Here is a 111,852-nt window from a genome sequence, read left to right as displayed (position 1 = left end):
CTTTGATTTCAAAATTCTGATAAGAGATCCTAATATAGGTCATTAATAAAGCAAGACTCTGTTCTCTGTTAATCAAGCAGTTTTCAGTAAAGTTGCTTGAAATATGGCAAAAAGTTTGGAAATAATACTCTTGTCTTCGTCAGCCCCACTAACTTTTTGAAAAGTGGATAGAGCTTAGTAAGCTAAGAGAGAGTGTCGCTGAGTGTATCCGTCAAAATTCATAATTTATACCAAGTAACATAAACTATGACAGAAAGGTATATTTCTTGCACTGGCTCATGGCTACTGAAAGACACACCAGAACTCAATAAAGTAAATCTGTCACCATATTTGACCTGTCTAAACTATTAAGAAAGGCAAGCAGTTTACAGAACGCTGAAATGGGTCCTACTTATTTGTCTCATATCAGATGCTTTCTTGCTGAGAAATCATATTTTATCACTTTATATAAATGATCTCTTCCAGGCTCTGGGATGATGGTGCCTAGAAGATAATTCTGCCTCCAAAGATTATTTTACATGAAGAGGAGTTACCAGTGAGACAAGTAACCAACACAGAATGAAAATTGTCTTCTTGCAAACATATTGTTTGCTTCTCTCTCAGCTCTGCTGCATAGTGGCAATATTACGTCCCTGTCTGCCTGTGAGCTGGAAGCTGCAGATGTGTCAGTTATAGTCACACACAGCTCTGCAATGAGATCAGGAGAGCAGAGAGCGACCATTACACATCACACTGGTAATGCCGGTAACCATTACACATCACATTGGTAACTCTCGCAACCATTACACATCACACTGGTAAGGCTGGTTTCACATTTGCATCTGTTTGCACAGCATTTCATTCTCAGCAATCAGCATGCATCATGTTTCCCTATCTGTAACATGGTGTACGCAGGGACATGCGTTTGCATCAGTTCGCATGCGTCAGCATACGCTTGCGTTGTTTTCCGGTGTGCGGCAGGGTCCGGCGAATGCATCATGTTGGATTTTTGGAAGCGGCAAATATGCGCAGTCATGCGCATGCAGATAAGTGCGTCAAATAAACGCATTACTGGCTATGGGAATGCATGTGTACGCAAGGACATGCGTATGCACATGCGTTCTATACGCATGTGGTTTTTTAATGAGTTGGTCCAGGAAGAGATTCATCTAGCTGATGATTGAGAGCTGTATAAAGGTAAGTATGGACACAGCAAGGCCATAACTCTCTGGACTCTAGATGATACCACAACATAGACTATGCAAGTATAGAACCTTAGAAAATGTCTGCCTCGATCACTGTTTTGCTTTAATTTCTATTAATTTTTTTATGTTTAATTTTAGACTTACTTGTTGGCTCCAGTGTGGCTCCAGTTTGGTTCTGCTTTCTGTAGTGGTGAGGACAAGACTGTCTATGTAAGTATAGAAGCTTTGGAAATGTCTGTGTCTCTTAATGCGTTTTCTGTTCTTTGTAGACTGGCTGGTTGTCTATGGGCAGTGGGTGTATCGCCTGGTGCAGTGGTTTTCCTGTTGCCGTCTCCTGGTGCTGTGTTTTTCACCATCTCATCTCCTGGTGAGGACAAGACTGTCTATGTAAGTATAGAAGCTTTGGAAATGTCTGTGTCTCTTAATGCTTTTTCTGTTCCTTGTAGACTGGCTGAATGTCTGTGGGGCAGTGGGTGTGTCGCCTGGTGCAGTGGTTTTCCTGTGGCCGTCTCCAGGTTCTGAGGTTGCCTGCTGTTGCTGCCGTGTGTCGTTGGCCTGTGCTGACTGCTGTGGTGTTGGTGTAGTGTCGGTGGTGGGGTGCCGAGCTGGGGGGGTGGTCCTACTTTTATACCGCGCAGAGATGACAACAGAGACACGATGGAGGCAGATTCTGGGTGCAACAGGTCCAAGTTTATTTCTTCACTTGCCGTCCGACTGACGGCACACCTCGCGGCCCTCCGTTTCCAGAGCCGCTTCTCACACCGTACACTGGAGACGTGTCTGCACACACCGTCCCCTCCTTTACTGTCGACGCTCCTGACAGTTCCGTCACTGTGGCCGCCTTAGGCCCATTAACCAACAGTGCTTCTACTGCTCAGTCGTCGTGTCACATACGGTGTCTTACACCCAGTACCTCGTCTCAACTGCGGTCCTTTCCTGTCAGGACCACCCCCCTGACGTCCTCTCTCCTCAGTCCCCCTGGTCTGGATTCTCCTCAGAGTGCACAGACTGTCGTAGTCCTCCTGTCACTTGAGCTCCCCCTGGGGACTGGAACTTTCTGGAACCCTCCCTCAGTATTTATAACTCCCCTGGTTCCTTGAAACTGTCACTAACTGTCACCACGTCCCCCATGACCAACAGTTTCTAAAGCCCTAAGCTGCTGTAAAGTCCTTTGCTCACACTCCACCCTGCCATCTAATGGTCATCCCAAGGTACTGCACGTCCACTACACTTTCCTAGTTGTTTCCCCACTGTAATCACTGACTCCTACCTACACTGTGCAAACCTATCTTTCTTCACTCTGACTAGTCCGTCCGTCCGTCAGGTCACCTTCCCTACATTGGACTACTGCCTGTAATGTAAGTATTGTTGTCCTTTTTTTGGTGTAAATTGTTTTTTGATCTTTACTTTTTCTTTTTTTCTGTAGTGTTTCACTTGGTTGCTGACTGCTCTTTAACCATGTCCTTTAGAGGGTGGACAGGACAAAGATTATGTAATTACCTTCGCTTTACTGATTGGTAAGTATTGACTGGCAATACTCCACATGTGTTAAATCCTGTAATTTCTTAACAGGTACCTGGCAGTGATGAAGAACAGGAGCAGTCGAGTGGAGAGGAATGTTCCCAGGGTCATCAGCCTCATGTGACTCTGGAAGAAAGACGAGGTGTAAGTATTTTTTTCCTCAGAGTTGTAATACAATTTTTTTTTTACGATGTTACTTAATTTTTTGGTCTCTTTCTATAGGTTTCACAACGGGAACCAGCCAAACTAGATATAGATAATGAACAACTCATCCACCTAGTGCATGAGCGAGGACCGTTGTGGGACACCCATGACCATCAGCACTCCGACTATGTGGTCATTTGACAGCTCAGTGAACAAGGGGCAACATTGCTGCTGCCTAGTTGGGACTGTGCCACACTGCGAGCAAGAAGTGATTTTGGTAAGTATTGCAATGTTGTCTGAAACAGCAGTGAACCTGTGAATGGATGTGCATTGTAAATAATTATTTTTTTCCCCTTCACAGAGAAGTGAATCAAGATCTGTTGACGCTCAATGAAGGACCGCTTCAATAAGGACATGAGAGAGGAGCTTCGGGTTCAAAGTGGTTCTGCTGCCAGGTTCCGGAAATATAAATATCACCGGGATCTTGCCTTTCTGAGGCCTGCGTTGGCTCAGCGAACGTATGTATATATTTTTTTTCTTTTGACTAATGGGTTTTTTTCCCCCACAGACAGAACCTGGAGCAGTTCAACAAATTCTTTATTGATTCACTAAAACTTTTTTCTCTTTTTTTCACAGAACCTGGTGCAGCACCACACAGCCTAGGGTATCCTCCGTTGAAGAGGCAGCCGAACCCTCAGGTTTTCAGTTTAATGAATGTGCCCAAAATTCGCCATTTTGAAACCAGCAATCCAAATGCACATTCCATGGTTCTTCATGTTCTGGTCACTTTGTAGTTGAACATTTTTTTTATGTGATTTAGGTTTCTACTAGAGTATGGATTAATTAGGTTGGTACACATTTGGAAGGCCTCATCACCCAAAACCACAAAAGGCATTGGCGGTCCATCAGTGTTGGGCAGAGGTCGTGGCACCGGAAAATTAAAATTAGTCCCATACAGACATTTGCCCATGTCTGAGTTTGTGAATGTCTGCGAGTCATTGCCTCGGCCGAAAGAGCCAATGTCCACAGCAACAAATTTACACTCAGCATCCGCAATAGCCATTAGAACTATGAAAAAATATTATTTATAGTTAAAGTACTCTGTTCCACTTCCAGCTGGTTTCATAATCCTAATGTGTTTGCCATCCACAGCCTCAACACAATTAGGAAAATTGCAAATTTCCTGGAATTTTGAAGCATTTCCAATCCAGAGTTCACTTGTGGGTTGGGGGATAAATTCTTGCCTCAGAATGCCAACTATAGCATGACAAGTATCAACAATAATCCCAGAAAGGGTTTATACCCCAATCCGGAAATGGAAATGTAACGAGGACAATGTCTCTCCATTAGCCAAGAATCTGTGGAAAAGAAAATGAAAAACAAAAATCAGTACACTGCTTTAGGGATAGGGTTAGGGATAGGGTAGGGTTAAAGGTACAACACTACGTACCTCAGGGTGACCAAGAGACGTTCCACTGGCAGGAATTGCTCGCCGGAGCTGTGTGTCCTGCCTGACAATGGATCCTTGGACACGTAGCAGCAACTCATGGAAGCTCTGTTGCGACATCCTCGTGTAGTCAAAAAACTTCTCCGGGTTTTGATGCAGCTTGGTGTACAAGGAGTGGTAGGCTCCATGGCTCTCTCGGAGTTCAAGGATGTGGTGTTGCCAACAGTAATGATTATTTCTTCTCTGTCTTTCTCTTCTTCTTTGTTCTTGACAAGCAAAAACAAAGGCAGCAGTCAACTTCAATTGTAAATCCAGATCTTCTAAGAAGCTGTCCAGGTCAAGATCCATCTTGCAGGTAGATACAGCAGCCAAAGATGAGGATTTCCTCAGTGCAGTGTGTCTATATATATATAGATATCCCATGAGACACACCTACTGGGTGTCTGATGTCAGCATTTGAAAATGTATCTCACACAATCCTTATTGAAAAAATGGCTAAGGCTACTTTCACACTTGCGTTTTTTTGCTGCGCATTTTTTGCGCACACAAATGCATGAAAAAAAGCATCATGCGTTTGTGTGCGTTTGTTTGCGGGTTTGGGTGCATTTTTTTAGAAAAACGCACGCTTTTTTTGCGCATATGTGCACATTACAATGCGCACGTATGTGCACCCATAGACTTTAATGGGTGTTTTGCTGTAAAAAAACACATTGCGTGCGCATGCGTTTTTTTGGGGCAAGTCGGACGCACATAAAATGCAACAGGATGCATTTTGTGCGCCTGAGCGCACACTGCAGAAAAAAACACATGCACATACAAACACGTACGTGCGCATATGTATGCGCACATATGCGCACCCATGTTAAAGCATAGGGGAAAATACGCATGCTTTTTTTGCGCTAAGAAGCAGCGCAAAAAAATGCAAGTGTGAAACCAGCCTAAGTATAGAATGGACAAGGCAACTGTTAGGTGGATTCGTAACTGGCTTAGTGATCGGACCAAAAGTGTAGTCGTAAATGGCTGCACATCCAGTTGGAAGAATGTCTCAAGTAGGGTACCACAGGGCTCTGTCCTGGGCCCTGTATTGTTCAACATCTTTATCAACGATTTAGATGAAGGAATTGAGGGTAAACTGATTAAATTTCCTGATGACATAAAGCTAGGAGGGATAGCTAATACTAGAGAAGAGAGAGAGAGGATTCGAAAAGATATAAATAAACTGGAGAAGTGGGCAGCAACTAACAGAATGGTTTTTAACAAGAAAAAATGCAAAGTACTACATCTGGGCAATAAAAATGAAAAAAGCATATACAGAATGGGAGGAATAGGGCTAAGCAGCACATGTGAAAAATACTTGGGTATACTAATAGATCACAGACTGAATATGAGTCAACAGTGTGATGCAGCAGCAAAAAAAGGCAAATGCAATACTAGGATGTATTAACAGAAGCATACAGTCTAGATCACGTGAAGTCATTATTTCCCTCTACTCCTCTTTGGTCAGACCTCATCTGGAATACTGTGTCCAGTTTTGGGCACCACATTTTAAAAAAGATATCAACACACTGGAGCAAGTTCAAAAAAGAGCGACCAGAATGGTGACCGGTCTGCAAACTCTGTCTTATGAGGAAAGATTGCAGGATTTGGGAATGTTTAGCTTGCAGAAGAGAAGACTGAGAGGAGACTTAATAGCTCTCTACAAATATCTTAAGGGCTGTCACATTGTAGAAGGATCATCTATATTCTCATTTGCACAAGGAAAGACTAGAAGCAATGGGATGAAACTGAATGGGAGGAGACACAGATTAGATATTAGAAAAAGCTTTTTGACAGTTAGAGTGATCAATGAGTGGAACAGGCTGCCACGAGAAGTGGTGAGTTCTCCTTCAATATAAGTCTTCAAAAAGAGGCTGGACAGACATCTGTCTGGGATGATTTTGCGAATCCTGCTTTGACGAGGGGGTTGGACAAGATAGCACAGAAGGTCCCTTCCAACTCTTCGATTCTATGATTCTAACATCCTGCTGATCTGATCCTAGTCCTGGGTTTGCATCCCCAATATCAGTCAAACAGGAATACTAGAGTGTGAAAGCTCAGGACTGGCCTCCAAAGAACTTTTCCTTCCTCTTATTTTTCTGATTTTTGCCCAGTTACTTACCATTGGGTCCTTAACTTGACCACCTCCACACCACTGGCCTCATTCAGTGCTGCTTAAGGAGTATTAAAAGGACTTTGTTAGTACATAATGAATGTTCAAACCAAGTACTGGTGCCCAGTGCATCATTGCGCAGACAATCATTTAAATACACCTTCCCATCTGACTGTTTTCCACCCTTCTCTGGCTATATGAAATCAGAGCTGTCAGTCAAAGAAGAGAGGGGTGGAGAATGAGCAAAAACAGGCATGTGGGAAGGTGAATTTAAATGATTGGCAACGCCATGAAGCAGTGAGCCGTGGGAAGTAGTTTGAACAATCATTCTGTGATGGCAGAGTCCCATTAAACGCCCCTGCAGGTTTGCAATGCTCATTCTGATGGAAGTCGCATGTTTGGAAACATGACAGTCTTCCAAATAAATAACATGTTGACATCTAGTGCAGATCCTCAAATTGATTTTGAAGGCATGCGTGTATCTCACACTTGCCCATAACATGGCCTACTGAAATTGGGGTAACCAGTAAAACAAAAAAAAGAAAAAACAAACCTTGCTCTTATGTGCAATCCTCACTCTTCTAAGTAAGGGTACTGTCACACATAGCGATGCACCACTGATCCCGACAACGATATGACCCGGTCAGGATCGCTGGTGCATCGCTAAGTGGTCGCTAGTGAGCTGCCACACAGGCAGATCTCAACAGCGACATCGCTGGGGACGGGGGTCGCTACTTACCTGTCACACTAGGCGATCCTGACGTCCTCCCGCCCGGCTCCACGCTCGTCTCTCCACAGGAAGCGCCGCAGGAAGCTGATGACGAGAAACAGTCCAGGATGTTCTCGCGCGATCAGCGATAGCCAGCGGGGGAGCCGGTCGGAGGTAAGTATCAGACACAGCGATATCGCTAGCACTATCGCTATAACGTCACAAAAACCAGTGACGTTATAGCGATATTGCTAGCGATATTGCTTAGTGTGACAGGCCTTTAAGACTCAATTGGGGTCTCTTCAATTTGTATGGCAATAGGAAAACAGACTAAATAAAGCTGAGAAAATTTTTTTTTGAATTTTTTAAAATTTTTCTTCCATAATCAAAAACTTCAATTACACTTCAATTACACACAGAAGAACATACAGACAATTTCCCCAAAAAGCAATTTAAACAATTTATCACAGACTTATATTGTGTTAAACTATGCACTTCCCACTTTCCCTTAATAGCAGGCCTTGCTCAACACAACAATGACAGCAGCATATTATAGCTTGTATTTGTACTGTAAACTGAGCTAATCGATGGAACTGTATCTACCTGTACCTCTTCTCTGTCTGCTCCACTTACTGGGTGCTGGGCAGGGAATTCCAATATTTCAGATATTCCTACCTTTTATTACACTTGCATGCATGTACTTTATTTTCCATAAACAAAGATAAATGTGCAGAGCTCTTACATGCTAAATATCCAGTTCTCTCGTGTTAATTTTAAATGAGTCCAAGCTGCCTCCTTACTCACATATTCTTTATGAGGTCATTTTATTGAAATTAAAGGACAAATGTCTATGTAGAAGAATGTCAAGTGCAAGTGTTTGCTTTCATTTGCCTGGATAAACTACGCTTTGAGTTTAACTCTGGTCTCACCAGTATGATATAACATTTAGGGAAGAATATGCAGCCTAAAATGCCAAAACTTGAAGATATTACAGCAAATATTTCTACAAGAACAGTATTTTTCCCAGTAACACTCATGAAGGATGGGATGAAAGCCACCCAGACACTGCAGACCACCAGCATGCTGAATGTGATGTTCTTAGCTTCATTAAAACGATCAGGTAAATTTCTGGCCAAGAAAGCAACAATGAAACTGACGGCAGCAAGTAGTCCCATATAACCTAGAAGTATGAAAAAGGCCAACATGGACCCCTCATTACACTGAAATATGATCTTGTCCTGATATAAGTGAGTGTTCATCTCTGGGAATGGAGGAGAAGTAGATAACCAAATGATACTGAGTAACACTTGGATAAATGAGCAGAAGAAGACAACACAGTTTGCAATCTTCACACCAATCAGTCTTCTCCAGGAACTTCCAGGTTTGGTGGCTTTGAAGGCCGTGTAGACCATGATGGTTTTAGCCAGAATAGAAGATATGGCTACAGAGAAGATGATCCCAAATGAAGTCTGACGAAGCATGCAGGTGACATGTGTAGGACGATCCAGGAACAAAAATACACAGAGGAAACTCAACATGATGGAAGCCAGGAGAATGAAGCTCAGGGTACGGTTATTTGCTTGAACAACTGGAGTGTCTTGAAATAGAATAAAGATCCCCAAAATTATAGATGTTTTAACAAAACATAAGACAGAAATTACTGAAATTACAAGAACCGCAGGGTCATTTTTGTAGGACAAAAATTCAATAGGTTTCGGGACACATTGATTGATGTCATTTGGCCACTGATCTTCTGGGCATTTTTGGCAAGATACACTGTCTAAAAAAAGAAGAAAGAAAGCACTAAGCCTTAAAATCTTTGGAATAAGTCATTTTAGAGGTTCAAGATGAAATCAGATGTTAGAAATTAGTAACGGCTTCACTCATCCAAATAATTCAGACAATGTTTTGCTCACCATACTTTCTTCTTTATTTTAATGATAAGTTTAGGTAAAAAAAAGTTTACATTTTAGTATTAAACTAAAAATTACATTTTCTCTATGAAACTCCAATTTGCAAGATAAAGTATATACAGTGTATTGTATAAATGTTATTAGATATATTTTTATAATTTGACTTTTTCAATTTGACATCAATTTTAAACCTTTATCCACTTTTTGAACAGTGTTTTAAAAATAATTCAATTTTGAAAAACTCAAGAATTTTGTTTTATGCACGTTGCCATATTGAAAGAGCAAGAGATGCCGAAATGAAAGAATTTTTCCAAAATTGAAAACTACCGCATTATGAAAACTACCGTACTCAATTAATTTATCTGTGAATATGATCAATTCAGGTTTTTTAATTCCATGGCTTTTTATAAAAGACAAATTCATTTAAAATTTTTCCACAAAAGTATCTCTTAGAAGATGCAGTGCATTAAAACTGAGAACTACACTTCAACATTTATTGGGCAGTATCTCTGGAGATCAGAAATACAATCTAAGCAGACATGGAAGAATACATTCAAGTGTACATATCTCCAAAATACAGAATTTTTTTTTATAATTTGCTTTAGATTGTATTCCACGAAAAGAAGGCCATAGTGTTAGGTGCCGGGGTTCTCCCACTGCACGGGGTGGATCTCAAGTTTTGTCTGGTGCTGTGGTCTCCCCTTCAGGCTCAGCCGCTGGGATGACTGCTCAGCATAGACTTCTGCCCCAGCGCCTTGCCCAGGCTCATGCTGCATGTGTGGTTACTGCTGGCCCTCCAGATAAGCCAATGGTGACTACTAGCTTACACATGCAGCGCTGTGCTCTGGAGCCTAAGTCCAGATTTCACCCTACTGAACATGTCCATGATATGGTGCCTTCCCACTGGTGCTCAGACGTCAGGTGCTCTGGTGATGTGGCAGCTTCAGATTGGTCCACAGGCAAGGTCCTGTCTGTCTGGACTTGAGCAAGGTATAAAAAACTCTCAATGGCACATGCTTGTGCGCTAATATAATGTGTGTTTGGTGTGTTGATGGCTGCTTTACCACCCTGTGTGCATGTGGGCCATAGCACTGCGAGTGATTGTCTAGACAGGCAGTGTAGGGTGGGAACTCCCACTTGCACTTAGCATCTTCACTGGGCATCCTCAGGCATGCGTGCTAAAGCACACCATGTTTCACAGCAGGGTCAACCACCAGCTTTGGCTTCCCTGGGGGGTTAAGTTATAGGGACCCCAATTAGTATTTTTTTATACGTCTGTGCAGTCTAACAGGGTATAGTCCTTTTTTGCTTTGCTTTATAGTACCACTCTGTAGTGTAACAGAGCTTGTTACTTTACGCTTTGTGCAAAGCTGCAGATTCTCCATTACTGCATGGTGGACCCCGGGTTGCGAACGCACCTTATTATAATTTCTTATTTGGTGCGTTCCGCCAATCCTAACACATAGGGCATCATTTTTCAGAACCATAAAGTGCCATCAAGAGTTCTGCTCATGCTTGTAGAAGATAACGATGCATGTAATAACACTGGGACCTACCATGCACTCACGCAGAAAGCTCCCAGACCACTCAAAAGCCGGCAGTTCCGGCATATCATGAGTGGTCCGGGGATTCCAATGCAAGGGCCTGGCGATCAGAAGATCTAGCAAGGATCGGAAAAGTAGCAGTAGGTAGCAGAAGGGCAAGAGAGTTGAGCGGTATGGTGAGTATAAAGATCCGCCACAGTGATCTTGGGATTCTTTACCTCTCTCACCAAGGCTCTTCTCCTTCAATTGCTCAGTTTGGTTGGACGGCCAGGTCTAGGAAGACTTCTGGTGGCCCCAAACTCCTTCTATTTAGGGATTATGGAGGCCACTGTGCTCTTAGGAACCTTGAGTACTGCAGAAATTCTTCTGTAACTTTGGCCAGATCTGTGCCTTACCACAATTCTGCCTCTGAGCTCATTGGCCAGTTCCTTTGTCCTCATGATTCTCATTTGGTCTGACATGCACTGTGAGCTGTAAGGTCTTATATACTGTGCCTTGAGAAGGTATTCGGCCCCCTGGAACTTTTCAACCTTTTCCAACATATCATGCTTCAAACATAAAGATACCAAATGTAAATTTTTGGTGAAGAATCAACAACAAGTGGGACACAATTGTGAAGTTAAACAAAATTTATTGGTTATTTTAAATTTTTGTGGAAATTCAAAAACTGAAAAGTGGGGCGTGCAATATTATTCGGCCCCTTTACTTTCAGTGCAGCAAACTCACTCCAGAAGTTCATTGTGCATCTCTGAATGATCCAATGTTGTCCTAAATGACTAATGATGAAAAATATAATCCACCTGTGTGTAATCAAGTCTCCGTATAAATGCATCTGCTCTGTGATAGTCTCAGGGTTCTGTTTGATGCACAGAGAGCATCATGAAGACCAAGGAACACAACAGACAGGTCCGTGATACTGTTGTGGAGAAGTTTAAAGGGGTCTGAATACTTTCCGAACCCACTGTATTATGTTATCATGCTGGGTTGTTTGTTTCCTTTGTAGTATGTTCTGATGCAATGTGAACATTTTTTTATTTGTTTTTAATACATTTTTGTGTTTGTTTTTTAACGAATATTCATATTATTAAAATGTAGGAAGTGCAATCATTCTTTTATACGTGGCTTTCCTCTTTTTAAACAATCATAATGTTGTCACATTTACATTGAATTAATTTATGTTAATATTTTTACCTGTTTTATTGGATATTTCTCCCTCTGAGCATTTCATACATAGAAAGCAGCATTTATGGGGTCCTGGCTTTAGAGTTCTTTTGAAACCTGGAGGACACAGTTCAGAGCAAGTAGACACGGGAACCTATTACAGGACAAATCAGAGATTGAAAATAAAGAAGTAAAATCATCATAATAAATAACAAATGAATGATTTCAAACTTAAAAAATATGCAAATTTGATTTTGATTACCTCATAGTACATTTTATTTTTTTTTTTTTTTTTTCATTAATTTTCTCATTACATTTTTAGTGTAGTAAAAACAAAAAAAATTCATAACAAAGACCAAACTGTGAAATACAGATGATAGAACAGAAACTTATATAACTAAATTTTCATCTCCAAAAGCACAGACTCAATGTATTATCTCAATACATAAAAAGTAAAACCTAATACATAAACATTTAACAACTATAGGCGCCACTACAATATTGCTGACTTTTGCCTCAAAATACTTTCCATTCATGTGCTTAGATGGAGACCTCTTTATTAGAGTTAAGCTTTTTTTGTCATGGGTGGAAGAATTTTAAACCAAAAATTTAAGTTTGTTAACAAAATTTAGAAACAAATTAAACATTACACTTATTTAAAAATGTATACTAAGCCTCATCATGGCATGTGTGATGGATGTGGCACAGCAATAAGAAAACAAATATCATGGATAAGAATATAGTTCCCACTTGCAGCAGCTCTAACACCACTGGTTATGCTGGCAGCAACCATCCCAGCAGTAGTTCCAAATGCTAATGCCATTTGGCCTCCTTTGCAAACTCAAAATGGAACCAACATCAGGCTATTGCGCCTGCATGTTGTAGAGGCCTCAGATCCCGCCCCGCAGTGTGTTATGATGTATTCACACTGCGGGACTGGGGCCTCCGCAACACGCAGGCGCAATAGCCTGATGTCGGTTCTCGGGCAGCGTGCACTGCGCATGCCCGAGAACTCTTGTCACAGCGGAGGCACCGGCATTCAAAACAGGAGGATGCAGCGACGCACAGGGGCATGATTGACGGATGGTGGGCAGCGCCCAGACCACCGGACAGGCATGATGGACGGATGGTAGGCGGCTGATACAGGGGGACACACCATACCTATGGGACACATTACAGGTATGAGGAGCTAGTTATAAAAGTTGATATTTCAGCGTTACTGGGGATCAGAAAAAGAAGAGCCACCATCACAGAATGCAGCATTGGTGCTGCTGAAGGTGGCTATTTAACTGAAAAACGCCCGGGGGGGGGGGTGACAGGTTCCATTTAAATACAGGTGTAGAAATATTATCATCCTGATTTTTAATGGTATGTACATTTAAATCATGTAAGGTATTTAATGGGGCTTGTTCCTTGAAACTTAAATTAATAAATTCATTAATATGCAGAGAAGATTCTTGAACTTGATTTTCATCGGCATCGCAAAAAAAATGTATCTTAATGGTAAGATCTCCCATAAATTTATTTATATCCAGAATTGTTGAAAAAAAATTAAAGTCCTGGTCTGGGACAAAATTTAAGCCCAAAGATAAGACATCCTATTGTGTTTCTGTAAAAAGTCTTGAAGAAAGATTCAAAATATTATTATGATCTTCTATTTGAAGAAATTTTTCTTCCGACGTGTGACCATTCCTTGGTCCCTTGCGGTGTTTCCTGCCGCCCCGCCTTTTGCGTTTTTTTGTCTGGCGGTAGAACTTGCTCCGAAAGCACAGACTCAATGTATTATCTCAATACATAAAAATAATCCTTACACATAAACATTTAACAACTGTAGGCGCCACAACAATATTGCTGACTTTTGCCTCAAAATACTTTCCATGCATGTACTTAGATGGAGACCTCTTTATTTAGGGTTAAGCTTTTTTTTGTCATGGGTGGAAGAATTTTAAACCAAAAATTTAAGTTTGGTAACAAAATTTAGAAACAAATTAAACATTACACTTTTTTTAAAATGTATACTAATGATGGCATGTGTGATGGATGTGGCACAGCAATAAGAAAACAAATATCATGGATAAAAATATAGTTCCCAATTGCAGCAGCTCTAACACCACTGGTTATGCTGGCAGCAACCATCCCAGTAGTAGTTCCAAATGCTAATCCCATTTGGCCTCCTTTGCAAACTGTGGCAAGCACATGAGTAAGACGAAAGTGGAGGGCAAAATGAAGTAAATGTGCCATTGCTTATTTCAATCACAGCATGAGTCACTGTTTTGCGCAGTCCACCTCATCCGCTGTTGTTCTGCAAAGCAAAGCTTCCAATCCATCAATGACATGATGCTACAGTTGCTACGTTAACAGCTGGTGGATTCGGTTGCCTTTCGCGAAATGATGGCGTGTGCTCAACCTTGATAGAATATCCCAAGCTGCCATTATTTCTTTCAGAAAAAGGTGCGGACTCTCTGTTTTCATGTGCAGGAGAACTTATGCCGCTATAAAGACTTATAGATTGAAAGCTTGCAAGCAGGGCCCTCACTCCTCCTGCAACTGTTGAATTATGTCTTACTTTTAGGTCTAGATTGATGGCACTTCCATCAAGTAAACAAAACCTATAAACAAAGAGGAAGGCTTTGTGCCAAATATATAGAAACTGAGCAATCGTGGGAGAAGAACCTTGGTGAGAGAGGTAAAGAAGAACCTCAAGATCACTATGGCTGAGCTCCACAGATGCAGTAGGGAGATGGGAGTCAACTATCATTGCAGCCCTCCACCAGTTGGCCCTTTTTGGCAGAGTGGACCGACGGAAGCCTCTCCTCAGTGCCAGACATATGATGAGATCTCAATCTGAGCATGCGCTGCCCCCAGTGGCCATTTTCCCGTAGTCCCATGCACATCCATTACTGTGATGCGGTGGCTTCCAGGAAAATGGTCGCCAGGGGCGGAGCACCATGACAGTTGGAAGAATACAAAATGAAGTCCATCTATCCATTCAGAAGCCAAAAGGTCTACGTCGAGGTAAAATATTGTAGTCAACAAGTCAACTCATCCCAAGGTCTATCAGTCCTGGCACGACAAACATAGAAATGGAAGTGGCTCATATGCTTAATAATAGTGAGACCACAGATATCGAGGCAAGCACTGTGCAATGCACATTAAACAAATCTGGAGTGGTGTCAGAAAAATGGAGAAGAAGCCTCAACTTCAAAATTGTCACAAGAAGCGTTGGTCTGAGTTTCAAACAAGTACAAAAAGTGGACATTTGAAACTGGTGATTTGGAGCAATGACACGAAAGTCAATAGGCTAGGCTCTGATAGGCGTAAATGGGTCTTAAAGAAACAAGGAAAAAGGGGGCTAACAGATTGAGAAATTGAAGGAAATGTCAAGTTCAGTGGAGGAAGCCTGAAGATATGGGATTGTTTCACAGCCAAAAGTATTGGATACTTGACCAGAATCAATGGTCGTCTCAATGCTGAGCTATAAGTGGGTATCCTATAAGATGAGTTACTTCTTTCACTCAAGTGCTATGGGTATGAAAGGACATCATAGTGTTCCAACCGGACAACAACATGAAGCATACATTGAGATTGATGAAGAAATGGTTCAATGACAATGAAGCCGAGGTGTTGGAATGACCCCTACAGTACCCAGACCTCAACCCAATCAAACACTTGAGGGTGGAATTGAAGAAAAAGCTGTATACATACCCAAATGAGTGGACCAGTATATACCAACTTTGGCAATGTGTATAACAGACCTGAGATCAAATTCTGTTGACACATGTTTGAATCTGACCGAAAGCAGAAGGATTCAGGCAGTGTTGAAAGCCAAAGGTGGATTTACAAAATAATAACAAAATAATACAAATTTAAATTTAGATCTATAGGAGCAAAACAGTAATAATGCAGTGACATGACAAGAATCTGCATAACTAGTCACATGCTGAATAGTTGGAAGTCAAATTTAAGTATGAGATATTCAAGATGATTGTCTATAAAATGACGGCAGTCTCACAGTCAAAGCAGAAGTGGATAATGAGATATGGAGTATGAAAGCCACAAGGTTAAAACATTGTTACCCTTTTGATCTTCACTGTTCATGTCTTCCACAGTTCACAACATAATTCCTTTTTTTTCAATGCTTTCATTGACAGATTCATGTTTTGCATGGTTTTTACACTGATCTGTGGTCAGAAATTCATCAAAGCGGGCCAAATTAACTCTTTAATTATTATCTCAGTAAATTTGAATACTTTATAACACCAGCTTGAAAAATCCGAAATGTTGTCCTACTGTAATGTATGTTCAGTAAATGCACTCAATATTTGGTTGGGGCTCCTTTTGCATCAATTACTGCATCAATGCGGCGTGGCATGGAGGTGATCAGCCTGTGACACTGCTGAGGGTTTATGGAAGCCCAGGTTGCTTTGATAGCAGCCTTCAGCTCTTCTGCTATGTGGTGTGGTTTACATGAATTAATAAATGCTCAACTTTTTAGAGATTTTTGTCTTCCCACTCACTGGAATCCGTTTCTTGTTCAATTGGACTGGTTGCTCTACTTTTTCCGTGCGGGAAGGAATGAGAAGAATTCCTGATATCAGGTGAGCTGACTACCCCCCTTTTTTTTTTTCTTAGTTGCTTCATTGGCTGCAAGCCATAATCATCAACATTACCAGAAATAAACACATGAAATAGATCACTCTGTGAGTAATGGCTCTATAGAATATATGAGATTCACTGTTTGTATTGAAGAACTGAAATAAGTTATCTTTTTGATGTTATTCTAATTTTGTGAGAAGCACCTGTATATATTATCTGGGTTACTATGACATATCGTTATACTTTACTATGTCTCAACATTATGTATTTATATATACCTATCAACTTATATTATTCTTCTCTTTTACATCGACTTAGTGATAAAGACCCTGGCAGGGTCGAAACATTAAAGTTTGTCGTTCACCTCATAATTGTATTCTGTCTTTATCTGCTCCCACAAATTAATAAAAATTTTTGCACCATTAAACAAAGAGTGTGCGGTGAATCTTTCTTACCTAAATTTATAATTTAATCTGAGCCACTATGATAACTTTGACACATTTTAAGACTGTCATGTCTAGTTTACAATCTCTAAAAATGTGATCATCTGATATGTCTGCTTTAGTACATACTTCATACCCTGACTTATAAATGACAAGGGAAATATCTTTTTGTTTTTATATTTTATAAGTTACCTATATTCAACCAGTCCGGGCATAGAAGCTGACAAAATAAAATAGATGCTAATTACATAATTATGTAAAAATAAAAAAAGTAATTTACATTGCCATTTTTCCAAAATATGTCGCTCTCCTTGAACACCAGCTGATTTCCTTCTTGGGATGATGCATTGAATTGTGCAACATCGTTGGAGATAATTATTCCATCAGCGGCATATTTCAAATCAGAAATTTCATAGATTGTAGACATTTCTCTTTTCTCATTAAAATTAACATCTTCTCCAAACTGATCTCTAAATTGCAGTCTTCTAAGATACTAGGAGAATGAATAATACATAACATTACAGGTAGAGTTGAGCGGATTGTTTGGAGTTCGATTTTGACAAAAGATTTTATCTTCCATTACTGAAAAACGTCATATTGACCAGAAAATACATATATTCAGTTGTGGCCAAAAGTATTGACACCCCTGCAAGTCAGATAATACTCAATTTCTTCCTGAAAATGACTGCAAACACAAATTCTTTGGTATTATTATCTTCATTTAATTTGTCTTAAATGAAAAAACACAAAAAGAATTGTCCTAAAGCCAAATTGGATATAATTCCACACCAAACATACAAAAGAGGGTGGACAAAAGTATTGGCACTGTTGAAAAATCATGTGATGCTTCTCTAATTTGTGTAATTAACAGCACCTGTAACTTACCTGTGGCACCTAACAGGTGTTGGCAATAACTAAATCACACTTGCAGCCAGTTGACATGGATTAAAGTTGACTCAACCTCTGTCCTGTGTCCTTGTGTGTACCACATTGAGCATGGAGAAAAGAAAGAAGACCAAAGAACTGTCTGAGGACTTGAGAAACCAAATTGTGAGGAAGCATGAGCAAACTCAAGGCTACAAGTCCATCTCCAAAGACTTGAATGTTCCTGTGTCTACCGTGCGCAGTGTCATCAAGAAGTTTAAAGCCCATGGCACTGTGGCTAACCTCCCTAGATGTGGACGGAAAAGAAAACTTGACAAGAGATTTCAACGCAAGATTGTGCGGATGTTGGATAAAGAACCTCGACTAACATCCAAACAAGTTCAAGCTGCCCTGCAGTCCGAGGGTACAACAGTGTCAACCCACACTATCCGTCGGCATCTGAATGAAAAGGGACTGTATGGTAGGAGACCCAGGAAGACCCCACTTCTAACCCTGAGACATAAAAAAGCCAGGCTGGAGTTTGCCAGAACTTACCTGAAAAAGCCTAAAACGTTTTGGAAGAATGTTCTCTGGTCAGATGAGACAAAAGTAGAGCTTTTTGGGCAAAGGCATCAACATAGAGTTTACAGGAGAAAAAAAGAGGCATTCAAAGAAAAGAACACGGTCCCTACAGTCAAACATGGCAGAGGTTCCCTGATGTTTTGGGGTTGCTTTGCTGCCTCTGGCACTGGACTGCTTGACCGTGTGCATGGCATTATGAAGTCTGAAGACTACCAACAAATTTTGCAGCATAATCTAGGGCCCAGTGTGAGAAAGCTGGGTCTCCCTCAGAGGTCATGGGTCTTCCAGCAGGACAATGACCCAAAACACACTTCAAAATGCACTAGAAAATGGTTTGAGAGAAAGCACTGGAGACTTCTAAGGTGGCCAGCAATGAGTCCAGACCTGAATCCTATAGAACACCTGTGGAGAGATCTAAAAATGGCAGTTTGGAGAAGGCACCCTTCAAATATCAGGGACCTGGAGCAGTTTGCCAAAGAAGAATGGTCTAAAATTCCAGCAGACCATTGTAAGAAACTCATTGATGGTTACCGGAAGCGGTTGGTCGCAGTTATTTTGGCTAAAGGTTGTGCAACCAAATAGTATTAGGCTGACGGTGCCAATACTTTTGTCTGGCCCATTTTTGGAGTTTTGTGTGAAATGATCAATGTTTTGCTTTTTGCTTCATTCTCTTTTGTGTTTTTTCATTTAAGACAAATTAAATGAAGCTAATAATACCAAAGAATTTGTGTTTGCAATCATTTTCACAAAGAAACTGAGTATTATCTGACAGAATTGCAGGGGTGTCAATACTTTTGGCCACAACTGTAACACTCCTTCCTGTCTGAGGTTTGTATTCAATGTATTTTGAGCTCTAATGCACATACAGTCCTCTTAGTGTCCAAGTGACCTCAATCTATCTGCCTATGGGAAAACAGGGTAAATGGTGCTAATGAGCAGATTATTTAACTTCATACTGCAGTTTTACATTTTGTAGGTTACTTAAACTGTATAAACTGTTTAAAAATCATCCATTTTGTGGGACAGATGCCGGCCTCGCTTGCGTTTATACACAGGCCTAATTCCACCGAAGCCCTTGATCTCCTGTAATAAAGCAAAAATAAAAAAACCAACAATATACCATACTTGTCTATCATTCTGTCCCACGTCGCAATCCATGTTTGGGGGATAAACAGTTTTTAACCTGCACAATGCCAGGAAGTGCCCGCCCAGGCAGAGAACCACTTTTGACTGAACTGCTGCGAGCGCAGCCTCAGTTACTGGTGGTGACGCCATTGAGGTTACGTCCGGTCACTGAAGCTCCGTTCCCAGCCAGGCTAAACTGCCGTGACCTCGGTGAGATCCCCGATAGCACCGTGAGAAAACATCTGGTGAAGTATGTGTTTGGTAAGTAGGTGTTTGGTAAGGAAGCCGAACTTTTTTTTTTTTTAAATCGTTTATTAAGCACCAGGATACAAAGAATGTACAACGCACACAATGACTTATGATAAAAGGCATTATACAAAGCACACGTCTCCATCCACAATAAAATGTAATACAAAGAAATTGCACATTCTTATAGATAAACAAGGTAACATGTATATTTCCTTCCTAGCATATGTAAAGGACAATTGCTTATGTATTTCCCCACACGTGTATCAATCCAGTTTCACAAACCTTGTCATATCATGCAACCATAGGAACTAACTAAAACTCCTAAACTACAACTACTGCTACATCATCTAATATCTACTATTTCTGCAGCCTGGTTTCCTATATCGTATTATGTCACATGTGATGGCCGGTAGACACCGCATCTGGAGGCACGTTTGCCCCTCTCCTATATACTGACAAGCTCATTACCTTAGAGAGATCATTCTCCTCAATGCCTAAAGCACCATCGTCCTCTCTGACAGATGCCTATAAGCTCTACACAATCTATATACCACACGTAACTGAAGAAGGTCACATTGACCGAAACGTCTTTTTTCGTGTGCTACAATAAACCGCCTTACAAATACCTTTAAGTTGAGTGCTAGGTTCATATTTGTTGCTTTAACGGTTTGGGAACCTAACCTTAGCACCATCTTGAGTTGTGCTCACGGTGTTCTTTCTATACATGTGATGTCTCAGTCTTGCAAAGTGAGGTGAGAGGAATTCCACCTCTCCCAGATTTTTTCAAATTTACCCGGGCATCCCCTGTTTTGGTATAACGTGCGCTCATATGGAACAATTGAGTTCACCAGCTTGATCCAAAACCCAAGGGAAGGACATGAGCCGCCCATCCATCGCAGTGCCAACACCTTTCGTGCCATAAACAGAGTCTCGCGCAGGAAGACCCCAGTATAGCGATCCCAAATCTCCTCCTCCCACACCCCAAACAAGCAGACCAATGGCTCTAGAGGACGCGGAACTTTACTGCTGGGCAAACAACTGTCGGATGAAGGGGATAATCCTCCCTTCTCTGTCGTTCGTGGTTGGCAGGAGGGGATCGGAGGAAACGAGCCTCATTGTTACCCAGCCACCAAAATAGCTTTGGCTTGGACCTTATGGTAGAGCCCTACATATGAGGGCCTTCTTGCTGCACTGTCTGGAACATGATACCCGTATAGTTACAATTAGGAATAATGCTGACTACTGGGTTGCCACTTTATTATATCCATGTTATAAAACCAAATTTTGCTAGATAATTCCTGCCCTAGAAAGGAACCCATAAATGCTGGAGTATCGAAACACACTTTTATACAAACTTAAGAGAGCCTTTCCCCAAGACAGCAGTGAAGCACACAGTTCGCATCGCAGCTCTAGACTTTCAACCTCCGGCCCGTCAATTCATCAGGGCCAAAACATTAGCAGCAGCAGCAGTGGTGGAAGTGGAAGAAGCAATTTTTGTGAGTCCTTTGACACTTTTTTAGACCAACTTGTGCACCAGCACAAGAAAGTCCAAGTCTTACATGTGGTGAATGAATGGAGAGGATGGTGCAGGAGTATCTAGAACTAAATATCAATACCATCAGGGATGATGTGCCTGAGCTCGCCTCACATGCCATGGAGGTTTTATAGTGCCCGACAGTCAGCATTCTCTCAGAATGTGTTTTCAATGCTGCTGGTGGTGTCCTCATGGATAAGCGCTTCCAGCTGTCCTCTGAAAGTGTAGACTGCCTAACTTTTATTAAGATGAACAAGTCATGGATCTCCAAGGACTTTTGCACCCCAATCGCAGACTGTATAGACTAGGTGATATTGCATTTTTTACTGTGATGCATTAGTGTCACATAACTGCACTCTGTGATATCTTTAGTGTGGCTTCTGTGGCTGCTGCTGATGATGATGTTAACACAAATTTGTGGAATTGTGAACAATCATGGTTGGTCTACACTTGCTGGGTTAGCTGTAGTAGAAGACGAGTCGGTCCCAATTAGACTATTTCAATGCTCTTGACAGTTATTCCACTTTGGAGGTGTCAGGACCTCAGTTTTTTAAATGTAAATACTCCTGGTTGGGTGTCCAGCTGCTGGATTGGGTGTAGTGGAAGAACTGTCGGTCCCTATTATACTATTTCAACCGTGGTAAAATTGATGCCACTTTGGTGGTGTCTGCCAATAATCTTTGGAAACATGAACACTCCTGGTTGGGTGTCGAGAAAGACCTGTCACTGTCAGTCCCTATTATACTAATTCTACTGTGGTGAAATTGATGCCATTTCTGTGGTGTAAAGCCCTCACCACTTTAGTGGTGTCTGCCAATAATTTTTGGAAATGTGAACACTCCAGGTTAGATATCCTTCATGTGTGTTGCCAGTAGCAGTAGGCCTCCGAGACTGTCAGGCCTCCACATCCTTGGACTCAACTACCCGTGTTACTATCCTTTAAATTTTTCTGTCAATGGTAGTCTAGAAAACTTATATTTGTGCCACCTGAGTGTGGCTCAGCATGAAAGCAGGGAGAGGTGTTGCATGTGGTAACAGGGCTCCCAGCAAAGAGGCCCTACACCGATCCCTCACCCACCTCGTCTTACTGTGATGTTCAATTGAAAGCTGTAAATGCTGTCCCTGACCCCGATACCTCAAGCCTGGCTGATTGCTGCAGAGCCATGCTAAAATCTGCACTGTGGGTGAATTGAGGCCACTTTCCTGGTGTCTGTCCCTTATTTGACATGTTTTGGCAGCATTTGGGGCCATTCTAAGGTGTTGTGCATGAGTTTGTGGTAAATGGCGTTCGGTTATGTTCGGTGAATATTCAACGAATTAATCGGCCAATATTACAGAATTTGCAATATTCGCTGATTAATTCATTGAATATTCACCGAACATAACCGAACGCCATTTACTACAAACGCATGCTAATGTAATCCGCACCGAACATTGAAATATTCACTCATCTCTATTAACGAGCATCCAAGCATTTTAGTGCTCGTTCATCTATATATGTGACTGTGGATTGCCTTTATACAAATAACATTTTCTACATTATATCTTCTCCAGTTCCTGTATGACAGTTCAGTAAGGTTTCAGACTCTACTTGAGCACGTATTATTAACAGGAGTACTTTATTCTGCTTTATAACTCATTCTTATCTTACACTGAATCCTATGCTTTTCATAAGTCATTTCTTACCTTTTGCAGCAGTCTCTGATTTTCTTTGTATTTTATATTTTTTCCTATCTGTAATTCCATCTCATGTAGAGCATGAGCCACGGCGTAGACAGATTTATACACAAGATAAGTGACCTTAAATATGTCAGTATAGTATACATTGTTACTAAGCTCACCTAACTTAATCGTTCTGTTGCATTCGTGAAGAGGTAAATGAATAAGATATTTTCTCATTTGAACAGAGGAGAAACAATTAAAAGCAAATTCAATGATATTCGCCAATAAAATGTCATCTGGACGATTTCTTGGGCTAATTTCTTGTAGGAAATTTCTCAAATCTGGCATCTTTTTCATAGGTGGAGAAAACACCAGACTTCCATGAAATGGTGACCTTGTTTTTGTAGGTGGCATGATGTTAGCAATCCAACCTGCTGGTACAATGAAGGTCTTCTCACGGGCTTTGAGTTCCTCCTCAATAAAGAATACAGTGAAGACAGAAAATGTTCCACAAATGACAATGACTTGTGAAGTTGATTTGTTAATAATCTTTAAGTTTTCAAAATAATTTGAAAATTTTTGTACAGCATCACAAATTTTAATAATGTACTCAACACAGATTTCATATTTGGCAGCCTTTGTCTTTAATTCCTGGCTCTGCTTCTCTCCGAAATCATCATCAGATGTAATAACACCGATCCACGTCCAGTTATAATGTCTGAGTAATTGTATAATGGCCAGACACTGGGTTGAGTAATTGGGAAGAGCTTGGAAGAATGATGGAAAGAGGTTTGAATTGCTCATAATAGGATCCATTGCACCATAACTGATCTGAAATATACAGTAACAACATAGGTTGTTATCACAAATGATGTCCTAAATTATGAGACCCATGGCATATTTGGGTTAATGTACTCCTTTAAATACTACATTAATAGCAAAATGGCTACCAACCAATTGAAAACAATGGTAACAAAGGTACTTCTTGAATAAAAAGTAATTTATATTGATATAACAATATTAAAAATTAGTAAGAAATAAGAAAGGTGATAGGTCATTGAAGGAGGGATGATAATGCGAGTACCACGTAGCACAAGCTATTACAACTAGCAAAGCCCAATGAATGAAATACATAGACAAAAACCTTAAGTAAGATCCAAGAATATAAAGTGAAAATACGCAAACACAGGACTGGAATACTTCCTCCACAAATATCAAAGAGATATTGCCAAGTAAAGCAGTAAACAAAACTAGATGTGTATTTCCTGAAGGAAGTACAGATAGTGCTTTGAAAGGGTGCCCGGGCTGCCCCTTTAAGAGAGACTTGCCTGCTGCACCTGCAAGACTTTCAACTCAGGATCCGTTTTAACTGTGGGTGCCTCTCAGGGGCCACTTTGGCCTCAGGATCTGATTTGGTGGGTGGGGCCCCTCAGGATCTGATTCGGTGGCCTGGGCTCCTCAGGCTTGAATTGGTGGCCAGGATCCCTCAGAGTCTGATTTTGTGGGTGTGGCCCCTCAGGGTCTGATTTTGTGGGTGTGGCCCCTCCTGGTCCGATTTTGTGGGTGGAGCCCCTCAGGGTCCGATTTTGTGGGTGGGGCCCCTCAGGATCTGATTTTGTGGCCGGGGCCTCTCAGGGTCCGATTTTGTAGGTAGGGCCCCTCAGGGTCAAGTTTTGTGGACGGGGCCCCTCAGGGTCCTCTTTTGTGGGTGGGGCCTCTTAGGGTCCGATTTTGTGGTTGAGGCCCCGCAGGGTCCAATTTTGTGGGTGGGGCCCCTCAGAGTCTGATTTAATGGGCGGGGCCACTCTGGGTCCGATTTGGTGGGCGGGGCCACTCTGGGTCCGATTTGGTGAGAGGGGCCACTCTGGGTCCGATTTGGAGGCCAGGGTGGCTCAGCCTCCGATTTGTAGGCCAGGGTCGATCAGCCTCCGATTTGGAGGCCGGGGTGGCTCAGCCTCCGATTTGGAGCCTGGGGTCACAGCTTTCGATTTGGCACGCCGGCCCTTTAAGACTCATTTAGGTGCGCCGGTCCTTTAAGAGCCAGTTTGGCTCACTGGGCTTCTAAATCCACTTTGGCGGACATTCTCTCTCAGGGGCATGCATCATGTGATGAAGCTAGATTTGCATTCATGCTGTGGGTTTCGCTTTAAGAGCTGATATTATCTGCCAGAAATTCTGTCCTGGAGAGGTCATGTGAAGTTCGTAGGCGTTGGCATAGTAACTGGGTCTGCCTGCGCATATCAATGAGCTTAACTGCCATTTGAATCGCCTCAGGGCATGTTTTCCCTGTGGCAACATTTTCCCATTGCGCAAAAACTGCAAATCCGATCGTCACGAAAATTACTTAGCACACCACTCATGGACGCTGGCTTCGAAACGACACCTCAACGGAGTCTGTGCGTATAGCGGTTCGGGCCGCATTAATTGCGGAAAGTCAACTGAATAACTAGATGTGTATTTCCTGAAGAAGTACAGATAGTGCTTTGAAATGGAGCCCGGGATGCCCCTTTAAGAGAGACTTGACTGCTGCCCCTGCAAGACTTTCAACTCAGGATCCGTTTTAACTGTGGGTGCCTCTCAGGGGCCACTTTGGCCTTTGGGGCTCCTCAGGGTCTGATTTGGTGGGTGGGGCCCCTCAGGATCCGATTCGGTGGCCTGGACTCCTCAGGGCTTGATTTGGTGGACGGGATCCCTCAGGGTCCGATTTTGTGGCCGGAGCCCCTCAGGGTCTTATTTTTTGGGCGAGGCCCCTCAGGGTCCAATTTGGTGAGTGGTGCCCCTCAGGGTTTGATTTGGTGGGCGGGGCCCCTCAGGGTCTGATTTGGTGGGCGGGGCCCCTGAGGGTCCGATTTGGTGAGCGGGGCCCCTCAGAGTTCAATTTGGTGAGCGGGGCCCCTCAGGGTTACGATTTGGTGAGTGGGGCCCCTCAGGGTCCGATTTGGTGGGCAGGGCACCTCAGGGTCCGATTTGGTGAGCGCGACCCCTCAGAGTTCGATTTCGTGGGCGGGGCCCCTCAGGGTCTGATTTGGTGAGCACGGCCCTTCAGAGTTTGATTTGGTGGGCGGGGCCCCTCAGGGTCCAATTTGGTGGGTGGGGCCCCTCAGGGTCCGATTTGGTGGGCGAGGCCCCTCAGATTCCGATTTGCTGGGCGGGTCCCCTCAGAATCCGATTTGGTGAGTGGGGCCCCTCAGAGTTCAATTTGGTGAGCGGGGCCCCTCAGGGTCCGATTTGGTGAGCGGGGCCACTCAGGGTCCGATTTGGTGGGCGGGGCCACTCAGGGTCCGATTTTGTGGTTGGGGCCCCTCAGGGTCTGATTTTGTGGGTGGGGACCCTCAGGGTCCGATTTTGTGTCCGTGGCCCCTTAGGGTCCGATTTTGTGGTTGGGGCCCCTCAGAATCCGATTTGGTGGGCGGAGCCCCTCAGGGTCCGATGTGGTTGGCGGGGCCCCTCAGGGTCCAATTTTGTGGTCGGGGCCCCTCAGGGTCTGATTTGGTGGCCAGGGCCCCTCAGGGTCCGATTTTGTCGATGGGTCCTCTCAGGGTCTGATTTGGTGGTCGGGGCCCCTCAGGGTCCGATTTTGTGGGTGAGGCCCCCTGGGTCTAATTTTGTGGTCGGGGCCCCTCAGGGTCTGATTTGGTGGCCAGGGCCCCTCAGGGTCCGATTTTGTCGATGGGTCCCCTCAGGGTCTGATTTGGTGGTCGGAGCCCCTCAGGGTCCGATTTCGTGGGTGAGGCCCCCTGGGTCTGATTTGGTGGGCGGGGCCACTCTTTACCTCTCCCTGCTCCTCCGCTGTGTAATCTGGGCCGTCAAATCCATACTGTGCCTGACACCGTCTGAGCCTGCCTCCTGATGTATAGACATATATTTTGAATGTGTACGCTATCCATACATGTTATCTGGGGATACGGTACCCTTTCTAACCTTTGTGCAATCACGTGCAATCCATACTGGGCCTAACACCGTCTGAGCCTGCCTCCTGAGACATATATTTTGAATGTGTACGCTATCCATACATGTTATCCGGGGATACGGTACCTTTTCTAACCTTTGTGCAATCACGTGCAATCCATACTGGGCCTAACACCGTCTGAGCCTGCCTCCTGAGACATATATTTTGAATGTGTACGCTATCCATACATGTTATCCGGGGATACGGTACCCTTTCTAACCTTTGTGCAATCACATGCAATCCATACTGGGCCTAACACCGTCTGAGCCTGCCTCCTGAGACATATATTTTGAATGTGTACGCTATCCATACATGTTATCCGGGGATACAGTACCCTTTCTAACCTTTGTGCAATCACGTGCAATCCATACTGGGCCTAACACCGTCTGAGCCTGCCTCCTGAGACATATATTTTGAATGTGTACGCTATCCATACATGTTATCCGGGGACACGGTACCCTTTCTAACCTTTGTGCAATCACGTGCAATCCATACTGGGCCTAACACCGTCTGAGCCTGCCTCCTGAGACATATATTTTGAATGTGTACGCTATCCATACATGTTATCCGGGGACACGGTACCCTTTCTAACCTTTGTGCAATCACGTGCAATCCATACTGGGCCTAACACCGTCTGAGCCTGCCTCCTGAGACATATATTTTGAATGTGTACGCTATCCATACATGTTATCCGGGGATACGGTACCCTTTCTAACCTTTGTGCAATCACGTGCAATCCATACTGGGCCTAACACCGTCTGCGCCTGCCTCCTGAGACATATATTTTGAATGTGTATGCTATCCATACATGTTATCCGGGGATACGGTACCCTTTCTAACCTTTGTGCAATCACGTGCAATCCATACTGGGCCTAACACCGTCTGAGCCTGCCTCCTGATGTATTGACATATATTTTGAATGTGTACGCTATCCATACATGTTATCTGGGGATACGGTACCCTTTCTCACCTTTGTGCAATCACGTGTAATCCATACTGGGCGTGAGAACGGCTGGCGAGCTGTTAAGCAAGCTACAGCACCTGTGGTTTGCACACGTAAGTTTTTCATTTTTTCAGGAATGACGGTTAGGCCTAATTCCGGAACTGCGGTTGACCTGCACTTACTGGGAAATCATTGTTCGCGGCTAATAATTGTAATCAGTGATCCCCATCACTAACGTTGTTCAGCGGGTTATCTGCACCTGTAAGCGACAAACGCTGGCCTTTTCAGTGTAGCGCACATGCAGCCACGGACATGTAAGGGCATGACACACCAGTTATTGGCCAATCTCATGTGCCAGAGCCTCACGTGTCCCTCTAGTAAGCCGGACTCGGACCGCGGGGCATGACGGAGTCTCGTTCGTTAACGGAATTAAGCTTGCAATGTGTGCATCTGTTCTGTAGCTGACATGGTTGAGGTTTCCCAGGTGGAGTCGAATTTAACCATAGGCTCCACTCCTGGTGGTGCCCTTCTGGACATTCCTTTAAGGTTCAGCTTTGCAACCATACTGCCCACGTAAAACAAACACTTTGCCTTCATGAACGCTGTTTGGAGGGTCATGACTCGTGGGAATAACGCCGCCCAATCAGTTAACCTGCTAGAGAGATCCTTCGTTGCTCCCAAGCATGACATCACATTCCCTAGGAAGAAGGTAATGCCACTGTGGCGACCGTACTCCTGGGGGCAACACAAGTGCACTGATGCCCAGCCACTGCTCGATGAATCTGCTGGTACATTGACCCAGACCACTACATTCCCCTCGCACGCTACACGACCTGAATCTGACCCTGATGAAACTCAGGTTACCCTTCCCATATACAGTTCCATCTTACACGGTGACAAAGAGGAAGCTGCAGATGAAAGTGCAGGTTCGGCCCACCCGCCATCAGACACACCACCGTACTATCAGGGGCCCTGTGCCAGTGCCGTCGCCAACGAGTGGGCCCCCCCTGCTTGCCCAGGATCACAGCACTTGCAAAGTTGAAATACTGTGCAGTGAGATGGAAGATGGGGACAACGAGGAATCCAGACAAGTACAGGGATTCCCTAGCGAGGAGACTTATTTGATTGTTTTCAATGTTGGGACAGCAATTTTTGGGGAGCACTATACTCTGGAGAATGATAGATGGGGCCCACCATACACTGGAACATTCCAAAGGTGGACATCAGACACTGGAGCAGCATTTACAGGGCCCATTATACACTAGAGCATTAGAAATGGGGCCCATTATGTTTGGAGCATTATTTGGGCCCATAAGACAGTGGAGCTTGATCCATGGGGACCAACATATACTGTAGCATTATGTGGAGCTCATCATATACTGTTTCAAACATTATATGGGACCAATAATTCTGTATGGAGAAATAGATGGGCCTCGTCATGACATGTAAAAAGTGAGGTATTTTTCATTGTACTATACCGCTATTTCTCTGCCGTATCGGAGCATGATGAGTTGTGGTATGTGTTAAAGGGGCACTCTTTTGCCCAGGGCACATGAAAACCTGCAGCCAGCCCTCCCCCCCACAACTTTAGCCAAATAACCCCCATTTTTCAGTGCGTAACTTGTATTATGAAGTTAATTAAGGTTGACAAGCTTAAGTAAGAAGAATTGATGCTTTTGGCATTCAAATGGGCACTGTAGGTGTGTTTCCTGTCCTCCTCTCACTGCCGACTTTTATTCCCCATTGACATACATTGGGTTTCGTGTTTCGGGACGACCCCGACTTTTCCCTATAATTGGACGATCTTGCTCGACCCGACTTTTGGAAAAGTCGGGTTTCACGAAACGAAACGCGACCCTAAAAAACCAAAAGTCACTCAACTCTAGTAGAAACACAACTTGTCGTGTTTGGAGGAAAAAGAATACTGAGTTGCATCCATCAAACACCATACCTACTGTAAAGCATGGTGGTGGAAACATCATGCTTTGGGGCTGTTTCTCTGCAAAGGGGCCAGGACGACTGATCCGTGTACATGAAAGAATGAATGGGGCCATGTATCGTGAGATTTTGAGTGCAAACCTCCTTCCATCAGCAAGGGCATTGATGATGAAACGTGGCTGGGTCTTTCAACATGACAATGATCCAAAGCACACCGCCAGGGCAATGAAGGAGTGGCTTCGTAAGAAGCATTTCAAGGTCCTGGAGTGGCCTAGCCAGTCTCCAGATCTCAACCCTATAGAAAACCTTTGGAGGGAGTTGAAAGTCCGTGTTGCCAAGCGAAAAGCCAAAAACATCACTGCTCTAGAGGAGATCTGCATGGAGGAATGAGCCAACATACCAACAACAGTGTGTGGCAACCTTGTGAAGACTTACAGAAAACGTTTGACCTCTGTCATTGCCAACAAAGGATATATCACAAAGTATTGAGATGAAATTTTGTTTCTGACCAAATACTTATTTTCCACCATAATATGCAAATAAAAGGAAAAAAAACAGACAATGTGATTTTCTGGATTTTTTTTTCTCAGTTTGTCTCCCATAGTTGAGGTCTACCTATGATGTAAATTACAGACGCCTCTCATCTTTTTAAGTGGTGGAACTTGCACTATTGCTGACTGACTAAATACTTTTTTGCCCCACTGTACATACCACATGCATGCAACATGCATACTACATATATACTGCATATATACTACATGCATGCAACATACATATATACTACATACAATACATACATATAGACATACAGTACATATAACATAGAGTACATACTTACCGTCACTTGTCGCTTTGATCCCTGAAGCCATTGTCACCTGAGGGATAAATATCAAAATAAAAAAACACCAATATACTTACCCCGATCCGCAGAAGTCCACGAGGGTCCCACGTCCATCTTGCGTGGAGAACAGCAGCATCAGCTGATGCTACCGTTCTCTACCAGCTCCAGGAATACAATGACGGAAGGTAGGTATACTTCCGCACTGTATTCCTCCACCACTTTAAAAAAAAAAAAGTCCCTAGTCTCACTTTATGCCATTGCTGCGTGGGAAATTCCCACGCAGCAATGGCATAAAGTGAGACTAGGGACTTTTTTTTTTACAGTGGTGGAGGAATACAGTGCGGAAGGATACCTACCTTCCGTCATTGTATTCCTGGAGCTGGTAGAGAACGGTAGCATCAGCTGATGCTGCTGTTCTCCACGCAAGATGGACGTGGGACCCTCGTGGACTTCTGCGGATCTGGGTAAGTATATTGGTGCTTTTTATTTTGATATTTATCCCTCAGGTGACAATGGCTTCGGGGATCAAAGTGACAAGTGACGGTAAGTATGTACTCTATGTTATATGTACTGTATGTCTATATGTATGTATTGTATGTAGTATATATGTATGTTGCATGCATGTAGTATATATGCAGTATATATGTAGTATGCATGTTGCATGCATGTGGTATGTATGTAGCATGTATGTAGTATGTATGTAGTATGTATGTTGCATGTATGTAGCATGTATGTAGCATGTATGTAGTATGTATGTAGTATGTATGTTGCATGTATGTAGCATGTATGTAGTATGTATGTTGCATGTATGTAGCATGTAGTGTGTATGTATGTAGCATGTATGTTGCATGTATGTAGCATGTAGTGTGTATGTTGCATGTATGTAGCATGTAGTATATATGTAGTATGTATGTTACATGTAGTATATATAGTATATATGTAGCATGCATGTTGCATGCATGTAGTATATATGTTGTATGTATGTTGCATGCATGTAGTATATATGTATTATGTATGTAGTATGTATGTAGCATGTATGTAGTATGCATGTTGCATGTAGTATATATGTAGTATGTATGTTACATGTAGTATATATAGTATATATGTAGTATGCATGTTGCATGCATGTAGTATATATGTTGTATGTATGTTGCATGCATGTAGTATATATGTATTATGTATGTAGTATGTATGTTGCATGTATGTAGTATGTAGCATGCATGTAGTATGTAGCATGTATGTAGTATTTATGTTGCATGTATGTAGCATGTATGTAGTATGTATGTTGCATGTATGTAGCATGTAGTGTGTATGTATGTAGCATGTATGTAGTATGTATGTTGCATGTATGTAGCATGTAGTGTGTATGTTGCATGTATGTAGCATGTAGTATATATGTAGTATGTATGTTACATGTAGTATATATAGTATATATGTAGTATGCATGTTGCATGCATGTAGTATATATGTTGTATGTATGTTGCATGCATGTAGTATATATGTATTATGTATGTAGTATGTATGTCGCATGTATGTAGTATGCATGTTGCATGTAGTATATATGTAGTATGTATGTTACATGTAGTATATATAGTATATATGTAGTATGCATGTTGCATGCATGTAGTATATATGTTGTATGTATGTTGCATGCATGTAGAATATATGTATTATGTATGTAGTATGTATGTAGCATGTATGTAGTATGTAGCATGCATGTAGTATGTAGCATGTATGTAGTATGTATGTTACATGTAGTATATAGTATGTATGTTGCATGCATGTAGTATGTAGCATGTATGTAGCATGCATGTAGTATGTAGCATGTATGTAGTATGCATGTTGCATGTAGTATATCTGTAGTATGCATGTTGTATGTATGTAGCATGTAATTTTTTTTTTTTTTTTTTTTTTTACATTCAACACATTAGCCGGATGATGGGACTACTACTGTCCCGTCATTGGCTAATGTGTCAATCACTGTCATGGTAGCAGGCATCGCCCGATGGGACTTGTAGTCCCATCGGACGATGCCTGCACAGACCCCCGGAGCCTGCACAGACCACCGGCAGGCCGGCACAGCCCCCCGGCAGGCCGGCACAGACCACCGGAGCCTGCACAGACCACCGGCAGGCCGGCACAGTCCCCCGGCAGGCCGGCACAGACCACCGGAGCCTGCACAGACCACCGGCAGGCCGGCACAGACCCCCGGAGCCTGCACAGACCACCGGCAGGCCGGCACAGCCCCCCGGCAGGCCGGCACAGACCACCGGAGCCTGCACAGACCACCGGCAGGCCGGCACAGCCCCCCGTCAGGCCGGCACAGACCACCGGAGCCTGCACAGACCACCCGGCAGGCCGGCACAGACCACCGGAGCCTGCACAGACCACCGGCAGGCCGGCACAGCCCCCCGGCAGTCCGGCACAGACCACCGGAGCCTGCACCGACCACCGGCAGGCCAGCACAGCCCCCCGGCAGGCCGACACAGACCCCCAGAGCCTGCACAGACCACCGGCAGGCCGGTACAGACCCCCGGACAGTCGGCACAGCCCCCCTGAAGGCCCGAACTGACGACGCATCATGATGCGCACAGACAGCGCATCATGATGACGTCATTTCAGCAGCCAATCAGAGCCACAAAAGTGGCTTATTGCATTTTGGACTTCCGATTCCGGTATCCGATGCGAAAAAAGTATCGGTACTCGGTATCGGAATTCCGATACGGCAAATATCGGCCGATACCCGATACTTGCGGTATCGGAAAGCTCAACACTACTCATGAACATTAGAAATTAAGGAGATAAAAAATGGAGTTTGGTTGATCGAACTACGAATAAACGAAGACAGACATATTATATGTGATTATATGGAACCAAATTACCCAGTAAAATAAAGGTAATAGGGTGGCACTCTACTCTTTAAAAACAGCTACTACTAATATTAATGTGCTGATGTGCTTAGCGAATAAAATTAAATATAATGGATGAACCTTATGCAATATAGGTGCTTCCTGATGTCAGATTTCTGAGACTGCACAACAGGAATCCAGAGGCGTACATCCAGCAGTCTCCCATTCCCCTCCAACCACTCAGGGACCTGCTCAGCAATCTCGGCAAACCAGGCATTCTGCTCAGACCCGCTCTCTGAGTCTGGATGTTGCTGCCATCTCTGGTCCAGCAATGTAGCGCAACCTGCTTTGCAGGGAACCGCTCCAGAGGCTAAGTCCTCTCGCCGTGCTACTGGGCATGCCCGCAAGATGACCTCTCAGTGGAGAGCAGGGGTCACATGCTCAGGTCCTGCTTCGGATCTGATTGGTCCTTCTCAGAAGACTGGAAGGTCCTGGAAGCGAACGGCTATAAAAGGCCCTCATGGCGGCTCGGCCATGCGCTAGTGTAGACCTTATTTGCTATGTGTGTATGGTGACGGATACATGTGTCTGGTGACTGACTCATTGGAAACCCCTACCCTCTAATATTACGAATGTGGACAGAGTGTATGCTTTAGTCAATGCCAGGTAGTGGCAAGCGATGCGCCAGTGTGCTTACTGCATCTTACATTAGCGTCCGACGGTGTCCAGTTCCCCGGCACTGTCGTTAAGCGGCTGTACCTTCCGCCGCGCTGCACTCAGCAGCACCTCTCGGCGTTCGCGGCTGCTATGCCACACGCCGGCTGTCCCTGTGAAGTAACAGGTCCGGCATCTACGCTTTATTTTACTCTAGGGCATCTCTGTGCCTAAAACAGAGTCTGTCCTAGCACCTCGGGTGACGTCAACCTGAGCGCAGTACTCCGCCTCCTAGCGAGTCTGACATTATCCAGCAGCGGTCTTTACATCTACCGCACGGTGGACCCCGGGTGGCGAACGCACCTCCTATTATTTATATTTGGTGCGGTCTGCCGTCCCTAACACCTGGCTATTGGGAGTGAGCGGGCAAGTCCAAAAGCTCTGTTCCGGCCGGTAACAGGCTCTATGTACGAGCAAATGTCCGGAGATCCTCAGAGAATATCGGACCCCACGTAGATGACGTAGAAGCAGGGAGTAGATGAAAAATGCTGGACGCTCACCAGAGTTAGCGGTGTCAGGAGGAGGCGATCACGCCAGCCGCTAACTCTGGACATTTGCTCGTACATAGAGCCTGTTACCGGCCGGAACAGAGCTCTGGGACTTACCCGCTCACTCCCAATACCCGGGATTCTCCTCAAGCTAAGTACATGCTATCGGCTTCCATCTATTGACACCTAAGTGTCACTGCTCAAAAGACCATTAGTGGTGAACTATTTGGTCTTTCTAACTGCACTCCTCTTTAGAGGTACTTGATATATTGGGGTTAGATAAACTCGGACTACATTTAAAGCACCTTTATTGCATACGGTTCATCCATTATATTTGATTTTATTCACTAAGCACATCAGCACATTAATATTATTAGTAGCTGTTTTTAAAGAGTAGAGCGCAACCCTATTATCTTTATTTTACTGGGTAATTTGGTTCCATATAATCACATATAATATGTCTGTCTTCTTTTTTCCTAGTTCGATCAACCAAACTCCATTTTTTATCTCCTTAATTTCTAATGTTCATGAGTCTACTGCATTAACAATACAGGTATTTATTTCTACTTTTTGATTCATATACAACCATTGTCAATCTTTTATTAGGACTAGCATATCTTCTCAGTATAGCTCGGGGAATTGTACAGTATCTAAACTGTTATGAATGAGTCACCGGAGGAGGAAAAAACAAAAATGCAAGCTAAGTCCAGAAAACCGGAGAGGTTGGTAGCTAGCGGATTGCAGACCCCTGATCCTATTCACAACAACTAACAGTAGCCGTGGAGCATTCCTACGGTGGTCCTAGACACCTCTTCACAGCCGGAGAACTAAATAAGCCTAAAGAAAGAAAGGGGAAATCTAAACTGCCCCAGAGCAGACCCCAAAGCAATAGACAGCCCCCAACATGTATTGTCGGTGAAAAACAGATGAAAACACAAACACAGACAGAAAGACAGGCAGAGCAAATGATGGGGCCCAACTAACTAGGTAGGAAAGGACAGAAAAGATGCTGGCTGCAATCCGCAAAAACCCTACCAAAAATGTCCCAACACGTCTGATAGGAAAAACGGCCCTGAAGTCACGACTTCAAAATCCCTATATCAGCACTCCCATATATTCTGAAGACAGAGCAAAAGAGATTTAACCAATCAGGGCGAAAAATGGAAATTCAGCAGAACCCTAGGCGGGGCTGGCAGAACACAAAACTAAGCAAATCAGACAAAATCTCATGGAACAATAACAGAGCAAAACTTAGCTTTAGAAGACAGGAACTGAACTGGAGGCCAGAGCTCAGAGCAGAGAAATCACCAGCAACCCTACAGGGCGTCGGCTGCCTTATATCCACTCAGAGATTCCGGATGTCAAATCGCAATCCACCTCTTTAGGTGACAGGTTTCTCCCATCCAAATCAGTTTCACCACCTCCTTTCACCAGCAGAGGGAGTTCATCGGACATCAAAGGTGAGCGAGAAAATGGCAAAGGCAAAGGCATCAACAACCCACTAGAGCGAGAACAAGGTTTAGACCGGGAGCAAGTCCCACAGGACTGCACAAAATTCCTGACATCACGAGATAAGACGGGCCACCAAAAAGACCGACTCACCAAATCTCTAGTACCAAAAATACCTGGATGACCAGCCAATGCGGAGCAATGAACTTCAGACATTACTCTCTTCCTCCACTGGTCAGGAACATATAATTTTCCAATGGGACAATGCTCAGGTTTGTCCTCCTGAAACTCTTCCAGAGCACGTCTCAAATCAGGCGAGATGGCAGAAAGAACTACCTCCTCACCTAAGATGGTAGCAGGCTTGGTCACAATAGGAGAATCAGCAAAGAAACTGATAGAGAGGGCGTCTGCCTTGACATTCTTAGTGCCAGGAAGAAAAGAGACCACAAAATCAAAACATGTGAAAAACAAGGCCCACCTAGCCTGTCTAGGATTCAAGTGTTTGGCCGACTCAAGGTAAATCAAATTCTTGTGGTCAGTGAGGACCACGACTTGATGTCTAGCTCCCTCCAACCAATGTCTCCACTCCTCAAATGCCCATTTCATGGCTAACAGTTCCCGATTCCCCACATCATAGTTGCGTTCAGATGGGGAGAACTTTTGGGAAAAGAAAGCTCAGGGATTCATTTTAGATGTTACCGGATCTTTTTGGGACAAAACAGCTCCTGCACCAATCTCAGAAGCATCCACCTCTACCTGAAACGGGAGTGAGACATCAGGTTGCCGCAAAACCGGAGCAGAAGTGAACCTCCGCTTCAGCTCCTAAAAGGAAGAAACAGCCTCTGGAGACCAATTCAGCACATCAGCACCTTTCTTAGTCAAATCAGTCAATGGTTTGGCAATGCCAGAAAAATTAGCTGTAAATTTACGATAAAAATTGGCAAAACCCAAAAACTTCTGGAGGGCCTTCAAAGAAGTTGGCTGAACCCAATCATAAATTGCCTGCACCTTGGCCGGGTCCATTTCAATAGTTGACGGAGACAAAATAAATCCCAAAAATGAAATCTTCTGTACACCAAAAAGGCATTTCGATCCCTTAACATACGTGGAATTTTCCCTCAAAATCAACCTGAATGGCTAATGACATAGAATCGTCAAGACCAGAGGGAACAGGAAATCCCACCATAGTATCTTTTACGGTTTCTGACAAACCCTTCCGAAAGAGAGCTGCCAAGGCACCATCATTCCAGGTAGTAAGGACCGCCCACTTTTGGAATTTTTGACAGTACAACTCTGCAGAATCCTGACCCTGGCTCAATGCCAACAGGGCTATTTCAGCTTGATCAATAGCATTAGGTTCATCATACAACAACCCCAAGGCTTGAAAAAATGCATCCACATTAGTTAGAATAGGATCATCAGGTGTCAAAGAAAACGCCCAATCCTGGGGATCGCCGCGCAGCAAGGAGATGACAATTTTAACCTGCTGCGCAGAGCTCCCCGATGAGCTAGGCTTCAAGGCAAGAAATAATTTACAATCATTCTTAAAATTTTAAAATTTAGACCGATCCCCAAAAAACACAATAGGAGTAGGGATCTTTGGTTCAGCAGCATGTGAATGAGCAAGATAGGCGGAAATTCCCCGCACTTCAGCAGCGAGCTGCTCCACATGATCAGACAATTGCTTAATCTCCATTAAGAAAAAATTCCTCCTACGGCCCCAGAGAAAAAGAGGAAAAAATATACATTAAGAAAAAAAAATTCTGACACTTTTTTTTTTTTTTTTTTACAATTCTTTCCTGCTATTGAGTACCCTAGAAACTGCGGTATGGCTGGTAATTCTGTTATGAATGAATCACCGGAGGAGGAAAAAACAAAAATGCAAGCTAAGTCCAGAAAACCGGAGAGGTTGGTAGCTAGCGGATTGCAGACCCCTGATCCTATTCACAACAACTAACAGTATCCGTGGAGCATTCCTACGGTGGTCCTAGATGCCTCTTCACAGCCGGAGAACTAAATAAGCCTAAAGAAAGAAAGGGGAAATCTAAACTGCCCCAGAGCAGACCCCAAAGCAATAGACAGCCCCCAACATGTATTGTCGGTGAAAACAGATGAAAACACAAACACAGACAAAAAGACAGGCAGAGCAAATGATGAGGCCCAACTAACTAGATATGAAAGGACAGAAAAGATGCTGGCTGCAATCCGCAAAAACCCTACCAAAAATGTCCCAACACGTCTGATAGGAAAAACAGCCCAGAAGTCACTAGACTTAAAAATCCCTATATCAGCACTCCGATATATTCTGAAGACAGAGCAAAAGAGATTTAACCGATCAGGGACAAAAATGGAAATTCAGCAGAGCCCCAGCCGGGGCTAGCAGAACACAAAACTAAGCAAATCAGACAAAATCTCATGGAACAATAACAGAGCAAAACTTAGCTTTAGAAGACAGGAACTGAACTGGAGGCCAGAGCTCAGAGCAGAGAAATCACCAGCAACCCTACAGGGCGTCAGCTGCCTTATATCCACGAGATTCCAGATGTCCAATCGCAATCCACCTGTTCAGGTGACAGGTTTCTCCCATCCAAATCAGTTTCACCACCTCCTTTCACCAGCAGAGGGAGTTCATTGGACATCAAAGGTGAACGAGAAAATGAGCTCACAACACTAAACTTTGTAATCTGGCTTTCTGCTTCCTGAGAGGGGGGATGAATATGGAATGGCTCACACCAGCTTGGCTGTCCCTCAGTCTGTGAACCGCTTTCTATGTGTAAAGGCTTAATTTATAGATTTAACCTGGAGATCAGATTTCTAGACCTGCCTCTCATGTTAATATTCTAATTGCTGGTTTGTGACTGGATCATGGCGACTATACCAATGAATACATTAATTTTCTCTGAACGCTGTTTTTATATCTTTTGTTTCTCATAATTAATAGATAGTGTCAGGCTGCCATTTGGCATCTCTCTTCACAGGCACCAGAAGGTGTGAAATGTTTCCACTTTGTGTGTTCTCAGGAAGCCCCCGGGGGTTGAGGTCAAGAAGACTATCTTTTCTCAGGATAACATAGGTCATGACCTTTGTGAAGAGCTGCATCCTAGAACAGATGCTGAGTTACTGCTGGTCATACATACATACATATTTCATTATCTGGCCTTTCAATCTGAATGCTCCAAGAGGGAAAATAGGAAAAGCTGTTTAGTGATGCACAACCTTTATAGCAGCCACAGCCAGAAGAACATAATGGTTGAGAATGGCAAATTTTTGCTAAGGTGGAAGATGATGATGAGACACAATTGCAGCTAAGTTTTGTTGTTGTTCAGTCACAAAGTCAAGAGGATAAATGAGTGGTGGTGGAAGGCAAGGTGGTGGATGATGAAGTCACTGACCTAACCTGGGAAGCTGGCATGCAGAGCAAGGCCAGCAGTGCTGAGGAGTTGAGATTGGCAACACCAAAACAGACAGGAAGAGAGAATGGTGTGACCAGAGGAACAAGGCGGGCAAGAGTTTCACAGAGCACCGACACTAGTGCATTTCTACATCAAATAGTTAGTTGTTCCTTAGTTTTGGACTTTTTAAAGTGAGTTCTGAGACTAGCAAAAAGGCCATTTGCAACCTGTGCCATGCCAAGATCAGCAGGGGCATGACCACTAAGACCCTAACCACCATCAGCCTAATCATGCACATGTTATCTAAGCACCTGATTTGGTGAGATGAACGCCCCCAATTAGTGCCATCGGGTGACACCACTGTCTCTTACCATGTGCTAGGTGCTTCCCAATCCCCTGTCCAAACATAGGAGCAGATGTCTCCTGCCCTGCTCATTCTGACTTACCATCATCAGGTATTTCCATATCCTTGACCCAGAAAAGCGTTCAGCTGTCCCTACTTCAGGACTTGGAACGAAAAAGAAAGTTCCTAGCCAGCCACCCACAGGCCCAAATGTTAAACAGGCACATTTCCAGGTTGCTTGCCATGGAAATGTTGCCATTTAGTCTCATAGTCATGGAGTACCGCTTCAGTGAAGTGGCAGAAGGCTCTGCTGAAGCTAGTTTATCTAGGAGACAAACCGAACACCGTGGCAGAGTTACTTAAACAAATAACAGACCAACCAGATCGGTGGTTTCTGCAGCTGAACCTCTAACCAGGCATGGCCGTGTGTGATAGTGGGTATAGCCTCGTGGCGGCTGTGAAGTTCAGCAAGCTCATACATGGACCATGTTTGGCATATGTGATCAACTTGGCAGATTAGCAGTTTCTGAAAACACACCCAGAAATTCCAGAGCTTTTGGTCATGGAATACCACGTTAGCACCCATTTCCGCAAGTCAGCTAAAGTTCGCCCTACTCTGGCACCATCCACCTATTTTGCATGGACACCCAGGGCCACGGAGCGGGTCACCGCTGCCACGAGATTTCCGCTTTAAGACACCGGCCTGGTACCGAGTAATCCCACAGCCCTGGGGATGATCCAGAAGCACATCTCCAAAGCCTGGACAAAGAGTCCAAGGAGGTCTGTCAACAGCAGGCGAAAGAGAGTTTGAAGGTGGCAGCTTTACAGGCCGAAGTAAAGACAATAAAAGAATATGTCGATAAAGAAAAGGCCCTGAGACAGATGGCTGAGCACCGAGTGGATGAGTTGATGAAGGAAGTTTTGGAGTTCAGAGGTCACCTGTCAACATGGCAAAGTGTAAATGAGGCCTTAAGGGAAGATGTGGAAGTACTCAGAGAAGCTTTAAGAGGTCTTCTGCAAGAAGGGAAGTTGGTGGTCGAAGACTTACAGCGGCCGTGTCCGAGGGATGACAAGGCGGAACTACAAATGCCCATCTTAGTGAGGGGGCCTGAAGAGTGTAAAACTAAGGAAGAGTGTGCCCTGAGAATGAAACAAGACAATCACCCAATTGTAGTAGAGGTCTTGATGGAAAAGACCGTGGCCAAGTGGGAGCCTTCCGTCCATGAAAAGAGTGAGCTCTCAATCTTCAAGTGCGTGATAGAGGAACGAGAAGGCATGCAAGAAGCCTGTACCCCTGAGGGTGTGCATGAGGCTTTTAAAAAGGTGGTCGAAGCATGTAAGGTGCACTGGGCACCTGAGACCACTGGCGTAACTACCCTGGAAGCAGCCAAAGCGGTTGCTTTGGGGCCCGGCCTATATAGGGGCCCGGGGCCCCGGCTCCGATCGGTGCTACCCGGGTAGTGCAATTAAGTACATACTCACCTCTCCTGCATGTCTCTTGCAGCCTCCCCCGTGCTTATTCCATCTTCTCAGCACTGTTCGTCCTGTGTTCAGCAGTCGCTCATTACATATGCGCACATGTAATGAGCGGCTCATTACATATGCGCATATGCAATGAGTGGCACCACGTGGACACTGAAAGCAGGAAGAACAACACTGAGATGGAATAAGCATGGGGGAGGCTGCAAGAGACATGCAGGAGAGGTGAGTATAATGGAGGGAGCCATATTCACCTGTCCCCTGTTCCACCGCTGCGTATCGCTCTGCTGTCTTGCTTCCTCTGGCAGTGACGTTCAGGTCAGAGGGCGCTATGACGTAGTTAGCAGGCGCCCTCTGCCTGAACAGTCACTGTGCAGGGCCGGCAACGCTGAGGAGCAGCAGCTGCAGCAGCAGAGACGAGGTGAGTATATAGTTTTTTTTTCTTTAATTGAGACAGCGGCAGCAGCATTGTATGGGGCCACTAATGACCGTGCAGCATTACAAGGGGCCACTAATCACTGTGCAGCATTACAAGGGGCCACTAATCACTTTGCAGCATTACAAGGGGCCACTAGTCACTGTGCAGCATTACAGGGGGCCACTAATCACTGCAGCATTACAAGGGGCCAATAATCACTGCAGCATTACAAGGGGCCACTAATCACTGTGCAGCATTACAAGGGGCCAATAATCACTGTGCAGCATTACAAGGGGCCAATAATCACTGTGCAGCATTATAAGGGGCCACCAATCACTGCAGCTTTACAAGGGGCCACTAATCACTGTGCAGCATTACAAGGGGCCACTAATCACTGTGCAGCTTTACAAGGGGCCACTAATCACTGTGCAGCATTACAAAGGGCCACTAATCACTGTGCAGCATTACAAAGGGCCAGTAATCACTGTGCAGCATTACAAGGGGCCAGTAATCACTGTGCAGCATTACAAGGGGCCACTAATCACTGCAGCATTACAAGGGGCCATCAATCACTGTGCAGCATTACAAGGGGCCAATAATCACTGTGCAGCATTACAAGGGGCCACCAATCTCTGCAGCATTACAAGGGGCCACTAATCACTGTGCAGCATTACAAGGGGCCATTAATCATTGTGCAGCATTACAAGGGGCCACCAATCACTGTGCAGCATTATAAGGGGCCACCAATCACTGCAGCATTACAAGGGGCCACTAATCACTGTGCAGCATTACAAGGGGCCATTAGTCACTGTGCAGCATTACAAGGGGCCACCAATCACTGTGCAGCATTATAAGGGGCCACCAATCACTGCAGCATTATATGGGGCATATGTTATTATGGAGCATGTTATAGGGCCACCATTATTCACTGTGCAGCATTATTAGGCATATTTTTGTATGGAGCATCTTATGAAACCCATCATGAACTTTATGGAGCATCTTATGGGGCTCATTTTATTTTTGAAATTTACCAGTAGCTTTGGCATTTTCCACCCTAGGCTTATACGCGAGTCAGTAAGTTTTCCCAGTTTTTGTGACAAAATTATACGGTACATTACTGCGGCGCTCCGGCGGGTGCTGTGGCCAATGCTGTCTTGGGGGCCCGCCGGCCCGGTGTGTGTAGTGTAGGGGATCCGGGGCCCCGGTGGAAAAAAAATGTACACTATGATTTCGCAGCCTACGCTGCATTTCTGTGCCTGCTGTGCGGAGCGAAGCACATATTGGGCCCGCCTCCCTGCCTGCAGCCAGTGTATTGCTTCAGACTAGCTCAGTCCCGCCCCTTCCCTGAGCCCTCGCTGTCTATTAGCTCTTTGCAGAGCTGCCTGCCGCATGGACCTCTGGGAAATGTAGTTCCTGGAGGTCGGTTTGCGTGGAGGAAGGCAGGCAGCCCTCACTGTCTCAGCTTAATTAATGCCAGGCCAGCCACTCAGCCAACTCTAGTATGCATTATCGGTAAGAGGGTGCGTCTTGAAGGGGTTGTGTCTTGAAGGGGGTGTGTCTTTGAGGGGGCCCCGTTTAAAAGTTTGCTATGGGGCCCAATCAGTTCTAGTTACGCCCCTGCCTGAGACTCAGCAGTTGGTCATACTGTTGACCAGGGAAGACACAGTGAAGCAGGTGGCTGTCTTCAGGGATATGCATCTCTGCACGAAACAGATGATCATGTTGAGTAATATGAAAGCCGCTCGACATCTGGAGCTTGCGAGGGAAGCTAAAAATCGGCTGGGCTTTGTGGAAGACGCAATTCCGTTACCCAGACATCTGGTGGGGAAAGTCATTGGAAGTCTTAGAAAAGTGATGCAACAGCCTGTGAATAGATCCGGTGGGGTTAAAGTGAGGATCCCACCTGATGGTGAAGTCCAGGTAGCTGGTGAACATGGCATGGTTCCATTCAATGTTGTCGGCTCTGTGGAAAGCCTTAGAAACATTAGAATGCTCCTGGAATATCGGGTAACGTACCTGAGGGAGATAGAGCAGCTAAGACTGGACCAACTGCAGATTAATAAACAGATGCAGAACATGAGTTGGTGACCACCATCATCCCGAGGTATAAGGACCAGAAGGGACTCTCCAAATAATGGAGGTTGCCAAAGAATTTCAGCAAGGCAAGAATGTTGACAGCGGCATCAGAGAGGTTAAGCATCTGTGATCGGTGCTAGCACCAATCTTGGGCATTGCCACAGGGTGTCAGCTCTCACATAAAGCTAAACCCGCACCCGTTCTTGGCAGCGCTCAACGTGAGCCCGCACAATTGTGGCGCCATATCTATCTAGAAACTCATGTGAGTCTCTCACATCAATACCTTGCACTGCCGCTTGCAGTCGGGACCGGAGAGTGCGGCTGCATGTCTTTCTAGGCAGCTGAGCACTCTGGTGGAAGTGCCGTGCATTAAGGAGAGAGACTCCCGCGAGTTTGTCGCATTGCACTTGCAAGTGTGGCCCCGGCCTAAAGGAATCAATTTTATTGGGTTTGAGAAAATTTCATTAGGATTGATGGAAAGGGGATCTATGTAGCAAAAATATATTCAATGGAAACAAAATGGATTTTTAGTCCAGATGATGATTTGATATAGTAGAGATAAGTGAATCTAGTTAAAGTACAATTTGCTGAAATGAGCAGTTTCATGGAAATTTGAACATTTTTAGATTTGATATGCGATTTGCAAAACAAAAAACTTGCCCAGCACAATTTTCCACACTGCTTATCCATGGGAGAAAGGGAACATGTCGTTTAGAATCATAGAATCATAGAATCATAGAATCGTAGAGTTGGAAAGGACCTCCTGGGCCATCTGGTCCAACCCCCTGCTCAAAGCAGGATTCGCTAAATCATCCCAGTCAGATGTCTGTCCAGCCTCTGTTTGAAGACTTCCATTGAAGGAGAACTCACCACTTCTCGTGGCAGCCTGTTCCACTCATTGATCACTCTAACTGTCAAAAAGTTTTTTCTAATATCTAATCTGTGTCTCCTCCCATTCAGTTTCATCCCATTGCTTCTAGTCTTTCCTTGTGCAAATGAGAATAAAGTTGATCCTTCTACAATGTGACAGCCCTTTAGATATTTGTAGACAGCTATTAAGTCTCCTCTCAGTCTTCTCTTTTGCAAACTAAACATTCCCAAATCCTGCAACCTTTCCTCATAAGACAGGGTTTGCAGACCGGTCACCATTCTGGTCGCTCTTTTCTGAACTTGCTCCAGTTTGTTGATGTCTTTTTTAAAATGTGGTGCCCAAAACTGGACACAATATTCCAGATGAGGTCTGCCCAAAGAGGAGTAGAGGGAAATAATGACTTCACGTGATCTAGACTGTATGCTTCTGTTAATACATCCTAGAATTGCATTTGCCTTTTTTGCTGCTGCATCACACTGTTGACTCATATTCAGTCTGTGATCTATTAGTATACCCAAGTCTTTTTCACATGTGCTGTCACTTAGCCCTATTCCTCCCATTCTATATATGTTTTTTTCATTTTTATTGCCCAGATGTAGTACTTTGCATTTCTCCCTGTTAAAAACCATTCTGTTAGTTGCTGCCCACTTCTCCAGTTTATTTAAATCTTTTTGAATTCTCTCTCTCTCTTCTCTAGTATTAGCTATCCCTCCTAGCTTTGTGTCATCAGCAAATTTAATCAGTTTACCCTCAATTCCTTCATCTAAATCGTTGATAAAGATGTTGAACAATACAGGGCCCAGGACAGAGCCCTGTGGTACCCCACTTGAGACAATTTGTTATTGTTGTGTGGGCTTCACCATAACACCCTGCAGATATGACATCTAGCAAACTATTGCACCTTATTCAGAGTTGATCAGTACCTGGGCCAGCGGAGATCAGCGGCTCCCAGTGGATCACAGTTTGTAGAGTCATTTTCCATCTCCAGAGTCCCTGGGTAAGTTTCTTCTGTACAATGTAAGCTCTTATAGTCAGCATGGTTCTCTTTCTCATCTCCCCACATGTATGTTCTCAGAAATTACAAGCTTTCCAGTATTGAGATCTGAGCTAGTTTATTTGCTGCAAATCAAATTTTGGGGAGAAAATTCGGCCAAACATTGTAGTTTTGAAATATTGGATTTCAATCAAGTGGAATAATCTGTGGTTTTCTAATCTCTCCTTGGATGGTTGCTGGATATCCCTTCTTTGATGTTTGTATTGGGACTGACTGTCTGCTTTATTCCATACAACAACTAGGTTTGCAGAGAGTGGAATCGCATTACATTATGGGGTGAGCAGATTTTTTCTTATCTTTCCATATTTCATTAGCCGTGAACACAATTCACCATGCAATCCACAAACGATCTATCATACAAAGAAATATCTATATATCAATACAATCCATAAACGCTGCCGTCTTCTCAGAGCAACGCTAATTTCAGATGGACTTCGGCAAAATGTGGTCAGATAAGTCTTTGACCTTCTTTATGGAAACCATGGTCACCATGTCCTGCAGACTCAAGAGGAGAGGAACCATCCAGCTTGTCATTATCAACAATTCTGAAATCTCCCTCCACCTATACTGGCTTAACTTGGATCCAAGGCGTTGAAGTATGGATGAACAACAATCCTTGCTTTTACGTAAGAGAAAAATAACCGATCGCTGACTCAGTGAGCTGTTAGGCCTCATTCTGACATGGATTTTTCCCCTCTTCAAAATTCCCAATAAAGATAATGCAGATATTTCTTTAGAAGAAGCTGTTGCCTGAAAGCATTGCTCTGTCTCGTTTATGTACTTAGTATTCCAAAATTTATGGACTTAATGCATTGACCAAAGATAATAGTAAGAGAGCCAACATGTTGTTATATAACTCACCTGTGAGTATCCGAGAACACCCAATACCTGTGCCAAGGTTAAAGATATGCCTGGATTCAGATCTCCAATAACACCAACCAAATTTCCAAACTTCTTACAAAAATAATTAGGAATTGGATCTCCAGGACCGGATAGAATCTGTAGAACACTATATACAGCATTATTTACAGAGTTACAAGAGTCGTACACATGGTATCCCAGAGTCATATTTGGTAAAATATCAGCATTCTTGTTAATTTCATCAATGGCAAAAATAAAAGCCATAAGATATCTGTAGAAATGAGGCAGAGGCCTGTAGAAAGTTTAAAAAGGAGACTTTAAAAATAAAGTTCTAAAAGAAATTATGAGCAAAAGAAAGCGATATAGAAATAAAAAAAGAAAGGAATGAAGGAAAGAATGAAAGAAAGAAATGAGCAATTTTTTGAAATGTAAATTTGTCAGCTTACCATTTACTGCCCAGCCATCAATTGCCCGATTGAAAAGTGTGTAACATTGTGTGAACTCCAAGAGCTATACCGAATTCTTTAACAGCTCGTTAACATAAATACAGCTTTAGTAGTATCTAATAAGGATGAGCGAATATGCTCGATGAAACTCGGTTATGACTTGAATATCATGATACTCGGATGTGCTCATTTCTTGGCGTGCAATGGATGGTGTTCGAGTTCAAACTCAAAACCGAGCCCTGATTCTTTGGCACCTGTTATGCAGCCAATAAGCATGCAGAGATTTCCTGTGAGCCACTGTAATGCCATAGCCATCTTGGTTGTGGCATTGCTGTGATTGGCTGGCCGTCTGACATCAAGGATTCTAAAAGGAGAGGCACTGCCCAGCTTGGCACACTGACATCATTGCACAGCTCTGTGATACTTCGTGTTACTTGAGAGAGAGTGCATGTCTAGGCCTGTGTGCACAATATAATGAATCAGAGGCCTGCAGTGTTGATACTGCTGCTAAAGCTGAACCATCATACTAACAGCCTTTCTAAGGGTTAATCGCTTGCAGCACATACACACTGCATTTAGCCTAGATAGGAAGAGTTGCAGGAGCGGAGAGAGTGACAGATTCCAGTCTGTAGATAGGGATTAGGCCGGTGCAGTCCATTGGAAAATATATAGCTGAAGATTTCTTTGTTGGGGGCTGAAAAAATTGAATATACTGTATTCTGATCCATCAAATATTATTTGCTTTGAGGTCCTTTTTTTTGTGTTATATAGCACACCCAAAAATCTTTGAAACCTTTTCCTGGGCTACATTTCTCAGCCACAGACTATTCCGTTGTGTGGAGTACATTTATGTGATCTCTAAAACTAATAAAAAAGTTTTTAAAAATTTTGTAAGCTTCCATTTCTCAGCTATACAGTGTTACGTGGCCTGTGAACATTTCTTTTCCAATATTTTTTATTAGTTTTTTAATTTTTTTATGAGGGAAGGGGAAGGGTACAGAATGGAAAAAAGGGGATTGGGATAGGGAAAAACATACAAAACAAGGAAAAAGGGATAAAGAGGAATTAAAAAAAAACTATAAAATAGGGGAGTGACAAGCACACATACAATAGTTAGATTAACACATATTTAAATATAGTTAAATAGCAGCACCTATATAGGAAAAAAATCACTGATAATCATAGTCTGTGAACATTTCTGTGATCTCTAAAGCTGAAAAAAATCTTTAAAAATTCTGTGATTTATAAAGCAATGAAACATTTTTCCGGATTAAATTAGATTGACATTCATACTCATACACTTTTGTGTGCTTTCTCGTACATTATGGTTGAGTAAACTCCCAAAAACAGCTTTGCGTGCTGCAGGTGGGCAATTCTTTTCTATTATTGAAAATAAACTTGGTTTCAAGAGACCTAGCAATTATAAAATGTGGGAATCGTGTGATAAGGGACAAGAAAGTGGAAGTGATGATGATGGTGCACACAGATGCTGAGGATGAGGGGTAGCTGCAACTATGCTTGTCGCAGAGCACAACCAACATGTCCCATCATGACACACAGGTTCCTGTCCCACTTTGCAGGGAAGCATGTTATACCAATTTCTGAAGCCAGAGCAGTGGAAACCAGTGGTCGGTGTGATAACAGAAAATGCTTTCAGCATGCTTGGCAAAACCACGCAGTATTGCACACGGTCCAGTCTCACAAGCCTAAAGTCTGGATCACTTACTGCTCACCCTCATCTTCCTTAATCCCACCATATTGAGTTCAAGGAGACTAGCGATTCCACACTAGGACACTCCGAGGAGCACTTTACAACATAATTTCTTGATTGTGGACTCTCCACCTGCATGCTCCAAGAGGAACAGGAGGACATGCTGCTTAGTGATGCACAAACCATTAAGCAGCCATGGTCTCAAGAACATGATGGTGGGGAATGTCAAATTTGGTATACGGAGGAAGATGATGTTGAGACACAGTTGCTGCTAACTTTTGTTGTTGTTAAGTCACAAAGTTAGGAGGACCAGTGTGCGATGGTGGAAGGCGAGGAGGTGGATGACGAAGTCACAGACCCAACCTAGGAAGCTGGCATGCAAAGCGAGGTCAGCAGGGCTAAGAGGGAGAGATCAGCATCACCAAAACAGACAGCAAGAGACAGTGGGGTGACCAGACGGATAAGGCGGGAAACTGTTCCACAAATCACAGGCACTCATGCATTTCTCCGTCAAAGAATTAGGTGTTCCCCAGTTTTGAACTTTTTTAAAGAGAGTTCTGAGACTAATAAAATGGCAATTTGCAACCTGTGCCATGTCAAGATCAGCACGGGCATGAACACTAAGAACCTAACCACCCCCAGCATGATCAGGCACATGTCATCTAAGCTCCCGACTCAGTGGACTGAACGCCAGGATCCACGATTGGTGCCAACAAGTGACACCACTGCCTCTTCCACTGTGCTAGGTGCTTCCCAATGCCCTGCCTAAAACATTGGTGCAGATGCCTCTTGACCTATCCTTGCACATTCTGAATTATCATCATCAGACACTTCTAAATCCTTGTCCCAGCCCAGCGTTCAGCTGTCCTTACCCCAGATCTTGGAACGAAAAAGCCAGTTCCCAGCCACCCACTCACAGGCCCAAATGTTAAACGGGCACATTTCCAGGCTGCTTACTGTGGAAATTTTGCCATTAAGGATTTCTGCTGACTCATTGTGGCAGCCATCCCTAGGTACTCAGTCTCCAGCCACCACTTCCAGAAATGCACTTGCTGGCATTGTCCACATAACAACCGATACATTGACAAGTGCATTTGGTCAGGGACACTACATTTTCCTGTCAGCACACTGGGTCAACATTGAGGAGGCTGGGGCCGAGTCATACCCTGGCATGACGCATGAGCTCCTGACACCAAGGATTGCGGGTTCTACCTCTATCTGTGTTTCATGCACCTTCTTCCGAAGTTCCTACACCCCATCCTGCTCCTTCTCATACTCCATTTCCAATGTGCTATCTCAGAGCATGTTGTCCACATCAGTCATAAGCTGGAAGCTCTGCACCACTGCCTCAGCGAAGCATCAACAGGCTCTAATGAAGATAAGTTGTCTAGGAGACAAACTGCACACCAGACCAGACAGATCTATGGTTTTTGCCACGGAACCTCCAACCAGGTATGGTCATGTGTGATAATGGGCATAAACTGGTGGCGGGTGTGAAGCTTGGCAACATGCTTGACACATGTGCTCAACTTGTTAGTTCGAGAGAAGAGAGTCAGGGAGCTTCCATGTAATGAAAATTGTGTCCGGCTAAAGCTGGAATTAGTAGCTCCACAGGCAGGTGCCAATCCCGCTGGGGAGCACAGCCATAATATGTGAAGGAAAAGGATTCTTGTCAGCACACCATCCAGACAAAATACATAAACTTTATTAAGCACGTTAAAATAAAGGATTAAAAACTGCTGACGCATTTCTAGTTGCTCCTTTAATCATAGGATGTCAGTACAAGAATGCAGGCTAACATTAGTAATGTACTAGGTGTGCACAAAACCGACAGAAATATTGACAATTTGTCATGCACAGTCAAGTGAGGCTAAGTGCAACACAAAGGGATAAGAGAAAGGGAACCAAACACTAGGGAAGGGGGGAGTGGCGGCTTCTAGACAGATCTAACATCACGCTGTCTGCCCTATCATCCTATATAGGTTCCGCACCTATCGCCGAGCAGGATACCTAATCCCTGCCTGACCCTGGCGATAAGCCCTGCACTGGAAGGGACAGGATGAGCACTAGTCAATCCGCACTACCGCTAAAGACAGATGGGATACACAAACAAGAGGGAACACTTAGCTTACGTAGAGTCAGAGAGAAACACAGATGTCCTCTAGCAACACCAAGGAGGAAGAGAGCTGACTGCAATAGCTCCAAGCAGCAACAGGGAACTGGAAATAAAAATATGAACCGCAACTCCTAGCATCAAGGTGGGAGTTATATACAACCTGGTACAGGTGTGTCAACTAGTGCCGGGGGGAGGTTGCCATTGGGTCCTAAAGTCAGAATAATTAGGAAGGAGTCTGCAAAGCCAGCCTCTGAGACCTTCTGCAGCTAGATGCAGTGTGACTTTCTGCAGCCTCTAACACACCCGTGGCACAATTGCCTTGAAATACACATCAATATAAATAAAATAGATAATTTTTAAAGTTCATTCCTTGTGGATATTTTGTGTCTAGATGTAGAGTCCAATAAGCTTCTCTTGATGATATGCTTTTATCAGTTTCCACCACTTTTAGGACATAAAACTTTTCCCAAACCAAAAACGCAAAGTATGTGATGTCCCCTTTATGAGTCCTAACAAAGTGTTTAGATCCTTCGGAATAGGTGCTATTTTTAATGTTAATATTAGATATATGTTGTCACGAAAGTGACTGAACCAGTATGAAACGACCTAACAGTATGTCAGTCACCAAACAGCACAACAAACAAGGGAACACCGGGGACACAATTACAATGGTGGGGGGGAGTGGCTTGAGCGCTGAAGATGGTGGCAGCTTAAGCGCTGGGCTCCTGTACAGTCATCCCAATAAATCGACCCTCACGGTGCAACAGAAGACCTTTACCACAGAGTACCTGAAAAACATATCCACATACCCCTGAGGACCATCTACCTCCATTTCCAGAGAATTTGAGGAGCTATTTATAGAGTTACAGACCCCTGAAGTCGGCGGTGGTGAGAGAAAAGAAGCGACTGGAAAAGCCTGCTCACCAGCTGACAGGGAATTACCTCACACGCAGAATTACCTCACACGCAGTGGCGATGAAGCAACAAGATCTAGGAAGCGGCTGTGAGTCGGGACTGTGGTAAAGAAAGGACGGAGGGACCTGTGGAAGAAAGCAGTGCTCTGGAGACACTGAGCGCGGCAAGACAAAAGGAGGAGCCAGAGACCGGACATAAGGCAGGAAAATGGCGGTGACACCTGCTGAATAAGAAGGGCCAGAGAGGTAGTGAATGGCAGCAGCAGAGGCATAACTGAGAGACTGACATTAATCCCCGGTAAATACACGACAGAAGGGGAAACAGCTTGGCTGCTTCAGAGTACACTTCTATTGGTAAACCTAGGGTCAGGCAGTGATTGATAAAGCATACAATTAAAATTGGTGACCTGAGGTACAGTAGGAGATACATAGGAACTGGTTTGGGAGGCAGAAATCAGCCTGATTGAGCGTGAGCCAGAGGTCAGCGATATAACTGCACTGAGATCACTAGTGTAACACAGCCATACTGTGCTGAATTCATATATTCTATAAACTCCTCATCGTCCCTGGCATATTCACTTACAGTCATATGTAAAAGTCTGGGCACCCCTATTAATGTTAACCTTTTTTCTTTATAACAATTTTGGTTTTTGCAACAGCTATTTCAGTTTCATATATCTAATAACTGATGGACTCAGTTATATTTCTGGATTCAAATGAGGTTTATTGTACTAACAGAAAATGTGCAATCTGCATTTAAACAAAATTTGACCGGTGCAAAAGTATGTCCACCCTTATCATTTTCTTGATTTGAACATTGCTAACTACTTTTTACTGACTTCCTGAAGCACTAAATTGGTTTTGTAACCTCATTGAGCTTTGAACTTCATAGCCAGGTGTATCAAATCATGAGAAAAGGTATTTAAAGTGGCGACTTGCAAGTAGTTCTCCTATTTGATTCTCCTATGAAGAGTGGCATCATGGGCTCCTCAAAACAACTCTCAAATGATCTGAAAACAAAGATTATTCAACATAGCTTTTCAGGGGAAGGATACAAAAAGTTGTCTCAGAGATTTAACCTGTCAGTTTCCACTGTGAGAAACATAGTAAGGAAATGGAAGAACACAGGTACAGTTCTTGTTAAGCCCAGAAGTGGCAGGCCAAGAAAAATATCAGAAAGGCAGAGAAGAAGAATGGTGAGAACAGTCAAGGACAATCCACAGACCACCTCCAAAGACCTGCAGCATCATCTTGCTGCAGATGGTGTCACTGTGCATCGGTCAACAATACAGATTGTTAGTACAATAAACCTCATTTGAATCCAGAAATATAACTGAGTCCATCAGTTATTAGATATATGAAACTGAAATAGCTGTTGCAAAAACCAAAATTGTTATAAAGAAAAAAGGTTAACATTAATAGGGGTGCCCAAACTTTCACATATGACTGTATATGTGCTTAATAGATCAAGCAGTGAAATAGAGAAAGATATTATTTACAACACTGCCATCTGTTGCAGAAGGATAACATTGAAGTCCTTCTAATTTCTTCGAACTTAGTAGTTATGTAGTGCCTTTTTACATATACAGTGACTAACTTACTTATTGTAGGATTGCTTTCTCCTAATAAGCGAAATAAGTAATAACCCCCTTCCCGCTGTGGTCAAAACATTTATTCTGAAGAAAAACATTGAGTTCCTAGGAATTATACGTGGGTTTAAATTTACTGTTTGAAGTTTGCTTCACATTTTCTGGAATTGCCCTAAGATAAAACCGTTATGGACAAAGATTTCCGACATGATTAACGTCCTAATAGGTGGAAATATTGTCCTCTTCCCTGAGATGGCATTGCTTTCAGTTGGTCTAAACTTTATACATTTCTCTCTTAGGGCTATTGTTATTCATATCTTACTGGTAACAAAAAATGCTATTGTATATAATTGGAAGAATGCTACACCTCCTTCCGTCCAAGAGATAGTGGAGCATATTGCTCTTCATAAGACATATGAACAAAAGTTCTCCATTGCTAACGATAGTTTTAAAAAATTTTCTGATAAATGGTCCCATTGGTCAGAGGTCTTCCCATAATACATCATATTTTGAACTATTGTTTCGATTTTCGGAGATTCGTCCATTCAGAAGTTTAGTTTACGCTGGTATGTGTTTATGTGGTACTTTGATGTAATTGTGATTACTTGTTTATGTATATCACAAATGTCTTCTCGCTCCTTTTCTTTCCCTTTTCTTTCCTCCCCTCTTGCCCATTTCCCTCCCCCCTTTTCCTTAATTTCCTTTTTCCTTTTTTTTCCATCTTCCTCTTAAATTTAAAATTTCAATAAAATTGATTTGAAATTTACTGTTTGAACTATAAGATTTTTAGGACTGTGACTTGCTAAATTGCTTTCAGAAGGAAGACCCTATAAAATAGCTCATTCTGTGAACCTGCGACAGGAGCCCTGTAAATGGAAACTGGAGCCAATAGAGTTAAATCCACAAAAGAGGGAGACTCCTCCACTGCTAGGGCTTCAAAATTCAGGGGTCCCAATACTACAAGTCCAACATCAGATTCTTTAAAATCTATTAACTCCTTTAGGTCCAGATCTCCTATAAAAAAAAGGAAATATGACCTCTCACTCCCACAAAAAAATTTATATATGACATCTTACAGTAAAGTGATACAAGAAGGGCTGGACCAAAGACCTCTGGACCCAAAATCTCAAAATGAGACACAAGGTCCCCCACAAAACGCAAGGTCTATAGATATTAATGTAGGGGGGCAGATATCTTTGGAGGATGAGATGGACAGCTCTAAGTCATATAAAAGGAAGGGAACAGAGGACGGAGCTTTGGGAGGCAGCCCTTGAGCAACGGGTTCAACCTGTGTGTCGCATAATTGCTCCCCCAACCATAGTCCTACTAAACCATAACCAAAAAGGGGGTGCCCGGAGTCTACTGGTTTAGCAGATCCTTAATTTTTACTGGTCAATTTTGATACGTTTTTGACATCGAACAAGGTAGCTACTAAGGAATTCATAGCTAATTTCTGCAAAGCCCTGACCGAGTCTATTAGACTCGGCTTTGAGGCGAGCAAAGACTCCCTACAAGACGTATGTAGGAGCTTCACTCAGAGGTTTGAAAGCAATGAGGCAAGAATAATAAAAGTGGAAAATAAATCAGAATCCCTGGCAAAAGAAAATTTGGAATGGAGTTCCTATCCCTAAGATCAAAAATAACCGACTTAGAAGATAGGAGCAGAAGAAACAATATTAAGAACAGGGGAATCCCTGAAAATGTCTTGCAGAATGACCTTGCAGATTACGCCAAGTCCCTTTTTAAAAAAACAGCTTCTTCTCTATCTGAGCTACAGCTCACTATAGTTAGGATCCACAGGCTGCCGCGTCCACGAGGCATCGCCGCTGACAAACCGCGAGATACTATCTTGCACTTACATTTTTTCCAAATGAAAGAACTAATCTTGAAATCCATTAGAGAAAAGGGGTCCTTCCCACCTCCATATAACAACCTCAAAATTTACTCGGATTTCTCAAAAGCCACGATGGAGGCTAGAAAGGCTTTTGGAGAAGTAACGTCCAAACTTAGAGATCTGGGAACCCCCTATAGATGGGGAATCCCGACTAAATTGCTGATTTGGTACAAGGGAAAGAATATCCCTCTCTTTACAGTAGAAGAGGGTTTAGACTTTGTACACTACCTCCAAGAAGAACTTGCCCACAAAGATAAGGGATGAACACTATGCCTTAATCTCTTCGAAGGTATGGTCTACATGCCTTTAGTCTTATTACGTACAGTTGTGGCCAAAAGTATTAACACCCCTGCAATTCTGTCAGATAATACTCCGTTTCTTCCTGAAAATGATTGCAAACACAAATTCTTTGGTATTATTATCTTCAGTTAATTTGTCTTAAATGAAAAAACACAAAAAGAATTGTCCTAAAGCCAAATTGGATATAATTCCACACCAAACATAAAAAAGAGGGTGGACAAAAGTATTGGCACTGTTCGAAAAATCATGTGATGCTTCTCTAATTTGTGTAATTAACAGCACCTGTAACTTACCTGTGGCACCTAACAGGTGTTGGCAATAACTAAATCACACTTGCAGCCAGTTGACATGGATTAAAGTTGACTTAACCTCTGTCCTGTGTTTTTGTGTGTACCACATTGAGCATGGAGAAAAGAAAGAAGACCAAAGAACTGTCTGAGGACTTGAGAAACCAAATTGTGAGGAAGCATGAGCAATCTCAAGGCTACAAGTCCATCTCCAAAGACCTGAATGTTCCTGTGTCTACCGTGCGCAGTGTCATCAAGAAGTTTAAAGCCCATGGCACTGTGGCTAAACCTCCCTAGATGTGGACGGAAAAGAAAAATTGACAAGAGATTTCAACGCAAGATTGTGCGGATGTTGGATAAAGAACCTCAACTAACATCCAAACAAGTTCAAGCTGCCCTGCAGTCCGAGGGTACAACAGTGTCAACCCGTACTATCTGTCGGCGTCTGAATTAAAAGGGACTGTATGGTAGGAGACCCAGGAAGACCCCACTTCTTACCCCGAGACATAAAAAAGCCAGGCTGGAGTTTGCCAAAACTTACCTGAAAAAGCTTAAAACGTTTTGGAAGAATGTTCTCTAGTCAGATGAGACAAAAGTAGAGCTTTTTGGGCAAAGGCATCAACATAGAGTTTACAGGAGAAAAAAAGAGGCATTCAAAGAAAAGAACACGGTCCCTACAGTCAAACATGGCAGAGGTTTCCTGATGTTTTGGGGATGCTTTGCTGCCTCTGGCACTGGACTGCTTGACCGTGTGCATGGCATTATGAAGTCTGAAGACTACCAACAAATTTTGCAGCATAATGTAGGGCCCAGTGTGAGAAAGCTGGGTCTCCCTCAGAGGTCATGGGTCTTTCAGCAGGACAATGACCCAAAACACACTTCAAAAAGCACTAGAAAATGGTTTGAGAAAAAGCACTGGAGACTTCTAAGGTGGCCAGAAATGAGTCCAGACCTGAATCCCATAGAACACCTGTGGAGAGATCTAAAAATGGCAGTTTGGAGAAGGCACCCTTCAAATATCAGTGACCTGGAGCAGTTTGTCAAAGAAGAATGGTCTAAAATTCCAGCAGAGCATTGTAAGAAACTCATTGATGGTTACCGGAAGAGGTTGGTCGCAGTTATTTTGGCTAAAGGTTGTGCAACCAAGTATTAGGCTGAGGGTGCCAATACTTTTGTCTGGCCCATTTTTGGAGTTTTGTGTGAAATGATCAATGTTTTGCTTTTTGCTTCATTCTCTTTTGTGTTTTTTCATTTAAAACAAATTAAATGAAGATAATAATACCAAAGAATTTGTGTTTGCAATCATTTTCAGGAAGAAACTGAGTATTATCTGACAGAATTGCAGGGGAGTCAATACTTTTGGCCACAACTGTATAGTGTTGGGGTGACTGGGTGGGTTTTTTGCCACAATTCTTGTTTGTTCCCCCCAAACTAGAGAGAGGTCTCACTGGAGGTGTGATCCCTCAGGAGAGCTCTTCTCGAGTTGAACAAAGTTTTGTTTGAAATATTACTGAGCAGGTTTAGGCATAGTTAAGAAAGTCTTTGATATTCTTCTTTGATTGTTCACATCCAGACTGTAATTTATAACTTGTAGGAACGTAGGCAGCAAATATGAAAGTAAAAATTCTATCATACAACGTTAGAGGCTTAAATAGCCCGTACAAACGCTTTGCCACTTGGAAAGCGATAAAACAAGCACAGGCTGATATTATTTGCCTCCAGGAGGTCAAGTTAGCCAGGGATGGCCACCCTTACTTCCAACACAAAAACTACCCCCACATGTACAAATCACTTAATGACAAAATAAGGGCAGGGGTTATCACAATTATAAGCAAAGATATCCCATTCCAACTGATCAGTGAGGAGATTGATCCTCAGGGTAGATTCCACATCCTGATTTGCAGCCTAAATTGTAAAATATGTACAATAGTCAATGTGTATGCTCCAAGTAAGAGACAATTTACCTTCTTTAATAAACTTATTAAAAAAATAGAAGAAGCCAAGAGGGGAGAGCTACTAATAGTAGGGGATTTCAATATAGTGCCAAATGGAAATATGGATTCCTCGTCTACCATAAGTCATTTGGCTCCAGCTCTAAATAACTGGATCACCCAAAATGAGCTTTTCGATGTCTTTAGATGTCTCAATTCAACCTCACGAGAATTTACACATTATTCAGATGTGCATAAAACATCATCCACAATTGATCTCATCTTAACTAATATTTTCTCATTACCTCAATTCAAAAAGCTTGAAATACTAAACAAATCATTCTCTGACCACTCCCCAGTTATGGGGGAATTTATTCCAGGTCCCCCCGATAAAAAATACATTTCTTTGGAAAGCCAACCTGACATTGCTAAAAATCCCAGAATATAGAGAGATAATTAGGAATACTATTGATAACTACTTCCTTGAAAACTCCTCATCAAATGTTGACCAATTTATACAATGGAAAGCGCACAAAGCGGTCATTAGGGGTTGCTTAATACAACTTTCAGCTAGGCATAAAAAAAAGGGAAAAAATTTCCAACCTGCAATCCCAAATAAAAATAAAAGAGGATCAACAAAGTAAATCTGACTATCCATCTTATGCCATTCACTTAGAACTGATGAAGCTAAGGCAGGAACTTAGGGCGGAACTCATAACAGAGTATGACTCAATTATTCGGGCATCCAAATCTAATGCTTATACGTCCACGAATAAGCCGACTAGATACATGCTTAACAAACTAAAGCAAGAACGCATACATAGGAGAATAGAGAAAATTAGATCTTACTCAGGAGATCCTAAAAACACCATCCTTCGGACATTGCAGATGTATTTGCAGAATATTTTAGCAAGCTTTATAATCTAAAGTCTGACTCTGCAATGCCTAGCCCAGATCAAGCTGCCATAGACTCTTTCTTCTCTGATCTAAACCTTCCACAGATAACTCCCTCAGATTTAGAGCTATTAAATTCACCTTTCAGTGTGAAAGAAATAGCAGGCACTATAACCAAACTTAAATCACTGAAGTCTCCCAGCCCAGATGGGTTTATAAACGAATATTTTAAAATATTCTCAGATATTAATTCACCTCATTTGAAAACCCTTTTTGACCATGCCTCGAATTTAGGAGCATTCCCTGCAGACATGTTGGAAGCATCTATAATAATGATACCGAAAGAAACTGGAGACATGGAAAAAGTCCAACATTTCAGACCCATATCGCTAATAAATGGTGATATTAAGTTATATGCCAAAGTCCTTGCAGAGCGTCTAAAAAATATCATGCCTTACCTGGTTAGAAAAGACCAAATTGGCTTCATTTCGGGTAGGCAGGACTCAGATGGGACACGAAGAATTATAAATTTGCTTAATCTGATAAAGACATCAAACATCCCCTCTATGCTCGAAAGTCTTGATGCAGAAAAAGCATTCGATAGATTGAATTGGCAGTATCTAAAAACGTCTTTATTTAATTTTGGCTTTGATAATAAATCTATCTCCTCAATCTTTTCCCTGTATTCTCAACCGAATGCAAGAATTTATATTAACAACCATCTCTCTACGCAATTCCACATTTCAAATGGCACTAGGCAGGGCTGTCCTTTATCACCCTTACTATTTGCCCTCCCCTGGCTGAAAAAATTAGGAGTCATAATTCTATATCTGGCATCAAAACACAGCAATGTCAGCATACGATAACACTTTTTGCTGATGACCTTATCATTTCAATCTCAGATCCAATAAACTCAATAAAAGATTTGCCCAGGTCCTAGACTGATTCTCAAAAGTTTCTTACTTTAAGATCAATTCCTTAGTGCTTTACAGTTTGCACACATTAGCATCGCTGTCCCTGAAGGCTCACAATCTAAATTCCCTATCAGTATGTCTTTGGAATGTGGGAGGAAACCCACGCAAACACGGGGAGAACATACAAACTCCTTGCAGATGTTGTCCTTGGTGGGATTTGAACCCAGGATCCCAGCGCTGCAGGGCTGCAGCGCTAACCACTGAGTCATCGTGCCGCCCTATACTGACGACATGACCCTACTAGGAAAAATTTTAGTGGTAAAGGTCTTCATCTTACCAAAAATTCTTTATTTATTTAGAACTATCCCTTTAAACATACATGTCTCGTTTATAACAAAAATTCAGAATTTATTTCAGCTCTTTGTATGGAAAAATAAAAAGGCAAGGATTGCAGCGGATATTTTATACAAAACAAAGAGACATGGCGGACTCGCTTTGCCCAGTATCTGGTCATACTACCAAGCGACACTCATCAAACTCAGTCAGGATTGGTTCAAAGAGAGTTCGCATCCGGCATGGCTGAATATAGAAAGAGCCCAAATAAATTATAATTCCATTCCAAAACTTCTTTTCAGTTACTTATTGGAATCTCGGCAGTAGTAGCACCACCATCCAGTCCTCCAGGCCATATTCTCAGCCTGGAACATTTTGACTAAGCTACATAGGAAAGAGAATGAGGAGGATATGATTAGAAGACTCCCTATTTCCTTCTTGGCCCAGATTTACAATTTCTCAATACCAGATACCTGGGATGAGGTACGCATAAAAAAAGTTGGAGACTTATAGGATGGGAAAGAGTTTAGTACTTTTAGTGAGCTTAAATCGAAATATCATCTGCCCTCGTCAGAAATATTATTATTATTATTATTATTATTATTTATTGTTATAGCGCCATTTATTCCATGGCGCTTTACATGTGAGGGGGGTATACATAAAAACAAGTACAATAGTCTTAAACAATACAAGTCATAACTGGTACAGGAGGAGAGAGGACCCTGCCCGCGAGGGCTCACAATCTTCAAGGGATGGGTGATAATACAGTAGGCGAGGGTAGAGCTGGTCGTGCAGCGGTTTGGTCGATCGGTGGTTACTGCAGGTTATAGGCTTGTCGGAAGAGGTGGGTCTTCAGGCTCTTTTTGAAGGTTTCGATGGTAGGTGAGAGTCTGATATGTTGTGGTAGAGAGTTCCAGAGTAGGGGGGATGCGCGAGAGAAATCTTGTATGCGATTGTGGGAAGAGGAGATAAGAGGGGAGTAGAGAAGGAGATCTTGTGAGGATCGGAGGTTGCGTGCAGGAAAGTACCGGGAGACGAGGTCACAGATGTATGGAGGAGACAAGTTGTGGATGGCTTTGTATGTCATGGTTAGGGTTTTGTAATGGAGTCTCTGGGCAATTGGGAGCCAGTGAAGGGATTGACAGAGGGGAGAAGCTGGGGAATAGCGGGGGGACAGGTGGATTAGTCGGGCAGCAGAGTTTAGAATAGATTGGAGGGGTGCGAGAGTGTTTGAGGGGAGGCCGCAGAGCATGAGGTTGCAGTAGTCAAGGCGAGAGATGATGAGGGCATGGACTAGGGTTTTTGCAGATTCTTGGGTGAGGAATGAACGGATGCGTGAAATATTTTTGAGTTGAAGTCGGCAGGAAGTGGAAAGGGTTTGGATATGTGGTTTGAAGGAGAGATCAGCATCAAGGATTACTCCGAGGCAGCGAGCTTGTGGGACTGGGGAGAGTGGGCAGTCATTTACTGTAATTGATAGGTTCGTAGGGGGGGTCACGTGAGATGGGGGAAAGATGATGAATTCTGTTTTGTCCATGTTGAGTTTCAGATATCTAGTGGAGAAGAAGGATGAAATAGTGGACAGACATTGAGGGATTCTGGTTAGTAGGGAGGTGATATCTGGTCCAGAGATGTAGATCTGTGTGTCATCAGCATAAAGATGATACTGAAAGCCATGAGATTCTATGAGCTGTCCCAGGCCAAAGGTGTAAATAGAGAACAGCAGGGGCCCTAGGACTGAACCTTGTGGGACTCCGACAGATAGGGGGCGAGGTGAGGAGGTGGTGTGTGAGTGGGAGACGCTGAATGTCCGGTCTGTTAGGTATGATGAGATCCAGGAGAGGGCCAAGTCTGTGATGCCGAGGGATGAGAGGGTCTGTAATAATAGGGAATGGTCCACTGTGTCAAAGGCAGCCGACAGGTCCAGGAGGAGGAGGACAGAGTAGTGTCGCTTGCTCTTGGCAGTTAAGAGGTCATTGGTGACCTTAGTAAGGGCAGTTTCAGTGGAGTGGTGTGACCGGAAGCCAGATTGTAAGCGGTCGAAGAGGGAGCAAGAAGAGAGATGGGAGGACAGTTCAAGGTAGACGTGTTGTTCCAGTAGCTTGGAGGCGTATGGGAGAAGTGATATAGGGCGATAGCTAGATACAGAGGATGGGTCAAGAGAGGGCTTTTTGAGGATAGGTGTGATGGAGGCATGTTTAAAGCTTGAGGGGAAAACACCAGTTGTTAGTGATAGGTTGAAGAGATGGGTTAGGGTTGGGATGAAGACTGTGGTGAGGTTTGGGATGAAGTGGGATGGGATCGGGTCGAGTGCACAGGTGGTGAGATGTGATCTTGAGAGTAGAGTGGAGAGTCGATCTTCTGTAATGGTGGAGAAGTTGGTTTTGAAGGTGGAGGGCTGGGAAGTCGGGAGGAAGGGCTCTGGGGGTTGTTGACCAAAACTGTCCCTGATGTTATCAATTTTCTGCTTGAAAAATGAGGCAAAGTCTTCAGCTGAGATGAGTGGGGAGGGAGGAGGTGCTGGGGGGCGGAGGAGAGAATTGAAGGTGTTGAATAACTGTTTAGGGTTGTGAGACAGGGAGGATATGAGAGATGAGAAGTAGGTTTGTTTAGCTGTGGCGAGTGTGGTCTTGAAAGTAGTGAGGGACTGTTTGAATGCGATGAAATGCTCATTGGAGTGGGATCTTTTCCATCTGCGTTCAGCAGCCCTGGAAGCTCGCCTCAGCTCTTTGGTCAGGCTGGTGTGCCAGGGCTGTCTGTTGATTTTGCGAGTTTTGGTATGTGTAAGTGGGGCAGCGGATTCCAAAGCTACAGCTATTGTGGTGTTATATAGAGCGGCAGCGTCATCCGCATTGTGTAAGGAACTTATATCTGTAAGAGGGAGGAGGGATTCGGAGAATGAGTGTAGGTCAAGGTGTTTAAGATTCCTGCGAGGGTGTGAAAGTTTGTGGGGTGGGGATTGTAGACATGGAGTGAAGAGGGAACAGAATGTGAGCAGGTTGTGGTCAGAGAGAGGAAGAGGTGAGTTAGAGAGGTTAGATAGGGAGCAGAGGCGGGTGAAGATGAGGTCCAGTGTGTGGCCATCTTTGTGGGTGGCTGTAGAAGACCATTGAGTGAGGCCGAAGGAGGAAGTGAGAGATAGAAGTTTAGTGGCAGCTGAGAGGGAAGTGTCAATGGGGATGTTGAAGTCGCCCATGATGATAGTAGGGATGTCCGCGGAAAGGAAATGAAGTAACCAGGTGGTGAAGTGGTCAAAGAAGGTGGTGGCTGGCCCTGGGGGGCGGTAGATGACAGCCAGTTGGAGGTTGGAGGGGGAGTAGATGCGCACAGAGTGCACCTCAAAGGAAGGGAGGGTAACAGAGGGTGGCAGTGGGATTGGGGTGAAGGAGCAGGTATCTGACAGGAGAAAACCAACTCATATTCTTTTTTCACGGTAAAAGAGAATATAAAAAAGCTGTTACGCAGCAGGGCTAAGAATCTGACTATTTATTTGGAAAGGTAAGAAAGCAAGAATATCTGCAGACTTACTTTATAAAAATAAAAAACTTGGGGGCGCAGGACTGCCCAACATATACGCTTATTATCAGGCCTCACTTATTAAACAGAGCTGGCACTGGTTTATGGAAAACATGACACATCCGGCTTGGTATGGCTCCACGCGAAAGCTTTTCTTTTACTTCCTTTTGCAAAAGCAGAGTGCGAACTCATCCTATATTTCGGTCGATAATCTCAGCCTGGAGGGATCTCATTAAGCCGACTAAAAATATCAAAAAAGCAGAGCAAATCTTAAAACTACCCCTATCTTCATTGGCACTGATGGATGATCTCCCGATACCGGAGGTATGGGGGAAATCTTGAATCAAAAGGTGGGGGATGTTTTTAGTGGAGTGGAGTTCTTGAATTTCAGTGAGATCAAGGCTAAATATAATTTACCGTCATCTGAGCTGGTCTTTTACACCATCATAAAAGGGAAGACTTTAAATTATAAAATGCCAACTTCACTGTTGTGCAACCTTAAAAATAAAAACCTCTGGAGTCTGCGTAATTTGTATAGATCTGTTGTCAAAGACCTAACGAGCCACAAAAACATATACATGAAGAGATGGGAGTCCGATTTAGGTGCTGATATCCGTCTCGAGAATTGGAGCGATGCCATCAAAAACACTTACAATTCCAACATATCAGTGGGTCTTCATGAGAGTTATTTTAAACTGTTAAATAGGTGGTACTATACCCCGACAAGGTTATCACATTTTAACACAGAATTATCTTCCTTGTGCTGGAGAGGCTGTGGACATCAAAGGAACCTCTACCATAATAAGGATTGGCGATTTTCTTTTCCTTTTATGTTGATATTTGCTATATGCTATTTAATGCCTATTTGTGGGTTCTCTAGTTTTAAATTTTCTCCATACCTGTACAAGGTTCTTTACTTCCCATTCCCTTTCCTCCCTTCCTACCTTCCTTCCCTTAACCTGTTTAATTACTGAAAACCAATAAAATTATTTGAAAAAAAAAAAGAATCTGGAAATTGTCTCTTCATTACTAGTTAATATTAGTCATAAGTTTAAATGGAGTATTAAAAATATCTACTCACATTTTAACAAAGATACATCCTTTTCAAAAAACAATTATATGCACAAATGGGAGCTTGATTTAAATATTATAGTTCAACCAGAACAATTGTTCTGCATACCTATAAGTCTACTATTTCTATGGCCTTACAGGAGTCCTTTTATAAAGTCATGAACAGATGGTACTATACTCCTATACGGCTATCCCATATTAATCAGGAGATCTCATCTCATGGAGAGGATGTGGAAACCCTGGCAATTTATATCATATCTTTTGGAGCTGTCCAAAACTAAAAATCCTCTGGGAAGAAGTCAAAATCCATATTGATACTTTACATGATAGCGAAATTACTGTAACCCCGCAGATGGTACTTCTCTAATCAGATCTTCAACCAAATATATAATGATTCACATCTTTCTAACTATAAAAAAAATCCATTAACTTTTTTTGGAAAAAATCAGATATCCCTTCCTTCTCAGATATTCTAGACACATTACGTTTCCATAGCTCTACAGAAGAAAGATTTGCTTTTAATAGCAACTCTTTGAATGAATACCACACAAAGTGGGCTCGGTGGAACTCAAAATTTTTGTAGTTACAATAAGCTGCTTACGGTTCCTACAGGAATGCGACTGAGGTTAAGCTTGAAGTTTGGATTGGTAGTAGTGTTAGGGTAGTTTAGTCTTTAGTATCATACTATTAAGATAAATACAACAGTAAAATGTTTAATGTTTATGAAGTATATTGTATGGCAAGTTTTGCAAAGCATCTATTATAAAAGAAGAGTTCTCTAAGTTTTATATTATTCCCTTTTCCCTTTTGTTCACCCTTCCTTCCCTTATGAAAAATTAATAAAAATTATTTGAAAAACTATTACAATGGTGGGCCCTGTGATAGGGAACGAGGAAATGGACACCTCCTGCACTCCCCTAAGGATGTGACTTGATCTCCCTGATGTTCCTATAGAGGGTTTTTCAACCTGTCGGCGAGCAGGAAACCTTATCCCTCGCTTACCCTGCACCTATCCCTAAGTAGGCAATTGGCAAGTGAGGACACTGGTCCCACCACTGCACTAATACAACACAAAGGGAAGGTATGACAGACAAGGTAAAGGAAAACAACACTTAGCTCTCTGCTGCAAGACAGTATACAGCAAGGATGAAACACCATAAACATCAGACTCAGCTGACGAACAACTGCTCCCAGCAAGCTCCTTCTCCCAGCTTGGTCACTGCAGAATGACCTCTAACACCGACGGTCAGCTGATGAAACAGGTGACCTTTTGAAGGAAGATGGGAGTGGTCACCACTTGCATCAGCAAACTCAGCAGCAATGTAATTACACCAGCGGCCACCGGGGGAAATAAACTGATATTAACCCCCGATGGCCTGAAAGGAAAAAAGTTTAAATGTGAGAATCCAGATCTGTCATGGATCCAAAAATGGGTTGTGACATGTTCTGCAATTCTTTTCTTTTCAAGTGGTGTAACCAATATAGTGTATTTGACATGATAGACATGTTATATAGTAAATAACGTGTTTAGGGTCACAATTCATATATGAAGAAATATTGCAATCACTGGTAGGGGATAATTTGAATATTTGAGCTATAGCTAATGTGTATGTGCATATATCGCATCTATTGCTAGCTCATTTATAGAATCCCTTTACCGATAACCTATTGGAAGTTTGAGTGGTTTGTCTCAAAAGGCTGGAGGATAGTGAATTGCCGAGAGTGAGACCCATTTTGGCTACACACCTGCAACAGTTACCTCATATGTTCGCGTAGGATGTCATCTTGATTGGTTACTGGTAAGTATTTCATTATAATAGATTTTATTTTGCTCAATTACGGACTGTCATTATCCGAAGATTGCTTACTGTAGAATGAGAGAGACCTGGGTTTCTTGGAGACAGTGTCAAAAGCGCGCTAAAGATTACGATTATTATCTGTTTGTTTGTTTGTTTTTTGCTATTTTAAACAAGTATTCTCCCTTCCTAAAAAGGCCTGAAGAGGAATAGCTATGGTACACATCTGAAATGCCAAATTCAGCAACATGGCCATATTTTGCAATTTTTTTAACATAATTATTTCTTCCCCAATCTCAGAGAGTACTAAACGAAAATTCTTATCTGATAAACCAAATCTGGCAAAAGGTCGCATTACGGGTGTTGCATGTACAGTTGTCAAATTTGGCTACTAAAACAAGACAATAAAAAAATAAAGGTTAAATGTCTGGATTTTATTATTTTTTCCCCTTTTTAACACAATAGTTGCCCCTATCCAAAATGTACTATATAATAATACTAGGAACACATCTAAAAAGTGAAATGCAGCAGTAGGTCACATTTGAGCTGTATAATACAGGTGTCAAATTTGAGTCCAGAAACAAATGTTAAAAAAAATATATTGTGATGGCTTGCTGCTTGCTTGTACGTGAAAAATATCATGAAAAGTTTCAATAAGATGCAGCAGGAAAGCTGCAAGCTAAATTATATCAATATGTGGTCAATCACTGGTACGAGGTTTCCTCTCTCTCTCTCTCTCTCTCCATCTCCTGCCTTTACTAAATCTGTGTATTGTTTACAGACTACTATACTCTCTGCCTATCTTTATTGCTGAGCTGTGTGACCTGTGTCACATTCCTAGATTCGCCCTAAAATGTCTGCTACATTCCATTCCTCTTCATGATTGGCTGTGCTAGATAATGTGATCTGATAGCTGCAAGGCATTATGGGAAAGCAAATGAGGAAGTGCTTGATGTCATGTGATCATTCTATGGCTGATGCAATCTTCTGTAATGTGTAAAATAGTGGCAGTCTTTTTCTAGGAAAGAAAATAATATTGTGGTACCGTGTTAGCCAGAAAAATAGATGTAAATACTTATGTCCCCCAAAAAATTGAGAAAAGTATTCCAGGAGTGATACCTTTATTGGCTAACCAAAGAAATTATATTCACAAGCTTTCAAGGCTCAGAAGGGCCCTTCATCAGGCATTTACTGAGAAGAGATGGCAACATTTATATAGGAATTATACAAGGACATGAGATGATGCTTGCTAGAGATCGGCCAAGGAAATCAAATTAAGGTTTTGTTATACATGTAGATGAGGTGGACGTGTTCTATTAGACATGTGAAGATCTTCTTGTAGAGGTGTGAACTGGAAGTGTTCTGGTAGACATCCGGAGACCTTTTTGTGGAGGTGTGAACTGTGTCCATGTAATGAGTCATGAATCCAGGTGTCAAATTAAGTCCTTTTGTTAGACATTGAAACATATGTATAAACTTGTACTCCCATATTTTTCTTTCTCTGTCACTATTAAAAAGACCTTTCAATATTAGGACTTTTAGATCTGCCATACTGTGTCCAGGTCTAGAGAAGTGATATCATCATGCTCACCCTCAACTTTTCAAAATCCCAAATCCATTTTCTAGACACAACCATATACATCAAAGACAATACTGTACAAACGACTATTTACTATAAACCCACAGGACGTCTGGCATACCTGAGATGAAACAGCTTTCATCCGAGACACACAAAAAAATCAATAATCTACAGTCAAGCTCTAAGGTACATTTGGATCTGTTCAGACAATAAGAATAGAAAACTACACCTACTATCACTTAGGAAAACATTCCTACAACAAGGATATCATCCACTTGTAATTGATGAACAGATCCACAGAGCTACAAGGATCCCAAGAAGCAGCCTCCTGGATTACAAACAGAAGAAGGATAACAACAGGGTGCCGTTTGTGGTCACGTACAACCCTCACGTGAACATTTTAAGGAAAATTGGCCCTGACCTCCAATCCATATTCCACAGAGACCACAGACTGAAAGCAATAATCCCAGAACTGACACTGCTCTCCTATAATCAGCCTCCCAACCTAAGGAATATCCTTGTCAGAAGTGCCCTCGCATCACCATCAGAGACAGGCACAGTCCCCTGTAACAGTAAGAAATGCAAGACCTGCACCCACATATCCCCAACAGATAAAGTCCCCATACCCAACACAAATCAGGACTATAATATCATGGACTCTTTTTCATGTACATCCTCCAATGTAGTGTACATGAGACAATGCACAAGGTGCAATGCAGGGAAATACATAGGGGAAACTAAACAGAAACTACAAACAAGGATGAATTTGCATAGACATTCGATAAAAAATAAGCTGGACACACCTGTAGGAATACTCTTCTCCAGACCTGGACACAGTATGGCAGATCTAAAAGTCCTAATATTGAAAGGTCATTTTAATAGTGACGACAGAGAAAGAAAAATATAGGAGTACAAAATTATACATATGTTTCAATGTCTAACCATTAGACTCAATTTGACACCTGGATTCATGACTCATTATATGGACATAGTTCACACCTCCACAAAAAGGTCTCTGGATGTCTAACAGAACACTTCCAGTTCACACCTCTACAAGAAGATCTTCACATGTCTAATAAAACGCTTCCACCTCATCTACATGTATAACAAAAACCTTAATTTGATTTCCTTGGCTGATCTCTAGCTAGCATCATCTCTTGTCCTTATATAATTCCTATATAAATATTGCCATCTCTTCTCAGTAAATGCCTGATGAAGGGGCCTTCTGAGCCTTGAAAGCTTGTAAATATAATTTCTCTGGTTAGCCAATAAAGGTATCACACCTTGAATACTTTTATCATTTTTTGGGGGGACATAAGTATTTACATCTAGGAAAGAAAGAAAGAGATGGAGAGAGGGATGGAAGAAGAAAGGAAGTAAAGAAGAAAGGGAAAGAAAGGAAAGGGATGAAGGAAGGAAGGAAGGAAGGAAGGCAAGGGTAAGGAAAGAATGAAGGGAAGAGAAAGAGAATAAGGAATGCAAGGGAAAGAAAATAAGGAATGAAAGGGAAAGAAAAGAAGGAAGGGAAGGGAAAGAAAAGAAGAAAGATACAGGAAAGAAGTAAATCAAAAGAAAGAAAGGAAGGAATAGAAAAGAAAACACAGAAGTCATCCAAGTAGTAGAAGGGTACATAGTATTTAGCAAGTATAAAAGAAATATAACCAGCTCTCCTAACACGGTTCTAATGCTTCTGAAGCATGGAAATCCGCTCTGCCCAAGAGTGAGTGTCTATGTAAGAAAAAGTACTTGCATCCAGCTACCGGTAAAAAAAACTTGCCTTTATTACAAAACTTGTTTAAAACATTTGTATTCCAATGTTATGAGAACAAAAATAACCGCAAAGTAGCTACGCGTTTCAGCTCTGCCTGATGACAACCTCATCACTGCCATCGTAATCTACTTGTAGGAAGTAAAAATGCGACAGACGAACTCACACAAGGTACTTACATGTCACAGTAAGATTCATTATTTAATTTCCCTTGTGAAATGTACTCAGTAAAACTGACAGTAAATATCCCCCCGATGATCAGATCTCCATTCTGCACATAATTTGCATTGAATAAAGTCACTTTTTTCTGTGTAAAATCTTGCAGACTTGTGCCAGGAATTTGGCACTGAGATAATGAAATGGTAATACGATATAATATTGCTATAGACAGAAATGTGTCCTTCATTGCTGCACGTATCTGTTCTTCAGGGAAGTGTGCAGCGTTCTACAGACTTATAAAGGCAATGCGAGAGAGAGAGATTTATTCATAGATTCTCTTATTATGTTTTAACACTTTTAGTATTTATTAATTTTATAAAACAAAAAAAAGATGCACATAGCTGTTCCACACACGATCTTTTATAACTCGACAGTTCAGTATTATTTTATTATATATTTCATCATCTGTTTTTCTATTACACTATTAGTGATGAACGAGCACAAACATGCTCGCATGCTCGACCCAAGAAACAAGTATAGTGGAAGTCAATAGGAAATTCGAGCGTTTTTTCGGAGGCCCCCCCGGAGGTCTGGAGGAGTCTAAAAATTGCTGAAAAAGATTTGGTATGGGAACAGCCCCCTGGAAGTATCTCGGAATCCCAGGTGACTGCTGAGAACAATGTTGTCAGAGTATTATGTTACTTTTACCGACTGACAATAAAACATACAAAAGAAACACTCTATCCAGGATAATCTATATATATAAAGCTGAGTGTATGTGTGTGTGTATGTGTGTGTGCATAAGCGTGTGTGTGTATGTGTGTGTATCAAGCCCCGCCCCGCATTATGATGTCATAATAGTTGCCGTGGCAACACTGATGTCATAATGCGTTGCAATGTTGATGGTTATGTAATATCGGTTGCCATGGTGATGATGATGTCATAATAGGTTGCCAAGGCGAAGATGATGTCATAATGAGTATATTGGCACAGAACTATGAGATGGAGGATATGTATGATGCGTATAAGGGCACCGGACTATGGGATGGAGGATGGGAATATGGACACGGGACTATGAGATTATGGATATGTGTGATGGGAATATGGGCATGGGACTATGGGATGGAGGATATGTATGATGGGTATATGGGCACGGGACTACAGGATGGTGGATATGTATGATGGGTATATGGGCATGGGACTATGGTATGGAGGATATGTATGATGGGTATGTGGGCACGGGACTATGGTATGGAGGATATGTATGATGGGTATGTGGGCACGGGACTATGGGATGGAGGATATGTATGATGGGTATATGGGCACGGGACTATGGGATGGCGGATATGTGTGTTGGGTATATGGGCACGGGACTATGGGATGGCGGATATGTATGATGGGTATATGGGCACGGGACTATGGGATGGAGGATATGTATGATGGGTATATTGACACTGGACTATGGGATGGAGGATAATCATTATAATTTGTTATAACTAACCACAGTTAGTTACTAAACCCGGGCAATGCCGGGCTCTTCAACTAATGAGTTATATAAAAGGCAAAATAAAGAAGAAAAAAATGCTCCTCCACACCTTGGGCTATGTTCACATGTAGTGTTTTTGCTGCGTTTTTGCATGTTTACATTGCTTTCATTGGTGCAAAAAATATACTACACTAAATATAATTTTATCATTTTAATACCTTATCTGGCCATGTGGTGTGTCAGACATGATCAGACACATTCTGTTAAGATGCAGGGACTCTGAAAGTATTTTTTTTTGTCTTTTTCAGGGCCATTGGGAGGCCATCACTAATTGTAGAGGGCCATCAGGCGGTCCTCACTATTGCTAATGGGCCAGCAGGTGGACTTCACCATATTCAGAGGGCCGTCAGGCGGCCCTCACTCTAATTTTAGAGGGCCAGCAGTGAGCCCTCACTAAGCATTTTTGGATGGCCAGCAGACAGCTATACTTTGCATAGCTGTATATTACTACTACAATATAAATTATCCATCTAAGGTGGGCAAATTATATTTTTCGTATTAATACTGTAACATTTTAAACTTGGAGAGCCAGCAGGTGGCCACCAGTATTTATAGAGGGCCAGCAGGTGTCTTGTGGACAGATGAGACCAAGATAGAGTTTTTTGGTAAAGCACATCATTCTACTGTTAACTGTAAATGGAAGGCCTACTGTACAAATAAAAAGAACACAGTAGTTTCAGTCAATTATGGTGGAGATTCAAAGATATTTTGGGATTGTTTTGCTGCCTCTGGCCCAGGGTGCCTTGACTGTGTGCAACGCCTCATGAAATTTGAAGATTACCAAAGGATTTTGGGTTCCAATGTAGTGCCGGGGGCCTGCAAACTAGGTTTCCATCCTAGGTCATCGGTCTTCCAGCTGGACAACAACCCCAAACATAGTTCAAGAAGCACCCAGAAAATAGATAGAAACAAAGCACTCAAGAGTTCACACATGGTAGTTCCAACTCCAGTACAATAAAGTCTCCCACCACTACCGCTTACGTACAGATACTAGAGAGAAACATGTGCATGGACACATTAAATCAGATAATTTTACTGTTATGATTGAGTCACCGAGGAGGAAAAAACAAAACACAAGCTCAGCCCAGAAAATCAGAGAGGTTGGAAACTAGCGGATTGCAGACCCCTAATCCTATCACACAACTAGCAGTAGCCGTGGAGTGTTCCTACGGTGGACCCGCATTACCACCTGGGTCCAAAACTGAGGTTTATTCTTCGCCAAAGGAGTAGCATCAATACCCCTCAAAGGAATAAGCGTCCGCAGGGGTGTCATAGGGAAACCACAACGTTTAGCAAAATCTAAATCCATTAGGTTCAAGGCTGCTCCTGAATCCACAAAGGCTTTAGCAGAAAATGTGGACAGGTAGCAGATCAGAGTAATTGCCGGAAGAAACTTAGGTTGTACACCACCTACAGCAAATGTGTGTGCAAAACGTTTCTCTCGTTTAGGGCAGACAGAAATAATATGAGAGGCATCTCCACAGAAAAAACACAGCTTATTACGCCTTCTGAACTCCTGACGTTGCGCCCTAGACAAAACTCTATCACATTGCATAGGTTCAGACATTCGTTCAACAGGTGGCAGCATTTCCCATATAATTTTATGTTCACGTAAACGCTGATCAACCTGAATGGCTAATGACATAGAATCGTCAAGACCAGAGGGAACAGGAAATCCCACCATAGTATCTTTTACGGTTTCTGACAAACCCTTCCGAAAGAGAGCTGCCAAGGCACCATCATTCCAAGTGGTGAGGACCGCCCACTTTCGGAATTTTTGACAGTACAGTTCTGCAGAATCCTGACCCTGGCTCAATGCCAACAGGGTCTTTTCAGCTTGATCAATCACATTAGGTTCATCATACAACAACCCCAAGGCCTGAAAAAATGCATCCACATTAGTTAGAATAGGATCATCTGGTACTAAAGAAAACGCCCAATCCTGGGGATCGTCGCGCAGCAAGGAGATGACAATTTTAACCTGCTGCGTAGAGCTCCCCGATGAGTTAGGCTTCAAGGCAAGAAATAATTTACAATTATTCTTAAAATTCAAAAATTTTGACCGATCCCCAAAAAACACATCAGGAGTGGGGATTTTTGGTTCAGCAGCGTGTGAACGAGCGAGATAGGGGGAAATTCCCCGCACCTCAGCAGCAAGCTGCTCCACACGATCAGACAATTGCTTAAACTTCATCAGAAAAAAAAATATTCCTCCTACGGCCTCAGAGAAAAAGAGGAAAAAATATACACAAAAAAAAAATTCTGACAATTTTTTTTTGTTTTTTAAACAATTCCTTCCTGCTTTTGAGTACCCTAGAATCTGCGGTATGGCTGGTGATTCTGTTATGATTGAGTCACTGAGGAGGAAAAAACAACACACAAGCTCAGCCCAGAAAATCAGAGAGGTTGTAAAGTAGCGGATTGCAGACCCCTAATCCTATCACACAACTAGCAGTAGCCGTGGAGTGTTCCTACGGTGATCCTAGACACCTCGTCACAGCCGGAGATCTACACAAGCCTAAAGAGAGAAAAGGTAAAAACTGACTGCCCCAGAGCAGACCCCAAAGCAATAGGCAGCCCCCAACATATAATGACGGTGAAGCAAAATGAAAACACTAACACAGATAGAAAGATAAGTTGAGCAAGCGATGGGGCCCAAGCTAACTAAAAAGGACAGGATAGAAAAGCTGCTGTCTGCAATCCGAGAAAACCCAGCTAAAAAATATTACCAACACAACTGATGAGCAAAAAGGACCCTTAAGTCACTAGACTTCAAACCCTATATCAGCACTCAGAATATTCTGGAAGCAGAGCAAAAGAGAACACTGATCAAGGAAAAAGAATCCAGCACACCCCTGACCGGGGATGGCTGAACTCCAAAATACAAGGTAAACAAAACCAAAACTAATAAGTTCAATAGCAGAGCAAAAACTTATCTTTGGGAAGCAGGAATCAGACTGGTCTCCAAGAATCCAGCAGAGAAATCACCAGCGACTCAGAAGGGCGTCGGCTGCCTTATATCCAGTCAGAAGTTCCCGTTACCCAGTCACCATCCACCTGATCAGGTGTTTGGTAATCAGCCTCACTACCTTCCTTCACCAGAAGAGGGAGATCCTCGGACACAACAGATGAATGAACAGATGAGCTCACAACATTTTACCCTCTTTGCAGAATTTCTGAGTATAAAACACAGTGAAAAGCATGAATTGGTCAATGAGTAAATGGAAAAACAGCAGTAAGGCGTAGGATTTATAGGTAGAGATGAGCGAAGATTTCGAGGTTCAGTTCGCTGAACATCCCGATGTTCCCGATGTTCGCCAAGCGGTTTTCAGAATTGTTCGCAGACCATACCCGAAGCCTATTGAATTCAATGGAACGCAAAACCAAACAAATAGCCAACTCCTTAAGGGAGGCCAAAAATCTTCACAAACACCTCAAATTAGTGGCAGACACCAGAAAAAGTGGCATCAATTGACCCAGAGTACAAGTAGCATAATTGTGCATCATGGATGCATGGGACAGGGCTTGGACCAGCATTTCTAGTTGAAACATTGATCACTAACAGGTGGATGACTAACAGGTGTAGGCCTGGTGCTCTGAGATGACAATCTAAAGACAACTAACAACATCTGTTACTGGACGGCTACTCAACTCCCTTTCTATGGCAGCCGCACAGCACATTATTATTATTATTTTTTGTTATAACACCATTTATTCCATGGCGCTTTACATGTGAAAAGTGGTATCTATATATATAAAGCTGAGTGTATGTGTGTGTATATGTGTATGTATCAAGCCCCACCCCACAGTATAATGTTGTTACAGAACCACCCCAGCACCCCGAATAGGAGATGCATGTATGATAGGTGCAATGTGAGATGCATACCCCTAATGCAGCAACCGACCGGCTGTGACCCCTGGGCAGAGGTAAATGAGATATCCCACTTCTGATCTCTCCCCACCTTTGTAAATCCCACGGTAAATGATCAGGGGGTCGCCGGCCACCTGCGGCTATTGTAATGTACTTCTGGCGACTTAATTGGAGCCTGTTATCTACTGGCCCGCCACATATTGATTGTCCTATCCTCTGTAAGTATATTTACTGAGACCGGAGAGTAAAATGTAGTCACACTGGAAATACGTGGAGAAGCAGTGATCTTTTATATGTTCCCATGTTGCAAAGCCTTTCGAGCCGGTGTCCTTCATCCAGAATGAGGAAAAGCAGAGTGGACCTCCTGAAGCATGAGGTGGTAATGTAAGAGGTATTACAGCACAGAAGACCCCGTTACACTGGTGGCAGCGGTGGGATATGATACCCCATCTATAAGAGTAAAGGACTGAATGGAAAACAACTACCAGAAGTTAAAGAGGAATACATTAAAAGACCTGGTGGAAGCTTGAGGGTTAATCGCCAGCAACAAAACAAAAGCGGATTTGATAGCAGCCATCATGGAACACGACAGTGCAGCGCCTCCCAATGTGAACGTGGAAGAGACTGAATTCCAGGAGGAGGTAAAGAGCAGACTGGCGTTCTATGGCCCAAACCCTGCAGTAGAGATCGTACGAGAGGTGATGTCTGATGTGCGTACTGATCTGAAGATGGAGACGGCAGCGGACCAAAATAGAGCTAGCCAAGATGGAGATGGCAGAGCGGAGAGAGGAGAGTCAGCGAGCAGGGGGAGCTCTGGTCTCCGCCCAGGTACAGTCAGCAGTAAGCCAAAAAAAATCCAGTATAATGCCTTCTGACATTGATGGCTTTCTGCAGGACTTTGAGCGGCAGTGTGCCCTTCATCAAGTGAAGTCGGAGGATTGGGTTCAGGTTCTGGCCAGCAAGCTGACAGGCCGGGCAGCGGACGCCTATCGCATGGTACCTGATGAGAACTGCATGGACTATGAGCGGGTCAAAGAAGTGATTTTGGCCCGGTATGCGCTGACACCAGAGGCATACCACCAAAAGTTCCACGGACTTATAAAACCAGTAACAGATACCCACACTGAATGGGCCTGTAACCTATGGCGGTCACTGCTACAGTGGGTACAAGGGAGCCAAGCAACCACTAAGGAGGACGTCCTCCTGCTCTTCTCGTTAGAGCGATTCTTTACTGGATTAAACCCCGAGACACAAGAATGGCTTCGGGACAGACGGCGAATGACTCTTGAGGAGGCCGCTCGTCTGGCCCATAAACATCATGATGCCAGGAGGTCTCAGTTGCCAGGATCAAAGAATGTCATTAGGGGCCCTCCCATGGGTCTGGAGGCCCCTAAACCACAGAAGATTGTTGGGGGACCAGCTAAAACGCTGGCCTACCAGAGCCCCCTGGGGCGTGATGCTACACCTGCCATCAGCTGGGGCACCTGCAAAGACAATGTCTCAACCAGACTCAGCGTACCCAGTGGCCAAAGGCGGGAGCGACTACCGTCAACCGGGCCGCTGTACACTACTGCCAAGGAGAAGCTGACCCGGCGTTGGGGGCTAGGACTAATCTGGGGATGCAAGAGATGGAGGAAGTGCTGCACAAAGTAGACCCCGTGCAGGCAGCCCGGGCAGATAATCGACAACAGCATCGACAGGCGGTGTGGATTAATGGGAAATGTATGCAGGGACTAAGGGATTCCGGAGCAACTTTGACCCTTGTGAAGCCTCATCTCGTCCGGGACCAAGAAAAGACGGACCGGACAGTGACCGTCCGTGTAGCCGGGGGAGCCATACATTGACTGCCCACTGCCAGGATTCACCTGAACTGGGGAGTCAGGGATGGCCTTGTTGAGGTTGGACTAATGGAGGATTTGCCGGTGGACGACTTGCTGGGAAATGACTTGGGGCCCATGTTGTCTGCATTCTCGGTCGCACCTCTGGCTGAGACCTATCCTGTGACCACCCGGAGACAAGCTCGAGCTGCAGAGGCAGAATCACACTCAGAGCAGGCCCAGGTAAGACACCCCAGCCCTACACGTATTCCCATAGCCAGACATTTCTTGGGCCACCCCAGCTGAGTTTACAAAGGAGGTGCTTGAAGATCCCTCATTACAGGGGTATCGTGGTAAGGCACAGGAGGGGAGAGGAGTACTGGAAGGGGAATAGTTTGTATGGAATCAGGGACTCCTCTACTGTATTACAGAGCAGCGCCACACAGGGACGAGCCCCACTATAAAACGACAGCTGGTAGTGCCCAAGAAGTATAGGCAGGAGCTACTGCGAATCTCTCATGACATACCCTTGGCCGGGCACCTCGGCGTAAGTCGCACCAGGCATCGTCTGGCACAAAACTTCTTTTGGCCGAGGGTAACCTATGATGTTCGTCAGTACTGCCAGACTTGTGACAGTTGCCAGTACATTGGCAAGAGGGGAGATCACTGCAAGGCCAAATTACACCCCCTCCCCATTGTGGAGGAGCCATTTAGCCGAGTAGCGGTCGATCTGACAGGGCCGTTAGCCAAACCCAGTCCATCAGGGAAAAAGTATATGTTGACAGTGGTAGATTATGCCACACGGTATCCAGAGGTGGTTGCATTACCTAACATACTGGCAGAGACAGTGGCGGCTGCCCTGCTCCAGGTTTTCTCATGGGTTGGATTTCCCCGGGAGGTTATCTCGGACCAGAGTACCCAGTTTACAGCAGAGGTGACCAACCAACTGTGGAAGCTGTGCGGCGTAAAGTGCATTAGAAGCGCCCCGTACCAAACGCAAACCAATGGGTTGAGTGAACGTTTTAATGGAACATTAAGACAACTCATTGGGACTTTTACCAGGACCTACAGGGACTGGGAGAAATTCTTGCCACACCTCCTGTTTGCCTATCGGGAGGTGCCCCAAGAATCCACGGGGTTCTCCCCGTTCGAACTGTTATACGGGAGGCGGGTAAGGGGACCCCTAGACTTAGTGCGAGAACACTGGGAAGGGGAGGGAACCATAGAAGGGATACCTATTGTGCCCTATGTGCTGGAATTCCAGGACCGCCTACAGAAGCTGACTCAGGCTGTATTCGGGAACATGCAGGCGGCCCCACGGCGCCAGCGCGTGTGGTACGATCAGAGGCCCAGAGAACGCACCTTTGAGATAGGACAGAAGGTCCTGGTGTTAGAACCAACTAGGCAGAACAAGTTCAAAGCTGCATGGCAGGGGCCCTACCAGGTAGTGGGGAAAATAGCCAACACCACCTACAATGTCGCCGATTGTGACGACCCCAGGGTAATCCGCATGTTCCACGTGAATATGCTGAAGCTCTATCAGGAGCGCCCTGAAGAGGTAGTGGCCATCTGTGTACCCGAAGAAGAGGATTTAGCAGGACTCCCCTTGCCTGATGTTTTAGGGGAGAGGACTCAGTCTAAAACATGGGACCAGGTACACTTGGGAGAAAACCTAGGGCCCCCGGGAGAGACAGCAGGCGGAGGCGTTGTTGAGGCAGCGACAGAGGATGTTTTCAGAGAGACCGGGTTACACCCGCCTGGCACAACACAGGGTTGAGACCCAGGATCAGACCCCCCTGAGACAACCCCCCTTCCGCGTCCCTGAGTCTGTACGAGAAGGGATGCGACAAGAGATACAAGAGATGTTGCGTTTAGGGGTCATTTTAGAGTCAGATAGTTCCTTGGCATCCCCCGTAGTGTTAGTACCCAAGAAGGATGGGACTACCCGGTTTTGTGTAGACTATCGCAAGCTAAATGAGAAAACGGTGACGGATGCGTATCCCATGCCGCGTGTGGATGAGTTGTTAGACCGGCTGGCGGGGGCAAAGTATTTGACCACCATCAATCTATGCAAAGGCTACTGGCAGATCCCCCTAAGTCCTGACGCTATTTCCAAGTCTGCATTTGTCACCCCATTCGGCTTATTCCAGTTTTGATTTATGCCATTCGGGATGAAGAATGCCCCTGCGACCTTCCAGAGGCTGGCTGGCCGGCTTCTGGATGGTCTCCAGGACTATGCTTGTGCCTACCTGGATGATATCGCCATCTACAGCGTGACATGGGATGAGCATCTAAATCACCTAGAGACAGTATTGGACAGGATCCACAAGGCCGGAATCACCTTGAACCCCAACAAGTGTCACATTTGCAAAGCAGAGGTTCAGTATTTAGGACATTGAGTGGGATGTGGGAAACAGTGATCAGAACCAGCCAAGATTAAGGCCATAGCCAAATGGCCCACCCCACGAATTAAAAACCAAGTCATGGCGTTTCTAGGGACAGTAGGGTATTATAGGAAATTTGTCCCCAATTACAGCAGCATAGCCAAGCCCCTCACTGATCTAACCCATAAGAACCTCCCCCGCCAGATAACCTGGATCCCCGAGTGTGAGGAAGTCTTCCTCCAGCTAAAGGACGCCCTCACAAATACCCCGGTATTGGCCGCACCCGATCCAACTAAACGTTTCCTTGTTCACACAGACGCTTCTATGTTTGGACTGGGGGCAGTGCTGAGCCAAGCCGGGCCGGACGGTCACGACCACCCGGTAGCTTACCTGAGTCGGAAACTACTGCCCCGCAAAGTAAGCTATGCGGCCATCAAGATGGAGTGCCTGGCAGTAGTATGGGCACTCAAGAAGTTACAACCATATTTGTATGGACAACAGTTTTCCCTCCTAACGGATCATAATCCCCTAGTGTAGCTTAATCGGGTCTCTGGAGACAATGCCAGATTATTGCGGTGGGGTTTAGCCCAACAACCTAGACTTCACCATCCACTACAGACCCAGCAAACAAAATGGTAACGCCGATGGACTAAGTCAACAACCGGAACTTGTACCAACCCTATAGAGTTCGGTCACCCCTAAGACGATCCGTTAAGGATCAGACTGTGTATGCCGATCGCGTCGCTGAAAAGGGGAGCACAGAACCCCCCAGCACCCCGAATAGGAGATGCATGTATGATAGGTGCAATGTGAGATGCATACCCCTAATGCAGCAACCGACCGGCTGTGACCCCTGGGCAGAGGTAAATGAGATATCCCACTTCTGACCTCCCCCCACCTTTGTAAATTCCACGGTAAATGATCGGGGGGGTCGCTGGCCACCTGCGGCTATTGTAATGCACGTCTGGCGTCTTATTTGGAGCCTGTTATCTACTGGCCCGCCACATATTCATTGTCCTGTCCTCTGTATGTATATATCATAGAATCATAGAATCATAGAATCGTAGAGTTGGAAGGGACCTCCTGGGCCATCTGGTCCAACCCCCTGCTCAAAGCAGGATTCGCTAAATCATCCCAGTCAGATGTCTGTCCAGCCTCTGTTTGAAGACTTCCATTGAAGGAGAACTCACCACTTCTCGTGGCAGCCTGTTCCACTCATTGATCACTCTAACTGTCAAAAAGTTTTTTCTAATATCTAATCTGTGTCTCCTCCCATTCAGTTTCATCCCATTGCTTCTAGTCTTTCCTTGTGCAAATGAGAATAAAGTTGATCCTTCTACAATGTGACAGCCCTTTAGATATTTGTAGACAGCTATTAAGTCTCCTCTCAGTCTTCTCTTTTGCAAACTAAACATTCCCAAATCCTGCAACCTTTCCTCATAAGACAGGGTTTGCAGACCGGTCACCATTCTGGTCGCTCTTTTCTGAACTTGCTCCAGTTTGTTGATGTCTTTTTTAAAATGTGGTGCCCAAAACTGGACACAATATTCTAGATGAGGTCTGACCAAAGAGGAGTAGAGGGAAATAATGACTTCACGTGATCTAGACTGTATGCTTCTGTTAATACATCCTAGAATTGCATTTGCCTTTTTTGCTGCTGCATCACACTGTTGACTCATATTCAGTCTGTGATCTATTAGTATACCCAAGTCTTTTTCACATGTGCTGTCACTTAGCCCTATTCCTCCCATTCTATATATGCTTTTTCCATTTTTATTGCCCAGATGTAGTACTTTGCATTTCTCCCTGTTAAAAACCATTCTGTTAGTTGCTGCCCACTTCTCCAGTTTATTTAAATCTTTTTGAATCCTCTCTCTCTCTTCTCTAGTATTAGCTATCCCTCCTAGCTTTGTGTCATCAGCAAATTTAATCAGTTTACCCTCAATTCCTTCATCTAAATCGTTGATAAAGATGTTGAACAATACAGGGCCCAGGACAGAGCCCTGTGGTACCCCACTTGAGACATTCTTCCAACTGGATGTGCAGCCATTTACGACCACTCTTTGGGTCCGATCACTAAGCCAGTTATGAATCCACCTAACAGTTGCCTTGTCCATTCCATACTTAATCATTTTTTCAATAAGGATTGTATGAGAGACTTTGTCAAATGCTTTGCTGAAGTCAAGATATACTATATCTACAGCATTTCCTTGATCCAATCAATCAGTGATACCGTCATAGAAGGAAATTAAGTTAGTCTGACATGACTTATTAGTTACAAACCCATGCTGACTCTGTTTAATCACTTCATTCTTATCCAGGTATTGACATACATGTTGTTTAATAATTTGTTCAAAGATCTTTCCTGGTATAGAAGTCAGACTCACCGGCCTATAGTTACCTGGGTCCACCTTCTTCCCCTTTTTGAAGATAGGAACAACATTTGCTCTTCTCCAGTCTTCTGGCACTTCTCCTGTTCTCCAAGAATTTTCAAAGATTATAGAGAGGGGTTCAAAAATTTCTTCTGCTATCTCCTTCAGTACTCTGGGGTGTAATTCATCTGGACCTGGAGACTTGAATTCATTTAGGCTAGCTAAGTGTTTCCTCACTATCTTTCTGTTTATAGATATCCTGGATTCTTCTATTCCCTTAATAGGACAGTGAATAACAGTTGATGTTACATTTCCTTTCTGAGAGAAAACAGATGCAAAATAGGAATTTAAAAGTTCAGCCTTCTCAACATCCTGTCTTACCATTTCATCATTTTCATCCTGTAAAAATCCTATAGCATCTTTGACTTTTCTTTTACTTTTGACATATCCCCAAAATCCTTTATTATTGCTTTTGACATCTCTTGCAAGCCTCAATTCATTTTCAGCTTTAGATAATCTGATTTGTGCCCTGCAGGTTCTGCAGACAGCATTATATTCTTCTTTAGATATGCCTCCCTCTTTCCATTTTATAAACATTTTTTTCTTCCTTTTTAGCATGTGCTTAAGTTCTGTGTTCATCCATCCTGGTTTCCTTAACTGCTTCCTATTCTTCCCTCTTTTCGGAATTGTTAACAACTGTGCTTTGAGAATTTCATTTTTCAAGATTTCCCATCCTTCCTGGACATTTTTGTCTTTAAGGATATCCAGCCATTGGATCCCTCCAATTCTCTTTCTGAATCCCTTAAAATCTGCCTTTCTGAAATCTAACCTTGACGTCTGAGTCTTCACAGGTCTTCCGCCTCTAGTTATCCAAAATTCTAAAATAGCATGGTCGCTACCTCCTAGGGTCCCAGCCACTTTTACCTCCTCAACCATTTCCTCCCTGTTTATAAGGATTAGATCCAAGGTAGCAGTTCCCCTTGTTTTCTCCCTTACCTTTTGGAAGATAAAGTTGTCAGCAAGAGAGGATAAGAATTTCCTTGACCTGTTAGTTTTGCCTGAGAGAGATTTCCAACAAATGTCTGGATAGTTGAAATCTCCCATGACAACTATGTCATATTTTTTGGAGAACTTGGCCATTTGATGCATAAAGAGTTCATCCATAGCTTCAGCTTGCACAGGCGGCCTGTAGTAAATGCCTACAATGGTGTCCTTTCCATTGTTCTGTCCTTGTATTCTTACCCAAACAGTTTCCACAGAACTCCCAGTCTCTGAAGCTTCAATCTCTGTGCAGATATACGCGTTTCTAACATACAATGCGACACCCCCTCCTCGTTTATATATTCTGAGACCGGTGAGTAAAATGTTGTCACACTGGAAATACGTGGAGAAGCAGTGATCTTTTATATGTTCCCATGTTACAAAGCCTTTCGAGCCAGCATCCTTCATCCAGAAGTGAGGAAAAGCAGAGTGGACCTCCTGAAACACAGGGTGGTAATGTAAGAGGTATTACAGCACAGAAGACCCCGTTACAGATGTCATATTGGTTGCCATGGCGACGCTGATGTCATAATGGGTATATGGGCACGGAAATATGAGATGGAGGATGTGTGATGGTATATGGGCACGGGACTATAGGATGGAGGATATGTTTGATGGGTATATGGCCATGAGACTATTGGAAGGAGGATATGTATGATGGGAATATGAGCACGGGACTATGGGATGGCGGATATGTATGACGGGTATATGGGCACTGAATTGTGGGATGGAAGATATGTATGATGGGTATATGGGCATGGGACTATAGGAAGGAGAATATGTATGATGGGAATATTGGCACAGGACTATGGAATGGCGGATATGTATGATGGGTATATGGGCAATGGACTATGAGATGGAGGATATGTATGATGGGAATATGGGCACGGGGCTATGGGATGGAGAATATGTATGATGGGTATATGGGTATGGGACTATGGGATGGCGGATATGTATGATGGGTATATGGGCATGGGACTATGGGATGGAGGATATGTATGCTGGGTATATGGGCACTGGACTATGGGATGGAGGATAATCATTATAATTTGTAATAACTAAGCCCAGTTAGTTACTATGCCCAGGCAACGCCAGGCTCTTCAGCTAGTACATAATAAAAACAAGTACAATAATCCTAAACAACACAAGTCACCTACTAATACTGGATTAGAGAGAACCCTGAACATGAGGACTCAGAATCTTCAAGGGATAGGTGAGGGTACAATAGGTGAGAGTGGAGCTATTTGTGCAGCGGTATGGTGGAGCATTGATTACTGTAGGTTGTACGCTTGTCAGAAGAGGTGGTTCTTCAGTTTCCTTTTGAAGGTTCCCCTGGTAGTCGAGAGTATATATTGGGGTATAGAGTTCCAGAGTAGAGGGGATGCATTGGAGAATTCCAGTATGCAATTGTGGAGAAGAGAAGGCAATCTTGAGAGGATCGGCGGTTGTGTGCAGGTAAGTACCAGGAGACTAGATCACAGATGTATGGAGGAGACAGGTTGTGGATGGCTTTGTATACCATGGTTAGGGCTTTGAACTGGAGTCTCTGGGTAATGGGGAGCCAGTAAAGGGATTAACTCAGAGGAAAGGCTGGGGAATAGTGGGGGGATAAGTGGATTAGTTGGGCATCAGAGTTTAGGATAGATTGGAGGGGTGCAAGACTGTTAGAAGGGGGGGCACAAAGCAGGAACTTGAGTCAAGGTGGGAGATGATGAATGCATTGACTAGGGTTTTGCTGATTTTTGATTAAGGAATGTACGGATCCAGGAAATATTTTTGAGTTGTAGTCACCAGGAAGTGGAAATGGCATGGATATGTGTTTTGAAAGAGAGATCAGAGTCACTACTTGATCACACCAAGGCAGCGCACATGCAGGATGCCTTTATCTATGCCTTTTAGATGAAGGGCATAAAGAGCATGTGCTCCAGTGGATGGCAAGTGGTGCATCAAGTGGCATCCTCCTCTTCCTCCACATTACTCCAATTTCCCAGCTGACTGTGGGGAACCACTGGTATGCTGCAGAGCTATTCACATATTTTATTCCACAGCCATCAGAGTCCATGGCCATTCACAGACTCAGGAGGATCAAAACATCTGCAACGATGCTCAAAATTGTTTTCAGTTGTATACGGGGCCAGACAAAGTGGGGTCCAAGTAAATCCAGACCCTCATCACAAGACGTTAACCCACAGGGGTAGAGGTGATCCTGATGATAAACAGATACCTGAGGAGCACATGGACTGTACTGTGCTGTCAGGGCAGGAAGAGGAGAAGGGTGACTCTCAGGGCGAGGAGTGGGAGAACAGAGAGGGCGACAATAAGGTTGTAGATCCCAGTTGTTGTGAACCCAGAAGCACACAGCTGAGTAAGGTGGAGGAGGAAGATGAGGAGCTTACTTTGTGGCTTCCTGCACAGACACGGAGTGATACAGCCACGAAAAGCACAGCATACTCAACCACAATTCTGGCTGCGGCCAGCAGCGGTCATGTGTCTGCAGTTTGCATGGGCGACAAGGATTGCCTAACCTGTCCATTTTTTGAGACCGAAAAGGATGACCCAACTCATGTTATCTGCCAACTTTGTAAAAAAAAAAGGCTCAGTATAGGGAAAAATTGCAATAATTTGATTACTTCATGCATTAAGCAACATGTGTTGAGCTAAAATGCAGCATAGCAGGCCTCGACAACCTCTGGCTGCCACATCAACCACATCTGCTGCTTCTTCCTCCCCTGTCAACGTTGCAAGTGATCCCACACATGTCTCCAGCCGCAGAACCTCCACTTGTTTAGCCGCTACAGTCAGGGTGAGTGAGAGCCCGTCATCTGTTACTGATGTGAACATGCTTGCTGTTTTTGACAGATTTCATACACTAAGCACATCACATCTTTCTCATTCCACCATAACATCTCCACCTGCACCTAATTCACAGTCCAGCAGTTTGTGGCTCTGAGGACAGGTCGGGAAGGGTCTGCTCCACAAGTCTTGGAATCTTCAAGGCTTGCATGTCACTTGGGGATGGAGAACCAAACCACTACACAGCAGAGGATAGAGAACTAAACTACAAGACAACAGGGGTTGGAGAACTAAACTACTAAACACCTAGGGTTGGAGAACTAAACCACTGCACACCAGGAGATGGAGACCTTAACCACTACACACAAAGGGATGGTGAACTAAACCATTAGACAATAATGTTCCACTAAACACCAAGTCTTGGAATCCCCAAGGATTGCGGGACAAACCTCTGTATGTTACACTTCCTCCACTGCTTCTGCCTCCTCCACCTCCTCTCATGCCTCCACCTGCACCCTCAACCTCTCCCTTAATGACACCTGTGCCTGCACCTCCGTGGGGCCCCCGTCAGGGTTCCCACTCTCAGTCTGTTCCCCGCCACTCTGCCTCTGCTCCTGCTTCCTGGCTCGTGGCCAGCACTTCCCCGGGTATGATGCTGAGGTCACGCGTGCTCCCAGTCTCTTACAGTGACATCGCACATTTTTTGAAATTTACAATTAACCAATTATTTCATTGTGTGTGCTATTTCTGGCCCCTCTGCCATAGAGAGGGCGCCGGAGCAACAAGTGTTTCCTGTTTGCTAGTTTCCGGTTCAATGTTCTGTTGTGTCAGTGTTCTGCGGTGGTCTGCCAGTGTTTTGTCGGTACCCAGCTAATACTGTTTGTGTTCTCAGACTTCTTGCGGCTCTTTACTTTGTACCCAGGATTATACCGGTACTGCCTGCGCAAGTGTCATCCTGCTCAGTTGTACGCCACTTCAGTACCCAGGATGACGTCAATACTGCCTGTGCCAGCTCCGTCCCATACAGCCGCTTCCCGCCAGTCAAGTACAATGCTACCTGTTATCCCTGCTTGATCACCTGGGCCAGCTTTCACGTGTCTGAGGTCTAACTGGAGGTAGCACATGCATCCCCTGGATATCAAAATCTGATCCTGTTCAAGGGGACTTGCTACGGGTGTCTGGGGCTCACACAGTCATGCCCCCTTTGGAGTCCCCCAGTCCGTGGTCCCATCCCATGGTTCTGTAGGGTCGGTGGTGGGCCGAGCTGGGGGGTAATAGGGGGTGGTCCCACTTCTTACCGCGCAGAGATGATACAGAGACACGATGAGGCAGATTCTGGGTGCAACAGGTCCAAGTTTATTTCACACCGTCCGACTGACGGTCCTCGCGGTACACCACGATATCTCTCTCTGCCCTCCGTGTTCAGGGCCGCTTCAACACCGTATGTTACACAAGGGACGTACTTACACGTCACGTCCCGTCTCACACTGTGACAATCCTGACAGCTCGGTTACTGTGGCCGCCTTAGGCCCGTACACCAACAGCACTTTACTAATCAGTCTCGTCGTTACACATACGGTGTCTTCCACCCAGAGCCTTGTCTCTGCTGCGGTCCTTCCCTGTCAGGACCACCCCCCTGACGTTTCCTCTCCTCAGTCCCCCTGGTCGGATTCTCCTCAGGGCACACAGACTGGCGAAGTCCTCCTGTCACCTGGGCTCCCCCTGGGGACTGGAACCTTCTGGAACCCTCCCTCAGAATTTATAACTTCCCCGGTTCCTTGAAACTGTCACTAACTGTCACCACGCCCCCCATGACCAACGGTTTCTAAAGCCCTAAGCTGCTGTAAAGTCCTTTGCTCACACTCCACCCTGCCATCTAATGGTCATCCCAAGGTACTGCACGTCCACTACACTTTCCTAGTTGTTTCCCCACTGTAATCACTGACTCCTACCTACACTGTGCAAACCTATCTTTCTTCACTCTGACTAGTCCGTCCGTCCATCAGGTCACCTTCCCTACACTCCCCCTTCCTTTGTCCATTGTCGTCCTCGACAATCGTCATCCCTGCCTTCGTCATTCTGAATCTACACCTACATTCTGTTGTCGGACCAGAAGTTGAGCCAAACCCACTATCTGCGGGGGCCGAACCATACTGGGAGCACTATGCTCTGAGCAGCCTACTGCTACTCACCAGCGCGCACGCCACATGACAACGTCTTTCAAATTGGGCAAGGTACACCCGTATTCTCTCTACGGCGTGTATCTTTCCCCTACTCTCCCCTACTGTTACCTTTCACTATCCGGTACGCCATGATCGAGGCCACTCACCTACCAGATCATTGCCGGCGCCCGCCTTTCCTTCTTCAGGGGTGTCCGTGGTGTTGGGGACCTGACCTAGGACGGCTGTCTTTCTCACGTCTTCCCACTCATTTTCCTTCTTTCAATTACATGTCATGGTCGGCGTCCCGGTCTCAAAGACCTCAACTCTTAGATCCCTACCGGATCTCACACTTTCCTTTGGTCCCGCAGACCTTCCCTTAACCCGGACCTGTTGCATTTTACTTTGCATATTATACATCATACAACTTTATAATAGCACAAGTACCCCATTTTTTATAATTTTTTTTTTTTTTTTTTCCATTTTCTCTTACTCCCAAAACCAAAATATAACATAACATTGCATTTCCTCTTTCTTCCTCCCCCCCTTCCTTGGACCTGGACACTCCTCCACTTTTCCGTATCCCCGTTCTGTCAGGTAAACATATTTTCGTATATAAAGAACATAGAAAGAAGAAAGAAAGAGAGAGAGAAAATAGTTGCATCAGTTAAACAACAACAAAACTTTTTTCTAAATGCAACTGTCCTTATAATCTGCACAACGGTGCATCGAACTCCTGACAGTCTATACCACTCTCAATGGACAGAGGTGAGGGCTCCACGGGGATACTGAGGGTGTCCATTCAAGTCCTCTTCTTTTCCATGACGGCCTCTCCTTGAGTGTGGAGCAGGTTCCACACTTCCTGCTCCCGGGCCTTTTTCTTCCTGATCACCTCCGCTTCCCACACGGAGGGAACAGCACGGGCCCTGGAGTCCGGTGGGCGGGACTCCGCTGAAAAAGACTGCAAGACAGAAACGGCCGAAGATTTCTGCGGCCCAGCAGCCGCTGGGGTCAGGTGGCAAATGGGGAGAACCGGGTCCTCGGGGGCTGGAATCACAGGGCCCGCTAAATCGGTCGCAGCCGACTCCAGCAGCGGCATAACCGCGGCCTCAGGACAGGCCGCATCCACTACTTCCAACGGAGTCGGAGTAACGGCCGATTTCAACAATGCAGCTGCTATTAGCAGGGAAAGCACAGCAGCATCTTCTTTGGGTGAGCTCTGCACTGGTGACTCCGGGCGGGGTAGTTCGGGGACATGAGCGGGGACCTCGCTCAGCTCTGCATATACCACGGGGCCCGTGGTAACTAGGCCTTCCGGTGCGCAGGGGGCCGCGTGCTGCAGCAGAATGGTGGGGGCCGCTTGCGGAGGCACTGGTAGGGCCGGGGGTACTCTCACCTTCCCTGGCGCTGCGGCCTCCGTTCCATCATCACGCAGTTTCCCCCGCAGCCTCCGTTCCTTGCTCCACTGTCCTGCGGGCCTTCCCTCCGGACTCGGGGGCTCCGCTGAGAAGTCCTCTGCTGGTATTGGTGGCAGCCGTTCTCGCTGACTCCCCTCAGGCTCCGCTCCCCGGCTCAGCATCCCGCTGCCTGCCCGTAAATCTGAAGATGACTTCTGGTGCAGCTCCATCTCTCGCCGCCATTGCCACTCTAGGCGGCCAATGCCCCGACACCCGCAGCATCTCATACCGTCCATTGGGCAGCACTCGAATGGCGTCAGACAGCCGCAGCCAAGTTTTTCTTCTGTGCCACTCCTCCTGCTGGGTGGGGCGTTGGCAGACCTTTCCATCCATCTGCCAGGGTCCAATATATGGAAACGTCGGTCTCCGGGCATATACTGCTTCCTTTTGGGGTACGTTGGAGGGGGTCCCAGTCCATTCTGAACAACTGCAAACACCCGGACCTCTCCTCTGCGCTGAAGTAATACCGCCATCTTGGGCAGAATCAGCTACTGCCTTGGATCCTCTGCAAGCAACACAGATCCGACACAGCGTCCCAATTTGTAATCCACAGGTCAGTAATTTTTAGTCCACAGGTGTTTATAATCCGAAATAGAGCAGTCCAAGTTTTCCTCAGTCCTTCAGTTGCAGGCCTGCCGCAGAAGATAGCGTATTAGCGGCGGCGATCCTGCCGACTACGCCAAATGTAGGGTCGGTGGTGGGCCGAGCTGGGGGGTAATAGGGGGTGGTCCCACTTCTTACCGCGCAGAGATGATACAGAGACACGATGAGGCAGATTCTGGGTGCAACAGGTCCAAGTTTATTTCACACCGTCCGACTGACGGTCCTCGCGGTACACCGCGATATCTCTCTCTGCCCTCCGTGTTCAGGGCCGCTTCAACACCGTATGTTACACAAGGGACGTACTTACACGTCACGTCCCGTCTCACACTGTGACAATCCTGACAGCTCGGTTACTGTGGCCGCCTTAGGCCCGTACACCAACAGCACTTTACTAATCAGTCTCGTCGTTACACATACGGTGTCTTCCACCCAGAGCCTTGTCTCTGCTGCGGTCCTTCCCTGTCAGGACCACCCCCCTGACGTTTCCTCTCCTCAGTCCCCCTGGTCGGATTCTCCTCAGGGCACACAGACTGGCGAAGTCCTCCTGTCACCTGGGCTCCCCCTGGGGACTGGAACCTTCTGGAACCCTCCCTCAGAATTTATAACTTCCCCGGTTCCTTGAAACTGTCACTAACTGTCACCACGCCCCCCATGACCAACGGTTTCTAAAGCCCTAAGCTGCTGTAAAGTCCTTTGCTCACACTCCACCCTGCCATCTAATGGTCATCCCAAGGTACTGCACGTCCACTACACTTTCCTAGTTGTTTCCCCACTGTAATCACTGACTCCTACCTACACTGTGCAAACCTATCTTTCTTCACTCTGACTAGTCCATCCGTCCATCAGGTCACTTTCCCTACAGTTCCAGAAAAATAGCAATAAATGAATGTGCACTTCCACATCTGTGCCTCCGCTTCCATTCGTTACACACGTATTCCAAAAGTACAGAGAGAATCTCCCTACCTCCATACCAGCCAAGGCTTGCTGCAATCAGGCAGTGTTTAAAATAATATGCCTTGGAAATTGCAATCACACAGCTCAAGATTTGTGAACAGCTATCAAGGCTGAGTTTGGACTATGGCTGTCTCCACAGTACTTGGATGCAGGGAAGGGTGTGTGCGATAACTTACTATGCTACTATGCTGTGGCAACCTCAACCACGTCCTTTGCATGGCTCACGTCCTCAATCTCGTGGCACAGCAATTTATCCACCACTATCTCGGCCTGGATGCTTAGCTGCAAAAAGCCCTGTCACTGTGTGCTCACTTCTGCCGTTCTCACCATGTGGAACAGATGTCTTTCAGGTTACCAGTTAACCAGTTTATATACGATTTGCCAACACATTGGAAAACCACTCAGCACATGTTGCAATAACCGTGGTAGCATTGACGATCCCTGATGCAGTATATCCTTTTGCATAGCTTGGGACAACGCAGTACAGACATGGTGCAAATCACGCGTGCAGAGTGGGCACAAATGAAGGACCTGTGCACCCTTCTGCACAGATTCAAAATGGCTACTAAGATGGTTAGCCCTGAAGATGCCATCATCAGCATCACTATTCCAGTCATCTACATGCTGGAGCACAGTTTGAATAGTCTGCGGGAGGAGATGGTGATCCCAAAGGAAGAGGTATGGTATTCACGGTGGAAAATAAAATGCTGGGTGAAATGCCGAGAGACAAAGAAAACTATATATTAAGGGTCACCAATCTAACCCAAGAAGAGGTGCGAAACCAGCTAAATAAGATTAAAATAGGTAAATATCCGGGTCCGGATGGCATACACCCACGAGTACTAAGAGAACTAAGTAATGTAATAGACAAGCCATTATTATTTAGGGACTCTATAGCGACAGGGTCTGTTCCACAGGACTGGTGCATAGCAAATGTGGTACCAATATTCAAAAAGGGCTCTAAAAGTGACCCTGGAAATTATAGGTCAGTAAGTCTAACCTCTATTGTTGGTGAGATATGTGAAGGGTTTCTGAGGGATGTTATTCTGGATTATCTCAATGAGAATAACTGTTTAACGCCATATCAGCATGGGTTTATGAGAAATTGCTCCTGTCACACCAATCTAATCAGCTTTTATGAAGAGGTAAGCTATAGACTGGACCAAGGTGAGTCACTGGACGTGGTATATCTTGATTTTTCCAAAGTGTTTGATACCATGCCACACAAGAGGTTGGTACACAAAATGAGAATGCTGTCCACCAAGTCAGTTTCTTACTACTGGGTTGCCACTCTGTTAGATCCACAGTAAATTTTGCCAGATGCTTCCCCTTTGACAGCTGGAGTATGGAAACAAGATTGCACACAATAAGAGATGGGCAAACTTGAACAGTAAAGTTCGACATCCGTACAGAGCATCTACTGTGTGGGCACGGACACCGACCACGGACTTTACCAGGAAGTCCATGTTGCTGCTCGGTTTCAGCCACCCGAACCCTGGGTGTTTGTCGCACTGTCATGTGCATGACAGCGCAGCAAACGCCACTTATGATGGGCGTTAAAATCATCACCGCTGGTCAGACAGCCATGGTTCCCATGCTGTCAAATGACATCGTGAGCCCGCAGCTGTGATCAGAGGTATAAAGCTTACCTCCGATCACTGCTGTCGGCTGATTCGACTACTGCTCCCATCAGCCGACACCTGCTGCCACCATTAACAGTGAGAGCAGGATCGACTGAAGGAAGTATCCATCAGCCAGCACCTGTGCTCTAAATAATTAAATAAAAAAAATGCAGGTTCCTGTGTGTTTTTGATAACCAGCCAGGCCTAACTGACAGCTATAAGCTGCAGCCCTCAGCTGTTAGCATTAACAAGGTTGGTTGTCAAAAATAGAGTGGTCCCCTTGCTGTTTTTTAAATTATTTAAATAGTTAAAAAAAAACATCATTGGGTCCCCCCCATTTTTGACAATCAGCCTTGCTATAGCAGACAGCTGGGGGTTGCTATTCTCAGGCAGGTAAGGAGACATGGATATTGCCAACCCCCAACCCCAAATTCTGGTGCTTTGCTCGGCTCTTCCCACTTGCTCTGTAGCGAGGACAAGTGAGGTTCATATTTTTGGGGTTGGTGTCACCTTTGTATTGACATCAAGCCCACGGATTAGTAATGGAGAGGCATGTATAAGACATCTATCCATTATTAATCCTATAGTTGTATGGTAAATAAAGACACAGCCAGAAAAAAAGTCTTTTATTTGAAATAAAACAAAACACACTTTTCATTTTTTCATTTAAAAATAACAAACCGCTTCTGGGCAATTGGGAAGAATTGGGCAAAGCTCCAGAATTGGCGCATCTAATACATGTGCCTTTTCTGGGCTGCAGCATTCTGTTTTTTTTAGGCTGGGGCCAATATCCATGGCCCCTTAGCAGCCTGACAATACCAGCACCCAGATTTCTGCTTTAGCAAGGCTGGTTGTCAAAAATTGAGGAATTCCATGCCATTTTTTAAAATTATTTATTTAAATAATTAAAAAAACAGCGTAGGGACCCCTCTTTTCTTGATAACGAACCTTGCAAAAGCTGACAGCTGTGAGTTTTCCCTGACTGGTTATAGAACACGCAGGGGAACCTACACCGATTTTTTTTTTTTTTTATTTATTTAGAGTGCAGGCATTGGCTGATGAATATTCACATAAGCTGCTCCTGCTCTCACTGTTATTAGGGGCAGAAGACATCGGCTGAAGGGAGCAGTAGTCCCATCAACAGATCACAGTGACCCGAGGTAAACTTTATACTTCAAATCACAGCTGCGCTTTCACGCTGTCATTTGGCAGCATGGAAACCATGACTGTCTGACTCCAAGTTAGGTCTCCTTCATGTTTGTTGCTTGAATTTGGCAGGGGTCTCAGAGCACCAGGCCTACACCAGTCATCAATCCACCTGTTACTAATCAATGTTTAAGCCAGAAATGCTGGTCCGAGCCCTGTCCCAGACCTTGATCCATGCATCCTTGGTGCCCAAATATGCAATTTGTTCTCTGGGTCATTTGAGCAGTTGGGAGTTGTGACACGTGGGAGAAACAAGGATAATTGTGGTGCCTCCTCCGAGGACCATGCTGTGTGTCATGTTAGGGTGACGGAAGAGGAGTAGAGGCCACTTGATGCAGCGCTTGCCATCCACTAGAGCACATGCTCTTTCTGGGCCTCGTCCACAAGGCGTACTGATGTGTACCTGCAAAAAAAAGGGAGTCGAGTTGCCCATCCAGTAATAGATGTTGTCAGTTGTCTTTAGATAGGATGAGCCGATGTTTCTTCAGTAGAACTTTCAGTAACGTTACTTCCTAATCCACGTACACGTCGAACACCAAGTCTATTCCCCCTTCCACCACAACCTCATTTTTTACTACTCACGTTGGATGTACCTTTCCCCTCTTTTAACCATCTGTTTCATAACCGTAGGCACAGACCTTTCAGCCACCTGTCACTAAATTAACCATCACTATTTATTTTCTGAGATAGTGTGCCTGCAGAACAGTATTAGCAAAAACTATTTTGATTATGAAATGGCGCCTAGTGCCTGCACATTAGCCCAAAATGATTTTATTTAGGAAATTTTGACTACTGCCTGCACCCTAATATTATCCCAAATGATTTTAATTACAAAATGGGGCCTGGTGCCTGCACCCTAGTATTAACCCAAACAATTTTGATTAGGAAAGGGGGCCTGGTGCCTGCAACCCAATATTAGCCCTAACTATTTTGATTAGGAAATGGAGCCTTCTGCATGCACCTTAATATTAGACCAAACGATTTTGATTGATAGGAAGTGTGGCCTCCTGCCTGCACCCCAATATTTGCCCAGTTTTGATTAGGAAACTGGGCCTCCTACCTGCACCCCAATGTTAGCCCAAATGATTTTACTTAGGACATGTGGCCTCCTGCCTGCACAACAATATTAGACCAAACAATTTTACTTAGGAAATGGGGCCACAATATTAGCCCTAACAATTTTGATTAGGAAATGGGGACTCCTGCCTTCACCCCAATATTAGCCCAAACAATTTTACTTAGGAAATGGGGCATGGTGCCTACACTCCAATATTAGCGCTAACACTTTTGAACAGTAAATGGGGCCTGGTGCCTACACCCCAATATTAGCGCAAATGATTTTGGTTAGGAAATGGGGCCTCCTGCCTGCACCCCAATATTAGCCCAAACAGTTTTGATTAGGAAATGGTGCCTCCTGCCTGCACCCCAGTATTAGCCCAAATGATTTGGATTAGGAAATGGGGCCTCTTGCTTGCACCCCAATATTAGACCAATATTAGCCCAAACAATTTTGATTAGGAAATTTGGCCTACTGCTTGCACCCCAATATTAGACCAAATGATTTGGATTATGAAATGGAAGGGCCTGGTGCATGCACACCAATATTAGCACAAATGATTTTGATTAGTACATGTGGCCTCCCCCTCCCCTCATCAAACATGTCCACTCTCCCACGTCCTGCTCATCATTCCGCACCACTATCTTAGATAAAGACCTAAAAGCCTTTGTGGAAATGCGATTATTACCAAACTGTGAATGAAATTTGCCAACTTTGAGTAAAAATGCTTGGAATCTGAATGAGCTACCTTTGTGCCTAATTTGATATTGACTAATGTTTTCTGAACAAGTTCGCAGATCTGTACAGAGGAAGAGGTGAGATGGATGGGGAGGATGGTGGGAGAGAAGACCAGTTCATTACTAGGTGTAGGGGGTTACTAGAAAGTGCTTGCCATTGGTCTATAATGAATATTTAAGGATTGTAGCTCTGGTGTGATGCCACTCCACAGAAGAAGGCACAGCCACCAAAAAATGCATCGGGATGGCACCACTGCAAAGCATAGGCCAGGTATGCTGATATTTCTCTGTTTTGTTTCAGCACGCAATAAAAACTTTTCTCACCAAGTCCATGTATTCAGTATGATTGGTCTTCCAATCCAATTTAGACATTTGCCAGAATCTTGTGATACATGACATTTTGATACTCATTATAGCTTGACTTTCAGCTATCTGATAACACTTCATATTATCATGAACAACGTTATGTAATTTTGCATGTCTCCTATTATACTGTATTATATTGACCTCTAAGTGCCATGGTGCCATCCTTTGCTCATATTACTACATTTACCCATGTCCATTTTTTATCTCTTATCTATCTCTAAGTTCTTCAGTTTATTGTCCTGCACATAGGTACCAGATATATGTATTTAATTTCTGTTTGATGTATGTACCCTAGCTTCCAGCTCTATTCTTTCTTGCAGTTGAGAAGGTAGAATGTGTGGAAGCGATAGTGGTCGGAGGGCAACCATGGATCAAGACACTCAGTCATTAAAGCAGCAGTGAGCAGTCAGACTGGCAGAAGGTCCACTCATATTTTATTAACCAAGGGATGGACACTGCTGTCTTGAATCCCTGGGATGCTTCCTAGAGTTTTGCCAGGAGGATTAGGCCCCTGACACTTCGAGATTATATTACAGAGCAGGAGATGAGGCCAAAATGACTTATGTGACTCTTTATGAAACAGGACTGAGTACACACAAATTATTATCAAAAATCAACTTTACCAACCAGGCACCAGATATGGGGCAATACTGTCCAAATTCAACCAATGTGACAAAATCTCATGAGCATCAACTGTCATCTTCTATTTCAGTAGTGGGAAAGTCTGTCTTCACTGAATACAGATTGTACTCTGAGATTGAAAAAGAAAGATCAATGAAGAAAGAGAAAGAAGTGGATTTCTTTGATAAGATGTAATACAGATACATTTTTTTAATTTTCATAGATGCCACTGATTTGTGAGATAAAAATTAAAATTCTGATTGATCTTAAACCTCTACGGGACCAAGCCACTTTTGGCCTTAATGACCAAGCTCCATTTTTCAATTGTGACCAGTGGTAATAACTCTGGAGCTTCTACAGCGATTCTGAGATTGTTTTTTTCTGACACATTGTACTTTATGTTAGTTGTCAATTTAGGTCAATAAAATTTGTGTTTATTTATGAAATTATTGGAAAATTGGTGAAAATTTAGAAAAAGTTTAGATTGTGTAAATTGGAACTTTTATTCCCTTATAGGAGATAATAATACCAAACAAAATGGATAATAAATACCAATTCCCCTGTGTCTACTGTACATCAGCATTATGTTTCTGGCTATTTTTTATTTTGTTAGGATGTTAGAAAGGTTAAAATTTTTGCAGTAAATGTTTCATTTTTTCAAGAAAATTTTCAAATCCAATTTTTTTGTTTGTTAAGCTATTCAGGTTTGAAGCGGTGTATTTAATGTAAAACTCCCAAAAGTGATACTACTTTACAGCTTTTCTGAATGGGCCCGGCTTTATTTGTCGGGTACTCCTGACTGGCCAGCAAGGTGTGAGGGCTAATTTCTGCCTACCTTCTTCTTCTCTGGAGGGCGCAAAGGAAGGGGTTAAAATTAATTGGTATCGTACTGGTGTGTGGTGAGGGGTCATTGGTTGAGAGCTGTGTTACCCGGGTGATGGACCCGCCCCTCGCTAGGGGTATTTATTGGTGGACATTGGTGATCCCTCCCTCCTTGACTTGGTGTCGTGAGCGGAGCCAGCATGGGTGAACATGGAAGGACTGGAAGCCGCGATAAGTGAGAGAATTAGCAGGGAAGGGGCGGGCTGGCTGAATGCGCTGTTGCAGGAGCCAGCTGCTTGGCAGAGGAGAGCAATAGGTGCAGTGGGAGCTGGTACAGTGGGGAGTGGACGGAGGTCTGAGCGAAGTTCCCGCCTCCCTGAGCGTTGGAGTCCTGCGACTCTGAAGAAGAGCTGGGCGCAAGGTGTGTCTCGCGTGTGCAGGGCAGCCGCGCCTAGGAAGGGAGGGGGGGAGTGAACGTTGAGGAGGCAGGAGCATTAGCAGCCACAGTGCCCCTCAGACAAGTAATTTCAAAAAAGGGCGGGAAGGAGCACAGGAGGGGATGGGCTGTGGCTAGGCTCTGGTCCCTGAGGAGAACTCAGAGCACGGAAAAGATTGGAGTTGAGGCAGCACATAGTGCAAAAGAGGGGTTAGGGGCAGCGAACGCCACAGTACAGGGGGTGGTATTAGAAGCAGCTGGGATGGGGGGCGGGCAGAGTGCCATTTCCTCAGCGAGTGAGGAGAATGGAAATATTAGGGCAGAGAAGGAGTAGCAGAGTGAGGAACAGCAGCAAAGGGGAAGACAGACAATAAGGGAGGAGGCTGAAAAAAGTAGTCAGGCAGTAAGTAGCCAACAATTGGCTAATACGCCTCAAGTAATGGATACAATGATATCACAGCCTGGAGTTTGGCAATGGCCGCTTAATAGGCAGTTGAATGTGATGCCCCCTGTGTCCATTGCGTCACAGGCATTTAATGTATCATCCGCACTAGGGTCACCGCCGGTGTTAGCGGGTCCCACCATTACTTCACAGTCGTTTGGGGTGGGGATGCCCCATCCCAGAATCAGTTGTTGTTTCCAATAATGGATGTTGCGGTTAACTCACTGGCTGTGGGTAATTTGTGGCCGCAATCACAACAGATTTGTATTCCAGCCCCCTTATGTGCAGAACATGAAATTGTTTCAGATTCGCTGAGGTGCAGGAGTGTCACAAGTAGGAGACGTAGTAGGGCCTCGTCTTCGTCATCTGATTCTAGTAGTAAATTGAGCAGACGTCATGGTCGTCATGGGCACAGAAGAAGTAGGAGATCTGTGTCCAGAGGCAGTCGCCACTCAAGGTGTGAGCGATGTCAGTCATCATCGTCATCTGGATCTCGAGGCCGAAGTAAGACATCATCTCGAAAATCAGCTCATAGGCAGCGGGAGCAGCAGAGAGTGCACGGTGAAGAAGAGGTGGAGGTCACGGCGGGGAGTGCAGCGGCTGAAGCATCAAGTGGTGAGTTTAATTATGACAGGCCTTTTGAACGTCGTCCTACGGTTGCCAAACCGATTAATTATTGGCTTCAAACTTTTTTGTTTTAGGCTGTGTCATGGGTAAGAAGCATCCTGAGCGTTGCTCAGAATTGTTTCTTTATATGGACACCATTTTCTATTCTTATAAGACTCATGGGGGGCGGCATGGTGGAGATATGATGAGGACTTTTTCCGGCGTTTGGCCATCAATCCGCAGTTGGGTTGGGGTGTAAAAGCTACGGATTCCTGGCTACGTCTCATGATGTCTCAGAGGAGTAATCAGCCCTTTCATTCAGGGGCCCCGGGTCAACAACCCGGTTTGGGGCCAATTTCAGTACGAAGGCCGAGAACCTGTTGGTTGTTTAATGAAGGCCACTGCAGGTTCTGTGGTCTATGCAAATACAAGCATGAGTGCTCATCATGTGGGGGTTCGCACGCAGCCACAAAGTGTTTGCGCAATGGCGCAAAAGGAAGTAGTTCTAGTTCTACAACACAGCAAGAAAATAAGGACTCCAGTGAAAGTCACCGCGATGGAGCCGTGGTTAAGAAGGTACCCTAAAAAACTTGCGGCAGCGCAGTTGAGAAGTGGTTTCAAGGAGGGTTTCTTTATACCTTTTAACTTGTTGAAAATTTCATCGTTTTCGGATAATTTGAAGTCGGCTAAGGAGCTCCTTTCAGTTTTGCGAAGCAAAATAGAGAAAGAAGTTTCTCTAGGTAGTATATTAGGACTTTTTGTTTCCCCCCCTTTTCTAATCTCAGAGTTTCTCCTCTAGGTATTGTACCTAAGAAGGAGCCGGGAGAGTTCAGGCTTATTCATCATTTATCACACCCAAAAGGGTCGTCGGTTAATGATGGAATTAGTGCTGAAGAGTCTTCTGTGGTATATGCTTCTTTTGATCAAGCGGTTTTGATTGTTCGGCAAGTGGGGCGGGGTGCGCTTTTGGCCAAGTCAGACATTGCATCTGCTTTTTGACTTCTTCCAGTACATCCAGATTGTCATCACAATTGGGATGTTATATGGATGGTGCGTATTACTATGATACGTGCCTTCCCATAGGTTGTTCTATTTCTTGTAGGTATTTTGAGTTATTCAGCAGTTTTTTGGAATGGGTCGTTAAATGTGAAACTGGCTCTCAATTGGTGACACATTATTTGGATGATTTTTGTTTGTAGGCGCAGCAGAACCAGACAGCTGTGGCATCATCTTGCGCAGGTTTTGGGAGCTTATGGCGGTTTTTGGAGTCCTGTTGAATGAGGAAAAATGGTCGGTCCTGTTACTTGTCTTTCTTTATTAGGCATTGAAATTGACACAGTCGGCATGGTTTTGCGTTTACCGCTTAATAAGATATCAAACCTGGTAGGATTAATTGATGGTTTTATATCTGTTAAGAAAGTCACTTTGGTGCAAATGCAATCATTGTTGGGTTTATTGGCTTTTGCATGTCGAGTCATGCCGATGGGCAGGATTTTTTCTAGGCGTCTGGCTATGGCTACTAGAGGAGTGAAGCGGGCACATCACAGAATGCGTTTGAGACTTCCTTTGCTGGAGAATTTAAGTGTATGGAGGAGTTTTTTGGGTAAGTATAATGGAATTACCTTTTTTCAGGATTCGAAGAAGTCGTGTCAGGAGTTGTCGCTGTTCTCGGATGCATCTGGATCAGTTGGATTTGGGGTTATATTTCGTAACCAATGGTGTGCGGAAAGATGGCCAGCCAAATGGGCGGAATATGGATGGACAAAAAATTTGACTCTTTTAGAGTTGTTTCCATTGGTGGTAGCCGTGGATTTATGGGGGGAGCAATTGCGGAATTCTTGCATCTGTTTTTGGACAGATAATGAAAGTGTGGTGCACGTAGTGAATCACTTGTCTTCATCTTCCATTCCTGTTATAAAGTTAATTTGTTTTTTGGTTTTGGAATGCTTGAAGAGGAATATTTGGTTCCGTGCCAAGCAAGTTCCTGGCATAAAAAATAATATAGCTGATTCCTTGTCACATTTTGAATTTCAGAGATTTCGAGAGCTTGCTCCAGCCGCCAGTTTGAAATGAATGAGGTGTCCAGATTACATTTGGAGAATTCCAGAAATCCACTAATGCCGTTGGTTCGGGCGTCGGTAACTCCAGCAACATGGAACGCATATGGTAAGGTGTGGAAGGAATGGTTGGGTTTTGTGGGAGAATTACCTGTGGATTCTTGTAAGGATGCGAGGTTGGAGGTTACTTTTTCTTATTTTCGGCATTTATACGAATACGTTTTTTCTTCAGCTCTGGCTAGGAACAGATTATCAGGGCTGGCATTTCAATTTAAAGTACATGGTTGGGAGGATGTTACAAAACATTTTGTTTTGAGACAAGCATTAAAAGGTTGGGGAAAATTTAGGGCCGCTAATAATATTAGACGGACTATTTCTTTTTGCCTTCTAGAAAGAATTATTAACGGCACAAATTCTGTATGCAGCTCAGCGTTCGAGGCAATATTGTTTTCAGCAGTTTTTGGAATCACGTTTTTTGGGGCAATGCGCATTAGTGAGATTGTTCCACCTTCGGCACGGGGTAGCGGGGGTTTGCAGTATAATGACGTAGTGTATTGTAAGGGAGGTTTTCGGGTTTGTATTCGGAGGTCAAAAACTGACCCTACGGGCAGTGGGCTATGGTTTTCATTAGCTGCCATACATGGCCCCATTTGTCCCATTTCTCTTTTAGCAAGGTACTTCGAGATCAGGCCTAATAGCATTTCGTTTTTTGCGCACGCTGATGGGTTCCCATTAGCGAGATTCCAGTTCCATGCTTTGCTGCGCAAAATCATTTTTAAGTTGGGTCTCCCTCCTCACGAATTTGGCACTCATTCATTCAGGATTGGTGCAGCGATGGAGGCAGCCCGGGCGGGTCTCAGCGACAAAGAAATAAGGAGGATAGGCAGGTGGCGGTCTGATTGTTTTTTCCGTTATATTAGGCCTGAGTTATTAACCAGATAATAAGTACGATTCTTTGTTTTATTTATTTTCTCTTTTTTTGGTTGTTCAAGACCCAGTGTCTGAATTCTAGGCCATTCATATGTTTTTTGGGCAGAGCAGAGAGCGGAGATGCGCCCTGGGGGGAGGTCATTGGGTCTTTATAATGCGGATGTAAATTGGAGAGGTATTCTTGGTTTGAGGTGGGAACAGGTGTTACTTGAAGTGGTGCAAATTTCCAGAGCATCATCATCTCCAGTTATATTGGTAGTATATGCAGGGGGAAACAACTTAGGATCTACACAGCTTACGGAGCTTATCATTTTAATGTGTGCAGATTTGGATAAGTTTCCTGGTTTATTCCATCAGCTGGTCATGGTTTGGTTGGAAATAATCCCCAGGTTGGTTTGGCTCAGTGCGCGGGATGGAGCAGGGATAGAAAGGGCACGTAGAGTTATAAACTAAAGCATTTCTCGTTTTATACACTTTAAGGGAGGCATCATAGTGAGGCACAAAAAACTGGAGATTAGTAATGGGAGGCTTTTGTATCTGGATGGGGTGCACTTAACAGAGTTGGGTTTGGACATTTTCCTTGCAGGTCTTCGGGAGGGTATTGAAGAGGCAATTTTTTCTTTGGGTGGGGGTCGTAACTCTTAAGGACGCTACTCTGTGGTGGAAGAAAACAAGGCTGGGTAACATGTGCGGGGAGTCTGGTGACAAATCCCCACAGAAAATGGTTGGAATGTTTTAACATGATAAGCTGCGACCGTAACCCTCTAACGATGGGTGATAAAGAGTTTAGTGATTCTGTCATTCATTACTCGATAATAAAGTTATGTTTGAAATGATTGGTTTGGTGTTGTTTGCTTTGCGTCGGGGAAGGAGAAGGAGGGCAGGTTTATTAAGGTATGGACAGTCTAAAAGGGCCCGGCTTTATTTGTCGGGTACTCCTGACTGGCCAGCGAGGTGTGAAGATTAATTTCTTCCTACCTTCTTCTTATCTGGAGGGCGCAAAGGAAGGGGTTAAAATTAATTGGTATCGTACCAGTGTGTGGTGAGGGGTCATTGGTTGAGAGCTGGGTTACCGCGGTGATGGACCCGCCCCTCGCTAGGGGTATTTATTGGTGGACATTGGTGATCCCTCCCTCTTTGACTCGGTATCGAGAGTGGCCCACCCTCCCTTCCTCGCTTATGTTTTCAGTGTTTTGAATTTGTTTTGTTTTCAAGATGTATAAGTCGCAGTGTTGGCGGAAGAAAACAAGGCTGGGTAACATGTGCCGGGAGTCCAGTGACATATCCCCACAGAAAAATGGTTGGAATGTTTTAACATGATAAGCTGTGACCGTAACCCTCCAACGATGGGTGTTAAAGAGTTTAGTGATTCTGTTATTCATTACTCGATAATAAAGTTATGTTTGAAATTATTGGTTTGGTGTTGTTTGCTTTGCGTCTGGGAAGGAGAAGGAGGGCAGGTTTATTAAGGTATGGACAGTCTCATTGTATTAGAAATTGATTTCAGAAAATGTGTGATCCCTTCAGGGGCCTTACAGGAATTAACGCAAGGAGGAAGAAGAAAATTTAACAATTATATTTTGTCCATTAAAATATTGCTTTAGACCTAATTTTTCATTTTCCCAAGGGATAATATGAGAAAATTAACTCCACAATTTATTGCACAATTTCTCCCAAATTTGGTAATATCCCATATGTGGTTAAAAAAGTCCGTTTGTGCACATGGAAGGGTATAGAAAAGAAGAGCAACATTAAATTTTTGGAGATAAATTTTTCCTGGAAAAAAATTGAGGAAGCCATGTCACATTTGCAAACTTCTGAGGTGCCAAAATAGCAAAAAAACTCCAAAAAGAGCTACCATTTTGGAATCTACACCCCTCAAAGTATTCATCTAGGGCTGTAATGACCATTTTTGACACACAGGTGACTGTAAAAACTTAATAACTTTGTGATACAAAAATGAAAACTTTTTTTATTTTTTACACAAAAATGATCTATCCTAAAATATTTCATTTCCACAAGGTAATAAGAGAATATGGACCCGATAATTTGTTATAAGGGATGAGCGAGCACTAAAATGCTTGGTGCTCGTTGTTCGAACTGAGCAATTCCTCATGCTAAGCAATATGATACGGATACATTTGAAACAAGTTTTTGGAGGCTTATATAGCAACGAAATGTACCCAAGAAGATGTAATACCCTTTGGGTGAGCAATATAACAATACATTTTGAAAACTTTTTTTTAGGGTTATATACCAACAAAATGTACTCCAGACCATGGAATAGTCTATGGGTGAGCAATATAATAACAATACATTTTGAAAATGTATTGCTTATACAGCAAAATGTATCCAAGAATACCTAATGATAAACGGCTGAGAACTGCAACCCAGAAAAATTTTTAAACTATTTTTGAGCATTATATATCACAAAAATGTACCCTTGAAGCTTTGTTGGTCCCTGTCTAACTACCACCGCCACCGCCATCGTTGTTGACATATGATGAGGTCTGGGATGGTTCGACTCATGGCCAGGGTCTGTACTCACCAGGTGGGTGTCACAGCCAGGGCTTTCCCCATCACCCGCGGTGACTACCTTGCAGCCATCTTGGTTCAGCAGTGATGGGCTCTTAGGAAATATTGGAGGTGAGTCTCTGCTGGTCTTATTGGGAGGACATGTTGCCGTGCCCCCAGGCCTCACCCCAGCCTCCCTCTCTACATCAAATATCAGATTTATGGTACCATAACAGCCTCCTATAAAGATATTTAAGTTCAAAGACTATACAATGCCAGATCTTTAAAACAGTATACGAAGGGAGTAAATGCTGAAAATGTAACATCTCTTAGACTCTGGCTCAGATGCACTTTATCTAATTATTGGAACTTTATTGACATCTAATGGCAAAGAGAAGTATAACACTACAGTTTATCAAAATTCATACACTGCCTTTCTGATACCATAAACTCTCTAAACTATTTACCGCTATGTGATCGTTTCTAATAACAAAACGGAACTTTCTCTAATGCGATACTTCAACAAATAGACTTCCTTTGAGGATGGTTAAAATAGGGGATGGTCCAACCAGAGAAGCTTATTCAAACTTAAAAACCACATTGGAAATTCACCATAAAAAAAACTTTGCACAGCCTGTGATATCTAGCAAAAAAATCCACCTCCCTAAAGAAATCAATACTACTTTAAAGGGATCCTCAACAGGTGAACAAGACAGTGATAATGACGACTTCACACAAGATTCACTGCTAGTCTCTCGCCCTTTCATCCAAAAAGCTCTTTCTATTACACTGGACCCACTAAAGAAATCAGAGATGTCAAACAAGAAATCAACCAAATAGGAACAAGAGTGGAAACCCTAGAAGCAACTCAAGACTCCCTTTGTAGCTTCTCGGTGGTGGCAACAGAAGGGCTTTGAAAATGTCATACCTGAACTCTGCATTTAAGACCTTAGAAGATCAAGAGGACAGAGGATGACAAAATAACCTGCATATCAAGGGCATCCCAGAAACTGTTGTCCAAGAATCTGTCGACACCACGATCAAGGATCCTTTCACATTGATCTTAGGCGAAAATTATCAAGATGAAATTACAATAGAGAGAGCTTTGAGGAAAAAGCCCAAACCTTCAGAACCCCCAAGCGACATAATACGCCCTTTTCTCAACTTTAAAGTCAAAGAAGATATTCTTAGGAGGTTTAGAGGCTTGGAACATATAGCCTTTGAAGGTGCCCAAATTTCTATATACCAGGACATTTCCCCTCAGACCCTACAAAAAAGGAGACTCTTAAAGCCATTAACAGATATCCTACGTAATAGGAAGATTTTATATTCATGGTTGTTACCATTCGGTATCTCTTTCACCATTGATGGAAAAGAATGACTATACGCTCTAAAGAAGACCTTAATGAAGAACTTGCTCTTATGGACCTCTTGGATCCTCATATTGATGAATAAAGCACAGTCCAGGACTTGTCAACACTCCTCCCAGTGCCTCCACCCTCAGTGTGGGAAATCGTGCCTGTTGCTCACCAAGCAAGCAAAAAATAAAAAACTGAAAGCTTACACCAAACGCCTAATACCAGACTGAGTATTGAACACACAGATGTGTTTGATAACCGTCACTTTTCTGATTATTCATTCACACAAATCAGGGGGACCTAGGCACGGGCTGAGACATTGACATGGGCTCTTCTATATGGACCTGTGTTCCTTTTGTCCTCATATAGAGTTCATCTATTTGTTGTTGTCCTATAAAGTTATTTTGCAGTTCCATTGTTAATGGTATTGTTCTTATACTTTACTGGTTTTTACCCTTTTCTGGGGATACCAAATTGTCCCTGTACCATTGAGATCTAGTACATACTGAAATGTTTAATGAACCTTTTGAACTGACTTTTGTTCTTTTTTTGCTATGTCTTTCACCCATTCGTTTCCCTTCCAAGTTGTCCAAATGTCTAAGTACCACAGAGTTGAGTCACCAGATTTCTGCTCCTGGTAATCATGCACCAGCTGATGTCTGAGCCACCCCATTTCTCCACAGACTTCATGAATCCTTATCAAAATAAAAAAATAAGCAGTTTTCGGGTCCAAGACAACATCAAGCTTCAAATTTGTGAGTATGGCTGTGATTAAAATATCATCCTATAATGTCTTAACTCCCCCTCCAAATAGAGTCAGATCACCAAGTAAAAACTCTTTGTTGCATTGCAGCCATTTGGTAAATTCAAAAAAGTTCTTTTTTTTTCTCATTAATGTACACTCTGCACCCCATCTTGACTGAAAAAAACAGAAATGGAGAAATTTTTGCAAATTTATTAAAAAAGAAAAACTGAAATATCCCATGGTCATAAGTATTCAGACCCTTTGCTCAGTATTGAGTAGAAGCACCTTTTGAGCTAGTACAGCAATGAGTCTTCTTGGGAATGATGAAACAAGTTTTTCACCCCTGGATTTGGGAATCCTCTGCCATTCTTCCTTGCAGATCCTCTCCAGTTCCGTCAGTTCCGTCAGGTTGGATGGTGAACGTTGGTGGACAGCCATTTTCAGGTCTCTCCAGAGATGATCAATTGGGTTTACGTCAGGGCTCTGACTGGGCCAGCCAAGAATGATCACAGAGTTGTGCTGAAGCTACTCCTTTGCTATTTTAGCTGTGTGCTTAGGGTCATTGTCTTGTTGGAAGGTGAACCTTTGGCCAAGTCTGAGGTCCAGAACACTCTGGAAGAGGTTTTCATCCAGGATATCTCTGTACTTGGCTGCATTAATGTTTCCTTCAATTGCAACCAGTCGTCCTGTCCCTGCGGCTGAAAAACACCCCAATAGCATGATGCTGCCACCACCATGTTTCACTGTTGGGATTGTATTGGCAGGTGATGAGCAGTGCCTGGTTTTCTCCACACATACCGCTTAGAATTATCACCAAAAAGGTCTTTCTTTGTCTCATCAGACCTGAGATTCTTATTTCTCATAGTCTGGGAGTCCTTCATGTATTTTTAGCAAACTCTATGTGGGCTTTCATATGTCTGGCACTAACAAATGAACTTTTTTTGAATTTACCAGATGGCTGCAATGAAATAAAGAGTGAAGGGGTCTGAATACTTTCCGCACCCACTGTATATTGATTTTTATTATTATTTTTGATTTTTTAAAAATATTTTTACGATTATTTAAAAATAAATTGTAACTTTTTTTGAATGTTTTTACTTTGTCCCACTATGGGACAATCATTTATTTGCAGGCTGATCGCTTCTATAGCAGCATCTGCATGTCATAGAAGCTGTCAATGCTGCACTGATAATCTTGCTGATCATGCACTGTGCATGATCAACAACTCTCCTAACTCTGGTGCCCCAGATGTCATCATGATGACATCAGGTCACCATGGCAATGATTGGGACCCCGCATCATGCCACGTGGTCTCCAATCCAAAGGCAGAAGGGCTGTCAGCCCTCGGTTGGCTTCCGGAATGCTGCGATTTTGTTCGATCTTATTATTTCGGTGCCGGAAGTGGTCTGTGACTGCTACTGACACCTAGTGCCGGGTGTCTGCTGTCAGTATTAGCTGACACCAGCTGACGATCGCCCGCGCACCTCCATGAGCGTGGGCGATTGCGATGATGTAATGATCTGGCCATGGTCAAATTGGCCCAGGTCACATGGGTGGATCATTAGGTCCTATGTCAGAAAGGGGTTAAACTATATGGACAACTAAATGAATACAGAAACAATTTTTTTTTTCATTTTATATGCCACCATAATGTAACACTAACCGTGTAAAACTGTATGGATGAGTAATTGAATCCAGAAAAAAATTACCTTTTTGAGTTTTACGTGTAACACTAACCAGGTTGAACTTTTTGGATAAATAATTGAATCAATAAAAAAAAACTTTTTTTGAGATTTACATATCACCGTAATGTAACACTAACAACATTAAACTGCATGGATGACTAATTGAATCCAGAAAAAAACATTTGAACAGTTTTTTTTAATGTTAACTTAAAATGTCACTATCATACATAAAATCATTCTTCTGTGACAGAGATGAGTGATATGCCATATATATCAGAATTTGTTCAACTTCCTTCCCACTAATGCGCTTGCCATGAGCAAAGGCGACATATTGGCATCTGCGTTTGGTTGTTCTACTGCATCTGATGCCATAGTGGTGGTGCTGAGGATTACAGCTCCAACATTATTAGGAAATTCTTAGTGAAATTAGCAAAACAGGTGGCAGAACAACTGTGGCTCCAATGTCAATCTGTGACATAGTAAGTAATCTATGTGAAGTAATTTTCTTTTCATATATATTTCCCCAGAATCTGTCATCAGGTTTTCATCCCCCAAACTACTTATATTCAAATGTGACTCTTTCAAAGACAAGTCCAGCAATGACTTTACATGGCCAGTCTATTCGGTCAACCCTAGAATGTGTATTGGGGGCCTTTTAGGCCCCCATGCTTACTTTTTTTCTATTATCTGCAAAATTACTTAAGTTAGAATTTTGAAACTCCAGGTAATCCTCAAGTATGTCGTTGTTGGTAATATCCAGTTGTTCATATAATTTTTTTCTTAGGCATTTTGGTGTAACAATGCATTTTTGGTGAAAACCACATCTGTACGGATTGGAGGCCTTTTAGGCCCCCATGTATTTTTTATCATGTTCTCAGTAGTGTTTGTGTCTCAAGTTACTTTATTTGTACTCAAGAAAAAAACAAAACAGGCAGAGATGCTTACTTGTATAAACAGGCCTCAATACAAATGCACTAACAGGGTGCAGCGGACCCAAGTAAAATGGCAACTGCACAGGTGCAATAATACCTAATGAAACAGCCAGCCTACAATCAGGGATTGGCTGTGTGGCACACCAGTGCAAAAAAATAATCCGTATGTGGCAATGTTCACACAGGGAATGCAGAGCATATGGTTCACAGCCTCTTAGTAACACCATATAGGGGGCTGCCCAGTGCTAACTATAATGCATCCCGTGTGAACAGAGGCCACAGTTTACAGGACCATTTGGGCCCAACAGCACCCTGAAAAGATAAAAAGTGCGCAAAAACATATCAATATATGTAAGGTATTGGTTAATATTATGGCCATAATACGTAAGCTGGCAAAGTAACGTCAAACTAACATCAAACTTGAAGGGGGAAGAGCCGTGTGGGAGAACACTGAGAGGGCAAGACATGTAGTCTGTCACCATCTGACGAAAACGTTGCCTCCTGCTGACTGGAGCCGTCTGTGATGGTGTAGACATTTGTGGTGGGGACACAAAACTTTGCCACATTTGGGCCATACTGGTTTTGCCTTGTGCTGAGGCACTGCCTCTGCTCCCTCTTTGTGCAGAGCTTCCTCCACTGCCTCGACGCACTGAGATGCTTTGTAAAGCACTAGCAGCACTGCTCTCGGGTGGAATGGAGAACATGATAGAATGCACCACTGTGTCATGGTACTCCCGCATTTTACGCTCCCGGTTCAACGGTGTTATGAGGCTTTGTAAGTTGTCCCGGTAGCGAGGATCTAGGAGGGTGTACAGCCGTATTGAGAATGTGGGCGATGCGGCAGTCGTTTCTCAGGCACTGCAGCATGAAATCAACCATGTGCTGCAGACTGCCAACTGGCCAAGAAACGCTGTCCCCTGCTTGAGGCATCATCTCTGCCTGCTCTGCATCACCCCACCCTCACTCTACATACTGAAAAGCCGATAACTTGCAGTAACCACCGATCGACCAAACCGCTGCATGACCAGCTCTACCCTCGCCTACTGTATTTTCACCCATCCCTTGTAGATTGTGAGCCTTCGCGGGCAGGGTCCTCTCTCCTCCTGTACCAGTTATGACTTGTATTGTTTAACATTATTGTACTTGTTTTTATGTATACCCCTCCTTACATGTAAAGCGCCATGGAATAAATGGCGCTATAACAATAAATAATAATAATACTGACTAGTAGAGCATTGTGTACTTCCCTCCTCTGGACAGATGTCTTCTTCCTCCATTGACTCCTCCTCATCCTCCTCACAAAGTGTCCCCTGCCTAGGCCTTTGTGAGGAACCATGTTATGCAGACTGTCCAGAAGCAGATGGCATTTGTGACTCCTCATCCTTCACCTCTTCCACAACCTCCTCCCTTCGTGCTTGCAGTGTTTTTTCAAGCAGGCAGATAAGGGGGATAGTCATGCTGACTAGTGCATCATCTGTACTCGCCATCCACGTGGAATCATCGAAGGCATGCAAAATGTGGCAGATGTCCTTCATAGAGGCCCACTCAGTGGTGGTGAAGTGTGAACGGCGCGCAGTGCGACTTGTTTGCGCCTGATGCAGCTGGTACTCCTTACTGCTGCCTGCTGCTCACACAACCTCTCCAACATATGTAACGTTCAATTACACCTGGTGGGTAGGTCACATATGATGTGATGTTCCGGAAGGCGGAATCGGCACTGCAGAGCTGCAATGCGCGATCTTGCCATGCTGGAACGCCACAAGTGAGCGCACTCTATGCGGACGTTGTGCAGCAGTGCATTAACATCCGGATAGTCCCTCAAAAAACTCAGCATGACCAAGTTGAGCACATGTGCCAGACATGGGATGTGAGTGAGGTCGCCTAGGCCCAGAGCTGCCACCAGATTTTGGCCATTGTCACACACTACCATGCCTGGCTGGAGATTCGCTGGCACAAACCACACGTTGCTCTCCTGCTTGATGGCATTCCAGAGCTCTTGCGCTGTGTGGCTTCGATTCCACAAAGAAATTAATTTCAATACGGCCTGTTGACGTTTGGCAACGGCTGTGCTCATATCGGTCGTAACAGGTAAGCGTTCACGGGTCCATGTGGAGGTAGACTGTGACGGCTCCTGCAGCACTGATTCAGAGGAGCTGGAGTATGAGGAGTCAATGTGTGCAGACTGGGTTCCTGCAATCCTTGGAGTTGGCAGAACACGTACAGCGCCACTCTCAAGACCTGTACCCGGCTCCACAACATTGACCCAATGGGCAGTGAGTGAAAGGTATCGTCCCTGTCCATGGTTACTGGTCCACGCATCGGTGGTCAGGTGGACCTTGCTACTGACAGCGTTTAGTAGCACATGTTTAATTTTTCCCTCCACATGCTTTTGCAGGGCAGGGACGGCTTGCCTGCTGAAATAAAAGCGGCTGGGCACGTTGTATTGTGGGACTGCCAATGCCATGAAGTTACAGAAGGTGTCAGTCTCCACCAGCCTGAATAACAGCATTTCAAGGGACAGTAGTTTTGCAATTCCAGCATTCAGAGCCTGTGCTTGGGGCTGGTTTGCAGAGTATTGGCGCCTTTTCTCCCATGCCTGTGCTACCGATGGCTGTAGACTGGCCTGGGAGTGTGAGGATGACAGGGAACGTGGTGCTGTGGGTGGAATGACACTGTGTCTCTGTACAACAGTGCCAGAGGTTCTTCCATGGTGATCCTGTGAGGAAGCCGAACCAGCTGTGTGTGAGCTGGAGGAAGAGGCTACAACACAAGCTGAAGAGGTGGTAGGTGGTGCTGTAGGTTGGCCTAGGTCTTCATTGTGTCTTTGTAACTCCACCACGTGCTTGGTCCGCACATGTTTCCACATATTTGTGGTATTGAGGTTGCTGACACTTTTCCCTCTTTTCACTTTCTGATTACACAGCTTGCATTTGACAAAGCAAATGTCATCTACAACTGTGTCAAAGAAGGACCAGGCACTGCAAATCTTGGGAGCGCCCGTTTTGGGTT

The 111,852-nt window shown here is 43.9% G+C and overlaps 1 protein-coding gene across 1 annotated transcript; it reads right to left on the bottom strand.

Moving 5' to 3' along the window:
- Window positions 1-8,017: 8,017 nt before the first annotated feature.
- Window positions 8,018-100,100, bottom strand: LOC141098807 (vomeronasal type-2 receptor 26-like). The gene is made up of 6 exons (XM_073586782.1): window positions 100,003-100,100; window positions 46,493-46,784; window positions 22,852-23,658; window positions 17,092-17,304; window positions 11,803-11,926; window positions 8,018-8,934 (listed from the first exon to the last, which is right to left on the bottom strand). Exons 1-6 carry the CDS (start codon window positions 100,098-100,100, stop codon window positions 8,018-8,020), a joined length of 2,451 nt encoding a protein of 816 aa, XP_073442883.1.
- Between the last annotated feature and the right edge of the window lie 11,752 nt (window positions 100,101-111,852).

Source organism: Dendrobates tinctorius, unplaced genomic scaffold (genome assembly GCF_039654945.1).
Source record: "Dendrobates tinctorius isolate UK_male_01 unplaced genomic scaffold, ASM3965494v1 ptg000095l, whole genome shotgun sequence".
NCBI lineage: Eukaryota > Metazoa > Chordata > Amphibia > Anura > Dendrobatidae > Dendrobates > Dendrobates tinctorius.
This window is presented reverse-complemented; position numbering and strand designations above follow the sequence as displayed.

Excerpts from the sequence above, each read along its gene's own strand:
- LOC141098807 (XM_073586782.1), bottom strand. The coding sequence starts at position 100,100 with ATGACTCGACATGCAAAAGCCAATAAACCCAACAATGATTGCATTTGC. Across the intron at positions 46,785-100,002 it reads CCATCAATTAATCCTACCAG|GCCTCTGCCTCATTTCTACA; the intron begins GTTTGATATCTT and ends AACTTTCTACAG. Across the intron at positions 17,305-22,851 it reads ATCAGAGACTGCTGCAAAAG|TATCTTAGAAGACTGCAATT; the intron begins GTAAGAAATGAC and ends TCATTCTCCTAG.